We start from the raw sequence: 144,179 nt of genomic DNA, 5'->3' as shown, positions 1-144,179 counted from the left end.
CTGTATACTACTGGGGGCTGCTGTATACTACTAGGGGCTGCTGTATTCTTCTGGGGGCTGGCAGGCTGTATACTACTGGGGGGGGTTTGACCAATGCATTTCCCACCCTCGGCTTATACTCGAGTCAGTCGTTTTTCCCAGTTTTTGGTGGTAAAATTAGGGGTCTCGGCTTATACTCGGGTCGGCTTATACTCGAGTATATACGGTAATTTAATTTTGCTGTGCCCCTATGCCCGACACAAGGAATGGGCAGGGCAGCACAACAACACATGTGTGTGAATGTAAGTATATATATAGGTGTGTATATACTGTATATATGTATTTTGACACCTATATATATATATATATATATATATATATATATATATAATATAGGTGTGTGTGTGTATATACTGTATATATGTATTCTGACAACTTTTCTTTTATTTATGTTTTTCAGATCTCTAAATGGTGTACACTTTGGCGGATTCAATGGACTACATCGATGGCCTGGATGATTTATTTTAATAAAACATATTTCCTAAAAATTTTTTAGTTTTTTTTAAACTCAAAACTTGTTTTAGTAATGGTGCTGTCTAATGGACAGCGCCCATTAATGGGGCGGAGGCTTAGTGTTAGCCTGTAAAAAGGCTAACACTAGCCCCCTTATCATTACCCCGGTACCCACCACCATTACGGGTGACTGGAAGAGTCGGGTATTGCTGCTGTATTGTATCTGGCTGGTAATGAAAATTGGTAAAAAAAAAATTCTAATTCATTTATTTTTAAATAAAAGGGTGTAAGGCCATCATTTTCCATAACCAGCCTGATACAATACAGCAGCAGCACCCTGACATTAATGGAATATGAGTGCCCACTGTTTTGGGGTTCTCACAGACCAATAATCCCAACCTATAGCTGCCCGAGTGCGTGATCTATAGATGAAGATCATCTATGAAACCTCTTTCATCAGCCCCTCCCTCCATTATTCTTGCACACACCACCACAATACCAAGCATCGTGACCATAGCATGCCCAAGGCCACACCAGCCGGCCGCTCCGGTATTCTGGGACCCGGCTGTCTACAGCCACCAAGAAGAAAGGCCAGGTCCTGGTGATTTCTGGCAAATCTTTTTTCTTTCTTTAGAATTTTTTATATTTCCGAGAAAGGGTTTTTAATGTGTTCATCATGGAATGGTAACGTTCACAAAACAATTGTGAGAAGATTTATGAACAAATGTGTAGTAATTGTATTTCTGTATAAACTATGCCAGGAACAGGTTTATGACAAGGACTATCTGCATAACGTGGATGTTTCCATGCTGGGTGTGAGTAATCCTGATCCGGTGGAGTAGTTGTGCTGTTACATTAGCATGCCCTGCAGGTTCTTCCCTGCGTCCACACATTCTCTTATTGTAAACCACACGTCTCTCACACTCTCTCACCAGAATCCTGTGAGCCGCTTCCTCATGACATTGTTGCTTGGAGACCGGTGTAAAGTAGAATTCTGATTGTTTCATCGAGAACTATGGGACTGATTCTTATAATGTGCTGGCGGAGATTTCCCAGTTCACAGCTTGATCATCTCATGCTAATAATAGAAACAGCATTTCTTAATCCATGGTTAATGGGGGTTTCCATATTGTTGGTCCCCCACAAAAATCTGAGACAATAAACCCCCTGGTAGTTCTCTAGTGTTTGATTAAAAGAGAAAGTGGCGGCTCTCTCCACTCATTCCCATGAAAAGGGCCCAACAATTTTTTCACTAGTTGACTCTATGCTAGAGATCAAGGTCTAAAGAATCCATAAACATAATATAGTAATTTTTATTTCACTTGTGTGGCCAGAGCAAGTCTTTCCCAGATGGAAAACCACCCAAATTTGTATATGCAATCTTTATTTAAAGGGGTTGGGCAATTTACCTCATGATTTGTAATGTGTGTTTAACTGGGGGACAGGATATGAGGTAATTTACAAATTTACATCTATTAAAGGCTCTGCGCTGCTTTCTTGATATGTAAAGTGAAGCCTTGTCTTTTTCCTCATCAGTCAGACATTTCTGTCCATAAAATGGCGACGGATGTAGGGTCATGTGATCTCTATCTGTCCAGGTCTTGGCAGGGTGATTGCTCATGGACAGTTAGACATGACATTTCAAGAAAAACACTTACAGATTACAAAAGACATGAGGTAAAGTTGTGAACCCCTTTAAGCTTAACATCAAAATATACCCATTTAAAGGAGCTGACCCCCAATCAATAATAGTGGACTGGTCCCTCGTGATGATTGGAAAAGTTGTTTCCCTATTCCTCTTCAATAGACAATGGGGGTCATTTACTAAGGGCCCGATTCGTGGTTTCCCGACGTGTTACCCGAATATTTCCGATTTGCGTCGATTTCCCCTGAATTGCCCCGGGATTTTGGCGCACGCGATCGGATTGTGGCGCATCGGCGCTGGCATGCACGCAACGGAAATCGGGGGGGCGTGGCCGAACGAAAACCCGACGGATTCGGAAAAAACGTTGCATTTTTTTAAAAAAAATGTGTCGCGGAGCTTGCACTTACCTTCACTAGGAATAGGCCGCTGAACTTGAGTGCGTTCCGATGCTCTTCAGCGCAGCAGCGGAGGAACTACCTTAATGAACCCCAGACGGACCCGAATCCACCACAGAGAACGCGCCGCAAGAAGAGACCAATGGTCAAACTCCTACTGTAGCCCACTAGAGTACTAGAAGATCCTCTGGACCTAGGCTCTAACCCAATGCTGCACTCTAAAGTTCAAAACAAAGGACAACTCAATTTGAAGGCGACTGAGGTCTAATTACTAAATGCTGATGGAGGGTGGTTATCCAGGATCTGGTGGACCCAAGAAACCCCAACCTGACACTAGTCAAACTCATGTGGTGCTGCTATATTCAACCTTTGAGACCAATAGAGATGGTAAAGTAAATTGGGCCATTGCGAATGGACTGCACCCTACTCACTACAATCGTATAGTAAAAAGTAACATAAATTTATATATTCTAGAAATTTAAAGCTGAATGAGCTTTTTCTATAAATGCACCTAGAAGAAGACTAACCCTATATTCAGTCTGCATCTGGATAGCGGAACACGGGAGCCTTGTTCTTTCAGTAGATCGGGGCTCAAGACTCGTACCTATCATCTACTACTTGTAAAGAATATCCTGTGACTGATAAATATCTGCGAAAGAAAACTCCATTACATTATAGAACCATATTTTTTCACACTTTATTTCCTAAAGACTTCATATTGAATCTGCTAGTAAATCTGTAAAATGATCTCATGTCAGGAAAACAACCTTTACTAAAAATCAGTAGGTCTAAGCCCATTGTATGGTCTTTCCGATTATAGAGTGGAGTGTATGATGAGCTATAAAGTGATGTCTACACAGGACCAGATGGGCGGTTTTGCTTCCATCTGCTCCACTGTTGAGTGCCAATAATGTACAGTATATGATAAAGCTCAGATGGATGGTTACAGTGACAACTGGATTTCTCAAAGAAATGAGTTCATTCATAACTGAGACTTCAATAGTGGTCCTAATAATTTTTTAAAACAAAGCAAAGGACATTGATATCTTGGGTTTACCCCTTAATAAAACATATGCCCTATCATCAGAAATAGGAAAAATTGTAGATTGTCAAGGACCAAGTGCTGGGATCCTCCACGATTATTTGGATTCCTCGATTGGATCGTTGTTTTATGTTCTGCTTCTTCACCTTCATTTCTATCGTACAGCTGGACACAGCCAAGCACTGTCGTAATTCCCCACAGGTATGAGTGGCATAACTGGAAGCTGATGGGCACCAGTGCAAAATCTGTGCCAGGCCCCCGACTATAATGTATGGTTCTTATATGGAAAGTGACACCAGTGTATTTAACATGAAAAATCCTGGTTGATGACCTCAATTGAGAGAAATTTATCATTTCATTAGTCCTAAATAAATCTCAAAATGCATAAAAAGTCCCTGCACACCCAGCAGCAGGAGACTGGAGTAGTTTTGAGACTTTTTGTGAGACTTCTTGCAAAAGTCCCAAGTCATGAATCTGGCTTTGCACTGTGTTGCAGTAGCAGTAGTTCTATGTTTACGTCAGATTAATGAAGAGGTGCAAATAGTTCTGTGAGACTTTTTAGCAGTGAAAAGTCCCCCCAAAAAACCTCAATGCCACTTTTTAGATGTCTAAAAAGTCCAGGAAACCAATGATGAATAACCCCCAATGTGTGGATTTCATGTTATCCTTGTGTGAAGCCCATAGGCTGTCCAATTATACTTGCTCCACCTAGTATAGAGAACTCTGTGGTGACTTTGTAAAGTTGGGGTACGGGGGGGATGATAACTCTTCCAGATGCAACATGGAGGGGTCTCAAATGATTCACATGCTGTCAGGATATAAGGGCCATTCTGGAGGGAAGTTTTAGACTTGATTCACAAGATTTATGGCGTTGCCCTAACAGCATCTACGATTGTGTGTGTGTGTGCTTGCTGGACGTGGGCCTGTTGGTGAATGACGCAGAGCGTGAGGTCTCATTAGGTATCAGGGCCGGCACCAGCACTTGGAATACCTGGGCAAGTGCTGGGGTCCACTGCTGCAGGGGGGACCACGTAAGGCTGTACATAAGGAATCCATGGAGCTGAGGGGGGCTGTATCTAATGAATCCATAGGGTGTGAGGGTGGCTTATATAAAATACCCATGAGGGGGCTATTTGGGTTGATAAACTAGGGAATATTTTAGGGAACAGGAGACTGTTTTAGTCTTTGAACTTTTAATGCTGCCACGTGAGTTCATTGCAAAGGGGCCCACTGAGGCTCTGTCGCCCAGGGACCTACTGAAACCTAGAGCGACCCTGCAGAATCAGCAGAATTTTGTATCAAGGTAGAAATCTTATTGCTTTCCACTCTCTAAGACCATCTTAATTCATTGAAACCTTAAATGCATTACCAGACTAGAGGTATGGGTATACAGTAAGCATAAAGCTAAGGCTAAATTTGAAGAAGTCCATAGTTAGATTTTTGTCCTGACTTTTTGTACATGCTGCTACCCTGGTTGCTCACTGTTTGAACAATTGTGATATAACTAGGTGGTGTCCAGGGATTTTTGTTGTTTGTTTGTGGTTTGTATATATTTACTATATTGGTTGTAAAATCTAAAAAGTTTAATGTGAAATGACTTGATTTAGAATAAAAATCACATGGAGACAGGAATGCCCTCCAGATAGGTACAAATAATGGTTTCCTCTACACCTCAGCAAATACAAAAGCAGAAAACTTTAAATGGCAGGATGAAGGACTGTATGCAAATGAGCCTGAGGGGCTCCAGGCTCCATTTACACCTATGGAGCATGGAGCCCCCCAGTCTTATTTGCATACAGCCTTACATCCTGGTGGTACATGTCCTTTAAGTATCTGATTTGACCCCCTTTTGTGCAATAGCTGCATCAAATCATTGTTCATACACATTAACACATTGGAATTTTAGACAATTCATCCTTACAGAAAGCTTAAACTCTCTCCATCTTTGCCATCCCCTTTTAAGGGTACCTGTCACCAGAGTTTACCCCATTAAACTTCTAGCACCTTGGGTAGGGTATGAAATGTGCTTTCTAGAATTACATCTTTTATGCAAACCCTCACCCAATTACTTATAAAAAATCAATAAGTAAAATAAAGCCACCTCCAAAGTCTTGTGAAAATGAGCAGAGGATAGTCAATTATTGCCTGAGATGAGTCACATGGGAGTCACATCAAAAGCCCCTATCTACAGTTCTATAAGACCTAGAAAAATGCTTTGGTGTCAAATTAAAGGATATCTATGATCATATCAAGGATTGTAAACCAAGCACACTGACATACTGGTGTGTGCCTCCTCTGTCAGGATTTGGTCTTATGCCCTTGTTTTTACAAAAAGGCATTTAAAATTATGCAAATGAGCCCGAGGGGCTCCAGGCTCCTTAGGAGTTAATGGAGCATGGAGCCCCTTAGGCTCATTTGCATAATTTTAAAGCCCTTTTTCTTCTTAAAAGCAAGGGCATGATAAACTAAAAGAAGAGCAGATCCTTCTAGAAGGGGGCACACACCAGTATGTCAGTGTGCTTGGTTTATAATCCTTGATCTGGTGATAGATATTCTTTAAATATAAGAATCTCATATTTCAGATCGCATCATACAGGCACTGGATCTTTATCTGCAGCTCGCATTTAACTGCCTGTAATGGTTCTCTATCTCACAGATAAAAAGCTTAATGTGATCTGAAAGACACCATGTTGATAGTTTTTATAGCTCTGAAGATAGGGGCAATTGAAGTGACAGTCCCCCCTGCAGCTTCTAAACTTGACTCATCTCGGGCAAAATGTAACTCTTCTGTGCTCATTTTCACATGACCTTGGAGGTAATTTTTTTTTAAAGATAAACAGGTGAAATTTTGCATAAAAGAGAGAATATTAGAAAGAACATTTCATACCCTACCTGAGGGGGCTGTTTGTTTAATGGGGTAAAATCTGGTGACAGGTTCCCTTTAAATAGTGCCACTAAAAATGCAAAAATGAAAATTGTCTACACCCTCAATAGATGAAATAGGCTCTTTTGTAGTAATAAAGAGGAATATGACTTGTGTTTTTATATCATTCCCCTGGAAGCTAGTTATCTCAGGAACCATTACTTGTCAAGCAATGATGCTCATCCAAGCAGAGAAGATTCCTGGTTCAGATAGATTGAAAGACATTTTATATATACCTATCCCTCCCCCTCCTCCAGCCTTTCTCATACTGGAAGTACTAGTCCCCTAGGACTGCTGTATACAGTGACTATATCATTGAAGCATATGCTCTATTGGTTAATCCTTGGTGCATTAAAACTATAGAAACCTGTCATACCAGTCTTCCTGATGTACTGTGTCTTCCTAATCTAAGATTATTCCAAATCCTATTAAATAATCCTGTTCTACATCATAAAACCTTGTCATTCCAATTAGGTACCTTTAATATTTATCCTCTCACTTATGGCAGATATAAAGCCTGGCATATACAGGTTCTATGGTTTTCTGATACCTAGATAATGATAGCTAATTATTGGGATAGGATGGGGGTCCAACTTGCAGTATCCCCAGTGATCTGCTGTTTGAAGGTGGAACTTGATGTTAAAGGAAATCAACCTAACATAAAACATAAAAATCATGCATGGATAAACCATGGACACTTACTCATAGATCCAGGCACTGTGGCTGTGGTAATCTTCTTGTATTTGTTATCCATGGCTTCCTTCCATCTAAAATCAACCTTTAGAACTCTGCTAATGACCCTGAAGGGCTATAGGTGGAGTTCCCAGAGCCCCTATGTGCTGTAGCTTCACCTGCTGTAACACTGTCTCACTAAACCCCCCTGCTCTCTCTATACTTGCGTCTCCCTCTGCCTAATGTAATCACACTGCAGCAAAGGAAGTTACAACACTTGGCAGAGGGGGAAGTGCACCTGCACAGTGTCACAGTGTATGACTGAGTAACACCCCAGGGCTCTGTGGGCTCATTATCATAATTTATTTTAAAAGTAGGAAGAAGGCCATGGATAACAAATATAAAAAGATTACCACAGTCACTGTACCTGGATCTAGGCGTAAATGTCCCTGGTTTATCATGATGGATTTTGATGGAAGATTTCCTTTAAGAGTTTACAGGTTATTGTAGAGGATTTGAGAGCATAATACAGCTCTTAGTTATATAGGACCACAAGAAAATGTTTAATTAAATGGGCATCTGCAACACCCCTGCCAATGCAAGGCAGAGGAGTTGTTGCGAATAAGCCCCTAATATGTGTGTTCCCCTAGTAGAGAGTCTGATCAGGTCCTCTACAGGACACTATACATATACATAGGTAATTGTGCAGCGGTAGATACTGCCTGGAAAGGCAAGGGTTAAACATAATTTATTGTTATCATCCAATGATATGCCTCAATGCACTTAATTGTGAACTGGAGTGTGATTGGAGAAGGAGATCACCTGACCAGGGATTAACTAAACCCTTGGTCAGGGGAGGAGTCAGGCTCTTGGAACCCAGCTCTCCTAGAGAGCAGATCTCTTAGGCCCAGCTCTCACCACATGAGGAGCTCCTAGGCCTCAGCAACTCTACACAGAGTGACACAGGACAAACAGGACAAAGCTGCAGCTTCTAGCATTGGACACAGCCTGCCTCTGCATCCAGGCTGGTGACCCAACTCCAACAACACTCCAGTATTGCCTTTGTACAGAATTGTTTGGCTTGTTGCTGCTGTTGGTTATGCACAACATTGCCTCCGTCTGGTCCCTGCTACGGCTGTATCACCATCAAGGGCGCCCCATTCATCTACCAGGGACACATACTACAGACTCTAAGGGTTGCCCAAGGGAGAACCAGTACCACAGCCTCTCCCTCATCTAATTTCTTGCACACACCACCCGCTGGAGACCTGCCAGGCTGTGGGACAGCCCTCTGGTCCCCATACCAAGCACCGTGACACTAGCGTGCCTAGGCCCCAACAGCCAGCCACTTCGGTATTCTGGGCCCCGGCTTCCTCCAGGCCCCAAGAAAAGGCTAGGCCCCGATGGGGGATGTTGCAAGTGGCGTCACGAACAGGATTTCTACTTCTGTGCCTATACTCGTCTAGAGACTATCCTCTATTGAAAATTTACTGTGCTGCCTAACCCTGCTGCCATCCAGGTTTAGGCCCAAGTGACTTTGTGTTATTTTAAACATAGACAGTGTTACTGCATTGCCACGTGCTGTCGAGCATCGCTCCAGCGCTCCGGAGGTTAATCTCTGTCAAAGAACTTTGTCAGCCCTGCTACATCTGCTGAAAGAGCCACTGCTGCAGCGCTGAAGGTTAACTGCTGCAAAATCTGTGCTACGCAGCAAGTAATTCCAGCCCGCCAAAAGTCACGGGCTAAGCTCCACCCCCTGCGCTTATGGTGCGAATCCTGCCTCAGACCGCTGTGGCGCAGGAGAAAATTCAGCCCGCCACAGCTCCTGGCGGGAAAGACTCCAGCTCCGCCCTCTGGCGCGAAACTCTCCTTCCAGCATCAGAGAGGTTAAGCGGCCATCTTGGATTTCTCCATGTGCCGTCTCCTGTCCTGCCAACATGCCGCACAGCCGGCGAAATGAAGAACCAAGTGTCGCATAGTCTGCCCAAGAGCCTCGGGCACCTCATCTGCTGCACCGCTTACTGCTGAAATCCACACGCAGTCTCCAATGGCGGATTCTCCACAGCGGCTGCCTCCTCCGATTCCGGACCTTCAGAGGACCACCGCGGATGTGAGTACCATGACCCCCAGGGCCAATATCACCGTGACTGTTACAATATCTCCCTTAGCCCGGCTGGGGTACAGACCGGCCTCCCTGCAGAGAGCCAACATCTCCCCATCGGAGGCCCGGCTACAAAAGGCACTCTCTTAAAGGGGCCTGACCCCTTATCTAATGATGCTGATAAGCCTGCTGAGTATCCAGGACCACCTGCCAAGAGGCTCAGGCTGTCCGGTGAGAACACCCTGCCAGCTACAGAGGTTGCCACTGCCAGCACAACAGCACCCCCAGGGCTGCAGGTCAGTCCAGGAGCAACAATCCTTCAGCTGTCAGCAATGAAGAAGTTACAGCTCCTGCGGTCATCATCATGCGCTCCACATTGCCCCCAGCTACTGAAGGTTAGTCAGAGAAGTGCCTGCCTCCTTTCATTGCTCAGATGCTTATCGCCGCAGAAGACCTCTCTGCTGTTCCAGCTCTAGCCCCTGGGTGTCCCATGTCAGCAGTTCCAGTTTCTACCACCAGATGTCTTCAGGTGACGGATCTCAACACTGCTTTCTTCACCCAGGCTAATGATATCCATGCTGCAGTTCCTGCTCCCATGCCTGCAGCCATTGTTCTTGAGCAGCAAGAATGAACCCCTGATGGGCTGTAGCCCTAACAGGTACTGAACTATGTATATATTGTATATATGACATTTTTCGGCTTCCCCCAGTTGGGCTGAGCCCCACATCTTCCTCATAGAGCCAGAGACTTTCCTGAGACTCTTTCCCCTATTTATTACACAGTCAAGAGACTCTCCTTGAACTACTCACCATTGTTATATGCTATGTAAGCACCAACCTCTGCCGACGCAGAGATCATCCACAAAGGATTCTGTCCCTCCACGGAGGAGGAGACCCTTTGTTCATCTGCACTTTTCCCCACATCAAGGGCTGTGCCCAGAAGATGGACTTTGTTTTAAAAGCCTTCTGAGAGACTTTTAGCCATCCGCAAAAGGAAAAGTTACCTTCATTTGCAGGAATGGACATTCGGATTTCCTTTTCTATGTTTTCCTCCACAGGAAAATGGACATTTTGCTTGGTGTTTTCTATGCTACCTTGAGTAGCTATCTCAAGTAACATTTGTAATGGTAAGAGTTGGGCTGGTTAAAGCCAATGTGTGTTGAAACATGTTTGCACAACTGTCAATGTAAATGATTGCCAGTAAGTTTGCATGTAACCATTTTTATAGGCTTTGCAGGAGTGTAGTGAGACTGTGTTGGACCATCTTATATGTAAATCCTGACTGCAGGCTTACACCTAGAATTGGAGCTCCATACAGTGTGGTAGTCTGTAAACTGCGGGTCTTTAGGGGTCTGGAGGTGTTCAACCTAGAAACACCTAGATGCCATACACTCATCAGATGGCAGGTAAAGTGTACTGTATGTATTGCATGTACTTAAATGTATTACTTTGTCGCCAAGGAAGAAGAGTTTTCGAACAAATAGACTGGCCTTGGTGCAAGAAGTGGATTACAGGACATGACACCACAACTTTCCCCACATACAGTTGGTTTAAGGGAGTTAGGTACCAACTGTCACATTCATTGTATTTTGTGTACCTAGTCCAACACAAACCCAGTTGCCTGTCTCTAGGACCATGGGTGGTTTGTCCCCTACACTGCACATAGCCAGCACTTCTAAGCAAGTGCAACCTATTCAATCTTTACCCCTACCGGCTGTAATACACCTGGACCCTGTGGAGACCATCTGCTGCTGGTCACCGTTAGTTGTACTTCTCCCATCCGGTCCATAGCCCTCCGGTCCCCATACCAAGCACTGTGACACTAGCGTGCCTAGGCAGCAACCGCCAGCCACTCTGCTATTCTGGGCCTCGGCAGCCTCCAGGCCCCAAGAAAAGGCTGGCGGTTGCGGTCTAGGCACGCTAGCGTCACGGTGCTTGATATGGGGACCAGAGGGCTGTCCCACTGCCTGGCAGGTCTCCAGCAGGTTGTGTGTGCAAGAAATTAGATGAGCGAGAGGATGTGGTACTGGTTCTCCCTGGGGCAACCCTTAGAGTCTGTAGTATGTGTCCCTGGTAGATGGATGGGGCGCCCTTGATGGTGATACAGCCGTAGCAGGGACCAGACGGAGGCAATGTTGTGCATAAAAGTAACTTACAAATCTTTATTCGAACCAACAGCAGCAACAAGCCAAACGATTCTGTACAAAGGCAATACTGGAGTGATTTTGAAAAGGGAACCTCAGGAGTTGGGTCACCAGCCTGGATGCAGAGGCAGGCTGGGATGTAGCTGTGTCCAATGCTGGAAGCTGCAGCTTTGTCCTGTTTGTCCTGTGTCACTCTGTGTAGAGTTGCTGAGGCCTAGGAGCTCCTCATGTGGTGAGAGCTGGGCCTAAGAGATCTGCTCTCTAGGAGAGCTGGGTTCCAAGAGCCTGACTCCTCCCCTGACCAAGGGTTTAGTTAATCCCTGGTCAGGTGATCTCCTTCTCCAATCACACTCCAGTTCACAATTAAGTGCATTGAGGCATATCATTGCATGATAACAATAAATTATGTTTAACCCTTGCCTATCCAGGCAGTATCTACCGCTGCACAATTACCTATGTGCAACATCCCCCACCGGGGCCTAGCTTTTCTTGGGGCCTGGAGACAGGCGGGACCCAGGATACCGGAGTGGCTGGCGGTTGTGGCCTAGGCACGCTAGTGTCACGGTGCTTGGTATGGGGACCGGAGGGCTGTCCTACAGCCTTGCAGGTCTCCAGCAGGTAGTGTTGGCAAGAAATTATATAGAGGGAGAGGATGTGGTACTGGTTCTCCCTGGGGCAGCCCTTAGAGTCTGTAGTGTGTGTCCCTGGTAGATGGATGGGGCGCCCTTGATGGTGATACAGCTGTAGCAGGGACCAGACAGAGGCAATGTTGTGCATAAAAGTAACTTACAGTTCTTTATTCAACCAACGGTAACAACACGCCAAACGATTCTGTAAAATGCAGTACTGGAGTGATTGTGGAGAGGAACCTCAGGAGTTGTCTCACCAGCCTGGATGCAGGGGCAGGCTGGGATGTAGCCGTGTCCAATCCTGGAAGCTGCAGCTTTGTCCTGTTAGTCCTATGTCACTCTGTATGTAGTTTCTGAGGCCTAGGAGCTCCTCATGTGGTGAGAGCTGGGCCTGAGAGACCTGCTCTCTAGCAAAGCTGGGTCTCAAGAGAGATAACTCCTCCGCTGACTAAGGGTTTAGTTCCTCCCTAGTCAGGTGGGCTCCTTCTCCAATCACACTCCAGTTAAAATAGTGGAACATCATTGGATAATAACATTAACATTGCTTTAACCCTTGCCTATCCAGGCAGAATCTACCGCTGCTCAATTACCTCTATATGTATTGCATAGGAGAAGGGCTTATTCGCAATTCCTCTGCCATGCGCATTGGCAGGGACGTTGCATATGTATATATGCAACGTCCAGAGGAGCTGATCAGACTCTCTACTAGGGGAACACACATATTAGGGGCTTATTCGGAACAACTCCTCTGCCTTGCATTGGCAGGGGTGTTGCACATCTTTTATAGAATTGATGGCAAACCTTTTAGATGCCGAGTGCCCAAACTACGACCGAAACCCAAATATCTTTTGCAAAGTGCCGATTCGACAATTTAAACAGTAACTTATGACTCCCTTCTCTGTTACATGTTTAAATTGTATAGGCACCCGAGGACACCAATACAGTAGAAATAAGGAGAAGAAGTTTTGGATTATCATTGTAGCTTCCTTCTAGGGTTCTGGGCTGCCTGGGACTGCAGGAGGCCTTGAGTCCTGTCTGGCGAACTCTGCGTTGGGGTGATGGAGCAGGTGCCCACAGAAAGGGTTCTGAGTGCCACCTCTGGCACCCGTGCCATAGGTTCGCCATCACTGCTTTATAGTAATACTTTACCTATACCATTGCACTTATCTTATATCTTTGCACTGACTTTTTAGGTTAGATTTGTTTCCTAGATGCAAAGTTAAGCAACTTATTAATGTCTATAATTAAAAATATATAAGAGTGAGAGTATGAGTGTAGAACTTTATGGGGAAGATTTTCTTACCCGTCCCTGTGCGATCCCCGAGGTGTGTTCCCCGACGCCAATGCACAGCTGCCACGAATAACTACGAGCGTGCGCCTGGTATCCTGCATCAGTCGCTTCCTCGATCAGGTCCACCTTCTTCTTCCCGGTGCATGTAAGTGCATGATCTTGCGACACAAATTCAAAGTTAAATCTCGCGGTTTGTCCGAATCCGTTGGATCGTCTGACGGCCCACCCCTGATTTTCTGTCACATGAAAGCCGGCGCCGATGCGCCAAAATCCGATAGCGTGCAACGCAATCCCCAACGAGATCCCTGAAAAGTCGGAAAACGAAAATGCGGCCGCGGGACCCTTAGTAAATAAGCCCCTATGTGTGTATATAAGTATAGTAATGTGTGTGTATAAACATGTGTGTACTAATATGCATATATATTTTTAATGGGAAGCAGATATGTGCTATGGGGCCCAGCCTCTCCTAGTTACACCTCTGACCAATGATAAATTGATTAAGGGCACAGCAGCAATGAAATGGAGTATGGTAATCAGGCATTATAATTGGCATTGATGATATAGTCCATTACTATAGACTTAGAGAATTTGGGCTTGTATTGCACTCACTGGACAGAGGCAGGACTGTCATCGAAATAATTAACTAAACAGTGTGGAGTAAAGGCTGATAATGTCAGGCTCTAAATAATTCAGTACCTGCCATACTAATCCCTGACCCCCACTGGGAGATGTTAGCTACTTTCTTGCCTTTCCCTCTATGGGTTCATCTAGTCTGCTGCACTGCTGAAATCATTTGTCCCTTTAATTGTTACCTATAGGAAACTGCTATCATTAAAATATGATGCTCTGCTGACCTTCAAATCAGTTTATTTTCAGTATATGTTTCTATGTGCATGATTTTACAAAAGAAAATCTTTAGGCACAACTGAGATTCAGCATCAAGGCAATAGGTTCAAAGTGCAATTGGAATTGTAAGTTGTCTCTGAAACATATTTTGGTTGATTCCGTTTCTGTTGGATGCCACATATTGGGGCAGATTTACTTACCCGGTCCATTCGCGATCCAGCGGCACGTTCTCTGCAGTGGATTCGGGTCTTCCGGCGATTCACTAAGGCAGTTCCTCCGACGTCCACCAGGTGTCGCTGCTGCGCTGAATGCACTGGAGTTCACCAAGCCCGGCCGAGTGAAGGTAACCGACAGCGACAATTTTTTTTAAAAAATGCGGCGGTTTTTCTGAATTCGCCGGGTTTTCGTTCGGCCACACCCCCCGATTTCCGTCGCGTGCATGCCAGCGCCGTTGCAACACAATCCGTGGAAATTCAGGAAAAATTGGCGCAAATCGGAAATATTCGGGTAACACGTAGGGAAAACGCGAATCGGGCTCTTAGTAAATGACCCCATTGTTTTTTTTTGTGGGTTTGAGATAAGGAAATTAGGATTGTAAGCTCCACAATGGAGACATAGGGGCAGATTTACTTACCCGGTCCAGTTGCGATCCCGTGGTCCATTGTCTGACGCTCATTCGGGTCTAAGATCGTGCGCCCGATATCCTACATGTGTCCCTTCTGCGCTGAGATCCGCCGGAGTTCACCTACTTCTTCCTGGTGCATGTAAGTGCTGATTTTGCAACCCAACTTCTTTTTTAAATTCTGCGGTTTTTCTGAATCCGTCGGGTTGTCCGACGGCCACTCCCCCCGATTTCTGTCGCGTGAAAGCCGGCGCCGATGCGTCACAATCCGATCGCGTGCGCCAAAATCTCGGGGGAATTCGGCACAAATGGGAAATATTCGGGAAACCCAACGAAAGTACGGCGTTCGGACCCTTAGTAATTAACCCCTATAGACTGGAATCATGTTAGATGTTCCTCCCTTAGACAAGATCACATAACACATGCGTATAATTCCATTAGAATCTCTCCGTTGATCCACCATAACAAAGAACTGTCCCATTTACAGCCCGTTCAACGCTAATCAGAGCATTTCCAGAGCTACAGATTAGACTGTAATTCCCCAAACAAACAGCTTGGTTAAGTGCCGACTAAAATATTTCTGTACGAGACTGTGCATTTCTACATGTGAACATTTCACAAAAAGACACCTTCTGTAACCAGCGGGGTGACGGTTTCCAAGGAGACTCCAATCCTTCGACTCTTGGGAATAATTGGAATAATAGAAGCATGAAAATAGAATTTACGAGCGCAAGGGCAATGGGTAGCGAGAATTTGCATTAACTTTAACAAGCCTGGCTCGCAGGGTTGGATATGGAGGCAGCTTAGGAGAAAGCAGTTGGGAAACATGTTTAATTAATGTCAACACAGCGTTGAATGGTAAATCATCTTTGCGGAATGTGCTCATAACACTGCACATCAGAAGGCAATTCCCGGTAGGATGCGGCACATTGAAGGATGGCACGCTAGGCTGTGCAGATGACTGTGCAACCTTAGGGATGCGATTAGATTGCAAGCTCTTCTAGGGGAGGATGAGGAGTGGGGACAGGATTTATCTCATTATAAAGCAAAATGTAGTCAAAGTATGACTTGGTTTTATCCAGTAAACCTCATCTCATGGAATACGCTGTACATATACCTACAGGAAATGGAAATCCTTGGTCAATGTATTATAAAATATTCATAGGTTCCTCTGAAACTCAAAAAATGCAGACTGTGTTACTTACAGGGAATCTCTTACGTGCTTATTTTTGATAAGATGTAAGTTTATAATAGAGAGTTGTTGTTTTTATTATGTTTTTATCCACAGGATTTTCTTCTCATTAATATTTTTGGCTTATGCACAGGATGTTTTAAATACCTGGTAGATATGGGACCTGCATCTCTTTCAAGACAGAAGATTTCCTATCCCCCCTATGGCCTGGCTGAATAATAAGGAGGTAGTGCATGTACCGCACTCCACATTCATATATAAATCTATAAAAGAGCCAAAAATAGCTTAGCCTCAGCCAGAGTTGGTGCTCCCATTCATATTTTTACATTGCGTATATGTCAGGGCAGATAAATTTGCAGACTCGCGCTGGGCTCGGCAATCTCCGTCAGCTCCACAGAGATTATTGGAGAAGAACGCTCATGCGCTGCCTCTGCTCCATTACTCTGACGGAGCAAAAAGGGGTCCAACAGAGGTACGTGGGACCACATCGGACCACTTGTTTTTGTGATCTGTGGGGTCTTATCTCTGAGATCCCCACCGATCAGCAAGTTAGGCTCTATCCTTTAAAGGGTATCAGTTAGATTTTACCCCATTAAACTACCAGCTCTGATTTCAGGATCAGTGGTAGTGGATCATCTGGACCACTGAGGACGACGACATAAGCCGACACCTGGGAACGGAGTGTAAGTGGTACCTGGTTTTCACCAGAGCCAGCAGCAAAGCGGGTTGGACTTGTTGCAGCATGGTACCACCAGGTTGTTCCACAGGTGCGACTTTGTCTGCGGTGGCGGCCAAGACATAGGACAGAATCGGAAGGCACGGTCATGGTCGGGGATAGGCAGGAGGTTGAGACAGGCAGCACAGGATCAGAGTCGGGGAAATAGTGGAAGGCTTTACAGAGCCGGGCATCGCAGAAACGCCGCTGGAACCGGTAAAGGTGAGTTGACGTGAAGGCTGGCTCTGGGGGCACACGTAGGTACACAGGTGCACATGCGACCCTGGATATGTACCTCTCCCTTTGGCCTCCCCCTCTTCTTGGACTGTAGGAAACAGTGTAGAAGAGTACGATCTAGGATGTTGTCCTCAGGCTCCCAAGACCTCTCCTTCGGCCTGAACCCCTTCCAGTCAACAAAAAAGAACCTTTTCCCTCTGACTTCATACCCAGGACCTCTCTCGGTGGAATCCGCCTCAGGAGTTAGAGGTGGTTCAGCATGACTGGTTTCAGAAGGGAGATGTGGAAGGAATTTGGGATGCACATGGTGGAAGAAAGGCGGAGCTTATAGGTCACAGGATTGATGCACTTCAGCACCTCAAATGGAACCATATAGCGAGGACCGAGCTTGTAGCTGGGAACCTTCAGCCGGATGCATCTAGAAGACAGCCACACCTTATCACCTGGAGAGAAGAATGGAGGAGGCCTGCATCTCTTGTCGGCCTGGGTTTTGGTGCAGGCAGAAGCCTGAAGTAGCGACTACCATGTTGCTCCCAAGTGGACTTGAGATCTTGAACCAATTCCTCCACGGCAGGAACATCAGAAGGTTCAGACAAGGAAGAGGTGGGGGTGGATGTCTTCCACAGACAACAAACAAGGGATGGGCAGCGGCAGATTCAGAGTCCAGAGAATTATATGAAAATTCTGCCCAAGGTAGACCAATGGTCCTGATGAGCAGAGACAAAGTGCCGTAGATAGCAGCCCAGAGTCTGGTTGACCCTCTCCACTTGATAATTAGCCTGTGGATGATATGCAGAAGAGAAGTCCAGTTTAACTTTAAGTTGACCGGACAGAGCCTGACAGAAATGGAAACAAACTGCCCCCACAGTCCGAGACAATGTACAAGTGAAGTTCATGTTGCTGGAAGATGTGCAGGAAGAACAGGTTGGCAGAGCTTCCAGAGGAACAAAGTAGGACATCTTAGTGAAGCGATCCATTACTACCCAGATGACTATTACCGGAAGAAGATGGGAGATCCGTAATAAAGTCCATGGCAATGGCAACTGGGTATCGGCAACAGCAGCAGACCTGCTGGCTTGAGACATGACAACTTGTTACAGGCACAGGAAGCGCAGGAATCCACAAAATCTCAAACATCCTTGACCAGATCTGGCCACCAGTAGTAATGAGATATGAGAGCAATAGATCTCTGCACCCCAGGGTGCCCAGCCACACGAGAGCAATGTCCCCAAGTTAGTATCCTCTTCTGAAGAGCAGATCGAACATAGGTTTTACCAGGAGGAAGTTGCCCTAGGTCCACAGGAGCAGCAACAACCAGTCGTTCCGGAGGAACGATATGACGAAGAGTCGATTCTTCCCCAACAACATCAGAGGCACTAGAGGGCATCAACTTTGACGTTCTTCTCGACTGGATGGAAGTGAATAAGGAAGTTGAATCGAGAGAAGATGAGGGACCAGCGAGCCTGACGAGGATTGAGACGCTGGGCAGTCTGGAGATTCTTGTGGTCAGTGTAAATATAGACCTGATGAAGATCTCCTTCCAGAAGATAGCGCTATTCCTCCAAAGCTAGTGCTTGTAAGAAGTGGGAAGACATGCCAGCTGCTTGGAGGAGTCCATAGAAGACATTAGGGACACCGGATGGAGAGCCATGAGACAGTGAGAATGGCATTCCCGTCCAAAGCGAAGAATTTCCCCAGTCTGCCAGTTGAGCACCAGAGCATGTTTCTGCATCCACGGGAGGCCCAAAAGCACTGAGGACATAGACTGGGGCAGCACATAAACTAACTCTCCTTGTGCAACACCCTAATTTGCATAGACAGGGGCTTGGTACAATACTGGAACAGGTCATAGAATCTGTCCACTAATGGAAGAGATAACCAGCAGCTTCTCTAGGCGAAGCACAGGAAAGTGATGCTGGGAGACCAAGGCAGCATCCACGAAATTCCCTGCAGAGCCAGAATCCATGAAGGCTCAAACTTGAACCGGGTTGTCTGTTCCAAAATTGAGAAGAGCAGGAACATTCAGAAGAAGAGAAGCTTTTCTCTCACCCATGGACGCTTCTCTCTAGAATCCCAGGTGCGGGCGTTTCTCCTACACTGTGGACGGACTGGACACAATAGAGGCAGGGGTTCTCCTTTCTTCGTCTGGAACGTTCTTGAGAAGACAGACGAGCTCTATCCACCTGCATGGGGTCCTCCTCCGCAGACACAGAAGATGGTTAAAGTGGTATTTGGAAGACTGGAGCCAGGCGGGGCAGATGTCAGGTCCTGACTTGCAGGTGTTCAAGATGTTCCTCCTCATTGCGCTTAGTAAACCGAATGTCAATCTGAGTGACCAGAGAGATTAGATCACTCAGCGTAGATGTGAGGTCCCATGCAGACAGGGCGTCTTTGATCTGACCAGACAGTCCCTTTTTAAAAGTCACAAGCAAAGCTGCTTCATTCCAATCCAGCTCGGGGCTAAAGTACGGAACTGGACTGCGTAGTCCCCTTGATGCAAATTCAACAGTGCAGTCTCAGCATAAGACGCCCAGGCAGGTTCCTCATAGACGGAATTCAGCGAGGAATGTGGTGAGAGTAGCCAGAGAGGAGTAGCTCATGTCAGGGCATTCGCAGAAAGATGGGTGATTACGAAAGTCACTTTTGCCCATTCTGTGACAAACTGTGAAGGCCTCACCGTCATACTTTCTGGGCATAGAAAGACGCAGCCTGGGTTCAGCAGTAGACAAGGTGACCTTGAACAGCAATCTGTTGAGACTGTTGTGCCATGATGGTGGTAAGATTAGACAGGTCAGGTAGCAAAACCTTGGTGGGATCCATGGGTGGATCTTACTGTCAGGATCAGTGGTAGTAAATCCTCTGTACCAAAGCGGACGATGACCTAAGCCGACACCTGGGACCGGAGTCAAAGTGGTACTCGGTTTTCACCAGAGCCTGCCGCAAAGCAGATTGCACTTGTTGCAGCGTGGTACCACCAGGTCGTTCCACAGAAGCGACTTTGTCCGCGGTGGCAGCCAAGACATAGTACAGAATCGTAAGGAAGATTGTGGTCGGGGACAGGCAGGAGGTCGAGACAGGCAGTACAGGATCAGATTCGGGGAGCACAGGAGCGATGTCAGGAACAGAATCAAGGTCACAATGGGAAATCAGGATAATCGCACGGGGCATCAGACAAGCTTTATCCAAGACTATGGGACACAAAGATCCGGCAAGGGACACAGGAAGGGACTGGAATGCAACAGGGCAGGCGGCTGGCCAGCGCCAATTTCCGGTGCGCTGGCCCTTTAAATTTTACAGAGCCGGCGCACGCGTGCCCTAGGAGATAGGGACAGAGCGCGGGCATTGCTGAGACTGCCACTGGAGCTGGGAAAGGTGAGTTTATGTGCAGCCTGGCTCTGGGGGCACATGGAAGTACACGGGTGCGCCTGTGACCCGGGATATGGGTCTCAGGGGCACCCGTGACAGCCGACAGGGAAGGTATAAAAGGTCCTTTCTACAGTGGGTACGGAAAGTATTCAGAGACCTTTAATTTTCACTCTTTGTTTCATTGAAGCCAATTGGGAAGATTAAAAAAGGTCTTTTTTGTTTATTAATGTGCACTCTACACATCTTGACACAAAGCAGAAATGTAGATATTTATGCAAATGTATTAAACAAGAAAAATTTACATATCAAATGATCATAAGTATTGAAACCCTTAGCTGTGACACTCATATCAAACTTACATGCTGTCCATTTCCTTCTGATCCTCCTTGAGATAGTTCTAGTCCTTCATGAGAATCATGAGGTCTAAGGAACTGCCCAAAGAGTGCAGAGACAGAACTATGGCAAGCATCTGGCCAAGGTCACAAAAGGATTTCTGCAGCACTCAATGTTCCTAAGAGCACATAATCCTTAAAAGCCTTGAGAAATAAGAATTCTCTGGTCTGATGAGACAAAGATTGAACTTTTTGGTGTTAATTCAAGTGGTTAAGTTAAGTGGTATGTATGGAGAGAACCAGGCGCTGCTCATCACCTTCCAAATACAATCCCAACAGAGACCAATGGTGGTGGCAGCATCGTGCAATGGGGGAAACAACAGGGTGACTGGGTGTAATTGAAGGAAAGATGAAAACAGTGAAGTACAGAGATATCCTGGATGAATACCTCTTCTAGAGTGCTCTGGACCTTAGACTGGGCCAAAGGTTCAACTTCCAACAACAAACACACAGATAAAAACAACTCGGTGCCCATCCCTGACTGACCCAGCCAGAGTCCTGACCTCAACTCAACTGAACATCTATAGAAAGACTTGAAAATGGCTTCCACCAATGTTCACCATCCAACCTGAGGTAACTGGAAAGGATCTGTAAGGAAGAGGCAGAGGATTCCCAAATCCAGGGGTGAGAAACCTGTAGCATCCTTCCCTAGAAGATTCATGGCTGCATCATCTCCAAAGCTGCTTCTACTCAACACTGAGCAAAGGGGCTGAATACTTATCACCATGTGTTTTCTTGCTCAGTGAATTAACAAAAATATCTACATTCCTGTTTTTTCTTCATTTAAGTTGGGGTGCAGATCCTACCAATCGGCTACAATGAAACAGAGAATGAAAAATGTAAAGGGTTCTGAATACTTTCCGTACCCACTGTATATTTCCTTCACGTCAGATCACATCAGGCTTGTGGTTCTGTGCTCTAATATAACACTGAAAGCATTTTTCTAGGTACCAACTGAAAATATGGCATCTGAAGTGACAGTCCCCATGCAGCCCCTATACATGATTCATCTGAGGCGAATATGACTCTTCTCTGCTCATTTTCATATGACTTTCGAGGAGATTTTTTTTTTTTTATAGGTAAACGAGTGAACGTGTTCACATAAAAGAGGGAATTCTAGAGAGGACATTTCATATCCTATCTGAGGGGGCTGGGAGTTTAATGTGATAAAATCTGGTGACTGGTTCCCTTTAAGAAACGTTTTATGTAGCGTATATCCATGATTTGCTTATATGTTCTCCTCCCAGTCTAATCCTTATATTACAGAGTAAAGATGCTGTGCACAAGTCACTGCAAGATCAGGCCAGTCCTGTGTAGCATCTGTGCTGTAATATTTACTTGTCGTTGATCTTATAAAACTTAAGAACTTGTCTCCCAACAAAGAGAAATTCAGGAAACTTTTTCAATTGGGAAACCCTAAGTCTAACAATGTACACAACTTATAGGGTGTTTTTTTTGGTTAAAATACTCATGTTTTAAAGGGTATATCCCACTCATAACATTGTCCATACTAATCCAGGCTCCTATTCTTAACACATTTGTATATTTTTCCTCATATCCACAGATGTTCCAGGAATTAGAATAGCGCCACCTGCTGTTTTTAGTATTCAGTTTTCTTACTTTCCATTAGTGAACGTGGCAAAGTGGCATCACATTCTCTTAGATAGATTGACAGGTAGATAAATAGATACAGGCTGTCCCCGAGTTACATACAAGATCAGTTCTTTAGGTTTGTTCTTAAGTTGAATTTGTATGTAAGCCGGAACTGTATATTTTATCATTGTAGCTCCGGAAAAAAAAAAAATGTCCCAATGACAACTGGATTTTCAATTTTTTTTTCTGTAATGGGAACAAGAATTATCAATAAAGCTTAATTTCAGACACCTCACAGCTGATCATTGTAGCCTGGGACTAAATGAAAACATCCAGAGCTTCATCAGAGGTCACAGTGAGCTGTAGTGTAAAAAAAAAAATCAGTGATGAAGTTGGCATGCAATATTTTATTTAGTGTGACTAAGTTTTAAAACAGACAAACAAAATTTAGCACTGTGACATCACTGTGTGTATTATCCCTGTGCTGTGACATCACTGTGTGTATTATCCCTGTGCTGTGACATCACTGTGTGTATTATCCCTGTGCTGTGACATCACTGTGTGTATTATCCCTGTACTGTGACATCACTGTGTGTATTATCCCTGTACTGTGACATCACTGTGTGTATTCTCCCTGTACTGTGACATCACTGTGTGTATTGTCCCTGTACTGTGACATCACTGTGTGTATTATCCCTGTACTGTGACATCACTGTGTGTATTATCCCTGTACTGTGACATCACTGTGTGTAGTATCCCTGTACTGTGACATCACTGTGTGTATTATCTCTGTACTGTGACATCACTGTGTGTATTATCCCTGTACTGTGACATCACTTTGTGTATTATCCCTGTACTGTGACATCAATGTGTGTATTATCTCTGTACTGTGACATCACTGTGTGTATTATCCCTGTACTGTGACATCACTGTGTGTATTATCCCTGTGCTGTGACATCACTGTGTGTATTATCCCTGTGCTGTGACATCACTGTGTGTATTATCCCTGTGCTGTGACATCACTGTGTGTATTATCCCTGTACTGTGACATCACTGTGTGTATTATCCCTGTACTGTGACATCACTGTGTGTATTCTCCCTGTACTGTGACATCACTGTGTGTATTGTCCCTGTACTGTGACATCACTGTGTGTATTATCCCTGTACTGTGACATCACTGTGTGTATTATCCCTGTACTGTGACATCACTGTGTGTAGTATCCCTGTACTGTGACATCACTATGTGTATTATCTCTGTACTGTGACATCACTGTGTGTATTATCCCTGTACTGTGACATCACTTTGTGTATTATCCCTGTACTGTGACATCAATGTGTGTATTATCTCTGTACTGTGACATCACTGTGTGTATTATCCCTGTACTGTGACATCACTTTGTGTATTATCCCTGTACTGTGACATCAATGTGTGTATTATCCCTGTACTGTGACATCACTGTGTGTATTATCTCTGTACCGTGACATCACTGTGTGTATTATCCCTGCAGTGACATCACTGTGTGTATTATCTCTGTGCTGTGACATCACTGTGTGTATTATCCCTGTACTGTGACATCACTGTGTGTAGTATCCCCGTACTGTGACATAACTGTGTGTATTATCTCTGTACTGTGACATCACTGTGTGTATTATCCCTGTACTGTGACATCACTTTGTGTATTATCCCTGTACTGTGACATCACTGTGTGTATTATCCCTGTGCTGTGACATCACTGTGTGTATTATCTCTGTACTGTGACATCACTGTGTGTATTATCCCTGTGCTGTGACATCACTGTGTGTATTATCTCTGTACTGTGACATCACTGTGTGTATTATCCCTGTACTGTGACATCACTGTGTGTATTATCCCTGCACTGTGACATCACTGTGTGTATTATCTCTGTGCTGTGACATCACTGTGTGTATTATACCTGTACTGTGACATCACTGTGTGTATTATCTCTGTGCTGTGACATCACTGTGTGTATTACACCTGTACTGTGACATCACTGTGTGTATTATCCCTGTACTGTGACATCACTGTTTGTATTATCCCTGTACTGTGACATCACTGTGTATATTATCTCTGTACTGTGACATCACTGTGTGTATTATCTCTGTGCTGTGACATCACTGTGTGTATTACACCTGTACTGTGACATCACTGTGTGTATTATCCCTGTACTGGGACATCACTGTGTGTATTATTCCTGTACTGTGACATCACTGTGTGTATTATCCCTGTACTGTGACATCACTGTGTATATTATCTCTGTACTGTGACATCACTGTGTGTATTATCTCTGTGCTGTGACATCACTGTGTGTATTACCCCTGTACTGTGACATCACTGTGTGTATTATGCCTGTACTGGGACATCACTGTGTGTATTATTCCTGTACTGTGACATCATTGTGTGTTATAGAGGGGGAGTTCCTATCAGTTTGGGAGCTTTGCCTATGGGAAAAAACATTGGGCTTACGTCTTCTTCAGTTCTGGATTATAGAGATGGGTCGTTCGCAAACGAGCCGGCACATTCCCCTGAATGACGGTAGTCGGCTCCCCTCAGAGAGCCCATGGCTCACTAAACCCTGCACCTGAACGGCTCACCATGCCCCCTTTAACCTAAAAAAATAGGGTTAAAAGTAGTGTGGAATGGGGTGACTGGCTGGCCTGAGGCTCCCGATTATATATTTAATAGGGAACCGTTCAGGAGCCAGAAGAAACAGCTCTTCTTAGTGAGCGGCACCTTATGATCCAGCTCACCAAGAGACGTAATTCCCATCACTACTGGACTCCAATTTTAATGGGAGATTTATCAGAAGTGTCTGAGGTAAAACAGTTCTAATTGCCCATGGAAACCAATCAGAGCTCAGCTTTAGTTTCAAAAACAGCTGTGGAAAAATGTAAGCTGAGCTGTGATTGGTTGGCAACTAACACAGTTCTGCCTTCAGACACGTCTGATAAATCCCCCCCTATAGCTACTATTGCTGATCTGATTTTACATAGAAATCAAAAAAGATATGAAAATGGCCAGTCTAACCTTGTATTACAATTTAGAAACCTGCAGTTATATCATCGAGAAGTCATTATTTATTCATTCTTCATGACCGACATGAACGACACACTTGACTCCGGCTGCTGCATACATTACTATATCCCAGGCTCCTGGAAGAATTAGACACGTTCCTCTCATTAGTTCATTAGATCAAATCCTGCAAGAACACTCGCCAGAAAATCCCGGCAATGCACATTGTGTGATTACCATTGATTTACATTGATCTACTAATGCCCCACTCATGACAATGCAAAAAATGAAGCGCTAAGGTCAGCGTAAAGGAAAGCGAGCAAGACGTGAATGTATAACATGTCATTATTACACATTACCCTCCAAGTGCAGCTAATTCTACCTCTTACGCTAATGGTAATTTAGTCTGAACTTGTTTTGCATGTAAAAATGTCTGGGCCTTACTGCACTGTATCCCCCCCACCAATCCATTTATAATGGCTTCTATAGCACCAACATATTCTGCAGCTACGTGCACAGATTCTAATTATTTAAAGAGGACCTGTCACCCCCAAAAATACCCCCACCAAAATAGTTCCCCCTAATCCTGTCCCCAGCCCCTTTATATTTATTAAATTTTGTGTGTGCATACTTAGTTTAAAACAATCCGACCTCTTATCAAATAAGCGGTCGGATCGTCGTACAGGTCGCCTAGTAGTCGGCCGTATTCATAAGGGGGCCGGCCGACACACCCCCTTCACGCCCCTGTCAGTTAGGGATCTGTAAGAATCGCGGGCAGCAGCGCATGTATTGCGCACTCGCTGCTGGCTCTATGCGATGCGGCGCTCTAGCAGCGGCCGCAGAGGGGCGTATTCACAGCGCTAGTTGAATGTTCGGCCGGCCCCCTCATGAATACGGCCAACTGCCCGGGGACATGTACGACGATCCGACCTCTTATCAAATAAATTGTTTAAAACTAAGTATGCACACACAAATTGTAATAAAAATTCGATAAATATAAATGGGCTGGGGACAGGATTAGGGGGAAATAATTTGGTGGGGGTATTTTTCGGGGGTGACAGGTCCTCTTTAAGTGTTTTTTGTCAATAAAACAGCATAAAACTTTAAGGCATATTTCAGGAATTATGAAAACCCCCCCTTGGGGTTGGGAAAGGGAGTACCCAAAAGTTACTAAAAAAAAACAAAACAAGGGCATAGGAAGCTTCAAAGGGGTTGACTGAGACTAAAAAAAAATGCCGGGAGGGGGCTGCTTTAAAAAATAAACATGTACCGTACTTACCTTTGCGGTCCCTCCCGGCGTCCCACACTGCCATCTCTCTGGGCCGTGACCCTTTTGTCCATGAAAATGCAGGAATGTGTGAAGAGAACCACTTACAACTAATGGATGCATGTGCTGCCCTTGGTCACTACTAAACTGTGTCCAATCCTTTTCATGTAGACTAAAGCCTCCATTACAGTATACAATTATCTGCAGAATTATGTGTAGATTTCCACTTGCATATATTTTTTATTACTAATTTATATTTTGAGACATTTGATGATTTTTTGAATTTATGTGAAATTCTGTGTCTCCAGATTATCTGTGTGACCCCGCAATGAACAAGTAATGTCTCCTTTAGAACTCGTATTGCGTTTTTATCAATCTATCTATATACATATAGAATACAAAAAAAAGGAAAGTCCACAGCAGCACAATGTCCAAAGTTCCCCTACAAGGGGGGGTGCAGAGGCCTCAGAGTTCGGGGTGGGAACCCATGTATGTATAAAATCCAAAAAATGAAGCAGCACACCAAATCCAAGCAGGTAAAAGTGAAGAAGAGTTTATTCCAAAACTGGCGACGTTTCGGTGTGTTACCACCTTTCTCAAGCCTTGGCACCGAAACGTCGCCAGTTTTGGAATAAACTCTTCTTCACTTTTACCTGCTTGGATTTGGAGTGCTGCTTCATTTTTTGGATTTTATACATATATAATACTACATATATACTGTACTTTTTAAAGAAAACCTACCATCAAAATCAAGCAGGGACCCCCAGCGATGGGACAAGAATGGGACCTCCAGCAATATAGAGAATGGGGATCATGCTGCCCCATTCAATTGTATGGGGGTGTTAAAAATTATCTTATTATTGAATGGAGCAGCGGGATCGCAGGGGTCTTAGTTAGCTGTACCTTGAAAACTCGGTACAACATTATTTTGGGGATTTACTGTATGAGCGTGAGCCTGAGTCTGAGACTATATTCTTTTCTGAGGCAAGGATGCCCTCCGATGGACAACAAGTATATTGCATAAATTGTGTGAAATTTATCTAAAAATCTTGAATAACCTAAATGGGTAAGAAAAGACAATTTGAAAGAAATAATCTATTATAATAATACTTTATTATCCCAAACGCGAACTTAAAGTGTCACATACGCAATACACTAATTCAACAGAGACATAACATATTTAAAACTCACATAAAGACACATACACATAAAATAGAAAGAGAAACACAGGTACACATAAATATGCATTACACAGATTTACAATAAATAGTTAAATGCATAAATAATAAATAGTTAATAGTACCCCCCAATTACATTTCTTGAAGTCGTACCGCACGATCCTTACTTAATCTACCCCTGCTCGCTGTATTTGACAGCTCGAGAGCGGACGGTATAAATGTCTTCTTAAATCCCTCCGACCTGCATCCATAAGAATAAAACAGGAACTAAAACCACTAATCTGTGCCTGCAGCAAGCCATGCATGTTATATAATATTGGTGTACAAGCCCTAATAATTATCCCCCATAAAATACAGAACATACTTAAAGACGGGCCCCTCAACTATAATGTATGTTGTACTGTATGTCAGATTTATCATAGTGGCTTGATACAAGGTGTTAATGTCTGCACTGGATTTGAGATTTTTTGGGTGGAAAGTCGCAAAAAATAGTTGGCAGTGGAGAAAATTGTGAAGTATGTGAATGCCAGGAATGTAGAAATTACCTACAATGATACATTTCCCCATAGGCTAATGTATACAGACTAATCAGTCTCATGCACATGGCTGGGGGGGGGGAAAGCAGTGAGCGCTCATCACCCTGCTCACCGCACTGTGACCAGGTGCTATAGACCTCTATGGGGGCCATGATATTACCGTGGATAGGGCCTAACTTTCGTTCGTGGGAAAACCCCTTTAAGGGGGTATTCAAATGTCTCACAACAGTCATGACTGGTGTGCAAAATATGTCCGACTTTTTATAACAGTAGCCAACCTTTTCCATTATTCACTTCTGCCTCTTTATGCCAGACTTACCATGTGAATCCAGTGTGTGCTTTTTACATAGTTGCAGATTTAAGCGCAAATTCATTCCAGTCCCCTCCTGGAGTAGGAAATACTAAGGAATTAGTTGCCAAAATGTGTGACTTTTTTTCCCAACTTTTTAAGATAAAGTTTCCAAATCATTCTGGCATTGGGGAACATTTATGGACCCATAAATAATCGCAATTATTTCTCCCTCTACGGCGTGGGGGCATTCCTGTCTTGTGCCTGTGCATGCGCCGCAGCCAGCGGTCTATCATAGCCTGGTGTTGGAGTATCTGCCAGTGCAGCTGCCCCTTTGAATACATCTAGAGGATGGCGCAAGATGGGTCTTTAGAACACGCGGGTGCAAGAGTGTGGGCGTATGATAAACGTCCCCCCTTAAATCTGACTATGATAAATCCGATATTCAAAATGCTCCTAATACACTATATGTAACAGTTTTTTTCAAGATAACTTGGTCTATGTAATTGCTATTTGCACTCTAAATAAGTGGTCTAAGAGACCCGCCGAATGATAAATCCACCCCCAAGAATATAACCAACCTCAGCTCCCTGTTCATTTTATCCTCTGTTTCTATGTGGGTAAAACTATCAGACATACGTACATCCGCTTTAGCAATCATTTTAATTCACTGAGAAATGGGGGGGGGGGGCAAGTTTTATTTAATTGTGTAGAATTCTTGTGGTGGTGATACTTCCATCTTGAAATTTGTGGGTATAGAACATGTCCCAATTCTATGCAATGGCAGAGGTTGACAAAGGGTATTACTTAGGAAAGAGGCTTATTGGATCATAAAAACTAATGTGTGCGTCCTCTGTGATTAAATAATAAGTATGATATGGGACTGATTTGTAACTTTTACCTTTATACCTTGTTTTGGGGGTTACTTTTGGGGTGTTTTCCTTTTGCTTCTGTTTTCTTCCCTCTTTCTTTCTTGTCTTGGTCCCAGTTTGTCTTTCCTGCTTCCGGTCCTTGTTGGCATTTTATCTTCAGATGAAAGAAAGCTCCTCACATGTGCAGGTCTGTAAAATGTTATGCTTAGGTAAAATCTCATTTATTTTCCTGTTTGCAATTTTGTAACTTGGATATTTACTCCGGATATGGAAAAAGCTTTGCTTGCAGTATGTGCGCTCCAGGACTTTCATTATACATCATGGGACACCCCCCTACTGCATATTGGTTTTAATGTGCGTGACGCCGACTGTGAGCGGTCCGGTGATTCTCTTTGGCCAACAGTTACATCCAAGGTTGACATAGAAGTGACAGGTGTGGACGTCAGAGCAATAGCACTACAGAGAGAAGCAATGCATGAGATATCTGTTGCCAAAGAAGCCCCTGCTCCAAGATCTCCCCCGTGGCTAACTACCTATGCTTTTTTTGGAAAAGTAATAAGAGGACTATTTGGTGATTATCACTTGTTTTCTAGTTCTTCATGAATAGAAGATTGGTCTCCCGTGTCCCTGGCGGAGCTTGGCCCCCCGTGTCCCTGGCGGAGCTTGGCCTCCGGTGTCCCTGGCGGAGCTTGGCCTCCGGTGTTCATGCCAAAGCTTGGCCTGCCCCTTTCCTGCTAAAGCTCAGCCTCCCCTGACAAATCTTGCCTCGCCATTCCGGAAGAAGTTTGGCCTCCCCCATCCCTGCCAAAGATTACCCCCCTAACGTCCCTGTTGAAACCTCCCCTCAGCCTGATATAGCCACCACAGAGATTCACAGGGAGGATGTTGTGTTCAGAGTGATGTGCAGCGTTGGCGTTTCTCCACTCTTAGCGTTGGCATTTTGGTCTCATCTCCTCAGAGCACCTTGTTCCACTCGCTTGCTGTGTGCCCATGTTTTTGCTCTTCTTCCATAAAAGGGCAGATTTGTGAAGTACACAAGTAATAGATGCCCTGTTGACAGATTCTCTTACCTGAGCTGTGGATCTCTGTAGCTCCCCCAGAGAGACTCTGAGCCTTTTTATATTAAATATTAATGAAAAGGTTACTTTTTGTCTGTAACATGTAAAATGAAAATTCACAGTATAGTGTTGAGCAGACCCAAACCCCAAGGTTTTGGGTTTGGCTCAATCCCCTTGCCAATAACACCCATGAACGGATGTTATCTCTTTAAATGCCCGCCAACAGACTTACCTGCTGGGGATGCAGCCATTTCGGGGAGGATCATTGCTCCCCAACGAAATCAGCTTTGCCTGAAGCATTTAATGGCTCAACCCCCACAATAGGTGCCAGCTTCAATCACATGTGTCACTGGAGGGAGTTTGGTTTTCAAGTTCGGGTCTGGATGTACTTTCTCTTGTGCGCTCATCACTATTCAAGAGGTATGGATATTTATGCATGCCACCAGGGGCGGACTGGCCATTGTACCCACCGGGAATTTTCCTGGTGGGCCGGTCGGCCCTGGGCCGGTCCAGAGCTGGTCCGCACTCCCTCCTTACAACTTTTAACATAATTGACGTCATTGCGCGACCTGTGTAGCGTGGAGGAGGCTGACACTGCAGCTCCGCGGCTTGGTGTAAGGGGCGCGGAGCAGTGACGTCACTATCCCGCGCCTCTTACACCAAGCCACCGAAGACTGAGGGAAAGGAAGAAACCTGCTACAAAGAGGTTAGTATGATGTTTTTTGTTTTTTTTAATGATAGAATGGGGCAATAATGATGTCTGGGGCGGGGGGGTGCATTAGGGCTGGCAGGGGGCATAAATTATATGTCTGGGGCAGGGGGGCATTAATTATATGTCTGGTACGGGGGGGGCATTAGGGCTGGCAGGGGGCATAAATTATATGTCTGGGGCGGGGGGGGGGTCATTAGAGCTGGCAGGGGGCATAAATTATATGTCTGGGGCGGGGGGGGCATAAATTATATGTCTGGGGCAGGGGGGGCATTAGGGCTGGCAGGGGGGCATAAATTATATGTCTGGGGCAGGGGGGCATAAATTATATGTCTGGGGCGGGGGGGGGCATTATTCTATATCTGGGGCTGGCAGGGGGCATTAATCTATATCTGGGGTAGGCTGGGAGCATAAACTCTATGTCTGGGGTAGGTTGGGGGCATAAATTCTATGTCTGGGGTAGGTTGGGGGCATAAATTCTATGTCTGGGGTAGGTTGGGGGCATAAATTCTATGTCTGGGGCAGGCTGGAGCCATTAATTCTTTTTCTGGGGTGGGATGGGGCCATTCATTCTATGTCTGGGGTAGGCAGGGGACATTTATTATATGTCTGGGGTAGGCTGAGGCCATTCATTCTATGTCTGGGGCAGGCTGAGGCCATTAATTCTGTCTGGGGCAGGCTGAGGCCATTAATTCTGTCTGGGGCAGGCTGAGGCCATTAATTCTATGTCTGGGGCATGCTGGGGGCATTAATTCTATGTCTGGGGCAGGCTGGGGGCATTAATTTTTATGACTGGGGTAGGCTGGGGCCATTATTATTACACCTGGGTTATAGTCGGAGCTCTACCAATACTGGGGTGGGAGGGGGGGGGTAAAGGAGGTTTCAGGAGAGAATAGAAGAAATAAATTATCCTTACCATTACAGTATGTTACATTATGGGGCACTATTTGTGTGGTACTAATATTTTAGGGGGCTCTATTACAGTATTTGGGGCACAGTATTGGTGGTAGCAGAAGAAGGGACAATGGGAAAGTGCAGAACATAAGACGTCTGTGTGGTAAACTCTGCAGGAAAGCTGTGTACCTGGAGGAAGAGACAAGGTTACTATTGGAAAAGATGAGGAACGAGTGCAATCCGGGGATCACCTGATGTCACTGGATGCAATAGGTGAGGATCTCATGCGTTTTCTGTAGCTGTATATGATACATACTGATTTTTTGCATGTTCTCTTCTGTGTATATATGTAGTATTATAGTAGTTATATTCCTGTACATAGGGGGCAGTATTATAGTAGTTATATTCCTGTACATAGGGAGCAGTATTATAGTAGTTCTATTCTTGTACATAGGGGGCAGTATTATAGTAGTTATATTCCTGTACATAGGGAGCAGTATTATAGTAGTTATATTCCTATACATAGGAGGCAGTATTATAGTAGTTATATTCCTGTACATAGGGGGCAGTATTATAGTAGTTATATTCCTGTACATAGGGGGCAGTATTATAGTAGTTATATTCTTGTACATAGGGGACAGTATTATAGTAGTTATATTCTTGTACATAGGGGGCAGTATTATAGTAGTTATATTCTTGTACATAGGGGGCAGTATTATAGTAGTTATATTCTTGTACATAGGGGGCAGTATTATAGTAGTTATATTCCTGTACATACGGGGCAGTATTATAGTAGTTATATTCTTGTACATAGGGAGCAGTATTATAGTAGTTATATCCCTGTACATAGGGGGCAGTATTATAGTAGTTATATCCTTGTACATAGGGGGCAGTATTATAGTAGTTATATTCTTGTACATAGGGGGCAGTATTATAGTAGTTATATTCTTGTACATAGGGGGCAGTATTATAGTAGTTCTATTCTTGTACATATGGGGCAGTATTATAGTAGTTCTATTCTTGTACATAGGGGGCAGTATTATAGTAGTTCTATTCTTGTACATAGGGGGCAGTATTATAGTAGCTATATTCCTGTACATAGGGGGCAGTATTATAGTAGTTATATTCCTGTACATAGGGAGCAGTATTATAGTAGTTATATTCCTGTACATAGGGGGCAGTATTATACTAGTTATATTCCTGTACATAGGGGGCAGTATTATACTAGTTATATTCCTGTACATAGGGGGCAGTATTATAGTAGTTATATTCCTGTACATAGGGGGCAGTATTATAGTAGTTATATTCTTGTACATAGGGGGCAGTATTATAGTAGTTATATTCTTGTACATAGGGGGCAGTATTATAGTAGTTATATTCCTTGTACATAGGGACAGTATTATAGTAGTTATATTCCTGTACATAGGGGGCAGTATTATAGTAGTTATATTCTTGTACATAGGGGGCAGTATTTTAGTAGTTATATTCTTGTACATAGGGGGCAGTATTTTAGTAGTTATATTCTTGTACATAGGGGGCAGTATTTTAGTAGTTATATTCTTGTACATAGGGGGCAGTATTTTAGTAGTTATATTCTTGTACATAGGGGGCAGTATTTTAGTAGTTCTATTCTTGTACATAGGGGGCAGTATTATAGTAGTTCTATTCTTGTACATAGGGGGCAGTATTATAGTAGTTATATTCTTGTACATAGGGGGCAGTGTTATAGTAGTTATATTCCTGTACATAGGGGGCAGTGTTATAGTAGTTATATTCTTGTACATAGGGGGCAGTATTATAGTAGTTATATTCTTGTACATAGGGGGCAGTATTATAGTAGTTATATTCCTGTACATAGGGGGCAGTATTATAGTAGTTCTATTCTTGTACATCGGGGGCAGTATTATAGTAGTGGTATTCTTGTACATAGGGGACAGTATTATAGTAGATATATTCTTGTACATAGGGGACAGTATTATAGTAGATATATTCTTTTACATAGGGGACAGTATTATAGTAGTTATATTCCTGTACATAGGGGGCAGTATTATAGTAGTTATATTCTTGTACATAGGGGACAGTATTATAGTAGTTATATTCTTGTACATAGGGGGCAGTATTATAGTAGTTATATTCCTGTACATAGGGAGCAGTATTATAGTAGTTATATTCTTGTACATAGGGGGCAGTATTATAGTAGTTATATTCCTGTACATAGGGGGCAGTATTATAGTAGTTATATTCTTGTACATAGGGGGCAGTATTATAGTAGTTATATTCCTGTACATAGGGGGCAGTATTATAGTAGTTATATTCTTGTACATAGGGGGCAGTATTATAGTAGTTATATTCCTGTACATAGGGGGCAGTATTATAGTAGTAATATTCTTGTACATAGGGGCAGTATTATAGTAGTTGGCTTGTATATGGGAGAAGGTATTGTAGTAGTTTTATTTTGTATATAGAAGGCAGGATTGAATGTGTTATTCTAAATGTGTTATTGCAGCATTATTCTTGTACATAGGAGGCAGTATCAATATATTCTTTCTCTGACTTGTACATGAATGGCACAGGGGAAAGGTATTTAAGGCTTATCGGGTCGTGTGTTTGCATCATTTACTGATCGACAGGTCACATTCTTTGCACATTACATTCACTTACTAGCAAAACATGTTCTTGTTTTGCATTAAGGCCATCTACCAACAATTTGTCTGTTATAACCCCACCCACATTATATGACCACACCCACTTGTTTTGACTCCGCCCATAAAATGGGGCCACTTTTATAGTTTTTTCCAGGGCCGTTTTAAATTCCCAGTCCGCCCCTGCATGCCACTGTATATTTTTAAGATTAGATCATGATCTCCAAAATCCAGCATCGGAACTAAACAGCCGTTTCACGTGACTGAAGCATTCAGAGGGGCTCCGTGGACAGGGGCGTAACTTGAGGGGGTACAGAGGTTGCGATCGCACCAAGGCCCAAGACGTTTAGTGGGCCATTATGGTGTCACTTTCCCATATGAGAAGACTATTACTGGCACAGACTTTTCAGTGGGGCCCATCAGCTTCTAGTTACGCCACTGTCCGTGGACTATTCCATGGTTGGCAAGTACAGCACCATAGATTGTATAGTGATTGTTCCAGGTATTGCAGCTCATATAGAACTAAGCTGCAAACAGGCCATGTGACCGAAGCACGTGATGCCACAGTCCTGTTGCTAATTAGTGGGGTTGCTTTTTTTTTTATACCTGTCCTAAGCAAAGCTTATTAATATTTTAGTTCTAATATGTTACACAAGACCATAACATGGCTGTATGTCATAGATTGTCATCTAAAAGACGCCAGGACAAACAGGTAAGAGATAATGATCATACAGGCAGAGGCCATCTATGCCATCTTTCTACGTGAGCTGTCAGTCATAGTGTAAGTAGGTGCTACTTGCACCTGTAGGCTCACCCATGCCCCTAGGGCACATAGAAGCAGAAGTTTCTCTATAGATAGCAAATTCCTTTAAGTAATTGTCCATTGAACACAGGCTATGAAGAATTACTGGCACACGAGATGTTCACATAATAATGACAGTCTTTGCAGTAGATCTATTGAAAACCTTTATTATCGGAATAATACACTTGCCCGCAGTGGAAGCGTTATATCAAACCCGACATTAGCGCGTCGGTGTGTTTCCTACAATCAGTCACATCTCGTGTAGTATGTTATTATCAGCAGCCTTCTCTTATGAGGTTCCGGGGAATTATAATCTTGAGTTAAAGAGCACAGAAGAAACCTTTGTCGTTCTTAAGATTTAATCTTGATTAACGTCTGGCTCGTCCAAAGATGCTAAAAAAAATAAAATAAAGTATAGCAATTTATTAAATTGATCATTAAGAAGATGCAGAATCCATCTATTTGATGTGGAGAGGTGACGCAGGATCATTGTGCGCCACAGGATGCGATCTGAAGACCAGATAATAAGACGCTACATGAATAGAAGCTTGGCCTACCGTGTCCCTGCCAAAGCTTGGTCTCCCCCACCCCTGATGAAGCTTGGCCAACCCCGTCGCAGCTGAATCTTGGTCTCTCCCGTCCCTTCCGAAGCTTGGCCTCCCATGTCCCGGCTGAATGAAGCAGTTGACCTGAGGCTGTCATGGCGACATATCATCGCTCCCTGATGACTTTACGTGGAGCGACGATCCTCGGCATGATGGCAGCGTGCTGCCATCTTTTTGAAGCTGGCGGCCATTGGGGGGAAAACACCCGCGACTGGTGCTAGTTACTGGTAAGTCTTTGCTCAAAAATGCAGCAAAGACTTACTGGCTATGGAGAGGGCTCAGCCTGTGAGCCCTCTCCACCCGTTTTTGCTAAATTCGCCCATCTCTATTCATAGGCCACCCCCAGTTCTGACACCGATTCCCGTACCGATCGGCATAATACAAAACATTAATGACTATGCTTTGGGTGGTGACCATAAGCCGAAACTGTATTCGCAGCCCCTCCCCCTCCCATCTACTTCTGTCTGTAGTTGTGGTTTCTAGACCCTATGTAGAGCTTGGAGTCATCTGCTTTCAGTTCCCTGTATTGTGTTATGCCAGGTCTGTACAACAGGGTACACCTTCAATATAAAATCAAGGAAAGCTCCCATAAAAGTCCATAATGATAAACCAGGGGCACTTACTCATAGATCCTGGCACCATGACTGGGGTATTCTTCTTATGTTAGTTATCCATGGCTTCCACCCTTCTAAAATCAACTATTATTATGCTAATGAGTCTGAAGGGCTCTACAGTGTTACTAGACCCTCTCCATGCTGTAGCTTCACAGGCAGTTACACTGTCTCCCTCCTCCTTCTGCCTGCTGTAATCTCAGATAGTGGAAAGGGGTGGGGAGTTCCAGCACAGTGTAACAGCCTGAAGCTGCAGCATGGAAGGGCTCTGGTAAAGCCAAAAGTTAATTTAGAAGGTAGGAGGCCATCGATAAATATGATTACCATAATCATGATGCCTGGATCTAAGGGTAAGTGTTCCTGATTTATCAAGCTTCACTTGAAGGGTAGATTTCCTGAATGCCTTTTCATCTGCTCCCTCCTAAGTCATATGCTAATGAGCATAGAAGAGACTCTTTTTGCCCACGATGGCTCAAACGTAGTGGAATGGCTGCAGTATTTGCTTGTTATTTCCCTTGGTAATCCCATGGGCATTCTGCAAGCACCAGAAACTATCCAAAATCGCCTAGTTTCTCATCCAATCACAGTGAGATTCTGTTATGTCAAGTGGTAGAGCTCAATCTTAGCATTGCAGAGAGGTCCAGTGCAATAAGCATTTTTGCTGCAAATTCTGCATTGTGTGTATAGGATTGCCATAAATCTCAGACACTACAACGCTACCTTATTACACTGTGGACTTGCATATTATGCAATTAATATACCAATTGTGCAGAGATCCCTGGAGACTGAAGGGGGCGGACAGTTCAGCCTTCCATATCTTGGGCTCTATAGTACCTTGAACTGTGTTCTGATGAACATATTAAAACCAAGAATCTCAGCTTAAGGGCTCTTTCACATTGGCGGTGGTGCTCAGCTTCAGTTGCGTTTTGTCTCTGTTGTGTCTCCGCTTTTCTTCCGTTTTGTCTCTGTGCCCGCTAAAAAATAAAAACTGAAGGTTTTACATTGCTTTAAAAACTGTTTTTTTGTGCACCCATAGACTTCAATCTCATTCTGTGAAAAAAAAATAGTTTCAGTGAAGATACAAGTCAATGTGAAAACACCCCTAGGAATCAATCACAGAACCACGGACAATGTGCCAATGTGCCAATGTGAAAGAGCCCTTAATGTGGCCACCAGGAAATACAGCCACATCTATTATAAATTTTGCCGCTACTTTTCATAATTCTCATTTTGTTATTGATCATCCGGCAGCACCCTCACTGCTCCGGCAGAGTTCACTAACTGTTTTTGGTGCACCAATGACATGTGTGAGGCAATTCTGTTGAGTCACAGTAATAAATGCGGTACCCAGTCCAAATCGGCACGGGAACAACTCTCCTGTGCCGCCAATACTTCATAAATACATGTACAAGCAGTTTGCACATTCCTTTCAGTGCAAAATTAGACAGAAAACTGGCGCAATTTGGCCCAATGACTATTACATCATACATTGATGTGCCACTTGAAGGTTACCTACCATTAAGGTAGATCCCATAGTAGGTTCCTCCTAATGTTCTTTTATTCAAAAACCAATGATGAGCTTTCCCATTTTTTCATATCCCCTCCTTGAAGGTCGAAAGGTCTCCTCCTAATGTTCTAAGCACTAAACTATCTTTCTCTAATCATTTTATGTAGCTTAACCTGTTCTAACCTTTAGCTTACTAATATGCAAATGTTTGGCAAAGACTACTGGGGCATAGAGAAGCCTCTCCGGGCTGTGGAAGCAATGACTACTCCACACCAGTAGCCTCAGCTGTCCCACCACCTTGCATGTCCCTGATACGGCTTGTGTTTGCACACAAGCTGTATTCACAGCGCCGGCTTCCTTGGAGCTCACATGTGTATTGTAGAAGCCGATGGCACCGAAGGAGCACAGGACTAGTAGAACATGGCACAAGCGGTCTCAGTAGAGCGTTGAGGATGCACAAGGATTTTGGTCAGCATAGCCTGCTGGGGCATGGAGTAGCCTTTGCTCCCACTGCCTGGAGAGGCTGCTCCATGCCCTAGTAGCCTCAGCTGACAATTAGCATCATCATAAGATAAAAGTTAGGCTATATAAAAGGGTTAGAGAAAGATAGTTTAGGGCTTAGGACATTAGGAGGAACCTACAAATCATATCTAGGTTAATAGAGGTTTCCTTTAAGACATTTGTCAATGCAACCTCTTATTGAGGGAAAATCTTCGAGTGGGAAACATTCTTCAATGTCTTAGATTTAATGAGGCCGGTAGATTAACACTACACACTTCGGTAGCCCATTCCCATTTCTATCCCTAATGGATTTGTCAATAAAAATCAGACATCTGGAAGGAATCATGGCTTCTCTAGGGGCACCATCGCCAACCTTTAACCTCTGGGGTTATGGTCTTTTCTTGATTTATGCATTTCATTACCACTATGTTTTTTCATTGTATTTTATCATGTCCAAGTAGTACTTGATTAGAATAGATCTTTGCCGATAATGGATACTATATTTTATCAGATCAGAATGCATATGAGCACTGTGGCTTATATTACAAAGTGCTCCCCTTTCCTGAGATAACTAGAAGGACGATCTATCATTTGCATTGGTAGAGGATTAACCTGACTCTTTATAGGTCATTGTATGCAGCATACAAAGATTTTTTTCTAAATAAGGAACATGCCGTTTGCAACCTCAGCCTTGATCCCTAGTTTGTGGCCCCTCTGTCATAGAGGTGTGAGCACCACCTGCACCGATGATGAAGAATGCCCTGGCCAAAAATACAGGCAGGAATAGGAGCTGCTTAGAGACAAGCGAGCACTAAAATGCTCGAGTGCTCGTTATTCGAGACAAACTTTTCCTGATGCTCGAGTGCTCGCCTCGAATAACGAGCCCCATTGAAGTCAATGGGAGACCCGAGCATTTTTCAAAGGGACCATGGTTCAGGAATAAAATGTGTTATTTAATTGAAAAAGAATGTCTTCTGATAAGTGATCAGATGTATGCAAACATCTGCAATCTATTCTTCACTGTTCCGTGCGTATATTATCTCCCGACAAGTTAGCAGATGTGAAGAACAGTGAAGAATAGAATAAAAACAGTGAACACAGGATCATTTAAGTGAAAAACACAGTGAAAAACACAGTGAAGAATAGATTACAGATGTTCGGCACATCTGCTTACTTGTCGGGAGATACGCGCGGAATGGTGCAAACAAAATAGTATTTGAAGAACAATATATATGTGTGTGAAGAACACATTGCAGATGTTTCCATACATCTGCAATGTGTTCTTTACACACATATATAGTGTTCTTCACATGCTATTTTGTTTGCACCATTCCGCGCTTATCTCCCACAAGTAAGCAGATGTGCCGAACATCTGTAATCTATTCTTCACTGCGTTTTTCACTGTGTTTTTCACTTAAATGATCCTGTGTTCACTGTTTTTATTCTATTCTTCATTGTTCTTCACTGTGTTTTTTTAATTAAATGCTCGATCTCGAGCAGGGGAAATACTCGTCCGAGCAACGAGCCGTTTCGAGTACCTTAATACTCGAACGAGCATCAAGCTCGAACGAGTATACTCGCTCATCTCTAGAGCTGCTCCATCTTTTGTGGCCTTGGCAGTCGGCTTCAGCACAAGATTGTGGAGTCACAAGGCTATAGAAAAGTATGGGTATGTGCACTAGCCTCTAAAAAAAATAAATGGCTAACTCACTGCACTGTGAGCATGAGGACCCAAGCTGAATCCCCCAGAACATAACAGGACACTAGTGGTCACTCGTGGGACTTAATCCCCATGACCAATTCTCTTTAACTTACCATTGATACTTGCATAGGGGATATACTTGGATTTTGTACACATGACATAGTGTTTGAGAAACAGTTGGGAAGTCGGCTGAAGACGGAGGTGGACAGGAGAAAACACGAGGACACATTCGGAAAATGTTTTCAAGCACAAAATGTTTATTCTGTATTATTGTACAATATTGAGGCATTGGTGCCACTGACCGTGTCAGCATACAGGAGAGGAGGGCAGTTTATACAATCAGGCAAGAGCGACTTGGAAGGTAAGATTCAGTGCAAGCATAGGGAAAAGAGTGCAGGACATACTTCCCATGTTTGCTCATGAAGCACAGACAGGAATAATAAAAACTAATTCAAGATGTTGAAGAGAACAGAAATCTCTTCCGATCTTAGAAGGTTTCACACCCTGCAGAATGGTCAATATAAAAGTCAATTCCAACAGAATTGATGTGTTTACAGTCAGGGATTACCAACAAAATGGAGACATTTACAATGGTTGAAGGCGGGAGATAGGGAGCGGGGGGGGGGGGGGGGAGGAGGGGAATAGATACATTTCACAGCTTCACGGAATGAGGCTCCAAGGCCTTCAGCGGAGAATCCAAAATATCATGAAAAAGAAACGTATCTGGTTATCCCGTCTGACTAGCTGTTAGATGTCTGATGGTTGATCACTCATACAGTCATAGTGAGCAGACTGCTGTGATACCAACAAGTGATCAAAGACGACCAGCAAGAAATCCACCAAGTAGTCTACACCAGAGGTACTAGTGGTATTAGTGGCCATCCTCGTCTGGTCATCTTTCACCATTAGTTGTGCGGTAGCTAATAATAGAGGCCTGAGTAAATTTAGGATTATTCACTAGAACTGTAAAGAATAAGCAAAATATCTGCTCAATGAAGTATTGCTGATGTCTCTTTCAAAATTATGGATAGGATTTAAAAAAAAATATACATATTATACAAAATAAAAATGAAATCACACACCAAAAAAAGGATGTCATGAACTCCAGAGTGGACAGGACTAGAGCTGAAAACTAAAAATTAGATTCTAGGTGAAGAGAGAGCCTCAATCTTACAAAAAAAAGGAATAATGGTGAAAAGTGAGCAGAAATGTGAAGACTCTCCTGTTTTCATTTGTTCATATGCAAAAGGATGCTCAAAAAAAAAAAAAAAAGGGCAAAAAAAGGGCATAAAAAATTTTCAGCGGGTGTGTGCGCTAATACTGAGAAGAGTGTAAACTTGTGCAACAAATAAAGTGCAAAGTAATAAAAAAATTTTTTTTTCTTAAAATCGGGTATATTCCCAAGGTTTTTAGTGAAGTCTATGACAAAGTTGAGGAACCAAACCAAAGTGTCTAAACATGTTGAGTGCGAATCTGAAACTAGTATCAAAACGGATACTAGTACCAATGCGGAATTCGTAAAATAAATTATTTTTGGTTTCTGGTAAATTGATGGATTGCATTTATGTGCATAGCAAAAGGTGACCAAAAGATGAGAAGAGAAGCATCGAGCCCTCAGCAGAGATATCTGCACATGCGTTATTACAATGGCAAAGCCTTGGGAATCTGCCCCAAATAGACCTTTGGTTCAAAAACAAAAATGATAAAATTTAAGCTGAAGGCTAAAAAAAAAAAAAACACATAAAAAATGTTCTCAGATGCCTTCGTCCAATAACCATGTAGCTCAGTTTGTACCTGGAAACACATTTTATTTTGTAAATGTCAAGTCATTTCAATCAATTTTCAAGATTAAAATAAAAAGCCAGTGTCTATCTACGCTTTTTACAGGTTTTAAATTAAAAATAAAAATATATATATATTTTAGTTTAATTTTATGAAGTTTGGGGGGGGGGGGGGTGGGAAGAGGTACTGTTATATATAAAACACAACATCTATCGTACATGGGAAAGACAAAGAAATAAAAAGTGCAGTGTATATGTATCGCCGTGTGCAGTACATAAGGAAAAAAAAAATATTAAAAATGGTGAACGGGAAAAAAAAATTTGCTAGCATTGTTCTTTCCATTTTCTTTTTTTACACACAGGTTTTCCCAGGTAAACTGGAAATGACTCAAGGCACTAAACCTCCCTTATATTTTTTTAGTTCAAGTACTAAACATTTCAGAATGTGTAAAATTATAAAACACAGAAATGTAGAGCAAGAAATAAGGGCTATGAGACACTACACGCATGACCTTCACAGTGATTGTGGAGTGCAGAGTATGGTGGTGTGCAGGGACATGTGGGTTTGGCCAAGACTTGCCGTCGTACCATACTCCTCATGCATCATACAGAGCTGAAGAGGGCTGCTACTGATCGAACAACTTTACCCAGCTCCGCAGGGGCGGGGCATGAGGACACACAAGGCGTGGGCAGGCTCAGACAATTCAAATATGGACTTTCGTACAATAGAAGGCCTCAAAGCTACGTGATTCTCATGTTGGAATGAGACTGCTTCATTGTTGGCTGTGGCAAGGACATAGGGAATATCTGCATGCTGGCAGACTGGGAAATCAGCTGACTTCCTGCCATTGTGGGCATTGAGGCTCCAGCCCACTGCACTCCGTACACCGGTGCCGGGAATACTCCTGCATACTGACAAAAGGGCATCATGTAAGGCGGTAATATACCAGACTGTGATGCTCCAGAAAGGGCTGCTGGGATGGAGGATGACATCAGTCCCATGGGGGCCGGACAAGTCAGAGGAGTTTTGTACTTTGTTGTTGTTTCTGATAGACTTTGACTTGCCTAAGGAACACAGAGAAAAGCAAACAGCTTTCAGCACTTTAGATCATATGTCACTGCACAACAATATCCAACATCAGAGGAGGACGGACTTTAAAACGGGTCACCTTTTATAACCATGGCCCATTAGCTTTACAGTTGGTGTCGTCTAGAGAATTACTCTCCTACACTCTGCCCTTTACCAATATTTTCCCATGAGAAATAATAAAGTGACAACTTTCTCCTGTGGTCTCATCATGGGCAGATGCCGGACAACCCCTTTAAGAAGTCCACGTCTTACATACAACCACCATTTATATGGGCAAAAGGTCAGTTCTGTTACTATAGGGAAAGGTGTCAAAATGAATATCCTACAGATGAGCCACAGAACTTGCATCCATAGACCATTGTAAGGCTAATATAGAATGGGGCACTGGACAATTCGTCCACCCCCGTCCAATACGTCCAATTTTACCAAACTTATTTTACCATTTACCACCATATTTGCCCAAGATGAGTCAAGTATAGAAGCTGCTGGGGGGGGAGGGGTTCTGCAGTACTTTGTAACATGCTCTTGGTTTCATATAAAACATAAGAATTGCATTGCTACAGAACCAGAGATACAAGTGGTTAAAGACATAACTGGAAATGTGATCTGATCAATAGTTCTCAAGTGTCTGAAGTGCCACTTCCCCTGTAGGGTTTAAATTTAACTTATCTTGGGCAAATATAACTCTTCTCTAGCTCATTGTCACAAGACTTGAGGAAATATTTTATAGATAAAACAGGTAAGATTTTACATAAAAGAGGGAATTCTAGGAAGGACATTTCATATCCTACCAGAGGGAGGGGCTGCTAGTTTAATGGGGTAAAATCTGGTGTCAGGTTTCCTTTCAAACCCAAGAGTAGACTTACTGAGCTTGAGTCCTCGTTGCTGGGTGTGGGCTTGTGCTCCAGGTCCAGCCGCTGCTGGTGCTGCTTCAGCTGATTTAAGGATGGTTTGAATTGTGCTGCTCCTACAGTTTTACTTGCCCACTCATCCACCAGCTTGTGGAGGTCTTCTGTGAATGTCCCCTTTTTGTTGTTACTATTGTTAGACTGAGCCTGGATTTGTGGTGCAGACACAGGAGGGGCGGATGACTGTTCAGGGCCGACAGCAAGGCTGCTAGTGGAGGATCCTGCACAAACACAGAAAGAGCGATCACAACAGTCCTATAATAGGGTTTCCCCATCAAACATTTCCATTCCGTCATATGTATTCTCATTCTGTTAAATATTGTCTTCATGTAGGTAGTGGCCATTCATTAGTTCCCCTGACATTTTATGGGTCCCGCCAACATTGAGCTTATCTTAATGGCCAAAATTATATCCCATGGGTAGACCAAACAAATCAATGCCTCAAAACCATGTAGCCATTCTTCTAGGTCAGGAAGGGATGGATTCTCCTCATGGAGATTGCCTTCAAAACTTTGAACGCCTGAAAATATGGTCTGCAAAGGCAATGCATGCTCTGCTAGCGATTCTGGGTAAGGAATATGCAAATAAGTTTTGTAGTTCTTGCAGTAAATGAAAACTTTTCAAAACATAAATAAAACTATGCCATTGTCTCAAATGCATTGGAATGGTTGTCCCATGTTTAGAAGAAGTTATCCCTTCTGTGAGGCTTCCGAATGCTGGGACCCCCAGGGATACTGTTCTCACTAATGGGTGAAGCGTTAGGACAAGCATTCTCCTTGCCGCTCCATTCCACTCTATAGGAGTGCCAGAGGTCAAAGCACTCTATTAGCCTTGGCTTGTCCTGCTGCTCCATCAATTACTGAGAATGGGAACCCTGCAGTCTTGTTCTTTAGATTTTTGGGGCTCCCAGAAGTAGGACACACACCCATCACCAACTTCTAAACTTGGGACATCCCTTAGAATGGTAAATTCACATCATCCAGATTCTTGGGAGATTTTTATAGCGGAGCAATACAATATCTTTCAAGTCATGTCAGTTTTGTACACGGATCCGAATAATTTTTTTGCTAATTCATAGCAAAACTGACCGGCAAAATCCACAAGCATAAAATTTCCCATCCTTGCCAGCTCTGTGGATTTTCTGCCATGCAGGGCGCTCTGGGCTTGTCAGGATGAAGTCCGCTGGATACATCGAGAGCCCGAAACCTCTTGATGTATCCGGCTGCGTCGGAGGGTCGTGGGGCTATCATACGTAGGCGTATGGATAAATACCCCCCTTTGTGTCCTAGTAAGGCTATGTACAGCCATTACAAATTGAAGGCCTCCGTACTAAACATGGCAATCCACATTTTGACCAGAATGAGAAAACAGAGACCAAGGAACAACGTATTCAAGAAACAAATCACATGACAAAACAAGTGCAAGCACGGCATGCAGATAATCACACGAGGGCTTATAGCGCATGTGCGTGGATTATCCGAGAAACACCTGAGTAAATGTCTAAGGCACAATGCTCAAAAAAAACTTTTCTCCTGTCGTTACTGAGCAAGCTAGCACCAGACTAATAATAAAAAACAACAACAACTATTTCCATGCTATGGGAATGATGCCAAGAAACAAGGAAAGTAAGAACCGGATAGTTACTACTGCTGTGCTCTTTGCCTAGACATAGCCGTTTCAGAGTGGACCCTACAAGGCAAAACAGTACAAGACAGAGACGGTTAGGCAGAAATCAACAGGCAACAGGTTGAAAAGACAGACGGATATGCAGTTTTTTTTTGGGCAAGGAGAAGCAGGCAAAAACACAACAGCAAGTCACAAACAATACTAGAACACAAAACACATCTGTGGCATAGCGAAAAAAGGGCAACAGCAGACAAGGCTTTCCATTCAGGTAACAGAATACAAAGTAGTTATGAGTCTTTTCCAAGAAACAAAAACTACAGAACAATTTCTGAAGGTTTTTAGTAGTAGGAGAAGATAATCTACAGAGATAGGGAACTACTAAACTACAATGGGGAGTAAATTCATGACAAAAATAAAGAGGCACGTTCAGACATTGCAGATATCTCTATCTGTCCATTAGCCCTGCCAAAACCTTATGGTAGTATTCGTGAATGTAGGGTGAAGGTCCTGGAAGGGTTATGGCTCAAGGAAAGATAGAGATCACATGACCCTCCTTCTGGGGCTTTGGTCTCAGATTCCTTGTCTACTTCTGAAAAACTACTATACAATTATCCTATTCATTTAAATGCAAGTCTGGTCTAAAAGAACTGGCTTGTATAAGGGAAGATAAAACACCTCTTGCCACACATACCAAAATTTGTCTACACTTGGTCTACCTGTTCACATCGCCGTAAAGGACTAGTAGCCTCAGCACTTGTCTAAGAGATATTTGTTAAAGTAAATCTACCTTCTAAAAGGGCCCATGGTCACCCAAACCATCTACAAATTTTATACTAAAAATAGCTGTCACCCACAGTCATTTCAGGATCTTTGTAGGTCCTCCAAAAAGGTCCTGAAAGCAGCAGAAGGGACACATTCTCCATTCTGCAAGAAGCCGATTCTAGTCCCATATGTAGGATGGGATACAAGACTTGTAGGGGCTGTAATATTCATATAATATCAAGTAGAGGCAGGGGGAAGGGAAAACAGACTAACAGTAGGGGCTCTGTGAATCTCCCAAGTAGTACGTTCACTAATGATATCAAGAGGGATCGAACTGTGAGTAGTGATTAAACTAACTTTTATTCACAGCTGCATTAAAATTAATAAAATCGCGGTCATACCCAATGTGTGTGTATTTCCCACGATATACAAAAAGCCTAAAAAATAATGACCCAGGATCGGTAAATTTGTCACCTCCGATCACTGAGATTAGTTGCTAATAAAGTGCCCTAAGAGGATGACTAGGGAGCGGCACACACTCTGGATTGCCCTAGGATAGCTACAGATGAGTAGTATACGGTTAGCTGGGCTTAGTGTGATATGCCAGTAGTCCCTACTCATGTCAACACCTAGGTGTTTTAATCACTAGATCAGTGATGGCGAACCTTTTAGCGGCCGAGTGCCCAAACTACAACCCAAAACCCCCCTTATTTATCGCGAGGTGCCAACCAAAAATAAAAACAGTAACTTATTGCTCCTTGTTCAACAACTCTCAATCATATTGGCCTCCTGAGTACACCAACACAGTAGAAAAATTGAAAATTTTCATCATTTTAGCTTCTTTCCAGTGTCTCTGTACACAGAGAAAATCGTGGGGCCAGCAGGAGGTCCTCCAAAGATAATTCAGCCCCGTCTACTCATTCTCCCTCTTCCTACAGTCCCAAGTAGCGAAGTAAGTATCAAAATATGACTGAAAGCAGCATCTTTTAAGTTGCTTGAAACTGCAGGAAGGTTCTTTGAGTCTTGTCTGGTGTGCTGGGGCGATGGCCCGGGTGCCCACAGAAAGGGCTCCGAGTGCCGCCTCTGGCACCTGTGCCATAGGTTCGCCACCACTGCACTAGATGTTTCCATCCCTCTTGATATAATCACTAATCGTATTTTATTTTTTATCAGAGGTCCCATCTTGTTATGCTGAGCCAGAAGGAAGGAGTGTAGGAACAGTACAACATTATACTACAGTACATCTTTCCTCCACCAAGAAACCACTTTACCCCCTCAGGTTACATCCCTTCTCCCCACACACTAAAAACTAGAGGGGGAATCTGCTTGTCACCGTCATTATAAAGCATGAGCAGGGTTTTATTGTGTTTTATCAAATATAAGTGGCCACTAAAGTGACAAACAATTGGAGTGAGATATAAACTTCTCATTTGGCTCTAGCAGCCTCCATCATTGAATCTTCTTGGTCCTATCCAGCTCCCTTCCCCTCCCCTTTAATAGTATATGCAACTTAACACCCATTTACCACCTTATAGTCTGAACCTTATTTTATCTCCTCCCCAAGCTCCTGCTCACCCCACCCCACCCCACTTATCAAATTGGGTAGTTCTAAAAGTCCCACAGAATCCAGTCACTGGCTGTAGCATGTCACCACTGGAGCAGGAAAAGAGAGATGGGGAAGCATTCAAACCAGAGTCCTATACTGAAGGCATTCATCCTGGCCACCCAATTCCTTTACCTTTTATAAAAATCCCATAATATGCCATTACATGTAGTCCCTAATCATTGATCTGAGCTTAAGTTATTGGTACAGATAATGAGTTACTTTAAAGGGAACCTGTCATCAGGATCACACATTTTCACCTAATGACAGGCGCTCATAGATTTTTTTTTAATACTAATTCCCCATCTGTTTTTGTCATTAACATTACTGGTTCCATTCACTTCTAAAAGTATATAAAATGTTAAGCTGGCTCCCTGTGGACAAACTGCATTAAGTCATTGGGAAGTACATCACAAGGCTGCAATCATCATCAATATATCTTCACAGCTCTGCGAGAGCTTCCCCTTTCCTCCTTTCTCCCTGATGAAACCATTAGCTGACCCCATGCTCCAAGCAAATCTCAGTCAGCTCACAGCAGGAGAGAGGAGGAAAAGCTAGCAGAGCAGAGAGGAGATAATGATGATGAGGAGGAAATCAGGGACTCCAAAAGGGACTCTGCAGTCTTTTGGCATGGATCCAGGTGGAACCATTAATGTTAATTACATCAGATTGGGAATTATTGGGAAGTATCAAGAAGGTTATGGGAACCCATAATTAGCTTAAAAATAAAAGCATGAACTTGATGAAAGGTTATCTTTAAACTATGGACCATGGACATGGAGTTGTGCATTATAAATTCGTTATAGTGGAAATAAAGGGTAACTCACTTTTCAACACACTTTAAATGAATCAGTAGGGCAGTCTGCACCAGTTTAGCATTCTGCAATTTGCAGCTCCCCCAGGCTCTTTGTGTAATGTTAGTTTTCCCTGTGGAGACCTAGCTGTTGTGACTCCACACTTATTCACTCCTCCCATAGGACCTCTATGTAACCTGACGCTTCTGTCCATTTGAGGTTATACATTTTTATATTTACTGAAATTACTTGACAGAAACTTACTGACCATACAACATATAATTGTATATAAACAGTATGAGCTAGAAATAAAAGGGGACCTGTCAGAAGTCATGGACCTAATAAATATTCACTTTATTGTCAAGCAGCTAAACACCTTCCAGATCATGATTGTTTCATAGGTCAATGTGATTGCTTTATCCCAATAATCTACTTTCAAATGAGATGTATATAGTCAGTGTTCAAGCTCTCCTGTCCCAAGGCAAGAAGGAGCTTAACTTCAGTGCTAAACTCTCAAAGTAGATTTTCTGGATGATGCCACGTCACTGGGTCTTGAAAGAAACCTGATGTGAAACATGTTAATGTGCTTCCCAACACACTGGTAGTGGTTTATTGGGTTAATTTCTGCAGACTGGTTCCCTTTAAATTAGAAAAATATCACTAGGGACTTTGGTTAAATGGGAAACCTGCGGCCAATTATATTATAACTAGGCAACAAAACACTGATCAGATCTTACTTCAATGGCTGAACAAAATGGATTATTAGTTATGTTGTAAATATTTATAAAATCATTAAAATGACATGTAAGGAATATGATAAAATTCATGAAAAAGTGTTAGTATTCACGTCAAGGTAATTTGTTCTTCTATGGCCCATTTTAGTTGCTCATTCCCCACCTATACATAGAATATACGTGTACTTAGGGATGAGTTGCCTCTTCCCATAGTCCAAGCTCAGAACCATCATAAATTTAGAAGCACTATAACACTATGCAAAATGTTGTAGATGGGTTTGAAAAAGATTCTAAGAATGTAAGAATGCTATCAAAAATAGAAGTGTTATTAGATAGGATTACAATTTTTTTTTAACCCAGCAGGACAAAAATCCTTAACATCCGGCCTATTCCTAAGCATCTACAGAAGTACAAAGAGTCCTGAAAGGGTTGATAGGTCTTGATCTCATCATCTTCCAGTCTGTCTGGGATTACATGAAGAGACAGAGGGATTTGAGCAAGTCTACCTCTACAAAAGATGGTTCGTCCAGGATGCTTGGAATAACCTCCCTGACGAGTTCTTTTGAAATAGCATCAATTCTTCTTGCACAGTTTTTAAAAAACACTTTTATTTTTAAAGCATTCCTTACAGCATTTTTCCACACCTACCTTAAAACTTTTGCACAGTACTATACATCAAAAATTAAAAAAATAAATTAAAAAAACCCCCAAAAACGAACACAGGGATGTACACTCGGTGCCTGGCTGCGCAGACTGTTAGCTCCTGCCCACCATGCTTTTGCTGTCCAGGTAAAAGCTGTGCACACAAAAGCATATATTGTATACAAAACAAAAAAATGGCAGCCTCGGCATGTCACAAAGGAGGAGAGGATGCCAGCTTTAGACAATGATACTCAACCGATGGCAGGGAAACTGTGACCAAATCATCTCCCTATTTTATAATTTCTTTGAAACCGCTTGAAGTATATCAACCCCTGAAAATTACACAAAAACGGCTACAAATACTGACCTCCGCTCCCCTTCATCTTGATCCCAGTGCTGTCCGTCGCCAATCTTGACATGCTGGTATCACATAGAAAACAAACTTATAATTAGTAGCCTAAAGCTGCTGTCTGACGCTCTGGGCTGCTAATTATGCACACCCACTTACCTCACAGCATGGGAGAGGGAGGTGCGGGGGCGTGCATAATTAGCAGCCCGGAGCTTCGGACATCTTGTCCCTGTATTTTGGGATGCTACTTATAAGTTTGTTTTCTAAGTGATCCCGATGTGTCAAGCTTAGCATCCGACAGCGCCGGGATCAAGATAAAGAGGAGCGTGGGTGAGTATTTCTAGCCCTTTTTTTGTTATTTTGCAGTGTTTGATTTCCTTTAAACTTCGGGGGGAAAAAATTTGTTTGCAAATTTCTTTTTAGCAAGGTTGGGTACCACAGCCGGTAGAATGTATGAGCCCTCAGTACAGAAGATGACAGAGGGTGAAATCAATAAAAGAAAAGAAGGACAGGAAGAGATGAGGTGCATCAAATAGAAAAGAACAAATACAAACAGATGGATAAAGACACAGGTCCACTGAGGAATCGGGTACGAGGTTTGCTACTAGACTTATAGGTCACTCTCTCAGACGTTTGGTGGTAAACCGTCCAGCCTGCAAATGAATATAGAGGGGAAAAAAACAGAGACACCGGTAAAATAGGATTAGCTGTGGACGCGCAGCCAGAAATCACAGCAGCTTTTAACAGAAGAGAAGCCCTTTACCATCAAACAAGGGATGGGTGGTCGCATCTCAAGGAGAAGCTATAAAATCTGGGTACAAATATTTTGAATGGTCATTTCTACTTTAAGAGCTGTCCTTGTATAATGGCACCTACCATTTTAGCGAGACCATACCCCAATCATCACTTAATAAGTATTTACAAGGTTGGAAAGGAAAGGGCACCCATGTAACGTTTTGCATGTTCCATTTAGCATTTTTATGGCTTTGTTTTGCTGAAAAATAAGTTTTACAATTATGCAAATGAGCCTGTGGGTCTCTGGTTGGGGTCATTGGAGCATTCCAATTCTTCATTGCAGCCTTTGCAGGGCTTATTATCCATCTCCTGCCTCCCCTGCCCTAGAAAGCCATTGACTTTACCCAGTTCTCTGAAATCTCGGCACATGCGCAGTCGTCTCTGCAGTGAACCCAAGAGGCCGCCAACAAGATCCTATGACGGTGAAGCCGGGTTTCTGCACACTGCAGATACGACCGCGAATTGCTGAGAACCTGGTAATGTCACCGGCTTCAGGGCTGGGCCGGGGAAAGAAGCAGTCAACCCTGAAAGGGAGTGAATAATTTAGAAACGATGAAAACTGGAATGCTCTGATGACGCCCACCAGAGCCCCTCAGGCTCATTTGCACAATTATTTACTCATCATTAGTAAAACTAAGCCATAAAAACACTAAAGAAGAGAATATGTAAAAACAAAAAGGAGAAGTGCACATAGGAACATGAAAGCAATGCTGGTTTATTTCATTTGTCCTAGAAGTTTATGAATAAATTGATAACAGGGTGTTGCTATTCCCCTTAGAGGGGGGCGGGCGGTTTCACTAAATTATCTTCACAAATTGCATAGGATTCCCATGTGGAAATTCCCAGCTGTCGATTCATACATACATTTGTAGAGGGAAAGAGATGCCAAATAGATGGTTTATTGTTGAAAACGTAGGTATTTCTTAATAGGATATATGTCAGGAGACTGGTCAAAAGGAGTCCATCATCTCCAAGACGAAACCAAGTAAAAGCAGCAATGCTTAGGGAATGTTATAAACCTTCCATACAGCCTTTTTCTGTTTTACAATGGTCTGTCATTTAAGAGAAAATGTGAATAAGCTTCTCAGGGCACCATGGGCAGGGCTGTGTCTGCAGGTTCACCCGTTTTATTTCTGCTGCCCAGTAACACCCACTACTGCGCCTTTGCACAATGGCCAACATCCAGTAGTCAGGGCCCTAAGGGGCAAAAAGAAGTTAATTTAAATTATAAAAAACTCTGTTCTCTAAAACGGCTTAGAAACAAAAAAATTTTTTTTAAGCTGACGGCACGGAGAGCTGGTCGACTCCCTTTTAAAGGGAGCTGGTTGGAGAACATTGTTGCTTTCCTGCAAAAACACTGCCACACCTGGCCATGGATTGTGCCGGTATTGCAGTTCAGCTGTATACAGATAAATAAAGTTTTAAAAGTTGCCATAGTTCTTAAGCACTGGACATCACGGTGTGATGTATGCATTTTAAAAGGATAGGCTCTTAAAGTAGACGTGAGCAATACAATTCAGGAGGATCTTTTAATCCCTACCTTTACATAATTCTATATAATTATTATGGCAAAATTCTAATCTTTTTAAAGATGTACGTTGGTTTTACTTTACCAATATCTAGTAAATATCTAGTATTGGTAAAGTTAAAATTAGAATCTTTTTTTTCCAACCGATTATGGCTTTTGTACCTGAATAGATTTCCCATACTGAGAATGAGTGATAATTTTCAGTGTGTCCATCTTGCGCCAAGAAATGGAAACCCTGCAGTACAGCAGCGAAGCCACGTGTAGTCTCATAGCCACGTCCCCTACTACCTTTCTATGCCGCCTCCTAGCCCCAGGTAACATAGCCCAGAAGGAACATCCCACAATGATAGATCACCTTGTCCGCTGCTGCCATGCAAATCAACACCATCCCGGACAACCCCAGAACAGATATTATCTGAGGACACCGTAACTTTCACTGAACAAGGCTGCTGTGTCTGAACGGCCCGACCCGGAGACGCTGTCAGTGAGGAACCTGCAAGACGGGTCTTTGGGTCCAGGTGAGACTTCAATGGATCCTTGGAAGGAGATCCATTACAATCTGTAGTTATGTCACCTGCAATAGAAATACAAAAAAAAGAAAAAAAAACACCAGGGTTGCCAAACCGGAAGACAAGCGTTTACATAAATTTACTGACAACTATTTTTTTTTTTCAATAAACTACAAATTGTATAATAATTGCAGCCAGATGCTAATAATAGGAGAGCCTTTAGATATGAAGCATTAACCCAATTATTAGAAGAAATCCAAAAATTCAACAGAATTTTCCTTTAAAAAAAAAAAGTTTTTTTCCCTTTTGTCGATTAAAAATTATTTTTTCCCTCGATTGTCAGTAAATTTGCTGATGGTTGGCAATGGTGGTGTGGACACAGCCTAAAAAAGCGTCAACAACCACATGCATTTACAAGCTTTGTATATTAAAAATCGCTGTGACATACTTGCACCACTTTTTAGTTGCTGAACCAAAGGATTGAGCAACTTTCCAGTTTTCAGTTTGTTTTTGCTGATTCTCCGCCGGCGGCCACTTGGTGGCGCTGCATGAAGGAATGCCACATTTGGGGGGAGAGGTTTACCCAGCCTGATATAAAGGGCTTCTATCTCTTTCCTCTGCTGCACTTGTAATTCAGAGATTTCTTTCATGTGCCTAGTGGGAGCCGAAAGAAAAATTAGCAGGAAACAGGATATATGTAACAGTGTCCAAAAACAGTATGATAATACATAGAAAGTACAGAAAAGATTCACAACTGTATTCATGGGATTGGCAGGTATAATAATAGGGTTTTACCCCAGCTTTAGGCTAATATTGCATAATCTATTTTTAATAAAATGTCCTAGAAAGATTTTAATGCCAGTTTCAAGACCTCTGCTTGTTGTCAGTGACATTGAACCCGTTCCTATCATCTATAAATGATCCAAGTGATCCAAGCGCACCACAACCGTTTTTTGTGGCGTTATAATATTGTATTAGATACATGATAGGGGATAACTTTTTGATTGTGAGGGTACCAGCAATGGGACCCCCCATGGATCAAGAGAATGAGGGTCTGTTGTACCCAAATGAATGTAGCGGCAAGTCAAGTATACATGCTGCTGCTCCATTTACTGTTTATGGCACTGACAGAAGTAGCAGACTTTTGTGCTAGACTACAATACAACATCAGGGTGCACAGGGGCGTAACTAGAGCGGTAGCAACCATAGCTGCTGCTGTGGGTCCCAAAGTGTCAGGGGGCCCTTGCATCTGGTGTATTGGGTGTGTGTGTAATATATATATATATTATATACACACATACATTGGTTGTGAGTCCATATGCTGTATGTCTGTATATGGTGCTATATGTATGTGCATATATGTGATGTGTATATGCTGCATGGGTGTATATGGCACTGTATGTGTATATGTTATGTATATGGTTTGTATATACTGTATGTATACAAGTATACAGTTACACCACTGAGGGTGCATGTGCAACCAGATGCTCTATTCCTTTGGGGTACTAAGGACGGACGTTTTTGTTAGCTATGGAGGTCCCACCCCTGGGGATGATCATATTGTTACCGGGATACCACTTTAACCTTTTAAGAATCGGTAGGTCTAGGTTGTACTCTGAGTTCCCTGTACCAAGTAAAGGTGATGTAGATCCTGGTGAAACTATTGACCAGTGCAGAATAGCTGATCCGCAGTCCTGTGACGTCACCTCCATTCATCATGTCGCCTCTTTTCAGCACATAGCGGGTACACCCACTGTACAATGTACTCCCCTGTGCTTGGAAATGGCGCGCTCACAAGTCTCATTTACATTGTGTTTAAATGAACACAGCGTAAACGTGGTGTAAATGCAATGTAAATTTTATGTAAATGAAGCTTTCGTATTAAAGAGGTAGCAGCGCTTGTCTGCAAACTGCATTTCTATCAACCAGAAGATCCGTGCAAGTTTCAAGGGAGAAATCTGACATGGCTGAAAAAAATGCATTGCTGCATAGCACTCGGAATGAACTCAGAATAAACCATGCAAAACTCTGAACACAATCTGATCAAACTCTGACCCAAATATGGTGAAAATGACAGGTACAATTTCTCATTACATCAAACTAATACAATATCATCACACAAAAACTTTTTGAAAGTTTACAAAACACAAATTGTATAGATCATCGGTATAAAAATCACTGAGAAACCCCAGAAACTAAAAAAAAAAAACTAAAAGAAAAACCCTGACAAATTCAAAAAACAAAGCAAAACATAAAACAACAAAAACAACTAAATATAACACATAACTGACCTCAATGACATTTACTGATTAGTAATGGTCGGTCCTATGATAGAGCTCGTGGCATCACTTACACATGTGGGAGGTGGTAAATGATGAAGCGAACTGGGGTTTGTAAACAAGTTAAATGCTTCACAAAAGACATAACAAAAAACCCAGGAGGCCGATATTATGACTGGCTCTCACCTTATTACACTAAAATTAAGGAGAACTGGGGGGAGGGGGGATTTTGTAAGGCGTTTAGAACTGACACCAATAGTGTCGGTGATGCTATTAAACAAAATAATGGACATTTATAAGAGGAAAAATGTACATTATTAAGAAGAAAACATACAGCAATGATACCACTAGCATTTGTCTTATTAGCCCCAACAAATTTATCGTAAAAAGGAAAGCTGTCAGCAGTGTTCATCATTCAAAGCTGCGGACAGTGTAAGCTATCGGCCCTTGTTGGTTAACCAAAACTTTGTGTATGTTAGTGGCAGCAGGGCGGTGAAAACTTGCGGCCGTACATGCGTCCCACATAGGCCAGCAATGGTAGCATCCAGCATGTGCAGCACCATACCGCTGTGTACACTAGGAAAAGATAGGACATGTCCTATCTTTCCCGTGTTAAGGCGTTGTGCATCTCTATGGAGAGGGGAGGGGTCACCGCACCTCCTCTCCATGGCGCAGGACATATGCCTGACAGTCTACGGCCCGTAGCGGAATACGTTTGTGTGAATGTAGCCCTACTCTAATATTAGGCTGAATGGCAGAGTAAGCATTTCAGGATACTGTAACTTATTAAACAAAGATAGTGACTGGGACCATTTTCAAAAAAGATAAAAATAGGTCTTTTTGACTTAACAAGTTAATGTCTGGATTAGATAATACCAAGATACATTAAACCACAACACCAAAACAATTTACTAATGAATACACTACATTTACACCAGGTAACCAGATTCATGTCCTGACAGTAAAGTACATAACTCTGGAAAACCTTAAAAGTAAAAATCAGATCTACAAATGCCACTATAATAAACTACTAAACACCTATACACTAATTATCATAGAAGCAAAAGTCTGAAAATTGTTACATAATGACTAAACGTAGGCGGAAAAGAGACGCTCTGAGTCATGTTCTATTATCCCACATCTACCAGGACTTCAAAACTTTTGTGCAGAATATCTTATAGAGAAAGAAAATTTCTCTCTATCTATTTTATTTTATTAACAAGCAACTACTTAGATGATGGGGATAATTAAAGGGGTCGTCTGAGTATTGATGGCTACAGATGCAGCCACGTCTTTCTATTATTGCATCTGGCTCTATGCATCTAGCTGCTCTGTGCAGTGCCGGATGTCTTACATACAGGTCATCAATGTAAATTCTTAGAAACCGCTTTAATTAAAAAAAAATAGCTGATAGCTAGACAAGAGGTACAGGGACAGGATAGATCCAAATCACAGCCAAGGTCAAAATGCAAAAGGTACTGATATAACATTGGTGTACTGGTCTTTACTATCCATAGGTGGTCATATACATACAGTATGGCCAAAGCTTCACTACATCTTTTATACCCATTGATTTTCAAGGGAGCCTCAATATCTTCATGAAGCGGAGATTGGGTGTCCCAAGCCATTTTACTTACCTTTGTTGGGTGGGGTGTTCCTGAGAGGTGAAGGGCTGCAGGGGTTAAACTAGGCTCCGCTATGACCCACAAATACCATTCCTCCATGGAATCGCTGGAACATGGCGACACGCCCAGGTAAAATTGTAGATTCTCAGTGCTGCACGTCCCCAGACATTAGAACTACTAACAGTCCTGGACCAATCCAAAAAGTCCAAAATTAAAAGCCATAAAATAACCTGACCAGGGCTCCTTTGCTTTTCACACCACCTCCATAATAACTCCACAGTTCTTATCTGTATTTGGTGAATGCTACAACATGTGAAGAAGTCTTCTCATAGAACAAGCCACCATTCAGACTAAGAATGCTGTTCGTTTTCCCTCTTCAAACCTTTGATCTATTTCTTTCTTGGTTTTCTAAATACAGCAAATTCACACAGAGTGTAGCCTGTATTATCACAGTAACAATTAGCTTTATTGTAGTGGACACACATTTAAAAAGTTAAAATGTGCATATACAATCCACAAGGACGCCAATCAATGCCAAGGTATGAAGACAGGAAAACGGTCCTGGAAAACTTATTTTCCCCAGAATCCCCCAGTGAAGTGGAAAATACCTATACCTATGGGCTCACCGCCCACTCCAAACATCCAACCTAGTGGGCGGAGCCTTTAGTTTAAAAGCCTGGCATTTCACAGCCTGGCTGATAGCTGCTACAATGCTGTGGGGAGGGAAATGCTATCGGTGTGTAGCTAAACAAGGACACACCGACAATAAATAACCTTAGCACCTCTGAGGACGCATCTAATCCAACAAATGATGCAGAAACGCGTTAGGTGTTAGGAAGGGCATACTGCTCAAACCCTTTATGGTGCACTAAAAGAGTTGGCACTCATAAAAGTGGATCGTAGGGCACTTTGCTCGTTCCCTGAGGGCTGACAAAACACATCAGCACCTCGAATTCAGTCAAGCGGAGCTAGATCACACTAGTTCCGCCCAGACTTGATCCCCAATTCAATAGCCCGTTAGCCGGGGATTATCTCTATACTGACCACCCCGTCTATGGACCCTTTACATAAGTCCTTATTATTGGCCAATGCCTAAATTATCTGGATCCCACATCCGGAAGGGACTTGTGAACGCATATTTTTAAACTGATAATTAATAAAATTTTGCTATTTTAAACGTTTCTAATTAGGCAGGCTTTTAGAAAATACCTATAAGTCTCCACACAACTACACAGTCTTTATTGGCAGTCTCCGTAAGGAGAACTTTTACTTCCCGCCCCTAGTCTGATTGGTGGCTTGTTCTTGGAGAAGACTTCTTATCCGTATTTGGTGAATGCTATAACAACTATTACCGAGGTGGTGTGAAAAGCAAAGGAGCTCTATCTAAGGAGATTATTTTCTTTTAGATCTAGTAAAATGTTTCAGGACCCCCCGGGCACATGAACACATGCCCCAAACCTACTGGCAGGTTCCCTTTAACTATTGAGCTACAGCTTCAATGCAAATGAATGTCCCAAGTTGCATTCATTTATGTTGGGACTTGTCAGCTACAATGGAGTGCACCAGGTAAGTAAATTGTAGCCTGGAGGTGGAGGGTCTCCCTAGTGAAGTGAAGCCTTTATGGAAAACAAAATCACCAAATTAAAGGTAACAGGCACCAGGAGAGGTGTGGTACATACTTTTCTCTGAGATTCTGCAGCTCCTTCTTCATGTCAGCATCCTCAAACTCAGAATCATTATCGCTGCTCATATAGGAAGACTGCGAATGAAAAGACGATACATTTATTGATGGGATTTTCATGGCCTGGCCATTAGGAGGATCTGGACTTTGCATACTGGCCTTTCGATGCAAAAAAGCAGCAGCTTTCTTCATGAAGTCATTAGTACCCCCTTTGCTTGGGGTTGAAGGGCCATCTTTGGGTTTTGGTGGAGGGATTTCATCACCTGAATCACTAGACACATGCCCACAGAAGAGAGAGTTTATAGGTGAAGATGTGTGAGCACGTGGTACGGAAGTCCTGACTGGTTGTGGCGGAAGCTTATCCAGATAAACATCCGGTGGTGCAGAGAACCTCATGTAACCCGGAGAGGTTATGGTTACCTCATCTTCAGTACTCATCACCGAAAACCTCCCAATCGTTTTGGACCTGTCCGCATGATGTGATCTCCTTTTGGGAGATCTATCTATGGCACTTTCCACTTTTGATTTCTGGTCACCAGAGTCCCGTCTTTGCGCTTGACCCTATTCAAACAACACAAAAAGAAACCATTTGGTATCTGTTATGTTAACAAACGAAAGTTGAAACGGGCCAAAAGGTCTACACTTAAAAGACAAAACCTACCCTTAGCTAATTCTAGCGCCGTTGACACATTTTCTATGGTGCATGGTAGTCCACATATTTTTATGCGCATGTTATGATGCATGTATGATGTATGAATAGTAGGTGTGTGAGTGGAGGTTTGTGCCTTCATCATATGAAATACAAGGGCTGTTTGAAGGAAGTGATAGTAAAGTAGACAAGTTCTCTTTAAAGGAAACCTACCAGGAGGAATCTATTATCAGAAGTAGATTTGATGGCAGATTCCTCCTGCCCAATCTGTAATTTAATAATTCTAGAATGTAACCCAACTTGTTAAAAATTGTATTCTATTATTATGTAAATTAACTGCAGAGGCTACTGGGGTGTGGAGTAGCCTTCGCCCCCAGTGCCTCCCAGTACACTCTAGTAGCCTTTGCAGTTAATTTACACATTACTAAAATAAAGTTTATTTCTAATGGTAGATTCCTCATGGTAGGTTTCCTTTAAAGGAATTGTCAAAGATGTTGGCTATTTTTTTCTGGTTGGCGGGGGTTTTGGTATGGGGGGGGGGGGGGGTTTCAGAAGCACTCTAGGGCTTGGTTAATAGAGCAGCCATCATTTGAATAAGGATCAATGGAAAGTACTACTGAGAATAGTTCAGTATGGGTTTTGGACAACTTCTTTAATAAATATGCATTACAGGGATTTAGAAAAAAAACCCTTCCAATTGTGTTAATAGAAGCCTTCAGAAACAGTGTTGATAAATTACCACTGACAGTCTGTCAAAACATTCAAGTCAGCAAAGGTAAAGTGGCCTCCTGGACCACGGACTCGGCACTGACAAAACGTAACACAGATGTTCACCAACATTACTGCAATGCTTAGCAATCACACAAGGGATGTCTATCTATCTTTATCTAAGCGAATCTGACATTTATTTCCAAGGAAAAAACCTTCTCCATGGTGAAACCCCAAAAGAAGATCTTAATTGCTCTAATGATACCCAATACAGGAACAGCAGTTATGCCATCATAGGACATCATTTGCATAGAATCTATTTGGAGATGCAACATTTATAATAAAAGTCTCTTATCGGATTGATTAAAAATGTGGCCCACATCATTATGAACGGTGATATTATCCGTCTGGGTACAAGCTGCAAAGCTAAATTGCTTTCCAATCCTGTTGTCATTAGGAGCTGGAACTGCAAACCCATTCAAGAGGTGTAACAATTTATTGCTAGCCGATGTCCTTCAGCACTGCGCTTTTTGCAGAGATGGATCTCCAAGGAATTCTCTGTGATAATGAAAACGATACGTCCTGATCTTATGGCTTTTTGGGGCTGCAGAATATTTTCAATTGAGATCTCAAATATGATGAAAAACGTCTAAAACCTCAACAAAAGTGGTCATTGTAAAGAGATGTAGACCTCGTTTTTAGGGCTTTTCGGTAAGATGCTCTTTATCCGCATTTACTGTATAGACAGGTGGTGCCCAGGAATATAATGTAAGTGGGTGAGGACACTTTCAAGTTCCGGTGTCCAAACTCTACCCCAACAGATGTTAGGAAAAAAATTTGTTGCCATATGGGTCACTGAGGCTACATTCACACTGCTGTTGCCCGCCGTACCGTAGCACGACGGACAAAGGGCAGTGCCGGGGAGAGGAGGAGGGGGAGATCGCTGCTCACCCCCGCCCCTCTCCATAAGAATATATGGCGCACGGCGCCGTATTCCGGAGAAAGAAAGGACATGTCATCTCTCTCTACGGGGTACGGAGCTGTACGCGTGCTGCGATGTACCGTTCCCATTGGGCGCTGTGCGCCCATTGCAGTCTATGGGGCATATATATCGGCCGTATATACGTCGGCCATATATAGGTCCCCCATATGGCAGTGTGAATGTAGCCTTGGGGCGCGTGGTTATGGTTATTACTTTAGGCCGGGAAAAAAATTGTTTAACGATCTATCCACAAGATAAGTGAAGTCAATAAATGATTGTTGGAACAGAAAGTGGCAAGGTAAGCACGCAGCCCTGTCCATAGTGTAACAGCACCACATTCAATATCATACAATATATCAATTGCAACACAACATATTACAAACTATAATGCAGTAAATATTGATGTGATTTGTATTTATTAGATATGTTAAGTCGTATTCATGTGCATTGTTGTATGTGGTATTCCTAACATCACCTATATATATTGGAAATATTTAGATAAAAAGTTATTTTTCATCGTATTTAAATAATTGTATTGGTGTTCTGGGATCCACAGGAATATATGTTCACTGTTTATTGGACAAATCTGTCAATTTTAAACATGTCAAATTTTTGCTGAACATATGCATGCTGGTTGGCCAAGTCCACCATATAATGTGTATATGTAAGTCTGCAAAACTCTTGATGGCAAGCTTAAAAGGGGTTGGACACTCTTTTAGATAAATTGACCATTTGCCTTTACTACCTTGTGGATAATCCCAGAATGTTTATTAAGTGAATTAGCAATCCTTCTACCTACTTTTGTGCTGTGTGCAGACCCTTTGTGCTTTTTTGTTTACATGTCAGAGCTCAGCCGAATAGGAGGAGCTGTACCAGGAGAGTTAAAGCGTAACTGTAAAGTTATAAAGATTTTACCTAATTATTATATATGCAATTCGGCCTATACAAACAAACAGAATGATGCCTACATTGAGCTGCTCACCCTTTTCTTTCCAAAGTTATGGTATTTTCTGTTCTGAAAAGGTTTGACAAAAATCTTTCCTCACCAGAGGTAAAGTGGGCAGAGACTAATGTCTGTCAGTCTATGCCCTCAAGCTGAGGCCAGTTAGCTTGCCCACAGATCCCATGATGCTTTATCCATTTAGTTTCCCACAAGTACAGTCTATGGAGGATGTTCATAGGCTGCAGGGTGACTTGGACAAACTGAATGTTTGGTCATCCACTTGGCAAATGAGGTTTAATGTGGATAAATGTAAGGTTATGCACCTGGGGGCCAATAATCCAAAGGCAAAATATGTCCTTGGGGGAGTAAATCTGGGAGAGTCCCTTGTTGAGAAGGACATGGGGGTTCTAGTAGATCATAAATTGAGTAACAGCATGCAATGTCAAGCAGCTGCCTCTAAAGCTAGTAGGATCTTGTCATGTATCAAAAGTGGTATGGACTCTCGTGATAGGGATGTAATATTACCACTATACAAGGCATTGGTTCGGCCTCACCTGGAATATGCTGTCCAGTTCTGGGCACCGGTCCATAAAAAGGATGCCCTGCAGCTGGAGAGGGTTCAAAGTAGAGCCACAAAAATGATAAGGGGTATGGAGGGTCTCAGTTATGAGGAAAGATTAAAACAACTAGATTTATTTAGTCTGGAAAAGAGACGACTACGAGGGGACATGATTAATTTATATAAATATATGAATGGTCCATACAAAAAATATGGGACGACAGGCCTTTTTTACTATGAGAACGGTCAATCTGTGGAATAGGGTCTAGATGGCTTTTTAAACCTAAATAACATTGATGGTTATATTATATAGAATTATTTCTCCTGAATCCCTTCCTCATCCAATCCCTTCCCTTCCTTGGTTGAACTTGATGGACAAGTGTCTTTTTTTCAACCGTATAAACTATGAAACTATAAACTATGAATAAATCCACTGAACACTGCACATACAGGATGTATATGGTGACTACCCTGGCAGATTACATCACATGGAGGAGCAGGGAACATGTAATAAGTGAAAGAAATCCAAGTAAACCAGTTACATGAAGACTATAGCTTGTGCTGTATTAACACGAAGGGGTTAAAGCTTATCTGCACAACGCTGATGACAAAGTGGGGTAGGGCTGCAGCATGAGGTACAGAGACACAGAAAGTTCTGTAGAATCAACGACTGGGATGGAGGGACCGATCTGGGACGGGGGGGGGGGGGGGGAGCTTGTACCTCACTATTCTGTACAGGAGACATCTGTATCAACAGTCTTGAACAAATCCAGCTCTGCTACATACACAGAGAGAGCTCTGTCACACCTCCACTGTGAGCAGGGAGCAGCAGTCTCTCCCATGAAGCAGCTATTGCAGAGGTAATCTGAGGGCTATAGCAAAGAAGCTGCTGGATATAGTTAACAAAGATAACTAACAAAGATAACAAAGTTGTTTTACAGCCCAAGAGCTATTGAATTGTGGGGGAAAAAAGCTTTACAGTTACTCATTAAAGGCCCATTCTGCCCCCTGTTCCTGTCTCTGTCAGTGAGGATGGACTGTGAGGTGAAAGATACAGTGGGTGATGCATTGAGATAGAGGGCAGCATGGTGAGAACAGGGGAAAGGCCGAAGCCATCATAGGAGGCAAAGACATATACATATACACACAAAGACATGTCTAATGGAACAGATTTATTGAAAAGTAGCCAATCCCTTTAATCTGTATGGGCTCCTCCTTATTGTCCCAAATCCTATTTAGCTATGCAGGATTAGTCAGAAGTTGAGTACTCAGTTGAAGTTTTGGCCGAAACTGTCATTTGGCAGACACTTCTCTAATGTTTACTGCAGGCTTTGAGGACTTTTAGCGGTAGGGAGCGGATCTTGTACATGCCAAGCAGCTTTAAAGGTCAGACCGAAAAAAAAAACCTAATTGCTATATGAGATCATATCATGTGGTTGTTAAAATCAGCTAGAAAGCGGTGTTGTTTCTCTGGTCTTTGTCATGTGCTACCAGTGTAGTGGTGTAGGCTGAACATTTAAGAACCTCCACATCATATGATCAATTTAAGCCTATTACGGCCTTAAAGAGCTTTTGGCTGGTAAATAAAATTATTTAAAAAAAAAAAAAAAAAAAAAAAGAAAAAAAGCCTCAAATGTATGCAAGAGAAAAAAAAAAAATGTGTCTTCACATTTAGGTCCAATGAAAACTAAGCATTTCTGCTGTATAAAGAGCCCCCAAACTCTCAATACTTACAAATATTCATCCCTAGCCTCCCTGGAGAGCACCACCCTTGTTCATGGTCTGTATCTGGTACTGCAGCTTATACTCACTCAAACAAATGGACCCTAGAGTAATTAAAGGGCTTTAAGATTTGCAGAGCTCAATAGTCCAGTATCTGTATATGAAGAGTTACTACCTTTCGGGGCATTATCTTACCAGTAAAGTGAATTTTTTTTGTCTCTGAGCTGGTGGGTGGAGACCTAGCTGCTGGGACTCCACCCCCTCCATTATGCATAGGCTTCTTTGTAATGTGACCGTAGGCTTCTATAAGTCTAGCTAGCAAAATAACCTTCATTTTGCGTCCAATATTCACCTCCGATTATTCATTTTGAAAAGTTACTGACCCTTTTAAAGGGACTCTCCACTTTCACCAAATAATTATTGATGGAATGGGAAGGTATAAAATTTTCCAATATTCTTTCTGTATCTATCCCGCAAGGTTTTCTAGATCTCTGCTTTTTGTCATTCAATGGGAAGCTTCATCGTTTACTTTATCTGGATAAAAACTGGTTCCTGGTCATGTCACACAGGTCATTAGTATCACATAGCGGAATGACAGCTGTGTGTCATAACGAGCCATGCACCCGTGTGACATCACATGATCAAGTACAGTCTGATTTCCACAGGAAGTAAATCATGGAATCATGAGGCTTTCTTTAGAATGGCACCAAGCAGAGATATAGTACCATGAGGAATTAATACAGAAAAAAAAAAAAACAAAAAAAAAAAAAAAAAAAACTTTATATACTCGAGTATAAGCCGACCCAAGTATAAGCCGAGGCCCCTAATTTTACCACAAAAACCTGGAAAAACGTATTGACTCGAGTACAAGCCGAGGGTGGGAAATGCAATGGTCACCGCCTCCCCATTGATATAGCCTGCCGGACCCTGCCCCATGGTATATAGCCAGCACCCACCCCCCAGTATATAGCCAGCACCCGCCCCCCAGTATATAGCCAGCACCCGCCCCCCAGTATATAGCCAGCACCCGCCCCCCAGTATATAGCCAGCACCCCCCCCCCAATATATAGCCAGCACCCCCCCCAATATATAGCCAGCACCCCCCCCCCAATATATAGCCAGCACCCCCCCCCAATATATATCCTACCAGCCCATATCCCTCAGTATATAGCCAGCCCCCTGCCCCAGTACATAGCCAGCAGCGGGGAAGCTGGTGGAAAGGCGAGTTTTGATATATTTTTTTTTACTCGAGTATAAGCCAAGTTTGGGTTTTTCAGCAGATTTTTTTGTGCTGAAAAACTAGGCTTATACTCGAGTAAAAAGTTATTATAGAGTATAAAATTATTATATAAATAATTGGTGTGTAAAATGGAAAAATTTATACACACAAGTGCTGAAAGTGGACAACCCCTTTAAGAGGACAGATCCTGTGGATGAGATTTGGAATGATTCTGTAATAAAACATTAACAAAAACATAGAAGAAGTTATGTAAACATATCTAAGTGCACACACTACATACTAATGTACCAAGTGTAATAACCAAGATATAGTGTAAAAAAATTGCATCACAAAAATGAACTTACCCTCTGGTTCAGTAAATCGCAAACATCACCACCATTTTCCACATGTAGAGCAGAGTGCATCTTATAGAGATTTATAGGTTCTCCGTTCATGTCGTGGTTGAGTGGCTGCGAGTTGATCACCTCTGGTGCGTTTTCTAAAGTGACAGAGTTCTCCGGTGTTCCAGCAGACATGTTCGCTGGAGTATACTCCTGGTACAGCAAATTACGGAGCTTCTCATCTAGAGTTTTAATTGTGTCGTCAGTGAACTCCACCCTGGGTGGACCTTCTCCATCAGACTCTATACCTGACTGCTGGAGATTTGAGTTCACCACTGGCAAAGCTAAGCCTTGGGCCATTGCAGGTTGCAATGCAGGGGATACTTCTTGAAGAGCATGCAATTGATCAGTTCTTGGGATACCCTGAACAGTCAAACCAGAGTCTGACATTACCTGGACTACAACAGGAGAACCATTATCGGATTCATACAACACCGGTCGCTCAGGTTTTAGGTCAAGAACTTTTTCCTGAGGAACTTGTTGTGTATGATTATTGTCACATGTTACATGTTCACATTGAACTGCTGTGGTCTTTAAACTCCGGGACTGATCAGGTGGTAACCCACATGCTTTGTTCTCCGGTTGAGGAACCACAGGTGCTACTGGTGCCTCTTTTAGCAAAGGTCCATCAGAGCCTACAGTGTCAGGCTGACCTTCTATCACGGTTTGCAAAACCGCAGCTGTACCAATTGTTAAAGAATCTCCTTGAAGGAAGGAAAGGGATTCTGGAAGAGTCTGTAGATCAGATGATGAGATTGTTGAGGACGACTGTGTCATGGAAGCAGGAATTCCTGTAGACTGGTCACATGCATCGGTCAAAATGGTCTGACCCAAAGCTGGGTTCATTTTATCCTCATTTGTAGGACACTCATGTTGGCAATCCTCCGAATTCTTTTCATCTGTAAAAGATTTAACAATTATCCAAAGTCATCTAAACAATTGATGGGTCAAATCCCTTGTACTGCTACTGACAAACAGGAAAAAGTATTTGTGGAGCTAGAAAAATAAATTTTATAGTACAAAGTTTGTATTAAATGTATACCCAACCATTTCAGAAGGGCCGGCCAACAATATAATTTGCATGAAGTCATCCCCAGTCTCCTCGATAGACAACAACATTATTCTTAAGACAAGACTCCGAATGTGCATGGGGCTGTCGGAAGTAATATCGTTATCCAACGTATGGCCAACCTACCTAATATGCTATTTAATGAGTAATCCTTCAAAGCCATTTTTTTAATTTCAGAAATTAATAGTGCAGTAAATTTTGTAATATACTTCTTTAAGGAAAGCAGTTTATCTGTCTACATCTGCTTCTTTCTCCTGCAATGAGCAGGATATCCGAAAGCCTTCTAAGGTCCACCCTCTTCAGAGAAAGGAAGCGACTAATTGTTAAGTCTTCCCATGCCTAGAGAATATTTCCTTTTAGAATTCAGATCTTCAAAGAGATTATACTATCTAGGGACTGTCTGTAAAGTGTTAAAGGGAACCCTTCATCACGAAGGGCATTTTTCAGTGAGGACAGGCTCCAAAAGGGCATGGAATGCTCCATTTAAAATCTGTTTTGGTTAGTCCTTAAACTAAATTATTCTAAAGAAGTAAAACAATTTATGTCTTATGCCGCAGGAAAGGGGGATTTAAAATTTAAATGGCTGCAGCACTTGCAATCATATATATTTGTGCCAGCTTCATGCCAAGGGGACATGACTGGGGGTGGGGTGGGGTGGCGAATCGACGTAGGGAGTTTCTGCCCTACACCAGTGTGCAGGTAGGTACCTGGCGTAGACATAAATGCTGCGCAACCAGCCACCAGATCAAGAGGCCGGAGCATCTCGGTTTGCAAGAGGGGCTGCACCAGAGATGGGCATTCTCTACTGTAAGAGCAGTGAGACTATGGAACTCTCTGCCGCAGGAAATTGTAATGGCGGACTCAATGTACATGTTCAATTATTTTAGAAAGCTCATTAACCATGGGTGGGTTTTAGGAGCGTAGGAGGAATCTCAGCTGGATCTGAACTGCAAGGCAGCTGAGACAACTACCGAGCTAATGTGTAGCCACCCACACTATAGAACTACATGTTCTTTAACTTGCTGGGTTTAGTCAGATATGGAACCTATATAATTAATTACTGGGGCTTCTTTTGTTTTATCAACTTCATAGATCTTGGGGCTTTAAATGGCATAACCACAGCCTTGATTTTTTACAGCTTAAAATGTAAGAGCATGTTAATCCACTTATTTTACACCAAGTTAAATAATTACGTAAAGCCTTGATTATAGATGCGTTACATCAACATAAAGCCCTGCACCCACAGAAGTATGCAAGGCCCTGCTCTAGTTTTGTAAGTTTTCAATATTATACAGAAGTACATGGAGGTGTGCTCTAGACTGCGATACGTTACTGTACCGAGAGTAGCGTATGATGATACATTTTGTCACTAGACTAAAGGAGTCCATGTATCATTGTACATGATCTGGACAGTCTGATCAGCATGAGGTCCACGGCTAAAAACATGACACATTTCTCAAGGTTTGCCTATGAAGTGTTGACCCAACATTGCATTTGATGAGATCTTGTGGCTGAGTTCATCTAAAATTCATCTTGAAGACTATGGGCAATAATCAGAGTCCATGTGATCTCCAGGGTCCAGATGATACATCTATAACTCAAAATGTAAATAAGAATGTCAGAATAACATAATACGGATGCTTAAAGGGAACTTGTCCTCAAAATCTGGCCTAATAAACCACTACCAGTATGTTGGCAAGCATCCAAACAGCTTCTAGATAGTATTTCTATCTGGCCAATTTTGGTGACATCAACCATAAAATCAACTTTGAAGATGTATACTGGTTGTATACAGTGAATGAGGTGGAGACCAACACTAAAGTCAAGTTTCCCCCCCACCTTTTAATGCCTCCTTTCCTGTGATTGACATCATGTGCCAAACCTGGTTAGTGATGTCCCTGGATGCAGGAGCATCAGTTACAATGAAGGGGCTGTCCTGAGGAAGAGAGAGCTTGACTTCAGTGTTAAACTCTCCGCCTCCTTGACTTTTTACAACCAATTCACATCTCACTTCAAAGTATAATTTTCTGGATGATGCCACCACACTGGGTCAAAAAAGAAACATCTTCTAGAAGGTGTTCAGCTGCTTCATCACATACTGGTAGTGGTTTAGACCAATTTCTGATAACAGGTTCCCTTTAAACACACCCATATTGTGGAAATCTAAAATCAACCTAATCCTACATACATCTGACATGACTTCTCTGCTATACATGATTAGCAACTGTATTGTAAAATCTTTTATGTGTTTTGTAGAGAAAAAGGAAATCTGACAGACGACAAAAACACAATGAAGACCACAGTAAGGAAATCCAGGATGTAGGTCTGGCTCTATTCAGTAGACCTCCGTTTAATCAATTTCCATCCATTATCTAAAGCTACACGTCATTCCATCAGAATTGGAATGGGATGGAAGCAGCTCATGGTAAGAATGTTTGACTTTCTCAAAACCAATCTACAGGAAGAGACACTTATTACCGAGAAAAATATTCGAGAACATCGGCTGGCTGCCCTGCAGGTTCTGAGACATCATTTTTCTTCTCATTCATCTCTGAAGGGGAATATGTAGATGAGGGCGATATATCGCAATGTGTATTAAAATATATTCATTTATGCACTGCAGAAACGTTACGGTGCATGAAACACTTGGGGCTCAAAACTCAAAAATAGTCACTAAAAACTATATAAAACAAATGATTGGGATTAGCCAATTCTATTGTCTTGGTGACAAATAAGGGATTGTTGCACTATTTAAAAGGGGGTCATAACTGCTTGACTGGAAGGGGTCCATCCACATTGCATTCTATAGAGAGCCACAAATGCCCAAATGCTGTCCTCCGTGCTCCATTTAAGCTCCTAAATCCCTCCATGTGTGCCCTAAAATCTTCTAAATACAGGATTATTACAAATAGGAATAAAATTTAAATTCACCGGTGACATTACTGTGCATTTCCTGGTTTCCATTAAGAGACGGTGCTTCTGCAGAACTGGGGCACTCCTTCACCGGACAGATGATAAACCACCTCTTTCCTGTATGTAAGACTTAAGAAAAGACAAAACAATTAGTCAAAATTGCAGTTCTTCAAAGTAAATTCTAAATAGGGATTCAAATATCCTACCATTCTGCTGATATACTGGGGTTTTTACTGGATTGAGCGGATTTTCCTTAGGGAACAAAGAAAAAGTGATGCAACATTATAAAAAAAGAAATGTGCGTTTACAGCAGGTAACACATAGAAAACTGCCCCATCACACATGGCACATCCATGTGTATCCCATCATCAGGACAAGTTTTAGATAAAGTGGGGAAAACTAAAAGTGGGATCCCAAAACTATTTTATGAACAGTCACATTCAGGATGAGGGTAGATGGGTAGATTGATGATAGAAAATTGTTATGAAAAAGGATATCGAATTATAGCAGAAAGATAACTAGACAGATAGATGATAGGCATTTTCACCAGGTCATTCAACCAAGGGGTATCATAGGAGAAATATATCCTCTGCCCACAAAGGGTCACATGCAAGGGACCTTTAAGTACAGGGGGCTCTGGGCAAATGCCCAGTTTGCTGCCCTCTTATGCTGGCCCTGCCCATTGTCCACTTCTATAAACCTAGATCTGCATTTAATTTTTTTTTTCCCTTGAAGTAAATCTATCAAAAATCAAGCATGGAAAAACTGGGGCAGTTACTCATAGATCCATGTACCATGACTGTGGTCATATTTTTATATTTGTTATTCACGGCATCCTGCCTTCTAAAATCAACTTTTAAAATTATACTAATGAAGCAAAATGGCTATATAGGAGTTACCAGAACCCCATTCATTCTGCAGCTTCATAGGCTTTTCCCTGTCCCTTTGTGAAATTACCGCAGGCACAGGGAAGGGGGAAGCCTGTAAAGCTACTGCTAGGAGGGGTTCTAGTAACGCCCCCAGTGTCTTTCTGGCAGAATAATTTTAAAAGGTGATTTTAGGAAGAAGGAAGCCATGGACAACAAATGTACTCACTGATTATCCAAGTTATCATGTTTGATTATGATGGTAGATTTCCTTTAAAGGGTTTATCCCCAGTTTAGAAGGTATCCTTATCCTGAGTGGTGATCTGTGAGGGTCCGACTGCTAATAACGCCACCAATCACAACAACAGGCCTCCGGTGATCCGGGGAATGGGCAGGATGCATGTTTGTCCTGCCGCTTCATGAATTAGTGAGAACAGGATTCCCTGGTCTCTGGATCGTAGAGGTCCCTTGCTCATGATCATTGAAGTCCCAGTAGTTGGACCCTCACCGATCACATTGCCATCTTCAGACCACATGGGCGACCACTAAGTTTTCACTTCTCTAATCAGCAAAAATTTCTATGTAATATCATATTTTATTCTTACAAATCCACTATGTCTGGTAGGTTTACAACATCTCCAATGTCCCCAGTATGTGCAAAATATACAAATCTGTAAAAACCTATCAAAAAAAAAAAAATCTGCAGTGGACATCTAAGAAGCAGGTCAGAATTATTCCGAGCACAACCCTGCTCCTTTGTGGTCACGCTTCTAATAAAGGTCTGTGCAATAAATCTATAATTTATGCGGCTGAGGGAGACAGGTGCTGAGGGCCGGGGGTGGACAGCAGTTTGTTTCTTGCTAGGGATAGATGTCATGTCCCAGCTAATCCATGACTGAGAGCGTCAAGCATCCCATAGAGAATATGTGCACTGTACCTCCCTCATTTCCACCCTGAAGGAGTCAGTTTTCTGAGGACTTGCCCCTTGATCGGAGCTTCTCTCTCCTTCTGTGTCCTCGCTCAGCATGTCCTCTGCCTTGTCGATAACATCCTTCATCTGCTCAATGAAAATCTCTTTCTCGGCCTGCAGTATGAATACATTTTCCACCTGGAAGCGTACAAATATGTTAATACCGAAGGCAGAGCGGTTACAATGGGAAAGCTGCAATTACAAAGCTTCTGAAGGAAAGAGATAACACAATATGCTGCAATCTCACAAAATCCCATAGTACTATTATATGCTACAATATCTATGATCTATGATCTGGGAGCCCCAGCGGGAACATTTACAGCAAAAACTGAAAAACAAAAAATAATGGTCATAGAGAAGTCTGAAGACATAAAAAAATTCGACCAAAGCGAAGATCTCCTTGATGTTCTTTGCCTTTAGAGAAAATATTACTTTATTTTGACATTATTCATTGGATATCTTTTGGTGAGCCATGGAATCGTGCCCCCTACATACTGTACCGGTGGTTATAACCCACCCCACTAATGCATCAGCCTGCAGATGAGGACGGGGTACCAGAATGTGCTGCAGTCTGCTATACACCTTTAGCACATTGATGCGTACCAATTCATTAATTAAATTAATTCCTTTTATTTATATAGCGCTCACAGATTACACAGAGCTTGCCAAATCCGTAACCAAAATTGGACCCACTTTGGTTCAATCTTCTTTCTTTCCAGGAAAAAAAAAAAAAAAAAAAAAAATCGAAGTAGCAAAATTTGTGACACACAAATTTATTTGAAGCATAATTAACCAGGAAGACTTATGGATCAAGGCACTGTGATTGTGCTAATATCACTATAATTGTTATCCATGGCCTCCTTACTGCTTAAATCAACTTTTACAATTATGCTAATGAGCCAGAAGGGCTATAGGGGGCGGTTCCCAGAGCCCCTACTTGCTACTAAAACTTTCTGTGCTCACTTTCGGTGAGATTACATGAGGCAGAGGGAGGGGGATTGATAAGCAGGAGCAGAGGGACAGTGTAAGAGACAAAGCAGGGAGAGACTCTGAGAACCGCCCCAGTAGCCCTTCAAGTGCATTAGCAAAATTATAAAAGTGGATTTTAGAAGGAAGGAGGAAATGGATACCATATATAAGATTACCACAGTCACAGTGCCTGGATCCATGAGTAAGTGTCCCTGGTTTATCGTGATTGATTACTATTTAGATTTCCTATAAATGGAGCGTCATAATAACCATTAAATATATAAAAGAGTACCATGTTCCCTCCTAGTCAGAACTGTACAATATTTCTTAGAACAGTTACCATGTATGTGGCAATCTCCTCTGGTGCGTCACCATCCAAGTCAAATTTAAAGGTCACCATTTTATGGTTGTGCGTTTCCAGTTGACACTCGACCATCTTGTCTCCTGTGTTAGACACCTGGTGGAAATAACCCCCCCAAAAAAATTAAAAGTCCAGAATTTCAGGAAAAGTGTCAAACCTTCATTGTCTATTATTGTATTGGGCATCATCTTACATTGAGAATGGTTAGTTTGGGTTTATTGGTCTTTTCTTGCCGTGAGCGAGTGCGCGACGACCTCCGATGATGTTTCCGTACTGGTTTCCCATCTTGCTTACTGCTGCCATGGATGCCCTCATAACCGTCACTCATTTCTTTACCCGATGCTGCATCTGAACCTATATAGCTACAAGAGTGGCATAAAGAGGCAATCTTACTAATTTGCATCTGACAAGTCACGAGGGGGGGGGGTTGCCATCATGGAAATATTGATAATTACTTCACAAGTTCTTGGCTTTTATAATTAGCATTACACCAACCTGCCTTAGGTAGGCATCACTAGGATTTGCCATCATATTAAAACCATTTGGAGGTCCTACCTAAAGCGATTGAAAGAATGAATCGGCACTGTGGCCCCTTTATATTTTTCCATTTGTAGATTGTAGAGCAGTGACCAGGACACCCCATGCACACACACAACTGCAACACCTGCCCAGTTACATGGATGAGGCAGAGGCTTGCAACAAATCACAATTGCAATTTATACACAAGTATACAAGTGGTAATGGTCTCAGAAGTTAGACTTGATCCTATTACTTTATGGAAAGGAGAAAAACTACTGGCGTTACCAATGCCCCTCCGTGTTGTATGGAGAAGCCCAGAGGAGAGAACAGGAGATGAACTTAGCGTGTCTTCAAGGAACCGGCATGCGTTTTCACTCATGTTAAAAGATAAGCGGCAACAGTAACGATTACTAACTTTTCACGTTTGGTTAACATATTTAGGTCAGCGCCTCCTGTTTCTCTTCTTGCTTCCCCTCTACACCCAGCTGGGCCCACCAGTAAATATCTGATAAGTCCCAGCTAGCAAGCCATCCGCCAGAACTCAGCATCAACCTCCATGTTGTAGCTTCACAGGCTGTTACACTGTGCAGGAGCACAAGTTCAGGAGCACAAGTTAGGCACTTGTAGCAAAGCCTTGAAATGTGAGCAGTCATGTTCTGATCCTAGCAAGCATTGTGAAGCGACAGAATGGGGAACTTGAATTGAACAATGTTTTTGGCAAATACATTCTAGTTAAAGTTTTGAAAATGTGGTGCTACTTTTCACTTCTCCAACCACTTTTACAAACGCTTATCATAGGGATATATTTTGCATTTCTGTTCCGTAATCTTCCTTTGAAAACATATGATGTGTTCCTTTCTGATGCACTTTGGATAAGACTTGGGTACAGCGGGAGATTTATAAAGAAACATCTAGATAAAACTCACTTGTCATAGTTTTGATTAGAGGTTGATATATTCTCTGGTAAAATAGTGTCCTAGGATGCAAAAGATTAAAATATAGTTAAATTTTTTTTAAAAATGCATAAAAAGGCAAAGAAATATTCCAGGCTAGTAGTTCAATTGTAAAAACAAGGCACCTCTTGGTTGGATTCGGTGTATGACCGGGTGGCTGAGCAGTGGGCCTGGTTATGAGGATCAGTAACCTGCGGCAGGCCAGATACTATATGCATACTTTGATTTTCAGCAAATGTTGCCTCCGCTATGGCATGAGGGTAGGATACTTGTGCAAGTGGATCTTGCCCTTGCATAGGTGGGGGAGTATCACTTGATAGGTGCACAGGTGGAGACATCACAGAGGCTACAGGCATCATTGTTATAGGAGTGCCCAGTTCCACTGAATACTGCGGAAGACCAATGACCTGTACAACACAGGGGGCACACTTAAATTCAGATATAAAAAGGCACAAGTTTTAAAAAAGCATTTGAAGTCACAACATAAAAAAACACATTAGTATTAAACATATTAAAATAAATTTCTCTAAGGAGTTACATTACTTTCATAGCAATCCCGGAATAAAAATCGACTAAAGGCAAATTAACTGGTAACTTAACAGATCTTCAAAAATGATAATGTATAATGGGAAGAGGAAGAATACCAAAAATAAAAAGGAAAAAAAGATCACCCATGCCAAAGTATTATAGCATTGGCATCTTTTTTTTTTTGTTAAAGGGGATGTTCAACCTCTGAACCAATTCTTGACATGCACCTTTAAGTAAAAGGGTCTGCCATGTATGTAAAGTGGTACATTTTGTCTCTCATATTTGGGATTTAACTCGACTTTTTGGATCTGGTCGAAAAAACTGACAGCTTGGAGACCCACCACCAAGATAAAACTGGGATGTGCAGGGGAAGCCCCATTCTGGCTTTGTGTATAACACTTTAGATTTGAGAAGCGAGGTAGAGTTGGCAAAATGTATAGTGCATCTGTGGAAGGCATATATTTGGCCGAACAAAAGGTCTACCTTCCTCATTGTTTGGTCAGTTTGTGCCTGGGTAGAGACAATGGAACAACCTACTTCTGAAGAGGCCACTTCTGATCTACACTGGAAAGACATGGAGGGCCCCCATCCTTGTACATAATGTGGTCACCTGATTTGGCACTCTTACATAATGTTGTTAAAGGAGTTGCCCCAAGTATTTAAGCTATCCCCCATCAACACGATGGGGGATAAGTAACTAACAAGGGCCTGACTGCTAGGACCCACATGATTACGGGATTGAAACCCCCAACCCAGCAGAGAAAGGGGATCCTGCTCTTAATGATAGATGAAACCGAAAGACCAGCATGTGCCTAGTTACTCCATTCGCTGTCTATAGGAGTGATCAGAGATAACCAAGGGCTGCGCTTGGCTATTTCTGCCATTCTCATACTGATGAATGGATCTGCAGAGAGCATGCTTGTCATGCCGTTTCATTCAACAGCGATTGATGGGGATCCCAGCAGTAGGAACCTCACGCATCAGCTAGTTATCCCGTATCCACAGGAGAACATATATTTGGAATAATTGGATATTTGGAACATTTTTACTGCATATGCCAAGTATCTTGCAAGTTGTATGCAGTCCAAAAAGTCTGCAGAAATAATCATGCAAATATGCCAAAACTCAGCCATCATTACCCCCCTACGATCACAATAAATAATCCCACCCAGTACCCAGAGGTAAAGCTAGTGCCACCTATGAGGATGTTTGGAGCGAGCAGATGATAGTAAAGGGCCCCAAATTGTGAAAGTTGCAGGGCAAGAACCCAATCCTAGAACTTTGTAGAAAATCTAGACCACAATTATTTAAAGAGACAAAATGAGCCACTATTTTACATTCTGATGCTTGTATCCACATCCCCATGTAATGTAAGGATGTAACACATACGACCGACATGTTATAACAACCAGAACATGCCAGCATGCCCTTTTGGGTAAAAAAGGGCATCCTATGTGTATGACATTGTTTTTCCTCTGCTATATTGTGATCTCTCGGACCTACCGATTGTGTCCTTGCCCATGCCCCTGTGTTCGAAAAGAGTTGGGCTTCTCAAATTGTTCTTTTAGTAGACAGTAAACAGAAATTATTGGGATTTTACAAAGTATTACCTGCTTCCCAGCCCCAGATGTAGTCTGATCGGGAGGATGGGTTATGCTCGGATGATGTGACTGAGGAGGAGGTGGATGGGGTTGCTGTGACACGGGCGGAACGCTTGGTGAGTGATTAACCAAAGGGACATCACTCTGAATGATCTGTTGAAAGGAGGCCTGGTACGCCTGTGTTTGGGGATGCATTGGTAGCGGTTGTGGGGTTTGTAATCCAGGCCCACCAGGTGGAACAATTGCTAATAAAGGTACAGGAGCCACATGTATATTTTGCATAAGATTGGTTTCATAGGGTAGCACCAACTGCGGGTTGACTATTTGCCCTGGTGGGGGCCCTGCAGGAGTCACGGGAAGGTTGGGCATAACCACACCTGGAGGGAAATACTGACAGGGAGCAGGCAGGGGTGTGATACAGACAGCAGGTAAGTCAGAGAGATTGGCAGGGAGGCTCTCGAGTCCTGTGAGAGGAGTAACTGCTGGAATGAGAGGATACGGAGGAAGCTGAAAAACAATGCACAAAACAAAAACAAAATTATTGCACATATTTCATCATAACCTAGTTGTAATGATAACTGTGCGCTTCATTAAAGGCCAAGGCAGGGTCAGCTGATCTATACCACTAGGAAATGCAAAAGTAACTCAAAATTTACCAAAAGAATAAATTAAACAATTATAACTGCAAAATATACGATCTACCATTAATACACTAAACATGGTCGCTTCACCAATTAAAAGGTGTTGTGCCAAGTTTTACAAGCTTGATGGATTTTGAATGTCGGAACCCCGGTGAATAGGAGAATCCTGGTCTCACTAATAAATGGAGTGGAAGGTCAACCACACGTATGGAGTGATGGACATAGAGTACATCTCCCAGAGGTCTCCAGCATTCATAATGAGAGTGCCCTGGGGGACAGCAGGGGGCAAAGTCCTGCAAACATTGACTATATATAATAGGATAGGTGGGAAATATGCCTTGTAGGACTATCGCAAAGACTCAAAGCCATGGAGGACTCTGCATACCGAGATAGACAAAAAGACTAGAAAGAGCGGAGATATAAATAAAATCATTTATAGTGAATATTTCCCTGTAAAAGTAAATATCAATACGTTTTGCAACTCTTGCTTTCTAACATGTTGCTTACATATAGGACACTATGAAACATTTGTTTAAAAGGGGTTTGCCCATAAATTAAATTCTCAAATTGTAATCCCCTAGTGATATTTACACAATCAAGATCATTTTAACAACCATTTGTTACAATTTTTATCAGTTTTGCTGTTTTAGCTCATATTATTTATTGATGGTCAGTGTAAAATTCCAGACACTTTATGATCCCTCTATGAGATGCTGTGTGCCGATAATGTTCTTAGATTATTAGGGCACAGGGTTTATTTACACTTTCTTTTAGCTTCTGAACATTCACTAGTATCTGACATATAGGGACAAGACAGATCAGAAATGAGGGATGATAAAATTCAGGAGATGGATATAACACACAAGAACATTCTCATCTCGGCTATTTCTCAGCTACGAGTATAACACACACACAGTCAGCTCTACTAAACCTCCTTCCCCCACTATCTGTCTGTAGTTTGCAGAGTAAGTCTGAGCTGGTCATTTAATACATGGGGGAGGGGCAGAGAGCACTGCAACGTGCAGATAGGAGAAGCTATTTATGAGAAGAATCTGCCCTGCACATAGTCAGAAGATTTACAGTCGGATCCCAGGGCAACCAAAATTGTATACACCAGGAACGATAGAGACAGGTTATAATTAAATCTGTGAAATGCTGTATTTTTTGTTAACAACTGTCAATTAGAAAACGTGAGTATATTTAAGAATATTGTCTTAGTGGGAATACCCCTTTAACTCCTCCTGCTCTATAATAACTACTACAGATGGGACACCATGTACAATATACTTAGCTCCTCTTGCTCTATAATATACTGCCTGCAGAAAGGACACTAATGTTTACTGATAACAATACTGATACACAAGTACATTACATCAGTGACACAAGAACTAAAATATTAGGGAGGCACTCACTGAATATAATTACAGAATGGATGCAACTCATAACTAATAAATGGATGCTATTAAAGACACATATTTTTGTGAAATTGTTTCCGTTTGTTGTATGCAGCAGATAACACATGGGATACTATTATGAAACATCATGTAAATACCACATTTGCTTGGTTTTACCTGGGATACGGGTACCTGGTTCTGCTGAAATGGGACAGTGGAGATCTGTAGAGGTTTCAGTGGTGCTGGAGTGAGGGAGGGCTGGTACTGCGGGTACGTGTGGGAGGTAGGCTGCATCGGACAGACCGTCTGCCCGGACGCAATTTGCTGTAGAATAGGTTGGTGCTGAATTGGCTGCTGTTGGCCAAAAACAAACATTGCAATAATGATATTAGAGTAACATTTAACCTAGTATTTAATTTAACTTAGTAGGCAGATCTCACACCTTTGCCCACATTGCCGTTAGCTTAGAAATAGCAGAGACAGCAAGTATAATAAATTATCCTTCCAATATTTATACATTTGAATAAGCAATGAAATGAACATTTAGGGAATGTTTGCCTTGGTGATCAGTGAATATATGGAGTCTCATTGTTAGAGATTACAACTTTCTGCTGGGGTTCCTAAGGAGGCCTTAGAGCAGTGATGGCGAACCTTTAAGAGACCGAGTGCCCAAACTATAACCAAAATCCACTTATTTACCGCAAAGTGCCAACATAGCATTTTAAGCAGTAACTTATCGCTACCTGCTCTTCAACATCTATCAATCGTATTGGCCCCTTGAGGCCACCAATATAGTTGAAAGGAGGGCACATTCAGACTCTCATTGTAGCTTCCCAACAGGGTCTCTCTTTACAGTAAGAATGTAGGGTCCAGTAGGATGACCTACAAAAGATACTGCAGTTCTATCAACACTATATCACTTTTACCGCAGTTCCAAATGAACAGCACTGATTGAAGAATCTCTTAAATTGCCTAGGGTCTGCAGGAATATTTGGTGAATTTGGTACTGTTTAGTGAGCTCTGTCTTGGGATCAATAGCCTGAGTGCCCACAGAAAGGGCTCTGAGTGCCACCTCTGGCACCCGTGCCATAGGTTCGCCACCACTGCCTTAGAGGAAGGGTTTTATTGGCAAGGAGAGACATCACAGGTAAAACCGACATTCTGGATCTTCTAGTTAGAGAAACACATTGTAGTTATTCCTTACTTTAAAGGGTTGGCCACTTTTACCAAACTTTAACCTGGTAAATACAAGATCCTAATAGGGTCCCAATGGGACGCGGGCCCCCGCTAGCCCTGGGTCAAGTGACACCCCGGCAGCAGGACACGGACTTCCTGTGACCATGTCCTGCTGACTTCGCCCCTTCCAATTATTACCACTCCCAAATCAGTGGCTGGAACAACATGTGGTCAGAGTTTTTGGTACAGTAATTTCAACTAGCCCAATTACCCCACAACTATCAGGAGATCACTGCTTAACATGCATTTCCTTCTAACATACACCAAACTAAATAATTAAATTTAAAGCGATATATAATATAATTAAATACAGATTACTTTCTGACCTGGCTGGATAATACAGGTGTGGCAGGCGCAAACTGGTGAGATGCAACAGTGGTTGCCTGCACAACCGGGTAAGATGTGCTTGGGTCTTGGTAATGATGTTGTGGAAGTCCAGAGTGCAATGGACGTCAGAGCAGAGTAAACCTGAAGACAGGTCAATGTTTTGAGATGGGTTGTTCTCACATGGAAATAGGCTCCAGGAGTCAAAGTTAACACTATCCAGAAATTTCTTTGGACAGCCAACATTAGGGCATTTTAAACATGACATATAGCACCTGTCAGCGCCTGACATTTCAACAACTGATGGAGTAGATCCTCTTTGACTGTCGCGGTCATGCATAGAAGACTTACTATACCAATCTTTAAAGAAGTCTTGTGGACAATTCAGGCAAACCTTTAAATCAAAAATTTCTTTAACAAAGTGTGGAACAATAATTTTTGATAAATTTTCAACAGATAAAAAAAATTTAAATACAGATCAAAAAGTATCTTCATCAGTGTAAATATCAAATAAAACCATAAAAGGAAATTCCAGCTAAAAGTATTTATTGTTCTTGCCCGGTGGTAGCCAAGAGGTCATGTGGCTAGGAGGGAATGGAGAACCAGATCTCCATTCTAGAGATTAGTTGGGTTTCCAGATAACTTCCCCCATCCCCCCGCCCATCAATTCAGTGGAGTGATTATAAACATAGATGAGAGGACCCGATGGTTGGGTTCGGCCCCCTAACCAGGACTTATTGCTGGATTGGCAGCAGAACAGCCATCGGGTCGGCTCATCTCTAGTTATAAATGCTTCAGGCTGGAATAAACCATTCATTGTTCCTTAGGTAATAAAGCCATACTTACAGCTGCAGCTTGCTGGTATTGCCCCATCTGATGCTGAGGGCTCTGTGATAGGGCCTGACCCTCGATGATAGGTGGGCTGTATACTCGCTGGACCGCAGGGGGTAGCGTGTCTGGCAGAGAGGAGTAAATTACACTTTGCTGACTGCTTTGTGAATCCGAATACACTGTAGACCCCTGACCACTGTCAAATGTGCTGTCAGCTGTCAAAGCAAAGCCAGAAATAAAAAGCAAAACTAAATTACATGCTTACAAATAATAAAATATAAAACCAAGATAAATGAATAAAAATCAGCAAATAATTATACCACTCCCCAAGCTTGTCCATATGTACAGGTAGAAATTCAATGCTCCGACTTTCTACCTACATCACATACCATAAAATACGTTGCCTACTGCAGGCTTACACCGGCCTTGAGGCAATTATATAGATCAAATATAATAATTGAAGCCAATAAAGAACATCAAAGTGGAGATGCCAGTCACGGTTACGGTCCATAGTAATGCTTTATTGCAAGTCAGGGGCCCATTCAGATGGCCGTATTTGGTAAAGAAAGCATGGCCCATATGTTGGCACCATTACCAAGCCGTACAATGGATCACCCGACAAGAGACTACAATGTCATAACAATTTTATGTTGGTACGAGTTCTAGCCCGACCGTGGTTCGAAGGTCTTGAAGATCAACCACAATCATATTCGTCACCATTAAACCCATCACCTCATTGATAACACGTGCATGTGGTCTGGAATATAAGAGTTCTCCTGTATGAGGGGAGTCCAGAGGAATTTATTTCATCCAAAGTATTAGGCAAAACGTTGTAGGGTTATCTTAAGGCTCTATACCTATACAGACAATCCCCGACTTAAACACCCCCGACTTACAGATGACCCCTAGTTACAAACAGACCTCCGTATATTGGTAATTTATGGTACTTTAGTCCCAGGCTACAATGATTAGTTTTAACAGTGTTTGTAATTGAGCTTTATTGTTAATCCTGATTCTTATGACAACCAAACATTTTTTTTTTAAAATCCACTTGTCACAGAGACCAAAAAAAATTGGTCTGAGGTTACAATTAGAAAATATACAGTTCTGACTTACATACAAATTAAATTTAAGAACCTATCTTGTTATTAATTCGGATATTGCCGGAATATAGGTGGCATATAAATACCCTCAGAGGTTGCACAGAGTTGTAATAAGGCTGTGTGCATTCGTCCTATGTACGGTGTATGTGACTTATAATACTATTGTACAGTTTGGAAGTCCACAGGTATTTAATGGTCTTTGTTAGATTTTGGCTTTGGTCTTGGTTAATAACATTATTTTTGTCCACAACAAGGCTGCAAGCATTATAAAGATATAATATCAGTTATACACAGCTTTAGTTTTCCGTCACAAAGGGATAATTAATCTTTACTGTCAAGATGGACTGGACACTAGGCGCAAATAAATCCGTACACGGAGCTGACATTTGCATTAAAAGTTTAATACTAAAAACGTAGGAACGAAGAAAATGACTAAAGACATTTATCACGTATGGCTAATAAATACAAGAACACACATGCACACAATATATTATATATATATTTTTTTTTTATTTTTTTTTTAAATGTATTTATTTATTTTCGGCTTAAATTTAAAAAAGCAAAAACCATTCACATGGATAAATCTACAAACAAGACCATGATTTCTCTGCTCTGCAGGGTAATGTACCAACTGCAAGCACCGCAGAGGAGTCAAGGGACCTATGGGTCTATAGAAGTACCTCTCAGCATCATCCTAAACCAGTGATTTTCAACCAGTGTGCCGTGGTACACTAGTGTGCCGCGACACATGGTTGGGTGTGTCGCGGGGAAAGTTCCCCAAACTATGGTGCCCCCTGTGTTTTTTTTTTCCAGAGAAATGTAAAATGAGAAATACTATAGTCATGAGGCTGGAGTATTACAAGTACCAGCTCATATGCTGAGTATATGAGCTGGTACTTGTACTCTGGCCTCATGGCCATAGTACTTCTCATTGTACCCCTTTATTTTGCAGTATATGAGCCACATAATAATCAGCACCATATACTAAAAACAGGGAGAAACTGAGAACTGTTGAGGAAGAGCTTTGTGTGTGTCTTTCCACCATTCCTGCCAGGATATCCCTTTTGTGTTTATCGAAACAGGCCCAGGTTTCACACTGAGTGAGTAAAATAAATTTAGAATCTATATTGATAACTATATGTATAATATGACTGTTTTAGTGTTATTTTGTGCTATTTTGGTTGGTGGTGTGCCCCAACAAACGGTTGGATCTCGTATCATCATGCTGTGTATATAGTCACTCTCCATTTAAGATATAGAAATGATTGTATTTGTATCTCCATTTCGTTTTTATGGAAGAGGACTATACAGTGGGTGGGGGGTGGGTTGATGATTGTTGAACTGCTGTGGTTACTAATAGCATCAGTGGGAGTGCAAGGCAACAGCTATTGATGACCTACCTGATAAATACTAGGAAACTTAAGTAGTCTTGATGATTCCCACCCATAAAATGGAGTTTCATCACTCATTTTACTAAGGCGGCACATTGTGACTGGACATATTGTCTGCGTAATAGACACAAGGGGTTTGAAAGGAACCACAAGGGCGGCCAGTCACCCACTATCAATCTAAAAATATGAGGATCATGTGCACGTTACGTTTATGGCCCTTTCCAGTAAATGTTTTATAGTAATCATATTTCCTGGCAAAATATTGTATTGTCTTTATTATTACAAAACAAATTAGAAAGTCCTGAAGAATTCGAGTGGTTAATGGCTACACGACCGGCTGACATTTTCTGCCGCTAGAGACCTAGTACGAGCAAGACAATTCATTGTATGGTAATGAAATCAAACGCAATCCGAGATCTCGGTATAGGAGTAATATGGACATAACATGAGCTTACAAGGGGTTTTTTATTCCCCTTTAATACATATAACAAGATTACTGGAAGACTGAAGTCTGACGGCTCATTATTAATGTCCGGTGAAGGACACATGGCTCAGGTTTGTCTTTCATACACATTTGAGGGTGTTATATTACACAATCCCTATGAACGGCCATCTCAGCCTAATGTACATGTGTCGTCAAGGAGGAGCGGGATGCGGCTGCTGGACACCAATGGCTTTGGCTGATTTCTCCTTAAAGTTGACCCTTTACAACTTCCACCAACGTCAACTATTTCCATCATTTATTGCCATACCACTAATCTATTGATTCTTAATGTAGGGGCTGAATGAAGCAATGGACCTCTAAAATATAAATAACATAAAAAAAAAATCCCTGCGAATTGTTTTGGCTGATAGTGTTACATAGGGCGCGATTGGAAGGGATCGTTCAGTAGATAAAATCCCAACTTCAGTTCCGCTCTTCTTGCTTTAAAGAGCTTGTTAAAGAGATATGACTGTCTTCCTTCAACAGTAAACCATCCTTCAAACATGTCCATGGTGAATGAGTGTAAGGATAATTATTCCTCTGGAACTCCAAATACATCTTGAATTCACTTCCCAAGTAATAGACATGCTCTGCCCTATTAGCACTAGGACATTTAGACAAGTTAGTTATGTATGTACGGTAAGTGTACATTAATGCTGACATGTGTCCTACTGGAAATATGCAACCGCTGACCACAATGCATGATTCTGTATCAGGTCATGAGATTGTTACAATACATCATAATCAAGGTATAATCTGAAATTGCATCACAAGACAAAGCCAACCAACATCGATATCCACCGCATAGAAAACATTTATTTCAAAGGAAATCTACCATAAAAATCCATCAAAAACTCACAGATACAGGCACTGTGACTGTGGTCATTTTATTATATTTGTTATCCATGGCCTCCTTCCTTCTAACTTTTATAATTATTTTAATGAGACAGAAGGGCTCTGGGTGGGAAGGGGGTGTTTCCAGAGCCCATTAGTGCTATAGCTTCACAGGCTGTAACAATAAGCAGAGCAGGTCTCACACTGCATTTCCTGCTTTGGCCAGACTACACAGGTAGAAGGAGGAGGGAGAAGAGCAGGTGGTTGGGCAAGATATGTTCTGCTTATTGTAACAGCCGTTGAATCTGCAGAACGGTGGGGCTCTGGTAACACCACTGGTAGCCCTTCTGGCTCATTAATTTTGGAAGGAAGGAGACAATGGATAACAAATATAAAAGATTACCACAGTCACAGTGCCTGGATCTATGAGTAAGTGTCCCTGGTTTATCATGCTTGACTCTGATGGTAGTTTTCCTTTAGAAATTGGTACTAGGAAGTAAAATATGTCATGCAGTTAACAAACCCGGATATTTCTCTGTAAATGGAATTTTTTAATAAAGTGACTTCTGAAAGGAGGTGAGGAAAAAATAAATAAATTTTAAAAAGTGGTATTGGCAAAAGGTTGAGGGGACGTTGCTATTCGATGGGGATTTAGACAGTGGTTTCAATTGCTGAGGATTATTGCTGTAGAGGGGAGTAAGAGCTGTAAAATCTTTTCTGCAACTGAAAGCTCTAGAGTCAAATGCTAAAAATGATAGCTTCCTTGTATGAATGGCAAGATGATACAGGCCCTCTACACCACTAAGTCTAAGTTATATGGATAATGTACTTTAAATTACTGTAAATTACTGAATGCCACGCTTGATGTCAAGGGAGCTGCCTTACAAGGAAGCCAAAAAGAGGCGTGGTTTTCCGCATCTCATCACGGAAAACTTTGCATATTTTCCCAGAATCCCCTAGTGGAGCATGCATGGCTATAAGACTCCACACGGCGGCCTTAATTGGCAGTCTCCGTAAGGAGAACTCTTACTTCCCAACCCCAATTACCAATAACACATCTTGCTGGTGGAGACGTTTTTAACAGATTATAACACTTATAACAATTATAACAATTCTACCTTTGCAACAAAATCTTAATTCTAGTACTAATGAGGTTCTGTTCCCAGTCTTTTACACCTTTGATGACACCATGGACAAAGTACAGCAATATAGTGAGTGCCCTGTATTCAGGCTTTTATGGCAGGCACAGATACTTACATGCTACTGAAGTAATGCTGGCGGGTAGTTTGGGCATAAATGAATGCTGGTCAGTCTCAAGCTCATCGGTTTCATTCAATGTATGTTGACCTATATGGGAAGAATGGGCTAATGGTGCGAGTGGTGTCTGCGGCACGTTCATTTGTTCCAGCCCCTCTGATTCACCGCTCTCTTCCCGAATCCTCGACCGTCTCCATTGGATTAACGCCACTCTATCTCGTATCGACTTTCCAACAATTTTTACATCACTCTCATGGAAAAATCCCGATTCAACCTTAAAGAAAGACAGCTTTATTATCATCTCTATCAAAATCTGAATTGATCGGCTTAGAGACTTGTACTATTGACTTACCACGCTACAAATCAATGCACGCCGTGTACCTAACTTATATGGCACAAATACACATTTTCAAATTCTGCTTAATAACCCAATATGTTTCTTCATGAGCTTCACATTAACAAATATTGTCATTTTCCTAGTGTCACAGCAATCAGATAGGTCTACTCGTACTGCACACTTACTGCACGCATCACTAGACAGATGTACCATTTAAGAGCATGGAAACCCTTCGCTGATTTAGTGCGTTTTGTTTCCTTTTTCACTAGCAACCTAAGACAACCAGGTTTCCTAGTTAAAAAGCAGAGTCAATTCAGAGCAAAACTTTTAAGCCTTAAAGTCAACCTGTCAGGTCAATTTGGGACCCTACACGGTCCATATGGATTGGTGGTTCAATACCCCAAATAGTGTTGTATGAATTTTAAATGTGTTCATAGAGGGAAAAAAATAATAAATTAAAAATTTTTTTTACAAAAAAGCATATTTTTATGTTCCATAAAGTTGAAGATGTGGGTATCTGAAGTGATAGTCCCCCCACAGCCTCTTAACTTTACTCAAGTCAGAGAATATATGCCTCTTTTCTGCTTATTTTCACATGATTGTGGGAGGTGGAAGTTTTAGTGTATAGGTAAATGGGGGAGATTTCACACAAAAGAGGGAATTCTAGAATGGACATTTCACACCCTACCTGAAGGGGCTGCTAGTTTAATTGGGTAAAATCTGGTAACAGGTTCCCTTTAACAACTGGTCAGGGCATTGACAAGTTGAGCGGCAGGGAGATTTGCTGCAGTGTTGACCTTTTCAACAATGATGCATCGCTGGACAGTAATGTATTTTTTTTTAAGTAATTTACATAGCCAGAATAGAAGAAGTCTCCTTACTCCAGGGGTGTCAGGACAGGTTTCCATTTAGTTATTTCACCAGCATCGCTGTATCTAGTGCTGCAGATTAGCCCCCCCCCCGCCAAAAAAAAAAACAAACACAACTCAATCCAAGTCTAGAAAATGACTTGGAAGAGCCTAGGATATTCCTAAGAAGACATTTTGGGGGTCAATAAACAAGTGGATACTCTCACCTTCAACTATTGTTGTAGATTTTTTTTTATGATAGCCATCTGGGGAAAATACAATGCCTGCACACACATCTCACTCCCTGCTTATTCTGCAGGATCATCGATTCACTGACGCAGGGTCGACGTGAGCCCCATGACTAAGAAGATGACTATTCCAGCATCGCTGGCCGCTTGTGCTGTGCCTGCATTCTCTCTCTACAGAACGTCATCCTCCTGGCGATCAGAAGGATGATTGATCCCGGTATTGATGTCCTCTCCTTAGAATACAAACATGCTATTGATCCAATTAGGAAAGGCAATTTTGCTCCCTTGTTGTTAAAGCATTTCCTAAGCATTTATTACTTGATCGTGTAAATGCCAGGAACGATGTAAATAACAAAGTCATAAATCTAACATAAAATACTTGTACGCAGAAGAATACGTTTTTGATTATATAAAATAATGTGGGATTTTCAGCAAGTCATTCCACAGTAGTAATATGGTCTTAAAGGGAGCCAATTGAAGGGAAAGAGAAGTAAAGCACAAGTCAATAGGTTATTAATTACGTCTTTAAAAGGGGATGGAACACAATTTACTACTTTGAGCCAAAGTTGTAGATTGGTCAATATCCAAATCCCTTACAAAATAAGAAGAGGCCACAGCATCTGATGCAGTGAAGAAGGCCATAAACCTTAATTCACATGAGAAACGCATCAACGTTTCGATTCGCCATGAATCTTTGTCAAGCATCCAAAACCTTAATCACAAGAACAGGGCTTCCTTGTATTCCTGTGAATGAAACTGTTTGGCTGACCCATTCCACTTTTTAGAACCACAAAGATGGACGGGTGCTGAACTTCATTCATCTATTGAACAACCGCGAAGAAGCGGAGAGGCGGTGCAATAGAGTAACCACTTTATTTAGACGGAGATACAAAGGACCCATGTGCTCACGACAAGTTGTAAAGAGAATAAGTTGTAAACTTGGCATAGCGCTCCAAGTATTCATGTCTATGAAACGGATGTTCCACAGAAGTTGATGGAGCCATCACATCTGTGGCACCACCACTTACATGAGGTACTTCAGAGGAACAGTAAGTTATTGAAGCATCACATCAAAAAAGAGCCAACACAATAAAATGTAGGCGATAAAAGCTTTAATAATAGAGTACAGTATAGTTACCATTTCTTGTGCGACATCTTCAGGAGTTTCCTTCTCCAAGTCAAAAGTAAACTCAATGGCTCCATTATCTTTGGGTTTTCCTTTCAACTTCTTAGGGTCCTCCACCCAAAGTCTTAAGGCAATTGTGGACTTCCTGCAGTGGTCCTCCTCTGCAAGTTCCACCCTCACCCCGGTGTCTTCGGCAAAGAAAGCATGGCTTAATAAGTCTTTAATTTCATATCTGAAACACGGAAATCCAAGTTGTAAAGTTGTGCGACATACGTTCATTGCACTAGGGCAGGGATATCTATTCCAAGATTATAAAAGTGATGGTAAAGTAGAGTAGTAGGCCAATTCAAAAATTTAAAGGGGTTCTCCAGTGACATACAAGTTAGCGCCTATCTATAGGATGGGGCTAACTTGCCGATCGTTGGGGGTGTCAGTGATGGGACCCCCACAGATGTACCTCCATCGCAACCAGAGTAGAAGAGAGCAGCCGGTCGTACGTGCATTGGCGGCACCATTCATGGCAATTTCCTTCAGCGCCATAGACGAGTGACGAAAGGAGCAGCCGGCGCATGCACTCTTTTCATTTCGGAGTGTGCTCTCGTGATCCATGGGGGGTCCCACTGAGACCCCTGTGGATAGGGGTTGACCTGTATGTAACTGGAGAAACTCTTTAAGGGTGAGTACTAAAATGTGGTGCATATTTTGTATGAAAATAAAAGAAACCATCTGTACTTTAGGGTATATTCTGAATGGGTTTGCTTATTTCTGCAAACCCTATTCATGTAGAGCATCGCTCACAGGGACTCGAAAAAAATAAAAAAGTTCCTGTAAGAGAGACCCTTTGCTCTATATCAGTGGTGGCGAACCTATGGCACGGGTGCAAGAGGCGGCACTCCAAGCCCTTTCTGTGGGCACCCGTGCCAACACCCCAGCACACCAGACAGGACTCAAAGAATTTTCCTGCAGTTCCAAGCAACTTGGAAGCAAAGATGCTGCTTTCAGTGATATTTTAAAGTGATACTTACTTGGCTATTTGGGAATGTAGTTAGAGGGAGAAGGTGTAGAAAAGGCCTAATTATGTTTGGAGGACCTCATGCTGGCCCCATGATTCTCTTTTTACAGAGGGACACCGGAAAGAAGCTAAAATTATGCAAATTTTCCCTCCTTTCTACTGTGTTGGTGTCCACAGGCGGCCAGTGTGATTTAACATTGTTGAAGAACAGGCAGCAATAAGTTACTGCTTTAATTTTTGGTTGGCACCACACGATAAATGAGGGTTTGAGGTTGCAGTTTGGGCACTCGGTCGCTAAAAGGTTCGCCATCATTGCTCTATATCAATGATGTCTATGGACGTAATATACTTCATATTACAGGCTACATATACATATTTGAGGTAGAGAACATAGAAAACCATATAAGCTTACACGGCTTGTGTAGGGAAAGAAAAATGTGGCTGCTTACTTCTACAAACAGTACCACACCTATAAAACGCCAAAGAGCAGCCCTGTATTTAACATTTTCAAAAACCGAAAATTTCAGATGTAGAGTATATACATAGATTAAATTTCAAACAAAATGGCCACAAGGCCACTGCAGGCAGTACATACTAGCAATTCAATAGACAATGACATTGCATTGAACTTTTCGCGTGCGGATTCCATCGCATTTAACATTGTATCGTCAATGAGCACTAACCGAATCCTTAGCATCAAATTTGATGAATCTCCATGGTAACACTGTGGATTCACTGTGTGGTCACGAAAAGGTGAATAATGGGACACAAAAAGGCACAGAGAACACAGTAATCCCGTCAAACTGTGTGCCATTACAAAAAAAACTTTATCCCAAGCTTTACATTTCTGTATGTGACAACTAATAATTAAAAAGAAATGATTTATCAAAATGCTCCTGTGTGTAAATGCAGCTGTTGTGTAATTGTTTTGGTTCCTCACTGTTACCCACATCCCCCCAAAATCCCATCTCCGGCACATTAATAATGTTTTAGGCTACATTCATATCACTTATACATTCAGCACATACACCAGGAATCCTCCCAACATATACGCTGGGTGTATCCATATACTAGAGGCCTCTGGCTGCACAGTATAGGTCCCATTCTGCTGGATGTAATGTATATGCTCAGCGGAAGCCATAACGGCCTATGGGGTGCGGATGCAACTTTATTGCATCCATACCCTGTTTCCGCTGAGCGCACACCCTGTGGATTCCTCTGTGCCCTGTCTGTAGAAGGAAATAGAGAATATCGGCAACAACCAAACACTGCTGGGTTCAGGGTTGAGGGGGTAGAACAGGAGGAGCTATCCACTGTATGATCATACACTGGGGTACAACACAGCCCTTTTTGTAAGGATATGCCAGGAATCCGCTAGATCTAAAAGGTCTAAAACGGATGTGAACCTACTCAAAGATTCAGAAATCATTGTATTTCTTTGATACAAAAGACAGTAAAAAAATGGAAAGCCAATTTTTTTTTTTTATGCTTTAGATATACAGGCGGTCCCCTACTTAAGAACACTCGACTTACAGACGACCCCTAGTTACAAACGGACCTCTGGTAACTTACTGTACATTAGCCTTAGGCTACAATAGACACCTATAACAATCACAGGTGTCTGTAATGAAGCTTTATTGTTAATCCTGGTTCTTATGACAACCCAACATTTTTAAAATCCAATTGTCACAGAGACCAAAAACATTTGGCTGGGGTTACAATGATAAAATATACAGTTCTGACTTGCATACAAATTCAACTTAAGAACAAACCTACGGACCCTATCTTGTACGTAACCAGGGGACTGCCTGTACTAGAAATGTCTTATTAATACAAGTTCCAAAGTTGGGACCCACATCCATCGCCAGAAATGGGATCCAGAGTCAAAAGTCTGGGTGTAATGTCCATCTCACCAGACAAGACTGAAGCGTAGGTTAAGGGTACATAAAAATAAAAGGGATGGGATGATCCGGGCCCCGCTCTTTAGGGTCCCCTAGAGCTGATACAGTATATAAAAATTAGGAGCTTGGTTATTTCTGTATTGCCCTATTTTGCTAGATCAGTCATAATAACACGTTGTCTGTTCGGGAACAGCTTTACTTAGGCTTCCAAAATAGAAAACACTTTCAAGGTTCAGCATTTTCTTTTCTCCAGAGGTTATTTGTTTTAGATATAAAAAGCCCCTTTCGCCCACAGTACTCTATTTACCAGGGCTGTCCAGCGTTTAGCTGACTCTCAGAAAATAAATAGTTGGGACCCGAGCTGTATAAATGCGGTGGCGGGTCGATAAGGAGAGAGAAATCTCTGTATTGAGATCCCGGGGCTATGCTCTGCAGAGCCTACACTTCATGGGCAAATATCCTGACAGCAAAGAACGTGAACCGCAATTATCAGCCTGACATTTACATTACACAGATAATGCAAATACAATCCCCTCACCTCTCCTCCTTGTTCTTGCAGATGCACTCCCCAATTATCTCTTTGATTTCAGGGTCTGACACTTTCTCAAAGCTCGCTGGTTTCACACCCTGTAAAAAAAAAAGATAGCAGCTGAATTTTCAATGTATTCCATGCTTTTGATGTATTGTAGGTTCTCACAAGTACAGAAGCCTAAAAAAACTGAAAAAAGTTAAACTTAACACTTTTTAGGTCGAAGATTCGGAGGCAATGCTTCATTCCAAGCCTTATTCTGTCAGTAGGGTGAGCTTACTGTACTAGGGTGTAATAAGCTCTATAGCGCCCCCCTGGTGTAACAGAAGTTTGGGATTTTGTCATCCGTTACTGTTACCAAACTAATAATGCAGAAACAGACATAGCAAGAAATATAGAGGTACTTAGATTTTTACGGATATGCAAATCAGCTTTTAAAGTGCACTAGAAGCGGGCCTGCTACAACCCCTACAGTAATCTAAGAAGAAATTAATTAGTATAGGTAGTCAAACCAAGTTAGATAGGACATGTGCTTCAAGTTTTAGGTCAAAATGCAGAGGCATCGGGAATTACAGGATGCACTTTATGGATGGTAAAGATCTTTGCCGAAAATGAATAGTGGATTTATGGGAAAACCAACCAAATGGCATTAAAAGGAGTAGATCTACCATCAAGTTCAAGCCCGATACATTTAGGCCCCTTTGACACTGTCCCGTGTGGACATGGGTTTAAAAAAAAAAAAAAAAAAAAACACTAAAATAAAAGTCCCTGTACTTATGACACTTTCCAGCAAGCAGCTTGAGGATTACTCATTTTCTCCAGTGGGAGCAGTGTGACATAGATGTACATTCACTAGAACCTGCCAAAATAGATCATTGATACTTTTTGCAGGAATCAAAGCTGTGAGATGTCATCCTCTTTCTCTATTCATTTTGCAGTCCACAAAGTGAAAACTAAAAACAAGAATCCTGTGTGGGTCCCTGACGCTTTTTCTTCTGCCCTTTTACTGCTACTGCAGGTTAAACAAGTTTTGCACAGCGAGCCTTATGTTGAATGACGTAACTTTTGCACCTTCTGTTTGGGTTTCCTCTTATATAATTTACAAATACCCATATTAAATGACAGTGTAAAGGAGTCTGAACAACTCAGCTGAGGCCAACGACTGGCTGTAGCCGTCATTCATCATCACTCCTGCGGCAAGATTAACCGCCACTAATGAAGAACTACGGAGCGACAAGGGAGTAAACAGACTACATGCCTTTATACAATAAAAAAAATGCATAAAATAACAATTTGAAATGAAGAATTAAATATACCGAGTTTGTTAAGTTCAGTCGATTTTTTTGTACATCTGGCAAACTTAATGGGACCTAATCTGTAAAGTCATTCCATACTGGAGCCACAGCTAGTACCCAGGACAGCATGTTCTGTTCAGCCACGTGTCTACAGACATATATGACACATGCTGGGTATAACGCTTACACAGGACTCTGCTTGTTCATTACAGCCTCCCAGATAAGCTCTGACAATTGCATATAATTAAATTGTACACATAAAGACAATGAGCAATTGCTGCGGCAGCGGCTGACAGTCTCCCATAGGCAAATATGTCACACAGAATAGAAGTGGTTTTAGCGAGCTTAACCTTCTCTTGTCCAGAATCTAAAACCGCACAATATACATAAACTACAACATAAAAGGAAACATTAACAATGCCATTGAAACCAAAAGCAATAGATTGTAATTTGTTGAGCTAATCATTTCTATACTTGCATTCACTATCTGTACCTCACTTAGTACATTAGATTAGTGACTGACAGACTTCAGATAATATAAATCTGAAACCTGGAGCTGACCCTGACAACACACACCACTCAATACTGAACCATGTGGCGAGAGCAAGGGTCTCAGAATCTAAGTAATCTGCTTAGAGCAGTGGTGGCGAACCTATGGCACTGGTGCCAGAGGCGGCACTCAGAGCCCTTTCTGTGGGCACCCGGGCCATCGCCCCAGCACACCAGATAGAACTCAAAAAATCTTCCTGCAGTTCCAAGCAACTTAAAAGATGTTGCTTTCAGTCATATTTTGATACTTACTTGGCTACTTCGGACTGTAGGAAGAGGGAGAATGTGCAGACCGGGCCGAATTATCTTTGGAGGACCTCCTGCTGGCCCCATGAATTTCTCTTTGTACAGAGGGACACTGGAAAGAAGCTAAAATGATGAAATTTTTCCATCTTTCTACTGTGTTGCTGTCCTCAGGAGGCCAATATGATTGAAAGTAGTTGAACAGGGAGTAATAAGTTACTGCTTTAATTTTTGGTTGGCACCTCGTGATAAATAAGGGGGGTTTTGGGTTGCAGTTTGGGCACTCGGCCACTAAAAGGTTCGCCATCACTGGCTTAGAGGGTCCGCCTCCCTGCAAAATTTTGGACCCACACTAATCGCACTTTCTGTACGATCCTGAAGGGTGTCAGGACTGCACCAAGACTGAATATAAAGATGAGAGTCCGGCTCCCAGGGCTGTCTTTTTCCTGGGAAATATGGCCAACATACAGTCTGCATTTCCATCCGAAATCAGCTTTAGAGACATTTCCTACCATAAATGTCAAGCCCAATTATTGTATAATGGACAGAAAAGTAATTTTCTTATACTTTGGGTTTTATTCTTCACCATTTAAGACATCAGCTTGTCATCAGTAAATGAGAACAAATGTATTCCTAGAAGGATTATTTCACCCAGGGCACATAAAAATAACACAAATGCAATAAATTATCACCGATCTAACTTTGCGTTCCCACGGAGCTTGTCATGTATATGCATCGTAATTGATGCGCTTGCTAGAATAATATCATATCCCATGCGATAAATACATAATGCAGCACAACTGGCTGATTTTATACCCAATATCAGTAGAAAAGGAAGTGTGAAATGCAATCATGTACACTTGCAGTATAAAATATGATTAAACACAAAGTGCAGTAAATAAATCATGTTATTTCAGCTATATCCGAAAATTCTATTTTGGAGTCTAGTGCCAATTGCCATCGACTCAATGAAAAGTCCTATATATCAGCAGCGGAAACTCTTCATGCTTCAACAACCTGCAAATTGACCTTGATCAGCACGTGGATAGGAGACACCAGCGCGTCTGATCATTTGCAGATTGTCTCTATTTGTCCAGCAGTTGAATGTAATCATTAGCTGGAGTCAGGAGTGGCGCACTCCATACGTTTCTGGTGATTAATGCGAGAAGTTCTCAAACTGACTGAAATGTCTTAATCTAGAAGATCTGTCACAGTACAGATTTTCTCATGTACAGGACTTCAATATGTCCTCTTCTAAGATTTTTCTTAAAGGGGTATTCCGGGAATATGAACGTCTGACACAAAAACCCATGATGATATAAATAAATGAATACAACAATACTCAATGTCATTAGTCACAAAACGGAGCTAAAATAATATGATTTTATGATTTACAAAATTTATGGCCTCTCTAAAGTAGGTGGAGTTATCACTAAGATGGCCGCCACTGGAAACTACAAGTTCCATGATCCTTTAGTTCTCAGTAACTCCTCCTACCACTTATGCTCTGCTAACAGTGATGATGTAACAGGTTTTCTTGCTCTGTTACCGTAGTAATGATGTGTAACTGCCATCACCACAACACTGACCATACTGGATGCACTGCAACCAACCGACTACAGCCAAACATAGTGGTGATCACATGACCTTGCCCAGGCAGGTACAGGACATGTGATGTGGACATGTGACCAGCGGCCATCTTCTTTTCTGCGATGGACCGCGCGGAGGAAATTAACGGACTGATTAAAGGGCCGGTAGCATTTTAATTCTTCATTACAGTCTATGTCACCAGCATTTTCTGCTAAGGGGAGCAAAATTTTAAATAACAAATAATTACACATTAGCTTATATTTTGAGTGCCCATTTGTATATGAATTATGCTGATTCCTGGAATACCCCTTTAACTACTATGAAAGCATGGCAGAAGGGACATAGGATAAAAGAAAAAAAAACACCACAACCCATTCCCTTCCCAGGGGAGCAATATCAGGGGAACCATTAACATCTAACAAAAAGGGACGGAAGGCAGGAAGCATATGGCCAAATCCATTACCAGTGACCCAAGAGATCAAGCAAGAGAAACCGTCCAAAGCCCTTAACCAAAGACAAGGATCTCTGATACATCTTCAAGAATCCCAGAGTAAAGGGGAAAAAAAAAAATCAATATTACAGTGAAACTACAAGAGCCACATTTTACCATGTATATCACTCAAAACAGTACGGTGACTACCACAAGTGCTCCCTAGAAGAAGAACAAATTATAAGAAGGAATTACTTTCTCCTAAAGGAACGCTCTGCACAACTGATTAGCATTACTCTGCTTCACGCAGGGTCTGAGGATGCAGGGTCTGACAATGGGATTCCCTTTAGTAGGCCGACTTTGTTAGGGCCGTTTGTTCCGTCACATTCTCCCCATGTGTGTGCAAGGTCTTGATGCTGAGAATGTTAAGGTTGGTTTCCCACAAGCAAGTCTGTTCCGACATACTCTCTCCAAGTGAGTGTGGAATTTACCAGGACGTGGGACGCACAGTACAGTTTACTTTACTAGTTCTAGGTTGTCAGCAAGTCCCAAACATACACCAGGAGGGTTGGTCAGAACAAACTCGCCTCCGCTCCTCTTGAGGTTGATCCCGGCACTGTCCTCCGCTAGTCTTGACAAGCCAGGATCACCTAGAAGAGAAACTTATAATTAGCAGCACGGAGTGAGGGGACAAGATGTCCGGCACTTGCGGCCGCTAATTATGCACGCCCCTGCACCTCCCTCTCCCATGCTTGGAGTGGGATGCGATGTCACGTAAGGGGCGTGAATTCACGCCTCTTGAGTGACAACACCTACCTCTCCCATACTCCCACTAAAGAGGATTTCCTTTGATGTTCTGTGCTCCAAGACCTTAAACCAGCCATAATTTAGAACTTTTGCCTGGAGTGGCTCCTCCATCTCATTAACCACCTACAGTTAGAGAGGACCACCATGAGAGGCCAAATTATACAGATTTTCATGCACTTCATAATTTATACTATTAGTATAATCCTTTCCTGTTCTCATGAAAATATTTAACGCTACTTATGCATGTGATAGAAGTATAAGACTTCATGCACCACAGGTCCTATTCCTGCCTGTTTTTGCAGCACGGCCACTCACCCCATCTCCACCTGGCCATTTACCTGCCTAGGGAAAGCGTTAGAGACAACCAGCAAATTGTGAATGATGGAAGGAGGAAGAGATTGGATCTGGCATTGGACTCTTAGTTGACACTCATGACCATCAACTAATCTAAGAGACCAACTCTGAAGCTCCATGTTCCCTTCCCTGTCTACCAGTCACCGCATTGCAATTTTGGTTGTGGGTGAGCCCAATACTGCAGCTCAGCCCTATTCACTTGATGGAAAGATGTGCACTACTACACCACTATTACAGACCACCAGGGGTGCCAACTCAAGGATATATCCTTATTATTCCAGTCACTGAAAAGCTAAAAAAATATCCCACTGAGACGCTAAATCATGAAGGAGAATTACTTACACTGGTCACTTTGCGGTATATCTGAGCAGCGTTCTGGCATTCGGAGTATGGATATTCTGAGGTAGCCATTTCTAACATGCACATACCAAAAGCATAAACATCCACAGACTCATCATAATGTTCTTCGTACATTTCTGGTGCCATAAACTCAGGAGTCCCTGTATATATAAACATCACAAATTCAGAAATCCTTTAAGGAGAAAACTATATTTACAACTATAAGTTTACTAAATTTACATTATTTTAACAGTACAGTTAAACAGTTCTTTCCCCATATACATAGAATCAAATAAATCATTAACTGTTCAGAAGCAGCCGTACAAAAGTCATCCTTTAGGCTCTTAATGAGTGTGGCATCATGGCTCCATTTGGCCTTCTGGTTACAATGGGGACCAAATAATTAAATCCTGCTTTAAACGTTGACTGTGCAAACTTTGTCTAGAAAGCGAGATAGCTCACAATGATTTATACAGATAATCAGGTTGAAGGCATCAACATATCATCTATTGTGGGAATAGGTGATAAGTATCTAATGGGTGTGTATCCCACTATTGAAGCCCCCAACAAGTATTGGGGATCTTTGCCCATAATAGAAGCATTAAAGTTTATGTGACTGACAAAAATAGCCAAGTTATGTAGTCTTCTATTTCGTCCAGTCCAGAAGGAACACAATTGGAGCTGCAGCATGTATGAATATTACTAATATATATACACACAGGTCACAAAACAATCTATAAAAAAGAATAAACCTTACCTATTACACTTTTAGCAAAAGAAGCTCGTTTCAGCGTGGCCAGCCCAAGATCGCCTATTTTTACAGAGCCAGTAGGTCCGGTTATGAAGATGTTGTCACACTTTAAGTCCCTATGAATGATGGGTGGCGCCCGTGTGTGAAGAAAGTGCAATCCTTTCAGTATCTGCCGGCACCAACTGCGCAAAACCTTTGGTTTCATCACTTTGAACCTCTTCAAGTATCTAAACAGAAAACAAACAAAAATAAGAACGAGACGTTACGTGTGAGGTCCAAATGATTAGGCATGGTGTATGTTAACATCCCCAATCCTTTATACCCAGCTCAACCAAAACAAATGCCAAGTGGAGATCCAACACACATTAGATTGTCAACCAGACCACCAAGGATTAGTGAGTTTGATCAACCTTAGTCTAACCTTTAGCCACTTTTACGGTGCTACTTTTCATACTTTAGTTTAGAGTCTTGAACAATTTAGCTAAAGGCCGGGTTCTAATTGGTGTTGAAGATTCCAGAACAATAGCCCCAATATATGACGCCATTATATAGTTAATAAAAGAGCCCATTATTTTAGCTTGCTTTAGTAGAACACTTCTGTCACACAGTGGTGGCCACCAGTCTACGACACTGCGCGCAAGATCACTTACGTCTTCAGTGTCCCTGATGTCATGAGTTCGGTAACCAGAACAATACATTTCTTCCCCTTCAGACAGGATTCCCAGAAATCATAAAATCTGACAATATTCGGGTGTTGTAAACCTTTCAGCATCTCCGCCTCTTCTTTGAACCGCTGCCTCTCAAGCTTCGTAAGTTTACGATCCTAAAGACAAAACACAGACAATGCATCAGCTAGGACATTATGTATTGTACAATGGAAAAAAAAAAATCAAGTACATTAAAATTATACAAATATTATACAAAAACATATGTAGGTTGCCAGGAAATTCCTTGCAAAAAAATGTAAAACTAGTGATATTGCTGTAGGATATTCCAGAATCGGCACTTGAATCCGGCTCATGATACTTGAGAGAGGCCAAGCTGGGTTCAGGAGCATCAAGCTATGCAAACAAGTATGGGACCAGTAGAGCAATCTCTCCTGGATCAGGAGTGCATGGAGGAAGTGTGTAGCGCCCCCCTTTGGACATTTATCAACAACTCATAGTTCTTAATAATTATATTCATAGAATAAAAAGTATTGCGCAACCGAATTCCAACTTGTCCGATCCACAACTTCCTTGATATCCGGCATTGGTGGGGGAGTAAGCAGTCCCCCAATAAACATTAGGTGGTCGACTGAACCTACTAAAGTTAAGCCAGCCGGGGGGGGGGGGGGATGGATTAATTGTGGCACATACCGAATCCAATCCCACGCCGATTTGGCCAACCCACACCCCTTCTCAGTTAAGCCACACCCATTTTAGATGCCTTTTCCATCATGCATGTGAAACAAAAGCAGTTCAAAGTACGATAAGTTTTTGGTACAAAATTAAACCAGAATTAGTCTACATTACACTAAATTTAGGCAAATGCATAAGGTTGGTCAAAATTTGCCAAATCCTAGAAAGCCCTTTTTATATATTTTAGATTCCCAGAGCTTTTTAGATCCAGTTCAATAACCAGTATGACAGATACAAAAGCTGTGACCTCACCAGTATGACCTGTGAAATCTATGCACTATAATGAAGCGGCCTGAGCTAATGCCCACTACTCCGGAAGACATGACTGTCCAGGGGATTCTTCACACAATCTTACAGAATACTTATTCACAAAAATCAATCTCCCCCTTAGCATACATCACACTCGCCGATTAGATTTACCATAAGAATCTGAAAGGGACCTCAATGGGATTTGGCTTTATGCTGCGATTTGCGAAAGACAGAAGCAGCGCAACTTTTCCTCTTGCGTTGCACTCCCTTGAGATGCAGGCGTCGTGTGACTCCATTTATAGCATTTTCTTTGGCCCACATCTGTTGGCATGAGAATAATATTACATAGCAATAACCAACTGGCTGGGGGTGGCTAGAATAAGTAAGGGATCAAAGGGTTGTCCTAGATTTTCCTAATTTATTTTCCAAATTTTTGCTCATCAACTCTAAAAGGGCCTAAATCCTAAAAGAATAAATTCCGTAACCCCATCCATTCATATAGATATGAAACTAACCATATCTTTACCACATTTTCCTTCTAGAGCTAGCCACCAGTAAAGGTTTTTGCTAGATACAGCTTTCCCCATCAAAAAGAAATGGAGAGGCTGTAAAATGAGGGTTAAAGTCTTTACTTGAACCTGCTGCACCCCAATGCATATGGAGAAGGCAGTGGTCCCCAACTTTTTTTTGAACAGGGACCAACTGAGCATAAATTTTCTTCAGGGACCGTCCATAAATGTATGTTTGCATGCCCCACCACAACTCCCTGCATCCCTAGCTCATATTGTTCCAATTCCTGAAAAAGCATCCCCCCACTTATATTGTCCCGATTCCTGTTCAATGCCTCCCCTGCTTCTATTGTCCCCCTTCCTGTAGTCTCCCCCTCCCCACTTCCAATGTCCCCTTTCCTGTAGCTGCCCCCACTCCCTGCTTCCTATGTCCCCCTTCTGGTAGCCAACCCCACCACCTGTGTCCTACTCACCTTCCCCATTCCCTCACTGCCGTTTTCTCTTCCGTGTTTATGCGCGGTTCTTTTGCCGGCAGACGCAATGTGATGACATCACGTGCACTGACAGAGAGAAGTGAAGGAAGAGAAGACTACAGCAGGGGTAACACTGAAGAGGAGTATTTGTTTTTTTATTTGTTGCCCCGGGAGCAGGCACTCCATGGCCCAAAACCTTTATACAAAACAAAATCTATGACTTTATATATTTGTTATCCATGGCCTCCTTTCTTCTCAAAATCAGCTTTTAAAATTATGATAATGAGCTAGAATTGCTCTTACCAGAGCCCCTCCGTGCTGCAGCTTCACAGGCTATTACACTGTGCAGAAGAAATTCTTACCCTCCCTTTGCTTGCTTGGCACTCCCTCCCCTCCCTGCCAGCTGTAATCTCACTCAACTCGAGGGGAGAAGTGCTCCTGCATAGTATAATAGCCTGTGAAGCAACAGCATGGAGGAGCTTTGGTAACACCTCTAGAAACCTCCTTCCTCATTAGCATAATTTTAGTTGATTTTAGAAGGAAGGAGGCCACGAATAACAAATATGAAGATTACCACAGTCAAGGTGCCTGGATCTAAGAGTAAGTATCCCACACCAAGCTGGTCATCATCATGCCTTGGTTTTTTGTACTCGCTATGGAATGAGTACTGCTGTATTTGTGCTCCTATTTGTCCCCTACAGTAAAATACATGAAAGCTTCTTAAAAAGAAATAATAATTAAAATTAGGAGGCAGAGGATGAGCATGCAAAGTTTTTGCCTAGTTCTCTCCACAAACATTAATCCAGCCCTACAGGCATTATGCTTTGGTAAATATAAACCATATGCTCATGGTTATCTGAAGGTTATTTCCAGAGTATCTCAACCTCGAAATTAAAAATTCATCAGTAAATACCAGCTTGTGAGGCGGCATGTGACAACTTAGATCCTCTTCATTCTGCAAAACTAGCCAGTAGCACCTCCTCTGGTGTTACTTTAAAGATAAGCCCCCTTTGCAAGCAACTTGTTCAGGGGACAACAGTTTACATATCGGCTGCCTATGCAGAGAGCCATCTCTGTTTATTCCTGGAAAGCCACTTTAACATATACAATCCATAGCGTATCCATAATATTGGGAACCGGTTACTGATTAAGTATTTAAGCCAATATAGTAAAAGGGGCAAACATACAATGATACTATGGTGCTTAGTATGGTTATACTGACAGGCTTAATAATATTCTGCAATTCAGGGACAGGAAAGCCTTATCCAAAATAACAGAATCCTAAGAAGTGGAACATTTTCCTAGGACCACAGTATCTGCCAAATCATCAGAGGTTACAAAGTGATTTATTCATTTAATCCGGACTGTTCAATCCCGGCCGCCCCAATGGACAGATGTGCGTAGATTTCTCCAGCAAATTAAAGAGCCAACGATTCCTCCAGGGAAAATGGCAGTGAAAAACAGGCAAAGGTCTCATCGAATGCCACATCATGGTCTGTAGCCAGCGGTGCTCTTAAAAGCAGTAACAAAATCACGATGACACTGATGACTGATCAGAATTACAATGGGAAATCGAGGGGGTGTACTAAGTGCACAAAAAAAAAAAAAAAATCCTTTTTAAAAAGGAAGAAGAGGACACACACACTTCTATAGGCTGTGCATTAAAACGCTTTTCCACTCAGAACTCCCCCACTTCAGATTTTTCTCTGCAATGTGGGTACTGGGTACTACCCTGCATTAAGCGTTTTTTTGGATGAAGAAGACAACACACGTACTACATGGATACCAGTATGATCTTTAATGAGGGTGCTGAGAACTAGGTTGCATAGGATCAGGAGAATGTGATGAATGAATATACCAGTTATAGTACTGGTATATAAGGAGCAATGAGCCGAAAAGTACTAACTACGGTGTCTCTATGTACCACCAAATGACCTTGTTGAACATTGAGAACATCCACAGTGAATGCAGGGTCTCCACTCCAGCCCCCAACCAAGAACCAGGCCTTGAGTGTCCAGGAACAATTGACATATCTGCAAGCGCTATATTTACATTAGAGTTTACAGTAGATCAAAAAAGGTCTCTCGAGCTTGATATCAATAAGTCCAACATGATGCAGGCCCAAAACTTTGTCCCAAGAAGTGACTGCAAAGCATTTTACTTTGCCAGCTCCACTGTGTCAGAATACATGTAAAAGCCACGATAGTTCTCCATGGAGCTATATCCCATTCTTCTCATGAAAGCCCTCTGGATTTACAAGTGGCATGTATAAATAATCCTCCATGAAGCAGGAGCCCAAGAGATCAGCCGACGGGGAACGGAAGTTTAACTATAGCCAGTCAGGCATGGTAAGAACTCCATAAAATACAGAGTACTCTATAAATAATGTATGGGTCACATATCTGTCGGGATGACCTCATGTTCATCAACTTAGGACTTGACTTATAACCAGTATGAGATCATTTCCAGCAATGTACAAAACGATTTTTAGGAACTCCACAAAATACTGGTCTCCCCAGGGCCACTATGTATTGCTATGTATTGTCACAATGGTGGACCTCAGAGATCCCCTGGAGACAGGCCCACCATAACAAAATAACCCAACCAGAAAAAGAATGACTAATAATTATCAACTTTTAGACTTTTGGGCTAATTTAGATGTCATCGATTTAGTAGACCCCATATGACCCCAGTTAGCAGCTTCATAATGATATATGCAGGGTTAGGGTCATTAGGCTAAGGGTCGGGATGGAAGATGTGGACATAGTGTAGACCGTTTAAATAGTCTAATACAACCATACAAATTATTCTTCTAGGGCTTGAAAAGGGAAATTTTTAAAAAGTTTAAAAATGGGACCATCTAATCATCCAAGACTCAAAACCTTTCCCTTTAAAAGACGATGCAGCAAATCAGCTCGGCCCATAAATTTCATTTTCATTTCACTTTGCAATAGACAAACACAGGCATTGTCATTGCTTAATGTATAACGCAAAGCCCCGGGATTATTACACCATGTCCCTGTGCTGTAATACCAGGAGCCACCCGCAATCAATTCTCACCTTTTATGACTACTTAGGTTTTTTTGTAAATTGAGATCTTGGTAGCAGGATACACTAAGGCTTATCCCATAGTCACAGTCTTAGACCGGGGGATTATTCTTCAATTTTCTCCCACCACGATGCATACAGGGCCAGGGTACACACTCCATACACAAGTTTAATTGCTCTTACAAAAGGAGAATATTGCATCCAGCACTTCAACTCAAATCCAATCTCGGAGGACGTTCTCCGACAAGGAAATCACTGGGGAGTTTATGACTCTCTAGAAAACAAATCTTCATTACCCTGTAGCAGGTTTATTACTTCTGCAATACAGTAAATCAGCCGAAAACGTTGCCGAAAAAGATTTCTGGTTGTATAATTGGGACAGTTACATTGGTTCCCTGTAAAACAGTCAATGCACAGAATTATACTTTAAGCTTTTCTCAATAGTCTTCACCCAAACTTCGGAATCCCCCACATATAAACGTATTGTTCAATCAAGATTGCATTTGTCTGATTGTACAATAGGAATAAACTCTTGATGGGATCCTCTGGCGGCAGCTTACAGCCTTTAGAAATAAAAGTGAGGAGAGGGGGAAGGTGAGTAGCTCGGGAAATATTTTAGCCAATAGGGTTAGACATTACCATGACCTTTAATGGTCGAGCCAAAAGGGGGCCACCTTATTACCATCGCCAAATTCAATCATGATATACTTGACAATATGGATTCCCAAATCAACTCATCAATTCCTCTCTTGGGTCTCATCCACACAACCATATTTATTGGCCAGTTCTTGGTGCGGTCAACGGGCCCTTTGCTTCCAGTCCGAGAGTGCACAACGTTCAGGTGCATGAAGCCTTTTTATCCCAACCTGATCAAGCTACACCTAGATACAATACAGGGCAAATGTTGCTATATATAACATAGTTTATTGTACACTCAATCGCTGATGGGCATATAAAATAAAATTAAAGTAAATCAACCCTTTTCATTTGAACGGGTCACAGTCACAAGGATAATATGGAGTCTGGCAACAATATTCAAGCAAAGCATTCCATCCATCATACGCCAACATGGCACCGTGGGCATGACGTGTTCAGGGCACTAATGGCCCAAAGCTTCTGAAGTGTTATCAAGCTCTGAACATTAATATAAATCTTGAGACTCGGCCAAAAAGCAGCCGATGTGCTGATCATCCAAACGAGGGTTTGCTCCATAATGAAAGATCCGGTGCTGACAAACAGATGTACAAAAAGCATCCAGACACATCGGTGGTATCGATCAGCTCTTTCAATCTGGCAAGAAATAAAAAGTCCTTCCCTTAGGAAAGAACACTATATATTACCAATATTTTAATTCACCAAAACATTGGTCTCTAGAGCTGTGCAGTATCCTGGGTCAGGACCAAGAGCAGGAGGAGAGTAAGAAATTATGGCCACACGGGCTCCAAGTAGAGCGTCATCTGTCATATTAGAAGAGACCACACAGAAACTCCCATGACTCCACAGATGGTCAACAGCTGGCAAAGGTTTCTGGGACCAGACCAGATTGGCTTGTGTCCTCTACACACCGGTGTGCGAATTACTAAATCACCCAAAAATCGAGTTAGTAAAGATCCTGGAATTCTTAACGTTGCACTTTTTTTCACTGCATTTTGTGGTTTTCTGCCAGATGTTAAGAGCTATAGTAAAATAAAAAAGGGTACCACATCGAAAACATTTTAGTTTGTGGAAATGTGTATTTTTTTAATTTTTTTTTTTTTTAGAAAATCAGAGATCAGACTTTTTCAGAAACCCCATGAATCCAACATTCTTCATCAGTCTTGTTTATCAAGTACTTTGTGGCACATATAAAACTGAACACAACCAAAACCCTACAGAGCCAGGATTTGTATGCTGCAGGGGAGACTGTGCTTAGTTGATGATGGAGAGACTGATGTCAGAGGGGGAGCACAGATGTGCCGAGCAGATGTTCAAGATTATAGAACTGGGGCAATTCTTAAACCTTTTGATTGCATTCTGTACGCATTACCGGCAGCTAAAGACTTTCCAAGTAAAATAACCAAGACTGTATTTTAAAAGGTATTTGTTGTGGGAAACATGCAAATCAGTTTTCCAGAACGGGACAAGGAAAACCACGCCTCTTTTCCTACCTTGTTGTAAGGCAGCCCCTCAAAAGACATGGAAAGTGTAAATGGGGCACCAAAAGTTTGCGTGTGATCAAGATCCTCCAAAAGTCCATCACATCTTGGAGAGCACCTAACATTAGTAACCGTTTTGTCAATGCACAGTGCATAGTGGATTACAATGAGGACTTTTTGGGTGGGCCTGTTGTCAGAACAAAGTCTTAAAGGGGTTGGCAACTTTTCAATAAATCTCTTCTACTAGACATGTCTCTGTCACGGGTGTCCCCGCAATCCATACCACGGATCACAGGCACACCAGTGCCCTTCGCAGTGCCGCGGTCCCCGCTCTTGCTGTCCCGCTCTCCAGCCCGGTCTCATTTCTCCAACGCTCCTGCTTCCCGACTAGGCCGCGCGCTCCCACTCCTAGGGCGCGCGCGCGCGCCGGCTCTTGGACTTCAAGGACTAGCGTCCTCCTGTTTGACGCTCGCTAATCCGGCTCAGCCCTTATAATCCAGCACCTGCCTCGCCGGATCTTCAGCATCATTTCCTGCTAAGTGAAAGCCTTCCTGTGTTCCTGTGTTACCAGAGTTCCTCTGCTACCAGTGTTCCTCTGTGTTCCTGTCATCCGTTCCTGGCTGTCTCTTCTCAAGTCCGTCCTCACTGACAGACTTGGAGAGGGAGCAGGATGAATCAGAACTCTGCTGCTACAGCTCCTCCTATTCAGCAGAGCTCAGAGAGGTCAACAAAGAAGCACAGAGAGTCTGCACACAGAACAAAAAGTAAGTAACATGAATGCTGAATGACGTAATGAACATTTAGAGAATATCTACAAGTCAGATAAGGCACAAGGGAAATTTATGTAAAAGATTGGCCAACCTCCTTAAAAGGTATGACTTACCACTAGCCGATAGGTTCAGTGATCTTATGCAATGCCAATAAGATGCTTACAAAATAACCATTACTTGTGTGTGATAAAATGGAACTTTACAGGTTATACACTCAAGTGGCCAATAACATCTCAGTAAAACATATACAGCTTAGTAGACAGAACCAATGAAGTATTTTCTTCTACTGCGCTAGTCCTTGATGACTGGAGTCAACTTGATAAACTGAGTTTTTGACATTAGTGCCACATCTACTGTGTCACTTTTGATTTCTCAAAAATATATACAGTTCTATTTTTACAAATCGCTGTATATAAAGGGTCTGGCTGCCTCATCCTGGGGCCGATGCCATCTATGTAAATGTGTAGTGTAAAAGAGAAGAAAATCCTATAAAAATTTCTACATACACTGGTTCGTCTCAGAGGATACATGCAAACACACATCCTTCCACTGCAGATACGGCCTCTAACTCCAGCACCAAGGGCCTCATTGTATAGAATGTATTTTACACCCTCCATGCAAATTTATTACTTTAATACAAAGCCCATTCCCCCTATGCCGTATACAACACAGACCAAGTCCTGCTACAAAATCTATACCATAAACAATAAAACCAATTAGACAGGGAAATTAAGCAGAAGGAAAAAATGGAAACTGGAATTGACTTCAGCGTCGGTTAAAAGAGCGATAAATAGTTTTCCAAGGGTAAATTGTCACGGCTTATGAAAGACAAATCCAGAAGATGCATTTAAAATTGGAAATGGGTACGAACCTTGAGCCAACCATTAAAAAGGTCACACTGCCTGTGGTAGGCCGCAAATCAATTTTATAACTGAGAGAAAGAGACATCCAAATGCCAGCTTTGTAATATGTCCTTCCTGTAAGAAGTGTACAATAAACAAAATGGACATTAATACATTATAGGCTCCGCCATATAACATACAAGCTGACTGCTACGGAAAATATGCCGTCCGCACATGTAGGATTAATCGCCATTAGCGTGGACAGCAGAGAGGCCGGTTTTACAAAACATCCTTATTCATGGGATTTTTTATTGAGTTTTCCTCCAGAGATGCAAATATAAATGACATCTAAATCACTAAGTAAAAGGGTATTTCCTAAGATTTAAAGTTCTCCACTTTTTCTTTACTCTTTGATCATCCATCCTTACTGTTCAATGGATTAAACAGCGCGTTTGGGGGCCAATATTGAAGAGACTGCAACGTGTTGTCAACTGCTGTGGTCACCACTTTGTATAGTGTCTTGCAGCTCAGCCCCCTCCCTCCAAAATTACTTAAGTTGATGTGGCATCACCAGCCAGAGAAGTGAATCTTACCGAAATATCAGTTATAAATCCAGCATCTGAACCGTGGAGGTGCTGCCAATCGTGCAAATGATTGTAACATCAATATCAAAATCTTCATTCTTAGCCCCCCATCGCTTGGCCCACACAACAATCATGAGGTTGGGGATCCCCCCTTTTCACCAAATAAATGCACCCACAGGTTGAGCAGGAACCCTACATGGTACTGATGAAGGTAGCCCAAATTACTCTTCTACAAACAAACTCATAAGTAGTAAATGGAATCAAACTAATAATTTGGGGGATGGGATGATCAAGGTTTTCATCATCAATGGGGTCCTGGTGTTTGGACCTGTACCAATAAGCATGCATTCAATGGACAGGGAACCAAAAAAAAAAAAAGGCAGAAGTGGCTAGATATATATCACACATACATGCATAAATACACACACACACACATACTTTTTTTCCTGGCCATCTGCTGTTGGGAGAGCAGGATCAGGCATGGTGACTTACATCATGCCCAATGATTCAAAGATTTTGCCAATAGAAGTCTGGTTACTCCTCAGTTCCCAATGTTTTAGGGCGGTTAGAAGGATTAGGCCAAGTTTACACCTGTGCCCGAGGTTTCCTTCTATACAAGAGCATAACAAAAGCAAATTGATAAAAGGTCAATGGAAAGTCTTCTGTTCACCCTCCGTTGGGTTACATGTTGGGAAGGGTAGCTCCATCATACTTCTGTTATAGTGGAAAAGATGAAATCGCTTTTAATATAAAAATTATTTATAACAGAAGCCGGAACACCGATGAGTGCTTGAACTGCACGGCCACATTTTTATTAATTTTTTCTTTTTTTAAGAAGCGGCCATTTATATTTCCATTAAACAGTCTCAGAAGATCCAGCATATGGCATTGATGCCCAGGATAAGGCTTTGGATACATATAGTCAGTAATCTATACAACATTACAGCATTTTAAGGTTCTGTGGCCCAGGTATCGACCAAGGACAGAAAAAGTTTATAGAACAAGTACAATACAACCCAACTTATTTACGGGAATTTTCTTTTTGGCTTAGAGGCAAAATACTCTTTAAATAAGCTCCCAAGATAGAGTTCTACCTAATATTATAGAGAAATTGTCTGAAAAAGATAGATAACATGTTAATTGGGGCCTGCGGACGAGTCTCGAGAATCCTTCAAAATACCAAACATGTTCAAATTAAGGCTGCTTGACCTGTAGGTTTTACTCCATTGCCTACGGAGCTTCCATAAATTTGGCCTCATAATGGAGGAGTCCAGTACACGAAGGTCCTCATTACCGCTGCAGACTGAATAAGCTTTGTGCATTACAAGGATCTGGGCTGTGGTACAGGTCCCCCTGTATATACCGTGTGCTCGCTGCCATCATCCTCCACCCCCCACCCAAGTAATAAAATGTTTGGCTGCTATCTAGATAAACTCATCAAATATTTAGAAGCTCATGGAACCTCTCAGGCTGGGAACGCTGCCAGCCGCTGCAAGATGTGAGACTGCAGATATTTCTCCTCTTATCCGCAAGGATAGCCAAACATAAATCCAGCGCTTAAAATACAAGGTGCCGTTTGGAAATTTTTACAGAAAGGGCTATTTTCACCCCCACCTCCTCCTTTAGGTGGGAAATGACATGTTTCCTAGTTATGAACCATGTTTGACACCAACTTAACATAGCAGGGGGTCGATATACTGCAATGTAATAGTAACGAGGGTTAACAGAGGCCTGGTCGAGGCAAGAGATCCAATGCATGGAATAAGCTTGCGATATGACTTTGCATGCTGAAAACAATATGTAGAAACCTACTGTATTTTTAAACATAAGGCTGGTGGCCATTTCTTAACAAGGCCAGTATAGCATCAGCAACTTCTACTGTCTAGTATTATATGCAGCAGAACTTATGTCTATATATTCATTGGCGCAATACACATTGATCCCATTAGCTGCTCTTCTACATCCGTCCCCAATCACTAAATCTACCATCCAGATTTGATTTATGCCCCAGGCCTCTTTCCAGTTCTTGATCAATTCAGTAGGTATGGGGTTAACATACAGTACAACAGAATGCAGAGCCATATGCATCCCCTATTTATTCTATGCCGCCCCCTCCCTCCCTCTGCAGCCGTGCACTAGCATAGCTTATAACCATACAGCAAAAAGAAGTCATTTGGTACGAAAGTGATGTTTATACGGCTGTACATTGTACAGGATGTTGGATTTTTGTTGTAAATATTCATGTTTTTAGGACACAAAGTTAAACACATGCTTTGGCTGAATAAGGCTGGGTTCACATCACGTTTTGTATCACGTTGTTAGGATTCTGACGTGTCCTAACCGCGTATGGCACAGACGTATCCCACTGTATGCCTATAGGACCCCCCTCCTCCCTGAATGCGATGTACATCAGCCTACGATTGTCTACTGCCCATGAACAGTGCGTTCCCTCGGGGGGGGGGGGGTTGCGATTTGCTGGGGATGTAAGCGATGTATGCGCTTGGTGGAGCTGTGGGGAGGGGCAATACACTGCATCTGCTCTCCCGAATGACCTATTGCCTCCTCTAAGTGTATGCGCCGCTCAGGCGGAGGCTGCAGGATGAAAAGACTTAGTTGGCTACCTCTTTTCGATCCTTATTTTTTGGCAGACAGATGGAGACAACAACTATGCCTCTGCCTGCCACCATTTGTCAATGTATACACCAAGCGTATACATAGAGTGCTTTCCCAAACTATACAAAAAATGTGATGTGAGCCCAGCCTATACAGTATACACGATGACCTTTTTCAGCACATTAAAAGGTAATTAACAAAGCCAAGATTACCCTCTGTTCTAGGCCTAAAACACATGAGCCGTGTGCCCTGCTCTATCCTTTACGTTGTGTGGGCAATTGCCATGTTTGCCACTGTATACAGTGATAGTACTTCTAGGGGACACCATCGCCTTATTGACAGACAGGGAAAGATTTGGCGCAATGTTCTCCATTACCATATAGAACTAGTATGTGATGAGCACAATAATATAAAATATACTAAATAAAAGATAAAATGGACAAAACAGGACACATTCTTCTCCCCCATCTGTATGGAAAACATGTTTGTAAAGCAGTTTACGATCCGTCAATCATCAGGTAACGTGGGGACCCGAGTCACGCACAGATGATTCATAAGGAGAGTTTTCTGAGTCATCTGCAGAAGAAGAGCGCGGCTGCCGGTGACTGATGCGGAGGTGCAATTTCGGTTACGCAGCCTCTGGTAAAACAAAACCAATCAGGGATCAAGGTCTTTTTCTAAAATACCCGACTTTAAATGCCTCCAGCAAGAGAGTGTCGTGCTGTCACCACATTACACGTTCTGATGTCACCACATTACACGTTCTGATGTCACCGCATTACACGTTCTGATGTCACCGCATTACACGTTCTGATGTCACCACAGGTTTAATGTTCCATTCATAAGGAGAGCTGAGAAGTAACTACAGCAGGGTTACCCCGGGTTACATACAAGATAGGGTCTGTAGGTTTGTTCTTAAGTTAAATTTGTATGCAAGTCGGAACTGTATATTTTATAATTTTATAATTGTAACCCCAGTCAAATTTTTTTGGTCTCTGTGACAATTGGATTTTAAAAATGTTGGATTGTCTTAAGAACCAGGATTAAAAATAAGGCTATATTCACACTGCCGTTGCCCGCTACGGTACGGTATGGGCGGGCAGTGCACAGGGAGAGGAGGAGGAGGTGAGCGCAGCTCACCCCCCCCTCTCCATAGGAAGTAATGGCGTACGGCGCCGTGTTACGGCAAAAGATAGGACAGGTCCTATCTTTTTCCGGGTACGGAGCGGTACGGCGCCCATTGACGTCTATGAAGGACGTATATCGGCTGTATATACGTCGGCCGTATATACGTCCTCCATACGTTAGTGTGAATGCAGCCTAAATCTCATTACAGACATTTAATAATTATAGCTCTTTATTAGTACAGTGAATTACCAATTACCAGCGGTCCGTTTGTAAGTAGGGGTTGCCTGCAAGTCGGGTGTTCTTAAGTAGGGGACCGCCGGTACTGTAGTCTGGGGCAGGGAGGGGGTGCATCGCTGTAGATTTGGGAGCCCCGGCCTATCCAATAGATGAGAGACTGGAGATAGTGGGCAAGGTAAAAATGTTGTTTTAGACAAGCACAGGAGCTACCGAGGGGCTGGAAATGGATCTATGAAATTTTAAAAGGTACAGTGTACATTGTGAGGGCAGTTTCTGAACTGGATTTTCAGATGGTCTAAAAACACTCTCTATGGGAAAGGAGAACTTCTGTGGATCTACAACAGAATCCATATAGAAAACTAAAATAGTGAATCTGCATGTGCGGAATCATGTACAAGATTTTACCACTAATCAGGAGCGGAGAAGTGGAAAGAATTGTAACATCCGGGACCCTGCACAATGGACATAAAATAAATGGTAAATGTATTTTGACGTCATTGGTGGTCTACCTGCGATATAGTAAGGCTTTCCTTCACCTAGGGCAGTGATGGCTAACCTATGGCACTGGTGCCAGAGGTGGCACTCGGAGCCCTTTCTGTGGGCACTCAGGCCATCACCAGAGATGACTCCAGGTATCTTCCTGCAGTCTCAGACAGCCCAGGACTTGCTGTGCACAGAGCAATTTTAAAGTGACAGCTCTACCTGGGACTATTTTCTGCTTTTTTGGTGTCCTCAGGGAGCTGGTATGAATGAAAACTGTGACAGAGAAGGGAGTGTAAATAAATAAAATTTTTGTGTTGGCACTTTGCGATAAATAAGCGGGTCTTTGTTGTAGTTTGGGCACTCGGTCACTAAAAGGTTCGCCATCACTGACCTAGGGTAAGCAAAACAGTATAAAGCCAAATCATAAAGCACAGGCAAGAATTATTGATACTCCACTCCCACTTTTACCATGTACCCACGAGTCCCATCTTCATCCTCTGGCCCCTTGGACATTGTATCCACTGTCACCAGTAGGACGATAAAATTGAAGATATAAGGTGACAGCGCACCGCCGCTTACTTCAAATTTTCTTTTTTCATGACCCGTCACAATATTTAACACAATTATATGGCTGTAATAAATTTCTTCCAGTTATTCCACTCCAACAAAACAGTCCTTAATTAGATAAAATCCACGTAAAAGTCACATTGATTGACGGAAATCGATCAACAAACTGCTGAGCCAGCAACTATCTATGTGGTGGAACGGAGACCTGTACAAGAAATGTTTAATGCTCTAGGAGCTTCTTGCACTGGAAGGCACTGGAACATATACGGGTCTATTCGGGGGTCCACCCAGCACTACGGATGTCCACTTTGGGACGACCATAGGTAGACCAGCCATAAGGAGAGTTGAGCCTCTTGCCTCAAGCAACACCACCTGCAGCAAGACGGGGGCAGAATCACGGGGACAGTCATCACCTGCTACAAAGCATGACCGGACACTTAAAAATAGTGTTTTTTCACATCCGATGTTAGCAATGGTGTGAGACATTGCATGGAGAAAACAAATTAATTACTAAAGAGGGAAGAAGGGGTGCTAGTCTATAGCTCCCCTCAGGTAGCGGATAGTTAAGCTCCACCTCTGACCCTGATAAAGTCTTCAGCGATTAATAATCATGTTCATGTACATAACACATTTTGGATAAAAGTTACAAACACGCTTTCCATTGTCCGCTCATTCCCTGTTCTTTGTGCGGCCCATGCGGTAAGACTAGAACGGTGTTTTCCTTGTCAAGGGCATTCACAAGAATTTTCCACCAACGTTCTGCGGATCTGAAATGACAGCTAGATCATGTAACCCATAAATCATAGCACTCTGCAGAGATCAGAGAGATATGGGAAGACATACATGCGGCAAGGAGACATAATACCATTACCGGAAAATCTGAAAATGTACAGGTCTTGAAATTAAAAAAAAAAGTTACTAAAGCAATGTGGAGTTCTGATCATACATTGATGCCTTAATTCAAAAATAAGCTGGAAGTACCCTGTATAGGGGTTAGTCCAATATATGTTATCTTCTATCCAAGCTATAACATATGGCAATTATAAGAAATCAGATTTTAGTATGTGCACTGATGCTCTATATTGTTATCAGCCATTGCCAACAGTTCCATCTATATGTATCCCAGACAGAAAGGGTCAAGCCCTTTCCAAAAGGTTGTGCAGGACTTCCCTCCCCGTAGGATCTACAGCAATCATCCAGGGCATGGTGTTAGGGCACTGGTCAATGGCCTTTGTGAAAAAATCTTATATAAAATAATAAATTATTTATATAGCGCCTACAGATTCCGCAGCGCTGCACAGAGTTTGTTAAATTGGTCCCTGTCCCCATGGGGCTCACAATCTAAACAACCTACCAGTATGTTTTTAGAGTGTGGGAGGAAACCGGAGGACCCGGAGGAAACCCACGCAAACACGGAGAGAACATACAAACTCTTTGCAGATGTTGACCTGGGTGTGATTCAAACCCAGGACCCCATCGCTGCAAGGCAGAAGTGCTACTCATTCAGCTTACATCAAATCTTGTATAAATTACTCTGACCCATTTTGATCTTATGTTCTCTGTGTATGAGACATAGGACAATTCTACCAGGCGTCTGTTTCTTCCGTCATTTCAGATTGTCTTCTATCCAATTATGTGCAAGTGTGTGAAAGTTGCTGTATCATCAAAATAGAAACGGTTCTGACCCAACTATATTTGTATATTGAGTTGTTACAACTACTGTTTTTTTTGCATAATTTGGTGAGTGTATACATATAGAACACCCCCCACTTCAGGTCATTGTGTAATCTCTATTTTCTAGCAGTTTTCCCCTCCACAGAATGCTCCGCAAACTGCTGAATGTGCAGTTCCTAAAGACAGGTTCAGGTTTGAAGCCCTGCGATTTTTTGGCCAATTTACCAAGTCTTCTAAATCCAGCGGTACTCCCCATAGTGGGATCTATCCAGCAAAGATTTTAATTAATTCCCGTATTTATATAGCACACACAGATTACGCAGCGCTGCACAGAGCTTGTCAAATTGGTGCGTGACCCCAATGGGGCTCACAATCTAATCAACCTACCAGTATGTTTTGGAGTGTTAGAGGAAACCCACAATTTTTTTTTTCTTTTTACGATAGAGAGTCAAGGTCAGGAAATGAAACTGATTAATCTCAATTTGCGTCATTGGCCCCCAGTAAGATTTCAATATTATCGACATGGAAATATATCCTCTGCTTGATATGGTCTATAAAAGAGGAGGAGGGTGCACGTTATATGTATAACTGGGCACATGGCCCAAAAAATTCTCAAAGCTTTCACCCTGCAGCAAGTCAATAGTTGCTCTATTACAATATATAAAGAATGGACAGCTTAACATAAAAAGAAATAAATGAGCTGAAGCAGCCAAAAGGATATTCTTAGGATTCAGCTAGAAAACAAAAATGACACATTCCTGCCACTCCCGGACAAGGTCATGTCACCTGATGTGGTAGATAAGACCTCTAGGCTTGGTAATAAACTCACTTTGATGTCTTAAAGCTTCATTTACACAAAGAGATAAGTATTCTGCTTTGGGGAGATGTAGTCCCCAGGATACAAAAGACAGATGGTGCCTGGCACAACACATGGCAGTGCCCTAACCAATACTGGCAAGGTCTAATTGGAACAATAACATGGGAGAGAACTGCGGTACCATGGAGGGGATGTCAATATAGTCATATCCCCTCAGCTGGCCCTAAGAAGGAGGTCTCCACTCCGAGAATAACAGCCCAAAATCTCTACCTACGCTATAATTGTGCCCAAAGTTAAGGCAATATTACCATCTTTACCAGTACACTGAACATTGAAAATTCAGAAACTTAATGGGAATGACAGAACAGGTTTGTCCATACGCCACTTTGCCGCTCCGGCTCAGCAACTAAGTGTCTCTAGATAATAATTTAAAATGCTGGTAAGTCCGTCAGACCTCTTTGGAGGTGGTTTAAGGACATGAACTGCAATGACTTTCTTCCTTCCAAAGAAATAAGGCATACATCCAGATTTGACAAAAACTCAGCTGCACCACCTCCATCTGCATGGTGTAGAAACGATGGTCTATCCTCAGGAATGGCCATCAGTGGCATCGGGGGAAGGCATTTTGGTGCCTTAAAAAGTTAAAACTGATTTTAAGTATTTTTTTGTGGGCCCAATTCAGGAAATGACTCCCGTTTTCCCCTATAAGTTCTAAGTTCGGAGATCGGGCATCGCCAGTATATGCTGCTCAAACTAATCGTCACTCAATATTGTACTACTGAAATTTTGAAAATAAAAATGTAATTTTTTGTGGCCCCCAACTAGAGATTTTCCAACATTTCACCGAAATCTTGTTTAACGCGATTCCCTGCAATTAGGTTGTTTTCTTGGACATTCTACAGCTAGATGCTCCATCAGCCATCATATGTGTATCCAATCATCCACTGTGCCGTTCTACCATTGTACTTATTTCTTGATGGAAACGCTCAACATCTAATAAAACTAGAGCTGATAGGGAAATGGAAGGTATTTTCGGAATCACCAGCTCAAGAATAACCAGAATCAGATGAAAAACTCCAGGCACCAATTTTTTTTTTATTTGTTCCCAAATGTAGTCAATTGATGGGACACTTACACCATAAACAAAGTGACACTTGGGACTGCAGCACCAAAAAGGGAATGGAAGCGCCCGGAAACACTGCGCCTCCTGGTTCAAGTATGGTGAGTATTAGGGTTTTTTGTGAAGTGGGGAAGGACATTGCTGGTTAGGAAGGGGGGGGTGGGTGGGTGAGGACCCTAGTGGGGCTATGAGGACATTACTTGGTTTGGGTGACGTTACTTATTGAGGACAATACTTGGTGTGGGACTTGTGTGGTCATTACTTAGTGTAGGGGCACTATTCAGTATGGGGTTATCTTTTAGCGGGGAGGGCATTACTTAGTGAGGGTATACTTTGGTGGAGCCTCCTTTCAGAAGGCTTGATTAGAAAGGGGTCACTATCAAGGGGCATTTGGGATAGGGGTGTAGAGTTGGTCGCATTGAGGGGAAATTAGCAGAGGCCACAGTTAGGTGGTTGCATTATTACATGTTAGGCCACATTTGGGGAACATTATTTCGCCTTTGTTTTCTGTAGCTTAAAGTAAAGTTGTTTTTGGTACACGCACATGATCTTTTATGACTTGGCAACGCCCCTGGTGACAGGATATTCAAAAAGCTGTGGGTATCTTCCAAATAATGTCCTGCTGAGAAATACTTTGTAATGCTATGCTGCGTTCTACCAGCAGTCAAGGATTTTTCACATAGATAACACACGGAAAAAATAAAAATAAAACGCTATACTAAAAAGGAGTATTTCAGTATCTGTACATCACGGTTCTCACCTCGGTATACCAAGGATACAGCAGTCACGTGAATGAGGCAGGAGTCGGAACAAGGCAAATGCCAGCCCTACAGCTGGGAATCCCACAATCATGTAATAAATGGAGCAGCACACATAGGAGGGGTCCTTCTGCTCCATTCAGCCATATGATAGCATTGGAAATTGTGGCATTGTCACAGCAATTAATGGGGATATCTGAGCTATGCAGAGTCTACAGAGTTAATATTCCACCATGTTTCCTGACCGCACTACGGTTTCCAAGCGGCAAGAGTAATTAGAGAAAGCAAGTGAATTCTCAGCTTCTGGAATATGGACAATGCAGGCTGCATAATTGGGGATAAGGATTCATTTATAGCCTCTCTAAAAAGGTGCAAAAACCTAGTAATGAATTCACAAAACCTGCACTTTTACAATAAGTGCTCATTTGAGGCAAGTTTTTAAGAGGAAAATAATCAGCGGCTTGGACAAAACCGCATAGAATGTAATGAATCTGCAGAAAAGTTGTGGGCGACTAAGAGGCGTAACTTGAGGACAAATTTCACAATTCTATACAAGTCATTGACATTTTCCAGTTTTGATCTGGCGACATGTTTGTAGAAGTGACTATACAATGTGGAGCCACTGTCATTGTAAAGTTTGGAATTGGCAACTGATAGCAGAGCTGTCAAGATCAGAATATACAAATAACCAACATGGTCGCAATTCCTGTATAAGGCTTATGTATTTGCTTTACCAAAAATGGTAAAGATTACTTTTTTCAAATCAAGAAGAAATGAAAAGTGAAATCCAACTACGGTAGTTATAGCTTTAACTTAAAGAAAGCCCAATAGAGTGTCGGCATCAATGATCCATTCAGGTTTCCTGGTTAGGAATCCAACCACACGCATACCTCCCTACAGACCAGGATCATTTTGCATTGATACATTGAAGTTAAAGGCAATGGTGAAAAATATTAAAAATAATCTTTAATTATATAGCCCCATCATATTCCGTAGCGCTTTACAAACCATAGGGGACATATACAAATACTATTTTACAGAGTACAAATATGGAATTATAACTCTGCTTGCAAGAGGTTCCAGTCTGAGGATGAGGGGGTGACACAAGAGCTTACAGTCTGAGGGGCTGACACAAGAGCTTACAGTCTATGAGGATGAGGGGGTGACACAAGAGCTTACAGTCTATGAGGATGAGGGGGTGACACAAGAGCTTACAGTCTATGAGGATGAGGGGGTGACACAAGAGCTTACAGTTTTCGAGAATTAAGAGGGGACACAAGAGCTTACAGTCTGAGGGGCTGACACAAGAGCTTACAGTTTTCGAGAATTAAGAGGGGACACAAGAGCTTACAGTCTGAGGGGCTGACACAAGAGGTATATAAGAGCTTGTATATTGGCCCAGCCAGTCTTTATAAGGGAAGAGTACAATATAATTTAATAAATAAAGATGCTGCTGCTTGAACCAGTCATCAGCTACATCTTATATACAAAGTCAACTTATAAAATACAAACTGAATGGACATTGCGGCTTCTCAGAACCGGAAATGTGATCCCTATAAGCCTCCATGTAGGCAGATTTTTTCTGGAAACTCTGCCATTAGGGAAATATATTGCAGCCATGATATCCAGAAGTTTCACAGATTAATGGGTTTTTGATGTCTGGACAACTTGTTCTTTTAGACTCTAATGATTATCATGGATTCCAGCTTCTCAACCATTGACAACTGTGACATGCAACGATGTATGGAGTCCTCAGACCAGAAACCACTGTTAGCATTTAATAGGATGTGATGACCTCTATGAGATATATAGAATATATCCTGGATGCCCTAGTACAGATAAAGGTTATAGGTCCATTATCTAATTATGCTGTGAAATGACTATAGGTTTGCGTTAGGAAGTGAAAGTAACCCCTTTTGAGTAAGTTCAGATCTCTAGAATGTAACGCTCCAGGCTGTAATCCAAAAAGAACAGGTGGTGCAGAACAATAGCTCAATGAGAGTTTTCCTAGAACACCACATTTAGGATATGTCCTGGTGATGTACAGTATGTCTTGCAGTAATTATACAGTGTATGAAGGGAAAATAATTGTGATTTAAGTCAGCACAATATAAAAGTGTAGATAACAGTAATAAGAGGAAGATCTCCGTTTATATCCAGCACCACTTACACAGTATGTCCTTAAAAAAAATAAAAACCATCATTTTTGTTCATTCCGCATGGGTTAAAAAGCTAGTAAAACGCATTTTGAACTCAATCCGAGCTCTTCATCAGTTACAAATGGCATAAAAGTGTCCAGATACAAATGATACAGGATCAGCATGTCCCAAAACAAGGAAGAAGGGTCTTTACAATGCAGTACACTAGGGGGTTCAAGCCAATACACAGCCCAAAGAACCCACTAGGGATTGTAGTTTGTAGACCAGGGCTGAAGACCACCAGGCAAACACCCAAAAAGTAAATGAAGAAGGTCCTTGATAGAGATTGTGTAGGACACCACCTACACAATGACAGACCTATGGCTTATGGTAACTTGCTTTTCTGTCATGAATCCGATCTAACTCCATCCTTATCAAGTGGTAATATAAAGATTATTATATGGCCAACTTTAGAAAAGTCAACTTCAGGAGCCTAATTCCCATTTAAAAGCACAGTGCCACTTAATGGTCTTATTATTTACACTAGGGGGGGGACGTAGGGGACGTATGTGAAAGGCTTCATTCTGACAGCCAGAAGCAAGTAGCGCAGTTATTTTACCTAAAGTGCTGTATTATACAGCCAGACATTTCAATGGCTTTTATTATAATACGATAATGACCCTTGTGCCTGGACATCAATAATCAGGTTAATTCTTTTACTGACATTTCTAAGACGGGGATAAGGCAAGGTTTACATTACTGCTCTGGTTTAACCCTCGACACTGGGACAGCAAACACTAATTTAACAAAAGTGACGTCACATAGACTTCACATGTGTACAGATCACAGTTCCCAGAATCCGCTCATAGTAGGCACCTGCCTGTGTGAACCTCTTACCAATTAAAAGTCATTGGTCTGAAGCACAAATGGAAGAAAATATGATGTTCGGAATCTCACCGGGCACGTGGGGGGCACGTGGCTCATAGGCTGGGGGGGGGGGGGGTGTGGCACGTGGCTCATAGGCTGGGGGGGGCACGTGGCTCATAGGCTGGGGGGGGCACGTGGCTCATAGGCTGGGGGGGGGCACGTGGCTCATAGGCTGGGGGGGCACGTGGCTCATAGGCTGGGGGGGGGCACGTGGCTCATAGGCTGGGGGGGGGCACGTGGCTCATAGGCTGGGGGGGGGCACGTGGCTCATAGGCTGGGGGGGGCACGTGGCTCATAGGCTGGGGTCTTTTTCTGGCGGATGCTGCCGTTCCCGTATATAAGAGAAAAAGAGCTTTGGGCACCAATAAAAACACAAATAAATTAGGACAGTGAATCAGTAAATCTGATGGTAGATGATCTAGAACCATCAATATGGTAAGTGAAGGTAAGTGCAATTTTCGCAAAACAATTTTTTTTTTTTAAATGCGGCAGTTTTTTTGATTCGGTTTTTCCCGAATCCGTTGGGTTATCATTCGGCCACGCCCCCCAATTTCCGTCGCGTGCATGCCGGCGCTGATGCGCCACAATCCGATCGCGTGCGACAAAATCCCAGGGCAATACAGGGAAAGATCGGTGCAAATCGGAAACATTCGGGTAACACATCGGGAAAACGCGAATCGGGCCCTTAGTAAATGACCCCCAATGTGTGGTCTGTTTGCAAATTGTCCTACCAAATTTTCCTACCTGACAAGCAGCAGTGAAATCTGAAAAGTAATCTATACCCACTTCTCTTTTTCTTTCAGTGCCAAACCTCCCGTCACCTGTCCAAAGCACTTCATACACTACTGAATGGAGGAAAAAAAAGTAGGCTTTAACAAATGTCTAGACACAATGTGACGAGCCGTTTCATAATCGCAAGACACCAAAAATATACTATAGTAACATGAATTAAAGGCTCTATGGCAGATGAAAGGGTATTTGCCAAATACTCTTGGATTATATACTCATGGAGATGATCACACATGGCAGATTAATTGCAGAATTTTTTTTTGGACGTGAAGATCTGGCCCATCTCTGCGGCTTGCGAGTGGATTTTGTGCATTGTCGCAGTGATGTGAATGTGACCATCGCAGAGTTTTCGGTAATACATTTGACAGTGATAGCACGGGAACAGAAAGGGCTCACTAATATATACTTATGTATGTGAAAGGCTTTGTACACATGGATTAGCCCTTTAAAGGCAAACTCCCTTAGTGCCCATTTCATGGCTCTATGAACAGGCACCAGGACACAACCTCCACTCTCAGAGCAGAATATACGAGCGGCACAAGGCTCATGGTGTTCTCAATTATGTCCACGTTATAGGAATTCCCGGAACTTCTTGTAAAGTTCTGAGGATCATAAAAGTTAGTTGCATTGACATAAATGAGTCCATACATAACTTTGGGCTAAATAATAGCCCCAAGAGCAGATTGCAGGGCCTTTTACATACCCGCTCGGATGCATACACTTTATCCACGTTTCTGAGATCATGCGATAATCTATTAAATTAGGAGGAAGGAACAAAGTGTCCTGTACCCTGTTCTACAGCAACTCTGAGGTTACAGGTGTCCATCTACTTTAGCAATGATGCGTCTCAGGATAGAAGTGACGCTGCTGGTACGAGACGCAGGAAGGCAATGGCGACTAGACAGCACAAAGTGAAGAACACGACAAATACAAGTCAGAAAAAGACAACAAGGAGTATTGCATCTTTTGGGTTATAAGCCATTCTAACCCCCATAGGACAACCCCTCTAAATAGCCCAAGATATCTGCGAGAGCCTTGTTAGGCCAACCATGTAGCAAGCACCAGAAATGCTAAAATGCCATGGTACACATCCCCAGAAACCGTTATCCATTAACAAAAGTGGAAATTATTTTTAATTCCAAGTCATCTAAAGTTAAAGGGGTATTCCTATGAAGTCAAGATTCTTAAATATACTGAGGATAACAAAATAACACACATTCTTTAATTCACTGTTATTAGCAGAAGTACATAATTTCACAAATATACCGTAATTCCAATCTGTGTCTATCAGTTCTGGCGTTTGGTTGTCCCTGAACACTTTTTCACGGAATACAGCGATTTCTGCAACTAGTCAAGATATGGTCCGGCATCAGCTCACCCCGAGCGGTTGCAAGGTATTTGTGGGTTATAAGTTAATCATTTTAAAGTCGTCGGTTTCCTTTAAGTTTGAAGGCTCAAAAGAAAAATAGTTACAAACATTCCCTTTACTTTATCTTATTCTATTTTCTTAGGGACATGTTATTTGTTGAATGTATAACACACAGGCACAATATATTCAGAGCAAATGGTGAACCACTTTAAAGCCTTCAGTAAATTTAATGGACATGACGCACACATGAATCACAATGCAGCGAATGACTTCTCAACCCCGCTACGGTTGCGATGTGCGTGGCACAAGAGAAAATTGATTTGAGTCACATCGGGGCATGGAGGCCAAGCCAAAATATGTTTGTTAGAAGCAATTTATCTGATGGGGTCAAGGAAATAATTTGCCTTGCTTAACTAGTTCACTTGTAAGGATGGTTTGCCAGCGCAGGATTTTTACTTTTTATAATAAGCTTTAATATTGACATACATTAAATACAACCAAATTCCGGTGCAGAGGGTCTGGAGAAAGTTGTGACTTTTTAGATTAGTCTGTTCTAGTTATTCCTATGTTGAATGGTCAAAACTTTGTAAGCCTTTGCTCCACATTCATCATGGAAGATGTGGATGTATGGCTCCATTCACATTCATGAACACCAGGAGACTCTACTGCAAAGACACAACATAGACCAGCACAGAACACCGCTTCTTCTGGGTCAGGGCTATGGGATAGACACCCCATGGGCCCTATTATGGTCAATGGGTAACGCAAGGCACCACTGGGATGGGACGTGTCCTATATACTTTGACAAAGGAAAAACAATAGAAAAAAAACCAAACGCAGAGGTGGACAGACCCTCAGAAATAGGAAAACCAAACTGTATTTAGGAACCAGCAGTATACTCGATACAGGTGCCAACTTTCTGGTAACCATCTCCAGGTAAACTAGATCGTACAGACCCTATGAAGGCGGCAGAGCACAGAGCTGTTGCCTAGAGTAGTCTGTACTTTGTAGGATTTTGTCCACCATTGACCCAAATAGAGAATGGGGGAAACACCCTCTTGTTCAATAGTTCGACCTGAGGATCGCGATAATTTGGTGGTTGAACGACAATTTCACAGGGCTTGCCTAAGACACATATTTCCGATGGTCACACTGCTCATATAGTCTCTTGGCGGACCTGCCCACAGGGTCAGGGTAGACAAGGCACAGCCCCAAATCCATTTGCATAGCGACATCGCTGGCGCTGGGTACTTCCATGTGAGCTCCAATCATCTCCCTCCTGCTCTCAGCAGTAATGGAGCACTTGTTCTTTTATACAGAGCCCCTTGTATCTGACCACTTTACCCACTGAATACCCAGTTTGGAATTATGGGGGAATAGTGGTCATATACAAAAGGATTCTGAGAACATAGTGGAGTCTTGGTGCTTAGATGTAATATATTCTGGGGGTACAGTCGTTGCCACTATACCCCCAGAATACACTGCATCTTATGACTCTAACCTGACCATTATACAAGATGGCACTGTCAGGCATTGGGGATTCTGAAGGTTAAAGCAGAACCCCTTGTGTCTGACCATTCCCCCCCCCCCCCCCCCGCACCTCTCGTGTCTGACCACTGCACCCCCAGAATACACAGTGCCTGAACACCACACACTGTAGCACCACCAGGCACTGGGGAGGAGGAGCGGGGGGGGGGGGGGGGGGTTACAGTAGTCAGGAAGAAAAGAAGACTAGCAAGGAAAAATAATTTTATGGTTGGGGGAGAGGGGGAGGGAGAGGTCACAACATGAGAAACTGTATTAAAGGGTTGCGACATCAGGAAGGGCGAGAACCACTGCTTTAGATGGTACTGACCATCTCCAATATCATACTTCCTATACCATGGGGGGGGGGGGGGATATATAGACAGGGAAAAGAAGAGGGGGTAGAAAATTTAATCCCAAAACCACACCCCTGAACACTCTACAATCTTCAGACCACGTACACAGTGTATACATAGAGGAGATGACATCCATCACGTGCTTATCTCTTGCATCAGAGAGCCATGATTTTATTAAAGATGCACAGTGATTCGCCGCTGCACAGGATTCTTCATCTCTCGCTCTCTGAAAAGAACTTTTATTCCAAAGATGACCCGAGCGACAGGCAAACACAGAATCACAAGGTCTGAGGAACAGACAGGGGGTGTAGCGCAAACTTACAGGTTTTAAAATTAGAAGTAAAAAGGCGTTCAAGGGTTTTCAATGTCCCCCGAGGCGAGATTGAGGCAAAGGTCTAAAAATACTGCGGTAAACAAACATTTATGGAGGACCCAAACGAACTATTAAAACGGTTCATTGTAAAAAATGCATAATGTGGGACGGGTGGGCGTAGCCGGAAGCTGAACGCAGCGCTGCTTCCGTGCCCATTTGTTTACATGGGGCATAGACCAGAGAGATGGCAGCCCCCTCCTGGTCACCATTTTTTTTTTTTACGCTCTTGGACAGCCCCTTTAAATTATTTAAAATGACCAAACAGAAAGACCAGCTGCGCTTTGGAGTCTATACCCCCTTCAGAGCACATTTTGGATAGGCAGCAAATAAATTACCTTTCACTTATTTCTGTGGTTCAAGGTGCAAAGATCAACCTTTGTAGTGCAGAGATCCATTCCCCAGCTGTCACAAAATTACAGCTTTATACGCATCCAAAAACTATTCGATTGGTGCAAGATTTGCACTCTGAAATGTTTGCAGATACCCGGATGATGCGTTCACATTCAGTTTTTGATGTCCAAACTAGGAGACAGCTTTTCTCAGTGATATGTTTTCACCCATTATGATCCATACCAGCTTATGGCTTCAAAAACTGCATCTACAAAATGGAACGTGTGAATGCACCCTTAGGCCCCCCCCTGCAAAACTCATCCACTTACTTGCAACTGGCCTCCTTGCCACAAACTCACATATATCAGAGTATTTGATTAGTGTAAGAAGTGTCCAGGAGAAGGAGACCTGCAGTTACATCATCCAGAGTCTGCATTCAACCAGAGAGAGCGGCATGGTTCAATCACATGTGCGTTTCAACTGAGATGCATGCGAACAGTAAAGAGCACCATGTGGTTTGCATCCTGCTGAGGGAGCAGGGATGAGGGTGAGACACTAACAGTGTATGAAGCTGCAGCAGGGGCTCTTGTAACATCCGCCAAGAGCCCTTTTGACTTATTAGTTTACTTTTAAAAGTTGATTTTAGAAGTAAATATAATAAGATTACCACAGTCACAGTGCCTGGACCTATGAGTAAGTGTCTCTGGTTTTTCATGATGGATTTTATGGTAAATATCCTTTAAAATCACTCATTTTATCGGATTTTCCTCATTACATTAAATTGGAAATAGAAGTTTAATTGTAAGGAGAGGAAACAGATTCTCGAATATTCTCCATTGAGCGATACTGTAATTTAAGTAGGAAGTAAAATATAAAATCAATTCATGTTTTTACAGAAAAAAGAAAATATCACAACAAAAAGAAACTTGCTTTCTGTGTAAGACATGTTCTTTTGGCAATAAACCTTACACGACTGGCCTGCGAGAGGAAATCATGTGCAGGGGGACACATATGGGTCAATTTTTGGTTTATTACACCAGAAAAATCTTTGTTCTCTTCAATTCAAGCGTCTCTATAAACTGGACTGATCTGTGCAATGTCTGATGAGCCGCATTCAGCCGAGACTATGACCCATGACAAATACACAGCAATAAAAATATATACGCCAAAATGTGAGATGCAATGTTCCAATTTAAAACCTCTCTCAATTGATTTATTTTCCCCCAATTTGTTTTTACTGACTACAAGCCTACGACCTCTGGTCCACTCTGCTGGAAACAACCAGATCATAACGGCAGAATGGGAATCTTACTACAAAAGCCGGAATAAGGTCTGTGGTGGCCAGGAGAGAAATCTGTAAAAAAACATGAAAAATGTAAGAAATCTCATCCACGTGTTACAGTTTAAGGCCAGTTGCCCACAAGGGAGTTCAGTACTGCCAGATCAGTCCCTGTCCCCAATGGGGCTCACAATCTACTCAACCTACCAATATGTTTTCGTGTGTGGGAGGAAACCGGAGGACCCGGAGTAAATCCATGCAAACACGGAGAGAACATACAAACTTTTTGCAGATGTTGACCCTGGGACTTGAACCCAGGTCCCCAACGCTGCAAGGTTGTAGTACTAACCACTGCGCCGTGTTGCCCTACTCAACATAACAGTGATATGAGGTTTGGTCTGGAAAATCCTTTCCCAAAAATAAACTGCATTTTCCAGGGATTTCTTATATTCATGTACCTAAATTCTCCAGGAGTATCCTGTGCTACTACTTGGCACTGTAGGCAGGAGGGCAGCTTGTACCATACCCTTTTTATTGGGGGTTTCTATTGCCCATTGTTAACAATATTTTGTGGTACCATAACTGGGATTTTCCCCTTTTGTCCTCTGGCCATACTAAAGGAGATGCCAGCCTCAACTGTGACTCCCAACAAACATTTCAATATTCACAGGTTGCAGCAAATGTGTACAACATGACCTTATACTAGCTAATAGGTTACAATAAAAAGTTGGTAAATCCACAAGCACAATACACAGCGTAATTCCACAAATAAAAGTATCCATGTCATTGGCCTGGGTTGTGGGTATCATTTACATGCTCTGAATATTAGTATATAGCGTGTGGCTATAGTAAGGCCAATTACAGATGCCTACTACAATAAAATTATTCAATGAATAGTTAACAATACATGAAGCATGTGAAGCATGTACAGCTCATAACCCGGAGACACTTCACTGGCCAAAAGGTCGACAAACAACTCTCGGATCCATCTGCCATAAATCTACATTGCTAGCTGGGTTTTTATGAAGTAGTAAGGAGCAACCATCAGATGTATACAATTAAAAGACCTGCTCCAGACAGCGCCAGTTATAATAGATGGATACCGAATCCCTTCTATGTACTGTAAAGTCCACCAACTCCAAAGCCGTGATTCCCATTGAAGAGGTTTCTAACGTCATTGCTTAATGCACAAATACAACCTGGTGTTGGGCTCAGAAGATTACCTTTCTCCCGTCCTGCATCGTCCAATCCTTATGGTCTAACTTCAGCCTGGATCTCCGGTTCTTCCCATTGATAAAAAGCTTTTTTTCTAGCTTTACATGACTTGAGCCCTGCCTCTAGGAGCCTGTTACGAGCAGTTCTTGCCATGAACTTCACCCCAGCTACCATTTGCCATGCCTTTTTTAGGTCACTTGATGTCATCCTGCAGTTGCCCTTGTTTTGACATTCAACTTGTCCTATTTGCTTCATTAAATAAGATTTGGTTCAGGTGATCACCTAACCAGAAGCGCAAAATAGAATAAGGTGGAATTTGGTTGGAATTCAACGGACACTGGAATGGAATGTCAGACGTGCAAGGAAATATGCAAATATGTTTTCCCAAGGTGGGAAATGGAAAGCAATGCCTACCTTGAAAGGAGCCCCCTTAACACCAAGCATGACCTACAAGAAGCCCAATAACATGATTTGGTATTAAACCAAACCAGGATATCTATTCCAGGAGCAGCGTGCTTATGACCTTGTTGGGTCTCTTCAGTACAGCGCAGGGAAGTTTTGCCAAGTGAGAGGTTATTGCTTGGTGTTAAGGGGGCTGCCTTTCAAGGTAGCAAAGGGAGGCATCGTTTTCCATTTCTCACCTTGAACATATTTGCATGTTTCCTAGAATCAGGCCTTAATTGGCAAACTCTCCATAAGGAGACACTAGCCAAACCAGTTTTACTTTTTGTAAACTTTTTTTATACGTTACAAAAATGACCCAAAAAGAGTGGCGTTTCACACATCTGGGCACTATTATTTTTGAAAGGACATTTCATACCCTGAGGGGGATATTAGTTTCATGGGGTAAACTCTGCTGACAGGTTCCCTTAAACACCATTACTTTTACAAGATGTGCACATTAATCATTGTACCATCACACAGATTACTTGGGGTTAACCGTAGCCTTTTTCCAGCCATGTGAAACTAGGTTAAGAGATGCAGTGAACATAAGCTTGGCCACATCTCTCTAGAGGATCCAGAGCCAATGCATGGCCTGTATCCATCAGAGGTACAGCTATGATGTCAATGTACGGCGAAACACATGCCCGCGTCACTACATAGCACGGGAGCCGTCACATACCAATCATCTCTTTGCCTGTAAAAAGCAGGACTAAGAAATAACATATATAACGAAAGTCTATATATAGTACAAGCAATAAAGCAAAGATGACACTTGCTTCCAGGCCTGACCCGCTGCTTGCAGGTAGCACATAATGCAGCCTATATTGGTAAAATAGAAGATGGTATGCATCCATGAATAATGAATGAGGAAATTATAAATCTTGATGCATTTAGCATCTAGTTGCTGGAGCAGTATAGACTCCTTCTGTATCTCCGGTGACACTGCAGAGACATTGCTAGGTTGAGAAGATGCTGAGAGTCACTGCGTCTTCTCAATGACTATATAGATGTATTATAATTCTGAGTAATACTTTGCAATTACACCAGACACATCTTTAGCATGAAGCACCGGGGGGGGGGCTGCACAGTATAAGTGGTCCTATTAAATAATCAAAGGCCGTATGACAATCCTTAAAGGCCTCTTCTGCTGCTCATCACTCATTTACCGAGGAGGTCCTCGATGGAAACAGACACATCATAGAAGATTCCTATAGATGTACAGACGTGTATCCCAGCATTGTGGGAGGTTGTATATAACCAAAGGCTCTGATCTGTACAAAGTCATTTTCCAGTTTGAGGCGTATTGTACAAATCAGCAGTTTTGTGGTTGTGTTTATTTTTTTTCCTTCTGAACACGAGACACCGACATCACTATTATTAGACGTGATCGCATTAGCCGGAACTTTGGTATAGGACAAACCGTAGGGAGAAATCTAGTAACCCTTTCACTCATAGATTATAAAACACAAGCACTGCAGCATAAAGCTGCAGCGTACGAATGGCAGCTAGTATACGGTCACTATAGTGCATTGTGAGCGGCGCAGTACGGAGAGCGCACACCCACGTGCGCGTCACCGTACCATTGCCAAAAAAAATATAAAAAACCCATTGAGAGAGATTTATGAGCGGTGTCAGCAGAAGCAAACAGAGCTCAGCTTTCACTTTAACACAGCTGTTTATAAAATGAAAGCTGAGCTCTGATTGGTTTCCATAGGCAAACAGCACAGTTAGACACTTCTGATAAATCTCCCCCATAAGGTGTGCTCGCCCCTTCCGAAGCCGACCCTGGAGTAGCAACGTATATATGTGTGTGTGTGTGTAAGGGAAACCAATGCCCAGAACTTACCAAAATGTTGTATGCCAACCAGAATCAGTAAACTCACGATCATAGGGCAATCAAAACTAGAAATGCAGATATACAAAAAGATCGGTCAATGAGTTCATCTCTCTGATCGTGTTCATCTAATATCCAGAAACTTTGAAATACTGTGTGAATACAAGCATAGGAATCCCAAAGGGGAAATCGCGTAGAATCAAGATTATGCGTGGGAAATTCACTGCATTATACAGTGCAACTCAATTTCTAAAATAAAGCACAGAAGTTTTTTATTATTTTTTCCATGCAAGGGCTGACACACTGCTTTACTTTAAAAGCAATTTACCATCAAAATCAAGAATGATAAAACAGGGACACTTACAGATCTTGGCACCGTAAGAAATCATCTTATATTTGTTATCCATGGCCTTCTTCCTTCTAAAAGCAAACTTTTAAAATTATGCTAAAGAGCCAGCATGTGAGGTGTTACCAGTGCCCCTCCGTGCTTTGGCTTCATAGTTGATTACACAGTCTCATCTCCCTGCTCCCCCAGCATGAGATTACAGCAGGCAGATTGAGAGGAAAAAGTGCTGCTGTAACAGCCTGTGAAGTAGTGATGGATCATTCACTAATCATCCAGCTCACAAAAAATGTCTGACTTCCCATCAGTATTACAACTACAGCACAGAGGGGCTCTGGTAATACCCCACGAGCCCTTCTGGCTCAATGCATCATTTTAAAAGTTGATTTTAGAAAAAGGAGGCCATGGATAGCAAATAAAAAAAAAGATTAACACAGTCACTGTGCTTGGATCTGAGGAAGTGTCCCTGGTTTATGCGTCATTTTAATAAAATATGTAGAATGTAAAATGGGTCAGATGTTTTCTTTGCAGTATTAGCACACATTATGCATTTGGGCTCATGCACAAGAACATGTACAGCCCATATTAACTATTACAGTTTCGGTGCGGCTGTTTGGCTGGCAGATGGAACGCCTTTGCATTGTATTTCTTGGGCCACCCTACAGATGCAAGGTCCAGCACCCAAAGCTACCAAAAAGCTCCGACCCCTTAGTAGATTCAGGCGCAATCTGTGACAGATTAGACCTGTAGACCAGGTCTCACCATGCAGATTTTTCAGTTATAGTCACCACTGGTTTTCCGGGAGAGACTATGGTAAATATGTCAGACTGGGCTATTCTTGCCCCTGCTCGCCCCATTCCTTTGCCAAAGTCGTAATCGTAATAATAATAAATATTAACAATAAACAATGATTCCTTTATATAGTGCACACAGATTATGCAGCGCTGCACAGAGCTTTCCAAATCAGTCCCCAATGGGGCTCACAATCTAGTCAACCTACCAGCATGTTTTGGAGTGTGGGAGAAAACCGGAGGACCTAGAGGAAACCCACACAAACACAGAGAGAACATACAAACTCTTTGCAGATGTTGACTCTGGGACTTGAACCCAGGTCCACAGTGCTGAAAGGCTGTAGTGCTAACCACCAAGCCACCCTAAAGTAAGGGACAGAAAACAACCTGGGAGGGAAGGGGAGATTTAAGTGGCATCTTTATGGTAAAGAAGACATAATAAATCCGCCCAATAGCGTCAAACAAAAAACATGCACACAAATTGCAATATAGTGACATGATTATCTTCAGCAAAATAAAACATGTGCAGTTACCCAAATATTCTACAGGCCGTGCCATAACTCCACTGGGCAACTCGTTACAGACCAAGCCTTCAACCACGGAATTTCTGAATTACAAAATGTGTATGCTCAACCCGGCAGAGCATACATGTGTATGGGGGAGGTCAGGAAGAACATCCTAATGACTCCCAAATGTGAATGGCTGCTTAACATCCCAATCAAAAGTTGCTCTAAGATTTAATCAATTGTCAAATATTAAAATATGATGATATGAATACTGCAGGTAGGCCAAATTTTACAGAAAACAAAGCTCAAACCCGCGATGGTTAGGCCAACCCTACGTAGAAGTAGCGTGCAGATTCCAGCCTGCAAACAACAGCTCCATGGTCCGTTCATCACAGTCTGGATCAGTGTGTGATCTATTTCCACAAAAACTGTGCGCCATACAAAGATTAAAAACGAACTTAAGGTTACATTCACACGATGCATGCCCTCCATACTGTAATAGGGCAGGCATCCATCGGCGCTGCGGAGAGGAGCAGAGGATAAGCGCAGCTCACCCCCGCCGCTCTCCATAGGAATATACAGCGCACGACGCCGTATTACTTAGAAAGATAGGACATGTCCTATCTTTCTACTGGCTATGGACCAGTGCGGTGCCGCATATGTGCAGAACTGTACCGCTCCCATACAGGGCCGTGAGCCCATAGAAGTGTATGGGGGACGTTCGTGTATATACATCCCCCATACGTTTGCGTGAATGTAGGCTAACATTTACATGACAAAGTTACATTGTTAAAATATTGATAATATGTATTTGGAACAATATCATACTTGCAACAAAAATGAACAATATGTAGAGATCATCATATTACTCTCCTTTAAGTCAGGTTTAACAAACAAACAAAACACTCCACCTCTGTAGAGAGTCTTGAAAGAAGTAAAATGTCAACAGCCCACCCCCTCAATGCAGAGATAATTGGAGACAACCTTGATCTGATCACTTCCCTGTGATATATACGTGAATTGTTAGCTGTGTGATCTCAGGGACTAGGAGTGCAGATAAGCATTACACAACCATGAAGACCTCTATGGCAGCCTGTCATGTGTATCATTATATAAGATGATAAGTTCATTCCCTGGGACTAGCAGAGGAGGACATAGATCAGATGACCAAGGCGCTATGTTATCCCACACACAAGCTGGAAACTGGAATCAATACAAAACCGATCATTTATGAGGCAGGACTGGTGCAAACACACTGCTCCGGAATCAGCAATTAGATAACCTATAGGTGACATGGCCTATGTGCACACAACGGGTATGAACCCAGAAATTTAAAATCACATACATATCATAACATCTGGGACATAAAAGACTCATTGTAAAAGATAATATAGATTTTTCAATGAACCCACACAGAAAATCTCATATAAAGGATAAAAATGGTCTTACCTGCAGTTCGCACCATGCTACCTCCACCCAGGTCTCTGTATCCAGACCCTTATACACCGTCTTAAAGGAGCCTCTTCCAATTTCAATGTCAAACTTTAAAAACCTGCCATCAGGGGAGGTAGAAACAGCTTTTATATCAGCCTCCTCTTCATCGTCCTCTTCCTCCTCTTTCTTGGACTTTGGTACCTCTTTAGAAGTTTCGGGCTCATCTTTTTTCTCTTCTTCAACTTTGTCCGGTAGTCCATCTGCCTTGGTTTCTTCATAGGTCTCAGATTTGGGTACAGGGACCTCTTTGGTCAAGGCATGGTCGCTGGCCCCATGTGCTCTTTTGGCAATGGCTCTTCTGGCTCTAGAGATAGGGATGACCTTGTTGAGGGGACCGTGTTGTTGAGATTCACTCAAGTCTAGAACCGGTGGTTCTTCTTGATCCGACTCTACTACAGTTCTCCTTAAGAACCTCAGCTTGACTGTTTTGGAGTCTTTAGCAGCTGGTACAAGCTGAGAGTCTTTCCCCGAGTTGAGCATTGCAGTGTCCATGATATCTACACTCATCCCATGAATATTCATAGGTCTCCCCGCACAGTCATTGGATTCTGCCGGACAGGCTTCCCTCAGAACCGGATGCCTTCTGTGAACCCCACTTTGTTTCAGATTCGTGGCTGTAGGCTGAGAGGTTGGTGTTCCCAGGCTGGAGGAATCATTGTACATATCAGATTAAGGAGAAAAAAAAAAAAAGAAAAGAACAACTCAACAGATTTCCCTGCAGGAGGCTATGACGCAGACAGATGCAGCAGCAGTTCTTCCGAAAGCTCCCATGAAAAGGTTATAAAAGTCTGCCCCCCCAGATCACTGCAGATCCTCCGTCAGCGCTGCAAGCCCAGATCTTGTCAGAGAACCATCGGAGCCTGCGGAGAGAAGACAAATCATTAGATACACATGTACTATGAACCCATGTGCTCTCAGGAGCTGTCCAGCACCACCTCCCATCTACTGGGGTCAGTACAGACACGTGGGAAAAGTGGGCTACAGCTACTGACAGCTCAAGGCAACGTGACAGCCGTGAGGGACAATGCAAGATTGTGCTCAGCAGGGGGTCATAAGGTGCGGTGGTCATAAGGTCACATGAAGGAGCAATCACAGAAATTTAAAAATGGAAACCAGTGCTAATATTTCCCTGGGATCATTAAAGAAGGGCATTAAAGTAGCAAATAAGGCCAATTAAATAAGATCATACAAGATGATACAAGTACCAGGCCTGTATTAGGCACCGCACACTGGTATCAGGCCTGGCATGTTTACCATACAGACAGGGTGCCAGGCCTGCCATCCTCTCCACTGCCAACCTGCGTAAATCATATTCTGAATGCGACAAAGTGCAGCTCCTGGGTGGCCCTGTGCCAACATGATGCCAGCCTAACCCCTGCACTGACTGATACAAAAGGGGCTGGGTACTGAGAAGGAGCACATGCAAAGGGTGGGGAGAGGCAAACAATACTCACATGGATCCCATGAGGCTGTAATCTATTCTACAGATGGAACTTGTCACAATGACCCCCTGCAGCCCAGGCTGACCCCACCCCACATGCCCTGCTCCCTCCATACCCACCCTGATCACAGGAGGTGCGGTGCCCCCAGCACATGGCAGCAGCGATGAGGTTAATGGGCGCCGCCTGCGCACCCCACGACCCACTGTGCGGCTCCTCCGCTTTGTAATGACACGTCCATGGAGCTGCTGGACGAGGGGAAACCTAGGTGGGCAATGCGGGGAGGAGGAGAGGGAGAGGCGGGACCCTGGACCAGGCAGGAGCCGGCATCTCCCAGCTCGCCCCTCCCTGATGGAGGAGGAGGAGGAGGATGGTGCGGCACACGGCTATGGGCTCCCCGGCCCAGGGCACACACCCCACCTCAGCCAAGTCACCCAGATAAGAGATGAGCACAAACCAGACCATCTGGTATGTCAGTATACAGAGAGTTGCATGTGCTGCAATACCGGACACAGCCTATGGACAGAGGTGGCGCTATTTTGGCAAATGGAGGGCTCATTGTCCTGCCGTTGAGACAATAATATATGCCCCATAACGAGTATTTTAGCAGACACTAAGATTTTAGCCATGGATTGGAAATTATGCATAGTAGTGAACCAAATATATTAATGCGCATTAAGGGGTACCACCGCAAAACAAGATTCGAGCCGACTCAACAGCTGCCACATTCATTTTAATAGGACTAACCCATACAATTTCAACCCAGTATAAGGCTACATTCACACTGCCATATGGGGGACGTATATTTGGCCGATATACGTCCCCCCATAGACGGCAATGGAAGCACGGCGCCACACATGCAGCACTGTACCGCTCCGTACCCCGTAGAAAGATAGGACATGTCCTATCTTTCGACGGAATACAGAGCCATACACTGTATGGGGAGGGGGCGATTGGCGTGCTACGGTGCGGCAGGCAACAGCAGTGTGAATGTAGCCTTAGGATGATGCCACACATGGCGTTTTGAAACCGTTCTTGGACTGTTTTTAAGCAGTCCACTAAAAAACACATGTGGTAAAAAACGCTTGCATTTTTCAATAAACGCATGCATTTTTTTTTTTACAGGTTTTTACCAATTATCTTAATTAAAACTGGTCAATAACTGATGCGTGTTTGAATGGACTGCTTAAAAACAGACACGGGTTCAAATGCCATGTGTGGCATCTTCCTTTGTGACAGGCCACATTCTAGCAAAAACAAACCAAAATTAGATTAAAACCCTGTGAGCATACCCCAGTAAACACTGGCTCCCATTTTGGCAGACCGGAGTCATCCATGTATTACATAGAAGGGAAATACAGATAACTGTCCATAAAACCAACCACAGCACAGCTTTTATTTCTTGTAGGGCTCATAGAAAATGTAAGCTGCACTGTGATTGGTTGCTATAGAAAACATAGCATGGTATAAACATGGTACTGATACGCTATAAATCCTGTAATTTGCCTTTACGTTTTTACCTCAGGCATTTACACAGCAAAATGTGGTGTATGCAGGAGATTTTTACATTAATTTAAACTACTCCTACCAATTTTGGCATTCGCCCCAAGTTAAAATAAAAAACTGCATAAAAAAAAAACACAATGGAGTCTGAATGAACCCTAGGGGCTGAACAAACCCTAGCGGCAACCAATCAGAGCTCAGCTTTCATTTTCCCACAGCTATTTATAAAATGAAAGCTGAGCTGTGATTGGTTGCCATGGGCAACTAGAACAATTTTACCTCAGAAACTTGATTGTAAATCTCCCATGGTTTTTTTTTTGTTTGTTTTTTTTTTTTACAGACATGCGCCCTTCATTTTCTCCACAGACAACAGACAATCCTAATGCGTCACACGCCATTGAACAAAAATGTGAAGAAAAAAAATTATGTTTTGTTAGTCTCAGACCCATTGGGAGTGTGGTGTATCATTTGGCAGACACCTTGTGCAAATTTTTAAACTAAGGAGCCCTGTTGCACATCAGTTATATAACGGTGTCTTAATGCCTGCAATAGGTTTTCAAAGAATTGGTAAAGAAATGCGCAAAAGTTGTAAATTGTGGCACAACAATTAGATCCATTTTCTGGAGCAGACTGGCGCTAAGGCCGGCGCCACACAGGGCGCTTTGTCTGCGCTTGCAAACGCAAACGCAGACAAAGTCGCGCCCACCGGGGCGGGCCTCGGCTCGATCGCATCGGCGTTTCTATGGAAACGCCTGCGATCGGGAACGAGCCGCCGGTGTTTCACGTTAAATTAACGCAAAACACCGGCGGCTCGTTCCCGATCGCAGGCGTTTCCATAGAAACGCTGATGCGATCGAGCCGAGGCCCGCACCGGTGGGCGCGACTTTGTCTGCGTTTGCAAGCGCAGACAAAGCGCCCGGTGTGGCGCCGGCCTAAGGCTGGTGCCAAACGCAAACAAATCCGCGCCTACCGGGGCGGGCCGGGGCCCGATAGCATCTTCGTTTCTATAAACGCTTGCGATCAGGAACGAGCTGCCGGTGTTTTGCGTTAATTTAATGCAAAACACCGGCTCGTTCCCGATCGCAGGCGAAGCGGCACCAGCCTCAGGGATTGTTTGGAAAGTTGCACTTCATAAAAGTTGATAAACTTTATTGTGGCTTATGTGGAGTGGGTAGACAAAAGGCATGCATTAATAACCCGTTTACATTCCATTATATAAACAAAAATGTTAATTAGGTAATGTAATTAGGCAAATCATCTCTGTTCAGCTGTTGTAATGCGTATGAAAAAGCAACCAAAAACACAAATGTGTGAACCTCACGGCGCGATCACACGTTCCGCTAGCGTTGAGTTCATAACACGACGCTAGCGTACAGGGGGCGGGGCTCAGGACGATTGCATATGCGTTTCCTTGGAACCGCATGCGATTGATAACCAAATTTTTGGAACGCATAAGCGATCGGCCCGAGCCCTGCCCCCTCACAAGAAAAAGAAGTATGCCAAAGGACCAAAAATAAAGTATAAACAAATTTTATTGATACTATGAACTACACCACAACACAACAAAAAAAAACAATAAAAATATTTAAAAGTGTGAACAACACACAAAAATCGTCCAGCAGGGAGACCTAGCATGTGATAGTGCTGGTCACCCCTACAAACCACCAGCTCCCCCTCCTGAAATAACACTCCCCTAGCCGCACAAGGTGAAAAAAATATATCTTATGATTGATGGTATTGCCAATATATGTCATAAAAACTAATTGATCCCGGAAGAGTCAGAAAAAGTAAACCAACAATCATCCGACAAGAAAGTCTATAAACATATGCAAAAGCCTATATGTAGAAAATCAATGCGGATGTCTACCTGCTGCAGCCGGGACGCAAAGGGGAGGTGAGGGGAAGCTGGGCCACGTTATAAATGCAACACTAGCGGAACGTGTGAACGCGCCCATAAGGTATCTTCATTGTTCTGCCAGACCTGTGGAGCAGCCACCCAAAAACCACAGGTTTTTTTACCACAGAAACCGGGACCTGGTTAACAACCACGTGTTTCCCTGGAAACACATATGAAATTGGACTGAGGCCTGCCCCCCGTGCGCTAGAAGTGTGCTATGAACGCAATACTAGCGGATCACATGACCGCAGCCTAATGGTGTAGACCGAACCTTATAAGAGTGATGGCACACATGGCGTTTTGAACACGTTTTTGCCCCATTTTTAAGCAATCCATCAAAAAACGCATGCGCTTGTTGAAAATGCATCAGTTTTTGACAGGGTTGACAAATTATATTAATTCAAACTGGTCAAAAATGCATGTGTTTTCAAAAACGGACTGCTAAAAAACAGGCCAAAAATGCGTTCAAAACGCCACATGTGCCATCACCTTAATGGTGTAGACCGAACCCTATAAGAGTTTCAATTCTTAATATTTGCTTACGGTATGGTCACACGCTGCATTCCGATCAGAGGCACAATACAAGCTCCCCGGGCTCGGCCTGATCGCGTCTTCGCTTCCAGTAAAATTCATTCAGCAACAAACACCCAGTGTTTTGCATGTAAACTATGCCAAAGAACAGGTGCTTGTCACCCCCCATGTGTCACCACACCCTTAAAAGGGTGCTCCAGCAAAGAGTAAACTAAAATGTCTACACTGGATACACGCACAGTATTTACGCACAGGAATCCATGTGAATACTTTTCATCCAGTAACCCATTTATTACCAAAGGGGACACAAGTTGGACCCTATAACGGTGCATACCTTGGGTGTCAGCAGCAGTCACTCACTCTATCTATACATCCATATTCTGACAAAGTTTTCCCCTCTTATTGTTTTCGTTTCTCATGTATTGGACTTGACATATGAGACAAAGTGTTAAATATCTTTGCTGGGAATGAAAAGAAACTTACTTTCACAGTCTACATCATCTGTAAAATCATGAATGAATCTCACAACTGGCCTGCAGGTTACTCATTATGCAGAAAGCTTATTATACACAGGTGGCCTGGGCTTCTGATGACTCCTCCTGGTTTGGAAGGAGTCATGTGACATGTGGGGCTACCTTAAAGGGGCGCTCCAATGCATTCCCAGTCCCATAAAAGGGGTATTCACAAATAGGACATGTATGGCAAAACGCCACGTGTAATCACACGTGGCATTTAGATTGCGTTTTGAACAACAGCTCAGGAGAGGAGATTTGCCAGTTAATGCTCGCATTTAGAAAATGCAATGACCCAGATTTATTAATTGTGAGGCACTAATGTGCAGGGTGCACCAGGTAGTTGAATACAGGCGCACAGTCTACACGTGGCATTTTGAACGCGTTTATGGTCCGTTTTAAGCAGTCCGTTAAAAAATGCATGCGTTTTTGACCAGTTTCAATTAAAATAGTTGGTCAAACCTGTTAAAAACAGATGCGTTTTCAGAAAACGCACGCGGTTTTTGACGGACTGCTTAAAAACGGGCCAAAAACGGGTTCAAAATGCCACGTGTGACATCACCCTAAGGGTGAAAACACACGTGGCGTTTTTAGGCCATTTTTGGGCCGTTTTTAGTTAGTGCGTTTTCAGATTGTAAAAAACGCATGCGTTTTTGAACAGTTTGAATTAAGATAATTGGTCATACCTGTCAAAAACGCATGCGTTTTCAAAAACGCATGCATTTTTTAACACATGCGTTTTTTATGATCTGTTGTGTGTTGGCGTTTTTAGGCCGTTTTTGGGCCGTTTTAAGTTAGTCCGTTTTCAGATTTTAAAAAACGCATGCGTTTTTGACAGGTTTGATCAATTATCTTAATTCAAACTGGTCAAAAACGTGTGCGTTTTCAAAAAACGTGTGCGTTTTTCAAAAACGTGTGCTTTTTTTACGATCTAAAAACGCACTAACTAAAAACGGCCCAAAAACGACCTAAAAACGCCACGTGTGTCTTCACCCTAAGGGCGCGTTCACACATTGCGTTTTGACCTGCGTTTTCATTGCGTTTGAAACGCATATACAACAGCTGAGAAGGGGTGATTTGCCTAAGGCCGGCGCCACACAGGGCGCTTTGTCTGCGCTTGCAAATTAACGCTTGCGTTAATTTAATGCGAAACACCGGCGGCTTGTTCCCGATCGCAGGCGTTTCCATAGAAACGCCGATGCGATCGGGCCGAGGCCCGCCCCGGTGGGCGCGACTTTGTCTGCGTTTGCGTTTGCAAGCGCAGACAAAGCGCCCTGTGTGGCGCCGGCCTAAGGGTGAAGACACACATGGCGTTTTTAGGCCGTTTTTGGGCCGTTTTTAGTTAGTGCGTTTTCAGATCGTTAAAAACGCATGCGTTAAAAAACACATGCGTTTTTGACCAGTTTGAATTAAGATAATTGCTCAAACCTGTCAAAAACGCATGCGTTTTTCAAAAACGCATGCGTTTTTAACGATCTGAAAATGCACTAACTAAAAACGGCCCAAAAACGGCCTAAAAACGCCATGTGTGTCTTCACCCTAATTACATCACTGTTAACATTTCCGTTTACAAAACGCATCGTAAACGCGATGTTAACGCATGTGTTAACAACGCGTTAACGCATGCGTTTTGTTAACACATGCGTTAACAGTGCGTTTACAAACGTAAACGGTAATGTCATTAGGCAAATCACCTCTCATCAGCTGTTGTATATGCGTTTCAAACGCAATGAAAACGAGACCAAAACGCAATGTGTGAACGCGCCCTAAGGGTGAAGACACACGTGGTGTTTTTAGGCCGTTTTTGGACCGTTTTAGTTTTCAGATCGTTTTCAGATCGTGAAAAACATATGCGTTAAAAACCGCATGCGTTTTTGACCGGTTTGACTAATTATCCTTAATCAAACTGGTCTAAAACGCATGCGTTTTTTTCCGATCTGAAAACGCTCTACTAAAAACGGCCTAAAAACGCCACGTGTAAGGGTGATGCCACACATGGCGTTTTAAACCCGATTTTGGTCTGTTTTTAAGCAGTCCGTTAAAAAAACGCATGTGTTTAAAAACGCATCCGTTTTTTAAAAACGCATTCGTTTTTTGAAAACTCATCCGTTTTTTTTAACATTTTTAATTAAGATAATTGGTAAAACTTGTCCAAAATGGATGCGTTTTTAAAAAACAGATGTGTTTTTTAACGGACTGCTTAAAACTTTCTATGGAAACGCCTGCGATCGGGAACGAGCCTCCGGTGTTTCTCGTTCGCCTGCGATCGGGAACGAGCCGCCGGTGTTTTGCGTTAATTAACGCGAAACACCGGCGGCTCGTTCCCGATCGCAGGCGTTTCCATAGAAACGCCGATGCGATCGGGCCGAGGCCCGCCCCGTTGGGCGCGACTTTGTCTGCGTTTGCAAGCGCAGACAAAGCGCCCTGTGTGGCGCCGGCCTAAGGGTACATTCACATGGCTGTCTGGGGGGATGTATATGCGGCTGCAAATGGCTCTACCTTTTCCCATGTGTGCTCCCGTGCACCACTGTTCTCTATGGACTGGGGAGGGGTCACCTCCTCCTCTCCAGTGCACAGCTGTATACCGCAGCCGGGCGGACATATGGCTGTATGAATGTACCATAATGGGCGTGCACAACATCTCTGTTGAACTTTAGACATGAATGTGGCGCATGGTCCGAATCGGCACTGGAATGCCCCTTTATGTGCCAAGTTTTGTGTTGCGGCGGATACCGGGCATCCGCAACACAAAACTGACGCAAAAGTTTAACAACAATTAATGAAAGCTTAATGCTTGTTCTTTTTAATGCATTTCTCACCAAAAATCTGCTTCAGCAAGTTTAATAAATCTGAATGCATTCTGTAACGCAATTGAAAGCCTCCGCTACTGATCACATATCGGGGAACATTTACCATGGTGTTTTCTGCCTTTTCTCATTTATCACCCATTTATAAGGGTGGTGGCACATGTGGCGTTTTGAACCCGTTTTTAGGCCGTTTTTAAGCAGTCCGTTAAAAAACACATGCTTTTTAAAAACGTATGCGTTTTTGAAAATGCATGCATTTTTTTGAAAATGCATCCGTATTTGACAGTTTTTCCCAATTACCTCAATTAAGATAACTGGAAACCGGCCAAAAACAGTCAAAAAACCGTTGCATTTCCAAAAAACATGCGTTTTTTAACGGACTGCTTAAAAACGGGTTCAAAACGCCACGTGTGCCACCACCCTTAATGGTCAGTGCCAAAAAGAATTTGATTTTCTGCATCCACCAACTTCACCAAAAGAAAAACGGTCTAGCAGAATCGTTTTTTGTGGATCTTCAAAATTTAAAAAAGGTTGGTCAATGATGTATTTGACGAAAATCTAGGCAGCAGAACATATGATATTTCCTCTAAGCAACATAATGCAAAATATGTACTGCACACTGATTTCACATGTTTATATCAGGGAAGATTCTCACGTGGGTTTTTTTGTCGCGGCACTTTAACAGCACTTCTAGTAACGATATGGCACACACGTGCAGTCGCAAAACGCTGGTCTACGAAATTCTATTTCATCTTTATGAATAGGGAGTTAGGTTAGACCATTTTCGTCCATGCGCCAATTTATGAATTCCCTGCGCCACAATCTTACATCCCTTTGCAAAATATAGCACAATTTGTGCAATAAGAAAATGGGCTCAACGCCACAAATGATGAATGCCTGCCGTGGTGTTTCTAAATGCTCAGGAAACGCTGATGAGTGATGGCCGAATGTAAATCCGCACGTTAATTACATGTTAAAAGTTTACAATTAACCTAGTAGTTTTTATTGCACAAAAAAAACAAACACTTTGGGGGACATTTACTATGGCGTTTCCGCCAGTTTTGTGGCGCTCTCACCACATGTTCTGCTCTCCTACCTATTTATTAGCTGGCGGCGCCAGAAAAAATGACTTTTTCCGTCTGCTCCGACTTTTCTCCGAAAAGGGGCGTGGCTTTGGCGGAGTGGAAACTCAGACACAATTAATATGTGTCGCAACCATTTTTGGGCGCTGTAAACTGGCGGAAAGTAGACCAAAAGAAAACTGGTCTAGCAGGGACTGTTGGACACATTTCTGGTGCTCGGGACAGATTTTGGTCCCAGGGACAGAAAATGGTCTCGGCGCCAGAAATTTATCTGCACAGCTCCACAATATTACATGT

At 42.5% G+C, this 144,179-nt stretch overlaps 1 protein-coding gene across 11 annotated transcripts; it reads right to left on the bottom strand.

The window, feature by feature from the left end:
- Positions 1-35,767: 35,767 nt before the first annotated feature.
- Positions 35,768-140,069, bottom strand: WNK2 (WNK lysine deficient protein kinase 2). 11 transcript variants are annotated; one of them, XM_072127038.1, is made up of 27 exons: positions 135,673-135,887; positions 134,067-134,971; positions 99,643-99,815; positions 98,999-99,219; positions 98,245-98,402; positions 92,644-92,732; positions 89,205-89,424; positions 86,634-86,907; positions 81,580-81,779; positions 79,351-79,527; positions 77,148-77,645; positions 75,135-75,416; positions 74,983-75,032; positions 73,731-73,899; positions 73,517-73,633; positions 72,175-72,345; positions 70,578-70,623; positions 70,390-70,500; positions 66,354-67,288; positions 59,205-59,767; positions 54,070-54,275; positions 53,468-53,686; positions 51,344-51,442; positions 45,924-45,968; positions 44,238-44,500; positions 43,229-43,346; positions 35,768-35,967 (listed from the first exon to the last, which is right to left on the bottom strand). In XM_072127038.1, the coding sequence occupies exons 2-27, from the start codon at positions 134,772-134,774 to the stop codon at positions 35,933-35,935; spliced, it is 6,147 nt and encodes a 2,048-aa protein (XP_071983139.1). In that variant the 5' UTR covers positions 134,775-134,971; positions 135,673-135,887; the 3' UTR covers positions 35,768-35,932. The 11 variants fall into 11 exon arrangements, with proteins under 11 accessions (XP_071983139.1, XP_071983137.1, XP_071983132.1 ...); XM_072127036.1 differs by lacking the exon at positions 35,768-35,967 and having other exon boundaries at positions 40,738-43,346; positions 59,205-59,284; positions 59,366-59,767; positions 135,673-135,885; XM_072127031.1 differs by lacking the exons at positions 35,768-35,967; positions 135,673-135,887 and adding an exon at positions 139,965-140,069 and having other exon boundaries at positions 40,738-43,346.
- Between the last annotated feature and the right edge of the window lie 4,110 nt (positions 140,070-144,179).

Source organism: Engystomops pustulosus, chromosome 10, assembly GCF_040894005.1.
Source record: "Engystomops pustulosus chromosome 10, aEngPut4.maternal, whole genome shotgun sequence".
Lineage (NCBI taxonomy): Eukaryota > Metazoa > Chordata > Amphibia > Anura > Leptodactylidae > Engystomops > Engystomops pustulosus.
Note: the sequence above shows the minus strand (reverse complement) of the source record. Positions and strands in the feature narration are given on the sequence as shown.

What these genes read in the sequence shown, in the direction of transcription:
- WNK2 (XM_072127031.1), bottom strand. Translation starts at nt 134,774, where the DNA reads ATGTACAATGATTCCTCCAGCCTGGGAACACCAACCTCTCAGCCTACA. An exon ending in TCTAATCAAAACTATGACAA is followed by an intron (nt 73,900 to 74,982) that starts GTGAGTTTTATC and finishes CCACTCTTGTAG; the next exon opens with CTATATAGGTTCAGATGCAG. An exon ending in GCATGGCAGCAGCGGACAAG is followed by an intron (nt 51,443 to 53,467) that starts GTGATCTATCAT and finishes ATTCATTTGCAG; the next exon opens with GCTGGACGGTTTACCACCAA.